The sequence below is a fragment of the Saccopteryx bilineata genome, chromosome 6, assembly GCF_036850765.1.
Source record: "Saccopteryx bilineata isolate mSacBil1 chromosome 6, mSacBil1_pri_phased_curated, whole genome shotgun sequence".
NCBI classification, from domain to species: domain Eukaryota; kingdom Metazoa; phylum Chordata; class Mammalia; order Chiroptera; family Emballonuridae; genus Saccopteryx; species Saccopteryx bilineata.
In genome coordinates, this window is record NC_089495.1 from 142,080,446 (window position 1) to 142,224,624 (window position 144,179).

At 40.9% G+C, this 144,179-nt stretch overlaps 1 pseudogene; it reads right to left on the reverse strand.

Moving 5' to 3' along the window:
• Positions 1-10,887: 10,887 nt before the first annotated feature.
• On the reverse strand, positions 10,888-11,887 carry LOC136309393 (large ribosomal subunit protein uL10 pseudogene; annotated as a pseudogene).
• Between the last annotated feature and the right edge of the window lie 132,292 nt (positions 11,888-144,179).

A 144,179-nucleotide genomic window follows, 5' to 3' on the forward strand; every position in this document is an offset into this window, starting at 1 on the left:
TTTTAACCTTTCCTCATACTTGACTCTTTCTGTACAAATTCCCATGGGCTCTCTTAGTTATTGCCTAAACCGGCCTCAAAATAAGTCTGAGGCACAGTAAGCATCTCACAGAGGGAAAAAATAGAGCTTAAAGATGTGTCAAGTGAAAAGTTTCACCTTCAGACTTGACCAAAGATGGGAACAGTGAGCATCTGCATAACTGGCGGCGTGAAATGCACTAAGTAAAGAGTGAAGACTCCTCAGTGGTCCGACTGGTAACTGCTTGGTATACTGTGTTAGTGGTAGAGTGACAATCAGAGTATCTTTTGCTTGACCTGTGGTGGCGCAGTGGATAAAGCATTGACCTGGACCACTGAGGTCTCCTGTTCAAAAGCCTGGGCTTGACTGGTCAAGGCACATATGGGAGTCAATGCTTCCTGCTCCTCCCGCTTTCTCTCTCTCTCTTCTCTCCAAAATGAATAAATAAAATCTTTAAAAAAATAGTGTATCCTTTGTATAAGTCCCAATTCATCAACCCAGGAGTTTGCCTCTCTTTTCTAAACTACTTCATGGGTTATCATGTCTCTAGACGGGAAACACCACTGTTCTCTGTTAATGCTGTATTTAACTAGCAATTCAAAATGGGCAGTTTTAAATAAAAACTACAATTAGTTTATATTATTAATTGATGTTTTGGAGAATGTCATATTTTAGATAAATGTGTTAACTTGAATTTCCTTCAAGAATATTCAGGGCAGTTACCTTTGTAGAGGTGAGATTAATGAAATATCAGCTTGCTTTTCCTATTCATGAACACTTAAAAACAAATGAGATATAGAAATTATTGGAATGCAAATAAATGAAAATGAGTATTAATAAAATTATATATATTTTAAATTTCTTTTTTTTATTTTATTAATTTTAATTTAAGGTGTTAACATGGATTCCAGTGTCCAACTGAATATAACACCCTCACCCCACCCTCATATTCCTGATTACACCCCCTTTGCCCCCGTCCCCCTAACTCCCTCCCCCCTTCCATCTGGGATTTGCTGTCCTGTTATCTATATCTCTGTATTATATATATATAATTATATATATATAATTTCACCAATCCCTTCACCTCCTCTGGCCCCATCCCCTCACCCACCTTCCCTCTGAGAGCTGTCCTTCTGGTCCCTGTGACCTCACCTCTGCCTTTTATTTCATTTCTCAGTTCACTTTTCCCCTTAGATTCCACATATAAATGAGGTCATATGATATTTATCTTTTTCTGCCTGGCTTATTTCATTTAGCATAATAGTCTCCAGGTCAATCCATGCTGTTGTAAAAGGTAAGATTTCCTTCCTATTCATGGCTGCACAGTATTCCATTGTGTATATGCACCACTGCTTTTTAATTTACTTGTCCACTAATGGACACATGGCTGTTTCCAGATCTTGGCTATTGTAAACAATGCTGCAATAAACATGAGGGTGCATATCTTCTTCTAAATGAGTGATTTGCTATTCCTAGGATATATTCTTAATAGTGGGGTAGCTCGGTCAAAAGATAGTTTCATTTTTAATTTTTTGAGGAAACACCATACTGTTTTCCACAGTGGCTGGAAAAGTCTGTGTTCCCACCAGCAGTGCAGGAAGGTTCCCTTTTCTTCACATACTCACCAGCACTTATTGTGTGTTGATTTGTTAATGAGTGCCATTCTGACAGGTGTGAGGTGATATCTCATTGTGGTTTTAATTTGCATTTCTCTGGTGATTAGTGAGGTTGAAAATTTTTTCATATGCCTATTGGCCATCTGTATGTCCTCTTTGGAGAAGTGTCTATTTAGTTCTTTTGCTCATTTTCTTGATTGGATTGTTTACCTTCCAATCAAATAAATTTTTGGTTATTAACCCCTTATAAGACATATTGGTGATTATGTTCTCCCAAAATGTGGGTTGTCTTTTTATTCTGTTAACTGTGTCTTTTGCTGTACAAAAGCTTGTTAGTTTGATAAAGTCCTATTTGTTTATTTTGTCTTTTATTTCACTTGTCCGTGGAGATATATCAGCAAAAATATTGCTGTGAGAGATATAGGAGAGTTTACTGCCTATGTTTTCTTCCAAGATGTTTATGGTTTCACGACTTACATTTAAGTCTTTTATCCATTTTGAGTTTATTTTTGCAAATGGTGTAAGTTGATGGCCTAGTTTCATTTTTTTGCATGTACCTGTCCAATTTTTCCAACATTATTTATTTATTTACTTATTTATTTATTTATTTTTGGTATTTTTCTGAAGCTGGAAACTGGGAGCGACAGTCAGACAGACTCCCACATGAGCCCGATGGGGATCCACCCGGCACACCCACCAGGGGCGACGCTCTGCCCACCAGGGGGCGATGCTCTGCCCCTCCGGGGCATCGCTCTGTCGCGACCAGAGCCACTCTAGCACCTGGGGCAGAGGCCAAGGAGCCATCCCCAGCGCCCGGGCCATCTTTGTTCCAATGGAACCTCGCTGCGGGAAGGGAAGAGAGAGACAGAGAGGAAGGAGAGGGCGAGGGGTGGAGAAGCAGATGGGCGCTTCTCCTGTGTGCCCTGACCAGGAATCGAACCTGGGACTTCTGCACGCCAGGCCGACACTCTACCACTGAGCCAACCAGCCAGGGCCCCAACACCATTTATTAAACAGACTGTCTTTACTCCATTGTGTGCTCTTATCTCCTCTGTCAAATATCAATTGACCATAAAGGCATGGGTTCATTTCTGGGTTCTCTGTTCTGTTCCATTGATCAATATGCCTGTTCTTATGCCAGTACCAAGCTGTTTTGAGTATAATGGCTTTGTAGTATAACTTGATATCAAGAAGTGTGATACCTCCCACTTAATTCTTCATTTTCAAGATTGCTGAGGCTATTCATGTTCTTTTCTGGTTCCATATAAATTTTTGGAATATTTTTTCTCTATCTTTGAAGTATGTCATTGGCATTTTAATAGGAACTGCATTGAATTTATAGATTGCTTTGGGTAATATAGACATTTTAATGATGTTTATTCTTTCTATCCATGAACACAGCATATGCTTCCACTTGTTTGTATCTTTCTTGATTTCTTTTATCAATGTTATATTTTTAAAACTACTTGATTAGGACAAATTGCATGAAGATATATGAAGACCTATTTTTTTCATGTGGGCTTTCTTCATCCATGTTTAATCCTGCTTCATTTGTTCCTAGAATTTCTCCCAACTTAATGAAGTGCCATGTTTTGTAACAGAGTTAAATTTTTGTCTCAGAATCAGATATAGGAAAAGCAACCTCAGAGATTTAGGTCAAGGAGACTCTTAGAGTGAATTAATTACCATGATTATTCTTGAAAAATAATGATAAATTTTAATTATTTACTCTTTGTTGTTTCTCGAGCCTCACTTTTATTTCCTGGCATACATCAGGAAAAAGTGGGGCAATTTATACTAATAAACACCTATAATTTTTAAAAAAGGAAGACCTCTAATCAATGACCTCGATATTCACATTAAGGTATTGAGTCAGGAAAAGCACCAAGTAAGCAAAGAAAAGAAATAGTAAAGATAAAAACAGAAATAAGATTAAAGAAATCAGAATAATACTGAAGACACATAATGAAACCAATAGCTAGATTTTTTAGATCAACAGAATGGACAAGCCTATAAACAATTGATCAGGAAAAAGAAAAAGTTCTAAACCAGTGAAATATAATTATTTATATTTAAATATAATAAATTTAAAACATCCAGATTGAAAACAAGAAATAAGATTACTTTAACTCATAGTTTTCTTAAAAAACTGTGAGACTTATATCTTAGAATCTAGCCATCCTACTGCACGGCATTTACCCCAGATGAATGAGAGCATGTGTCCATACAAAAGTTTATACATAAATGTTCATAGTAGTTCTGTCTGTAATAAATCACAACTGAAAACAGCTCAAATGTCCATCAGCAAGTTGTGAATATATCTGTACAATGGACTATTTACAACTCAGCAATAAAAAGAAATGAGCTGTTAATGTACACAAAAACATATGTGAGTCTCAAAATAATTATGTTGAGTGAAAGAAGCTAGATAAAATGTAATTCAGACAGTGTGCTTTCATTTCTTTAAAAACTCTAGGAAATGCAAACTACTCTCTAGTGCCAGAAAGCACATCAATCCTCTTCCCGAGTGAAAGGCTGGGGAGGTGAAAGGGGTTCAGAGACTAGAGAAAACTCAGGGGTTTACGTCTATTTTCACTATGTTAATGTGACGATGCTTTCAGGGGTTTATAGATTTGTTAAAAGTGTTCAAATTATATATTTTAGGATGTGTAGTTTATTGTGTGTCAATTATCCCCCAAGAAAGATATTTATATTTTTTAATTAAAATAAAGAAATCAGCCTGACCTGTGGTGGCACAGTGGAAAAAGTTGTGCCTGGAATGCTGAGGTCGCCGGTTCAAAACCCTGGGCTTGCCTGGTCAAGGCACATATGAGAGTTGATACTTCCTGCTCCTCCCCCTTCTCTCTCTAAAATAAATAATAATAATAAAAAAAGAAATCAAAGGAGAAGATGAACTGCAGGGATAAATAGAGAAGTACAACAGAGGATCCCTTGACAATCCTTGATTATCTAAGATGCTTCTCACCAAAATAATGCTTTACGTTAGGGCAGTGGTTTTCAAACTTTTTGAAATCATAGTGTATTTAAAATCCTACAAGTGATTGTAGGCACACTATATACAAATTTCTGAGAAATATGTTATAATAATTAAGTCAAATATTAAAGAAAAATATATAAAGTCCAAGTGTGCTTTTATGGTAATTAAACAAAATAAATACGACAAAATTAAATTTATTCTGACATTAAAAAACATTTTTATGTTATATTTTTTGAGTTATACTTTTTAGAATTTGTAAAAAAGAGGGGTTAAAAAATAAAAAAAGACAACAGAAAAGTTATCTTTTTATATATATAGATACATTCTTAGTAAGATTTAGTAAATTTGGCAGGTCCCAGCATGAATGTGTTAAATTTTTTCATTCTGTGTTTATGAGAAACATAAGCCTGATGTGTCCTAGCAATTTCTTCAATGTTTGGGCATATATTTGAAAGGTAAACTCTCATTTTCTTGTCAATACATTGAAAAATTTCTCTCTTTTTAATCTTAATTGTGTTGAGGATATAAAATCCTAATTCACATAAATAGGATGTTGAAAATTGTAATAAAATGTTCAAAGATTTTTTAGATATTGCCACATATTCTTCTTTTATAGAAATCCAAAAGGCTTCAAGAGACAATTCCTCATGTTTAATCACCAATCCATGATCAGTGGATATAGCTGCCAGTTCTTCTTCTGTTAATGTTAAACCAAAATCACTTGAAGCTTCCATGAATTGGTTTCTAATACAATCATATTGTTCAGTGTTAAGTGATGGAAAATGCTATAAATTAAATTCTGCCCATCAGCCTTCAAGTCCTATTTTATTTACATTTAACTTTTGCTCACTTCCAGAATCGGATTCTTTAATATCATGCTTCTTTTTGAGAAATCTATCCATTTTATTTGGGTTTATTTATCAAAAATAATATAATGATGTTAATAATAAATATAATAATGATGTGTTAACAAAAGAGTGGTATTTCTGTAATGAAATGGTATAATAGAGTAACTATATTTATTTTTATATCTGGGCACATGCTGCAAACCAGCACAGTTTGTTATTCCAAGTCCTGAGTGGAAATGGTGCGGAATTAAGAAAATATGTAAAATTAAGAAAATACAGAGTCGAGAGGGCCCTGTACTGGCTGCTGGCAAGAACAAAGCATGCCCCAAAACTGCATCTTGCTTTATTTATAGGGCAAAGTGGGCCATTAGCAAATCAATGAGATATTTGATCATGTTTCCAAGTCAACCCAAGAATTTTACCAAGTGTAGAAAACCCTCACCATACATATCATCTTAACTTGACACCAAACAAAGGATAGAAGAAACTTCCCTCCAGTCTTTCCAGGGAACATGGAGGGTAGTGTAAACAATCCAACACCACAGCTTAACAGCCTTTTGCAACCCAATCAGGCAAGTGAGGTGGGGGTTTGGGCAGACTGTCAGCTTACAGCCAATTCCCCACACCTCTGTCCCCCAAAAATCTAAACTCCAAAAACCCTGTTGGTTTTTTGGTCCTCAACAGGCACACATTTCTCTGGAATACCATAAGGCACACCTGGAAATCTTCTAGGGTGAACCAGTGCACCCTGGCGCACACTTTGAGAACCACAGCTTTAGGGAAACAAATACATTTTTAATAATTTAAGGAAATTCATATGTTAGCTCATGAAGTTATATATTGGTTCACTTTAACATTGCAAATATATTCTGGTGACTGAGTTCTAACTTAGAACATTAGTTCACCTAGAAAATAACACTCGAGAGTTGATAGTTATCAACAGGAACAGGCAGTTAATTTTATAATACACTGAAAACAAATTCAAATCTTTGAAACCATATAAAGAAGTTAAAATTTATTGATTGGGATGGCTATCTTTAAGGTGGGCACCTTTGGCATTGCTCCGGCATGGAAAACCCTATTACCCTTTAGCATGGAAATACAATTTTTTAGCAATGGTAGATCTGACCTGAAATGCAAAGATTACTCTTCAAATGAAACTGTTTTCTGGGACTAGGTTCCCAAATAAGAGTAGCAATGACCAAAACCTCCTTTAATTGTTCAAACTGTAACTTAAGAATTTAGGAATCTACTGATAGCTAAACCAGTTCTACCCTTGTCTATGCATAACTCTTATGCTCAGTGTTGGCTCCTTGCCACCGAGTACAGTCTCAACTTGGCCAGGTCTTTTATTTTAGAGATAAAATACTATTCAGAAACAGAAAGTGATTGTTTCAAGGTCAGAGGGTAAGTTGAGGAAAGATTAAGATCTGGAATTTAGGCCCTGGTCAGTTGGCTTAGTGGTAGAGTGTCAGTCTGGTTTGTGGATGTCCTGGGTTTGATTCCTACTCAGGGCACAGAGGAGAAGCCATCATCTGCTCCTCTACCCCTCCCCCTCTCCTTTCTTTATCTCTATGTCTCTCTTCCCTCCTGCAGCCATGGCTTGATAGGAGCAAGTTGGCCCCAGGTGCTGAGGATAGCTCCATGGCCTCACCTCAAGTGCTAAAATAGCTCAGTTGCCCTAGCAATGGAGCAATGGCCCCAGATAGGCAGAGCATTGCCCCATATAGGGTTTGCTGGGTGAATCCTGGTCAATGTACATGCAGAAGTCTGACTCTCTGCCTCCTCGCTTCTCACTTAAGAAAAATAAAAACAAAGTAAAATAAAAAATGTCTGAAATTTAGAGGCCCTGGCCAATTTGGCTCAGTGGTAGAGTGTCAGCCCAGCATGTGGAAGTCCCAGGTTTGATTCCCAGCCAGGGCACACAGAAGAAGACCCATCTGCTTCTCCACCCTGCCCCCTTTTCTCTCTCTCTATCTCTCTCTTCCCCTCCTGCAGCCAAAGCTCCACTGGAGCAAAGTTAGCCCGATGCACTGAGGATGACTCCATGGCCTCTGCCTCAGGTGCTAGAATGGCTCAGGTTGCAATGGAGCAACGCCCAAGTAGGCAGAGCATCATCCCTTAGTGGGCATGCTGGGTGGATCCCAGTTGGGCATATGCAGGAGTCTGTCTGTCTACCTCCTCACTTCTCACTTCAGAAAAATACAAAAGAAAAAAATCTGGAATTTAGATATTATTGTTAGTCCAAAGCTCTTCTCACACCACTGGCTCTGCCACCATGTCCACCACTAACAACCTCCCTCCCACCCCCACACTCCCAACATTTTCAAGCTAGAAATCTTGATCTGACAATATCATTATTCCCTACCCAGTAACTTATTTGAAAGATCATGCTCACTCCCTTATTCTTTTTTTCCCTTCTTCTTCTTTTTTTTTTTAATGCAAATAAATCCACCAAGATATAATTCACTGAGGTCTGGCGTAGAGCTAGCCTAACTGACAAATTAGTCACTTTCTGGGCATCTCCAATACTCTATTTTGCAGTGTTCTTCTCTGTGTGGAAACAGACATCTGACAATCACCGCGGCTGGTATTTGGCTTCAGATATGTGGCCTGCCCTACAGTAGAAATACGTGTAAAGACGTGTGAAGTACTGACAAGCCTGATCCATCTCCTTTACAGAGCTAACTGAGCTGGGATACACAAGGCCATTGCAGTCTCCAGTTGTCTTTTAGTGTGACCCACAACAATTTATTTGCAATCACACCTTGATGTGATCTGTGAAATTTCACTGAATACCCCAGAAGAGATACCGTCTCATCATTCATATTCTATTCCTGAAATTCAGTTTATTTGAAAACCTACCTTAACACTGAGATGAGAGGAATATGAGGAAATTTTCACTGGCTTTAATCCAATACCCTTAAAACAGTCAACATGAATCCTCTATCTTCTCCAGAAACTTCTGTTCAAGGGATTTGAGCCTTTAGCAGTCTGTTCCCTTCAAGCAATTTTCTTAGAGATTTTAGATTTCCCCTGACTTTGTTCCCACCCCTGCCTTATTTTGAGATTTACATGAAGAAGACTTTGGGGTATTTCCTCACAGTTACTCATTCCCATTGAACATAATGGATTAGATTTCCCTAGATCTAACACACTATGTTCCCAAGCATATGACATATGTGAGACATGAGGTTCCAAACTCTCACAGCTCTGGAAAGCCACCCACACTTAATCCTCAAACTAGCCATCACTGTCCACCCCTGTGTCTCTGATCCTACCGAGTGGCCTGAGACTGCCCAAGGAAATGTGACCTCAAAGTGTATAAATAAAGATAGCCCTCAGGAGCCCCCAACTTGACACATTTTGCATTATCTATCAGATAACCACACCTCACATGAAATTCTCATAACAGTGATGCAGGACATATGCAAAATAGAGGCACTGTTTCCTCTCCTGGGTAGAGGACTACTAAGGCTCTGTGGCCTAGCAGAACAATTCTTTTTTTTTTTTTTTTTTGTATTTTTCCGAAGCTGGAAATGGGGAGAGACAGTCAGACAGACTCCCGCATGCACCCAACCGGGATCGACCCGGCACGCCCACCAGGGGGCGATGCTCTGCCCCTCCTGGGCGTCGCTCTGTCGCGACAAGAGCCACTCCAGCACCTGGGGCAGAGGCCAAGGATCCATCCCCAGCGCCCGGGCCATCCTTGCTCCAATGGAGCCTCACTGCGGGAGTGGAAGAGAGAGACAGAGAGGAAGGAGAGGGGGAGGGGTGGAGAAGCAGATGGGTGCTTATCCTGTGTGCCCTGGCCGGGAATCAAACCCGGGACTTCTGCATGCCAGGCCAACGCTCTACCACTGAGCCAACCGGCCAGGGCCGAACAATTCTTATATTAGAATTTAGGGTCCTGAGTTCTAAGCTTAGCCCTTCTTCTAATTAGTCTGTACCTTAAAAACCTGGCCTATAGTCCCTGGCCAGTTGGCCCAGTGGTAGAGCATCAGCCCGGTGTGTAGAAATCCCAGATTCAATTCCTGGTCAGCATACACAGGAGAAGTGTCCATCTGCTTCTCCACCTTTCCTCCTCTCCTTTCTTTTTATCTCTCTCTTCCTCTCCTTCAGCCAAGGATCCACTGGAGCAAAGTTGGCCCGGGCGCTGAGGATGGCTCCATGGCCTCCGCCTCAGGTGCTAGAATGGCTCCAGTTGAGGAAGCAATGCCCTGGATGGGCCAAGCATCACCCCCTGGTGGGCATGCTGGAGTCTCTCTGTCTTCCCCCCACTCCCGCTTCTCACTTTGGAAAAATACAAAAAAATAAAAAAGAAACAAAAACACCCCTGGCCTATAAAGTAAGTGCCAGACAGTATTCCACCAAGCATGAGAAACACAGATGCAATTAGGGGCATAACTGAGAGGTAATTCACAGAGAGGGGAGGAAAGAGGCTTGGTGGTAGGGAGTCAGACCTCTGGGTCAGACCTGGGCAAATGGTACCTCCTTAGTTTGCTTTCTTGCTCAGTTTATTCAAAGTTTGTATTCCTCTATAAAATCAGCAAACGATTGCAGTATCAGAGTTTTTCAGGAAGGTAAAATTAGACACGGTTCCAGGGTTTGCTCTGTCTAAAAGGCAACAGCGCCCTGTACCAAAGGGTGATGTGAGAGTGGCGCGGGAGCTGGGCACTTGGTATTGGCAGTGTGGCATCCTTCATTGGCCACTCGTTTCCAGCCTGTAAGGAAGATTGGAGAAACAAGACTCCAATCTTGAAAATGCTCCTCTGGAGAGGTCTGCCAGAAGGGGTTCGCAAGGGGCCCCGTGGGCAACATACTTGTCTCCTGAAGTTTGGGAGGCAAAACAAGCGGGTGTTTGACCCACAGACACAGGCTGCAGAGTCCATGTGGAGATCATGTGTCCAGTTGACTAGCTGGGCCAGTGGCTGCAGCTCTGAGCTTGTCAAATGGAAGAGAGTGAGAACGTTTGACATAGGCCTGTTGTGTTCTGTCCATGGGGCAGAAAACCCTGTCCTAACAGGGCACCTGCAGGGCTAAGGGGATGGCAGCATGAAGACTGGGCACTGCCCAGTGTCTGGAAGTGGTTGAAGGAGTTGTCAGGGAGCAGACAGGAGGAAATGTATCGGCCAACATGAAGGAAATGATTGTGTGACCCCCAGTGAAGGGGTGCAGGTTTCAGAAGACCAACACGCATGCTCGGGTGTGGGCAAGAGGAACACAGAACAATCCACCTGCCAAGCGCAGGGAGACGGAAACCGAAACCAGTTCACAAAAGTACTAGCACCCTCAACCTTTCCTTCCTTCATCTTTCTCCCATCGGAACCATTGGGTAAGCTGACATTTACAACCAGCTCAAACATTTTTTTTTTTTTAAAGAGAAGTATGCCTTTATTTTGTTTCACAAATAAAGCTGGCTGAGCTGGTTGCTTTTTGGAGATTAGTCAAAGAGACCGAATGCCATATCCTCACCCGACTCCTCCGACTCTTCCTTTGCTTCAGCCTTGGCCAGGGCTGCGGCAGCAGCAGAAGCAGCAGTGGTGGTGGCGGCACAGGGGCAGCAGCCGCAAAGGCAGATGGGTCAGCCAAGAAGGCCTTGACCTTTTCAGCAAGTGGGAAGGTGTAATCAGTCCCCACAGACAAAGCCAGGACCCGCTTGTACCCACTGATGATAGAATGGGGTACTGATGCAACAGCTGGGTAACCAATCTGCAGACATACGCTGGCAACATTGAGGACACCCTCCAGGAAGTATGAATGCAGAGTTTCCTCTGTGATGTCAAGCACTTCCAGGATGTAGATGCTGCCATTGTCAAACACCTGCTGGATGGTCAGCCCAAAGGAGAAGGGAGAGATGTTCAGCATGTTCAGCAGTGTGGTTTCACTGGCTCCCACTTTGTCTCCAGTCTTAATCAGTTGCACATCACTCAGGATTTCAATTGTGCCCCTGGAGATTTTAGTGGTGATGCCTAACGCCTGGAAGAAGGAGGTCTTCTCGGGCCCCAGACCAGTGTTCTGGGCGAGCACAGTGACTTCACATGGGGCAACGGCACCGGCACGAACAGCAGTTGGTACCTTATTGGCCTGCAGCATGTCCCTGATCTCAGTGAGGTCCTCCTTGGTGAACACAGAACCCACATTCCCCCAGGTATGAGGCAGCAGTTTCTCCAGAGCACGGTTGTTTTCCAGATGCCCTCGATGGCCTTGCGCATCCTGGTGTTCTTGCCCATCAGCACCACGGCCTTCCCGAGGAGGGACATGTGGATCTGCTGCATCTGCTTGGAGCCCACGTTGTCCGCTCCCACAATGAAGCATTTTGGATAATTGTCCAGAAGTTGGATGATCTTAAGGAAGTAGTTGGACCTCCAGGTCGCCCTGTCTCCCCTGGGCAGCACGGCGGTGCGTCAGGGATTGCCACGCAGGGTTAAAGACGACGTCACTGCCACGAGGACGCCTGGCGAGAGGAAGCCAGCTCAAACATTTTTTAAAAAATATTGAGGATCTTATGTAATTTATTGAATACAGTACTCAAAGTGAAAAACAGAATGTTTATTGCACCAGATTGGGCTGTTTGTATTACCTGAAAGTGACCAGAAAAGTAATTTCACCTGCCATAAACCACACTCAGAATCTTTAGTCTGGAAATACTGTGTTTCTTTGTCATAGCTACTCTTCGATAGGTTACTGAACTGTACATTCATGATTTTTTTCTTTTTCCATATAGGTTTTAAGTTTTACAATGGAAAACACAAAAAGAAGAATTATTTAAATTACCAAATTAATTGCCATTTTGACAGAGGGGTGTGTGTGCATGTGTGTGTGTATGTTGTCTTTGCATTTACTAATGCATTGACAGCTCATTTCGGAAATAGTAAAGTAATTACTACTTTAGTAGTATTTACTACTTAGTAAGTATTTACTACTTGCCATGTGCTATGCTACTTTTTAATGAATTATCACAGTGACTTCTTGCACTATTCTTATCGTGTATATATTGTTATTTTCCCCATTTTACAATTATGATTTTATATAAACATGTGGCCCAGCTAGAGGTCAAACCCACATTAGTCTCATATTAGAAAGTGTGTGTTAAATCAATACACTACAGAACCTCCTGGATTGATAGGAAGTACTTTTCTACAGTGATAGAGGATGGATAATTTCACATATATGTATACATACATAATTATACATGATAGTATATCTATATTCATAAACATATAAATACAGATATAATTTTCTTTTTTCAGAGACAGAGAGAGAGTCAGAGAGAGGAATAGAAAGGGACAGACAGACAGGAATGGAGAGATGAGAAGCATCAATCATTAGTTTTTCATTGCATGTTGCAACACCTTAGCTGTTCATTGATTGCTTTCTCATATGTGCCTTGACTGCAGGCCTTCAGCAGACCGAGTAACCCTTTGCTTGAGCCAGCTACCTTGGGTCCAAGCTGGTGAGCTTTTGCTCAAACCAGATGAGCCCACGCTCAAGCTGGCGACCTCAGGGTCTCGAACCTGGGTCCTCCCATCCCAGTCTGACGTTCTATCCACTGTGCCACTGCCTGCCTGGTCTGGCAGATATAATTTTTAAGATAATTGGAGCTTCATAACTTACATTTAAGCAATTCCTGGCAGTATATTTTAGTGGGTATAAACATATATATTCCATAAATAATAAAAATGAAACATACCTTTTATTGACAGTGGCTTGCATCAAAATAAATAAACCATTAGTAACCACATGTTATGCAGTCCAGTCTCCTAACTGGATGCCTTTGGCTTAAACCCTCTGAGAAAATGGTGATTACTGCCTCAGGAAATCAGTGGCTTCTTACATTTTAATGTCACTCTAATATTTTTATTTTTGTTGTGAATAAAATTATGGTGGCCCCATTACAAGGGACACTAAGAATTAAGCACTTGAATAAAATTAAGGCTTTGTAACTTAAGTAGGTAGATCCTTGAGCAAGTACTTTACATCTCTGTGATTAGATTACCTCAAATGGAAAATGGGGATAATAATAGTATCTCCCTCCCAGGGCTGATACAATGATTAAGTTAATAGATGTAAAAGGTTTAGAACCATGCCTCATACATAGGTAAGTATTATAAACACATTTGCTTTTATTATTATTAAGAACCTGCATGTATTCAAATTTATGCCTCAGACAATGTTTCATGGGCTTCACAAATTTCAATTTCATTTCATTCAATCTTCACACTAACCTTTGGTTGAAGTTATGCTTACTTATCCTCTCCTCCTTAAATGAAGACAAAGACAGGTTAAAACCAGGTCCAAGTTAGCAACTGATGAAGCTGTGACTTCACTCCACCCACCCCTATCCCGCAGGCAGTGTGACTTTTGAGCCCAATCCTTACATTCACTATGCTAGATCACAGATGGATTTTCCTTATGCTTTATGGGCATTATTTAACCAATAACAGCCAAGCAAGTCAGTTAACCAACTGGCATTAGTTAACTAGTTAACCCACAACAATGAGCAAATAACATTGCTTAACCAATTTCTGTTTGTAAATGTTACGGCATCCTTTAAAACAGTTGATAGAAGTAGTTGAGGCCGCGCTGTTCTCTGTGTCCAGAAACAACATGAGCTCGCTTTTCCAGGCTGTATCTCTTTTGTTTATGCTGTAACTTTCTATTTCCCTCTTTAATTTCAGACTTAAGTCTATCATTGGATTCCCTCCTCTAAAACCTGGAAACAAACTTCTGTAACTCACTTTTGATGTTCTGAGTGTTCCACTTTGCACAATTATTACTAATTGTATATATGTCAAGTTCTTCTAAATGTATACTAAGACATTTGAGGACAAGACCATGTGTTCTACATTTTTGTAGCTGCAGAGCATACTACAAGGCTTCATCAAATCAATAAATACTCAATGAAAATGACATGGTTATCAATTCTCTTTACATTCTTTGCAAAATGTTCAAATGTGATATGTCTTAGGAAATCTGAAACTGAGGTTACTAGAAGGTGTGCCAACAAAAACTCAATGATTTCTCAATGAGGGTCCCTGTTATAGATGAGATCTATGTAAGCTTCCAGAATGTTATTATTATTTTTATATCTTCATTCCCAGTTTTGTTATAGAAGTCTCAGTTGTTACAAATCTAACTTTCTACAAATAGAGCCTTTCTTGTACAAACAAATTGCTTTATGAAGAAGCAATGCTATCTTATGGGGAGATCACAGAAATGATGCTACAAGGTTCCACCACCATGAACAAAGGAAAACAAACAAAAGAGTTCCCCCAACATTTGTCTTTGCTACAAATGTAATATAAATGTAATGTATACACATAAGCATGCACAAGAGCAAAGAGAGGCAGCTATAATAATAGCTATTCATTTGTCTGGTGTGACAGAGTATGAACACATTTTCTAGTATTGCTTTACCTCCCATTAATATTGCTAGTGTTATAGTGCAACATTTTTGAAACTAGAAGTCAGCATTAGGGATAAAAAAAACCCTGAAAAATAATAAATGCTGTGAAATCCCTCATTATTTCTGAATTCTAGGTCTTCAAATGTAAAGGGGGAAATTGTAAAGCCTAGAAAAGAATATGATTTTCCACAGAACTGTTGTCAGTATTAAAGATATAATTTAAGCAGAAAGGTTTAATAAATGATATCTAATTCTACTAAAGAATATTATATTTAGGTCAATTTTAAACAGTATGACTAAACTATGATCAACATAGGTATGTGATCCATAGCACCACAAATAAAATATGCCTTTCCCCTACAAAAAACTACTGGCTGTGGTTTTTGATTGAGAGAGAAAGTGACAAGTGAGTAGACTGCATGACGGTCTCATACATAATAAGGCAGGGCTGCACTTTTTTTCCCCAAGAAATGTTAACAATCCTTTAAAGGCACATTTAAAATAAAATGTTACATGACTAAGGTAAAATATAAATAGGTACATAGTATCCACCAAAGAGCCTAACAGGACGTGAGTCCAACAACACTCTGAAGGGAAAGCATGGACCCAACGAAAGATATAAAAAGGAACCTAATGAAACTTTAAGAAATAAAGAAAATACAACAATTGAAATTTAAAAATTAACAGGATAAGACTTACAGGGGGTCACATAGTTCAGAAGAAAAGATGAATAAACTTGAAGATGAGGTAATAATAATTATTGGAGATGAAAAAAACACACAAAAAAATAGACTCGTGAAGCTATGGGAAAATTTCAAGTAGCGGGAAAAGTCTAATTAAGTCCTACAAAGTGGGAAGGGGCAAAAAATGTATAAAGAAACAATGGCTGAAAGTGATCAATACTTAAGGATGACTATAAAACCATAGATCCAGGAAATTTAATAAACTCCACAAAACAAACATAAAGTCACACTGAAAACACATCATAACAAACTTGTTGAAAACCCACAGTAAAAATAAAATCTTAAAACCGCTGTGTTTCTGTACAGAGAAAGATAAGCTAAACAAAAATTATTTGACAAGAGGATAGTCAAGATCTCTACAGTGCTAAAAAGGAAAAAAATTGATCAAACTATAATTCTACAATTCTACACATAGCCAAACATCTTTTTGAAAATGGATGTGGACCACAGACATTTAGAGACAAACATCATCTGTTCTTGGTGTGGTGAGTATATGAGGACACGCAGGTGGGCTCAGGACATCTGGATGGACAGCATATTGGCATTTAGGGCTTCCAGAATGGGGATTATTGTTATTACCATGCACACTTTGGAAAATGACTATCATCTTAATTTGTTAGTTCAAAAGTCTATTTAATTGTTCAACAAGCCTTTACTAAGTGCTTCCACTGTGCCAGTTACTGTGTAAAATACTAGGCAATAGAGTAACTAAAGCACAGCCCTTGCTCTGAGTTTACGGGTGAGCACAGCAGACAGAAACACAGGTGGACGATTATAGTATAGTGTGATAGAGGCAATGATGTAGGCTTGCCCATGGAGTTCTGGAAACCAATAGAAAACACCCAACTCAGACTAAAAAGGCATGTGGAAGGACACTTTTATAGGATTCATAGGTTTTAGGTAAGAGAAAAGGGAACTGAATATTTTTCAAGTAGCTAAAATATAACAAAAATCAAGCACCCTGATGATACTGAAATGCCTGAGCACAGCGTCAGCATGGCTAGAATTCAGGATGCTAAAAGGGACATTGTGAGATAGAAAGACCAAGAGTTCATCAGGATAAAAAATATATAAAGACTGTAGTATGTTTTGATAAGGTGCTTGGACTCTCTTGTGAGGGTATATCCAATGGCTGTAAGAAGGTGAGAGAATCATTAGGATTCTAATTTCAAAATATTTGATAGCAACTGGAAATTAAGTGGAGGAGAATAATACTGTAAGAGGAAGCAATTGGTATGTTTTGTTTTGTTTGTTTGTTTTTTGCCAATGTAGGAGAGACAGAAAACATCTTAAATAAAGACCACGACAGTAAGCATGAAATAAAGAGGGAAATCCAGAAAGCCTCCCAGTAGGCATAGCCTTTGTCGCTGCGGGACCTACCCTGCTGGGCAGGTGGAATATCAAGGTGGATTTTCCACACACCCTCTTCTAGAAAAAGCCAACAGTTCTTTTGTGGATCCCTAAACTTTTTATTACATAAGCTCCTAGACTTTAAAATACACCATGCTATGGCTTATTCCTGCCAAGTCTTAATAGGCAATAAAGAAGGACCGATTCAGGGGAGTCACAATTCAGGGGAGTCACTTAGAGTGCTTAGGCAGCCAGATGGCCAGCTTTAAATCATCTGACCTCTCCTTCTTGCCGTGGAATTGCGTGGGATGAACAAGTTGTGGAGGCAATATTTCAGAACACTAATTCTTACTGCACTCCAGTCATGAAAATACCAGATTGGGAAAGAAATGGGGGAAGGAGGGAGTGAGTAGCAAAAATTCCTCAATTTGAAAGATGGAAGCAATGGAAGGAACCAAAAACTTTGTATTACTTAATGCCATGAAGGAATAATAAAACCACGTGTAACTTTTAAAATAAAAACCACAGATGAAGTATCAAACGGACTCTTCTGCCCACCATGTCATTCTGCACACTAACTCTGAAAGTACTACGAGGAATACCGGCATGTCTTAGTCCTCTTCTCCCAGCTCAGTAATTGAGAGAGGCTGTGTTCACTCACTGTCTGTCAAATGAATGAATGCACCTGCTTATTTACAACACATATTCCGGGATATCATGACAGCACCAAGTCCAAAATGGTGTGTTCTTTGAGAAATGGTCTTTTTTTGATGATGATCTAGTCCACATGTACTTTGAGGAAAGAAATAGCAAAAGGAGAGAGGGTAAGGTTAGTTTTGATGCAAAGATTCCATTTTTGATCGCCTTCAAGACCAAGGAGTGGGGGTTAAGATCGCAAAGCTGAAGCAAGCCTCCCAGATTCAAATCCTGGCTCTTCTGCTGATGACTCTGTCCCTTGGGCAAGTTTCTTCAGTTCTCTGTACATCTACAGCCTTGCTGATAAATAAAATCCTAACAGTACTGGCCTCACAGGGCTGGTGAAAGAGTGATAGATTGAAAGCACATAAACGGTCCCTACCTAACTCCTAGTATATGCAGTGCTGTGCAAATAATAGCTGTTGTTACTTTACAGTTTTAAAGTGATGGCATCCAAGAATGCAAGAGTTGGAAGGGCCTCAAAAGTCATCCAACCTTGCCCCCTTTGGTTCCAACTGCTGTCCGTCCTTAGAATCACAGAAGCAGTCCAGCCTCTGCACGTTCTGCAGAACCTCTGCGCTCAGCTTCCAGATTGACTGCTGAAGGGAGATGTCTGGTCTGAGCCGCTTCCGGCGCCTGCGCAGTGAGGACTTCTTTCTGCATCTACCTCTCCTAGAAAGGTCAGGCCACCTTGGTCCATGAGCTCTCACTGCCACCGGGGCTCCTATGCTGCCGTGGCAGGATGTTTGAGTGAACAACTAACAAACTTCCACCACTCTCTGTCCCCAAACCTAGTGAAGATCCACATTATAGTTACCCTCGGGATAGACTGGGTGATATGTTTTCTGCTTTTGACTGTAATAATAGCCATCAGCAGTGTTAGCCAATGTTATTAACTTTCAAATGCACACACACCTTCATTATTTTCAAAGGGTATCTACATAATAATCACATCTGATGTACAAAGGGAGGGTGAACAAAGCTCTGAGAGTCAAGATCAAAGACAGAACGACAGGGCCGTCCCTGCTGGATCCCTGTCCCAAGAAGGAAAGGGACTCATCACCCGGATGTTCCCTGGCATCTGGGAGCTTGGGAGCACCAATGAATGCCCATGAGATGCACAGCTTACGGTCCAAGTCCAACCACCGGCAGAATGCCTGCTCACAGCCACAGCAGGGAAGAGCCTTCACAAACCCGCTAATTGGTCATTTGTGCAGGTTTTCTTCAGGGACAATTTGTTGTTTAGATGAAGGCCTCCCATCAGGGTCAGGGGTGGGCCAAAGTGAACATATCTGATGAGCCTGACACCCTAATGGGAGCAGCCAGACTTGTGAAGAGAGAAAGCAGGAAAAGAGCTCACATAACTAAAGATATTTTTTGCTGTTTTTTTCCTGTTTTTTTTTTTGTTGTTGTTGTTGTTGTTTTTGCTCTCAGAAGATCAAATTTTGTGCCCAGCTAGGAAAACACACTTTTCACAGCCTATTTTTTTTGTTTCTCCCCTCGCTTTCTTCCCCCAAATTATTAAGAATTCATAAACAGTTCACAATGAAATGAAAGTGAGAACGTGGAGGAGGCCAGTTCAGGCCTGTACCTGTGGAAGGTACTGTTTAAGGAGCAGAGCTATTTTAAAAAAACAGAGGCATACTGGATTGTGAGGGATGAGCTGTCCAGGTGGAAATGCATTTTGGCGGCTCCCTGTGTGTAGATTTCTAGGAAGCCTCGCAGACACCCCAGTGGCTGTTTTGCCAGACCTGTCCTACATGCACCCAGGAGAGATGGCATCTGCTTTTCCAGGGACAGCTGGCCCGTTACAGCCCAGAGCACCCCAGGGCTGTAACTATGCAGGGAGCTACAACTGCACCCTCTCCTGTGAGGTCCACATCCTAGTCTTGGAGAGAGACCTTTAACCCCTTTACAGGTTTCTCCATCCCATGCTTTCCCCCCTCAGTTCTAAACCAGTTTTTAAAGTCATGTTCACCTCCTTATAATTATCCTCCTTAGAGTCACCAGAAATGGTTCTTTCTGTGAATGGTATCTGTTCCAGTTCTGTGTAGTGTGTTTCTCTTGATTGGACTCTGACTGATACAGAGCCAGAGAACTGAGATGAATAAACCAGCCCTGATTAAAGCTAGTGACTTTCAGACTATTGACAGAGGAATACTATAGGGGGGGAAAGAAATCCAAGTGTAAAATTAATTCAAGAGGGGAAAGAGAAGCAGGCAAAACCGGAGGTTCTTGGGATGCAGCCTGAGGTTTTAGGATGGGCAAGGGAAACCCTCCATCCGTCCTGGGAGAGTTGAAGTTGATGTGGCTAAATTTCAGCAGATTGGAGATGTGTCCTAATTATCAGGGGCTCTCCTACTGACAAGAAGATGTCCTGTATTGTAAAAGATGGGCACAAATACCACAGTAAGTCACAATCAGGAAATACTCATCTAGGTGAAAAATAAATGAAATGAATTGAGCTGTACTACAATATTAAGAAAAGTAGATGATGCTGTAGAAATCGTTAGCAATAGAGAGGATCCACACCACATCAGAACTGAAAGCCTGCCATGCAGTGGCACACTGGATAAAGCATTGACCTGGAATGCTGAGGTCGCCAGTTCAAAACCCCAGGCTTGCCCGGTCAAGGCACATATAAGAAGCAACTACTATGAGTTGATGCTTCCCACTCCTCCTCTCTCCACCTTTTTCTCTCTAAAATGAATTTTTTTTAAATAAATGGAATATTTAAGCAGATAAATCATGGGGCTTAGCAATCTAGAGCACCTGTTTTAAATTGTTATTATTTTTAGTTTGACAGTTTTAATTGCAGAGCAGATAGCTCCTCAGGGTATATATTAACCATGAAAAAAACAGTGACTTCAGTGATATGGGAATACTCTGATGATGTCAGAAAGGCTAAGGGAGGAGACTGCATAAAGGATGGGACCCCACACAGGCACATGGGCACAGGCACATAGAGTGGAAGCTCCAATTGTGCAGTAAGGCAGGAAGGCATCGCTGATGACCAGGGAACTTGCACAATGACACATCTGCCTCTTGGGTGGTATTCCTACTTCTAATTTGAATGTTAATTACAGGATTGAAGTCTGAGGATTCCAATATGCAGAACTGTGAAGTAGCAACTTTCTGAATTTCATTTGAAACTGAATAAATGAACACAGCCTTCAGCCATGCTGAGAAAATAAGGAAAAAGACTTTTAATGGACTCTTTCTAGATGGAGTAAAAAACACGCCCATATTCTTTTCAAACCTTCACTTTTTTGTTTTAATTTGAAAAGCAATGTGCTTCTGTGTCATCAATTTTCACAAATATTCAGATGGGACTTTCAAAACACCAGCTTTCGTAGACGCTGTTCTTGAATCTTTAATGTGAGTGCCTCATGGAGGTAAATTTTCATCCGAAAATGTTCAAAGCTGTGATTTGTGTTAGGAGAGACACTGTTCCCCTGACCAATCTCCTTCTAAACTGTTCATACTTTTCTCACTAGGGCCAACAAATGATCAAAACTAACCCACATGTTGAGTGCCAGTTAACCTCACGGTAGAGAAGCTGTATCAGAACCTCAACCCAGAGGACTCTCTTTACTATTTCTTTGCCTTTCTCTCTCTCTCTCTCTCTCTCTCTCTCTCTCTCTCTCTCTCTCTTTTATTTTATTTTTTGTATTTTTCCAAAGATAGAAGTGGGGAGGTAATCAGACTCACTCATGGGCCCCACTGGGATCTACCCAGCATGCCCACCACGGGGCGATGCTCTGCCCATCTGGGGCATTGCTCTGTTGCGACCAGAGCCATTCTAGTGCCTAAGGTGGAGGCCATGGAGCCATCCTCAGTGCCTGAGCTAACTTTGCTTCCTATGGAACCTTAGCTGCAGGAAGGGAAGAGAGAGAGAGAAAGGAGAGGGGGAAGGGTAGAGAAGCAGATAGCCACTTCTCCTGTGTGCCTTGGTCAGAAATTGAGCTTTTCTTTCCTTTTAATTAACAGAAATGTGATGGAAATGAGACCTAGGCTCACGTCCCAGCTTTGTAGTTCCCTTGTTCCAGGATTTGGGAGCCACCTTACTTCTCGAGCCCTTCATTTCCTCAAATAAATTAGAGACAGTAATGTCATTTTCACAGAGTTATAAGTATCAAGACCATTTACAAAGCATGATTTTATAGAGATGGAAGATTGTACCATTTTCCTGAGAGTATAACATTTTTTTTAAAAGTCTTTTATATAAGAAGACCTCCATATTTTTTTGGCCCCCCCAAAAAATTTAGGGTCAATCTTGCATAATTTCATTATACAAGAAGAATAAATAATTTGAACAGAATAAACAAATTTATAAGCTGACTAGTTACCACTGCCTGACCCCATGCGGGTCATGGAAAGATAGCGTACCAGGAGTCAGTGGGCAGAGTTATAGGCTGTCTCTTTCGCTGACTGACAGAACAATGTCCATCTTAGTAGAGCTTTCGTTCCCCAGGAACATCCATCTGGGCCAACTGGCTTGTCCTGTGTAACAGCTGCAGGCGGTGCCCTACCTGCCCAGTGGCTGGTAACATTCAGATGTAGGCTGCAATGCATGGGTCCTTAATTCAGCTTGTGATAGCACAGTGGCCACTCATTGTGTTTGTCGGTCGTTATAGTGGTAGGTATGTGCCCATGTCACTCAGACCACCACATCAGCCCTGGAGGTCTCCCTCTGCATTCTTCATGGTGAATTCCTCCTGGACCCCCTTATACATTCATTGTATGGTAAAATCTTTAGACATTTCCAAGGACATATAAATAGCCCACAGAGAACGATAGAGAGAGTTGGCCCTCTGTCCAGAAGTAGCATCTGGAAAGCAGAGGTCCAGACAAAAAATAAAGAAGCTCTGACTCACCATCTCAATATGCTGTGACATGGTGAAAAGAGCAGAGGTTTGGACTCAGAACTCAGTTGATATCCTGACCAGCAGGGTCCCCTCGGATGAGTTAATTAACTTGCTGAGCTGGCTAATTCTTCTGTGAAACGCAAATGATAATATATGGCATCGGGTCAGTCTGAAGATTAAATAGGGTGTTTTGCAAGTCATCTGGAACAGTTCCTGACACATTGGGAGTGCTTATAAATGTTAAGCCCTTTTCCATATTTCATTGTCCAAAAAAAACCCAAAACTAAAGTCTGTGAGGATAAGCAGAAAGTCCCTGTTACCATGCAAAGTGCAAGATACTTCATTCTAAGGACACAATTTATAAGAATAGAAAAAGTAGAGTCTTTAGGAATGAAGTCTCAGTAATAAGAGAGAAAATACAACGCCTAGTGGAGGGAATAATAGAGCGAGTCAAAGTCTGTGCGTCTGCACAGCAGAGGGAATACAGCCAACAGTATTGCAATGCCCCTGAATGCTGTCAGACATGCATTAGACATATGGGGATGATCACTTTGTAAGTTAAATAAATGTCTAATCTCTATGTTTATACCCAAAAGTAAGATAATATTGTATGTAAACTTCAACTGGAAAAAAAATAACATACTAATAAGCAACAAAAACAAACAAAAAAGTCTTGGGTATCTGGCACTGCTAAGAGCAATGAGTTGCCAAGGAGACTGGAATGAAGATCTCGTCTGGGTCACCCTGGAGTGGGGTGAGTGGTGACCTGGGGGGTGGGGCTAGGAAGGAGACGGCTCACCAAGAGATAACCCCGTACAGCGGCAACAGCCACCCAGGATGCACGGGTCCTGGAGAGGACATGCCCTGAAACATGAACATGAGGGAAGAAAGGCCCAAGAGGCTTATCCTAAGTCTATGAAGCAAAATGTATTAACAGTGAATAGCTTCTAGCTCTCCATCTTTCTCAGCGATCCAGTCACTGCATGTTTGGTGTGTGACCGCTGTGATTAATCTTTAATACAGTCTTGGTGAGCTATACATGAATTATGCATTGCCTTTTTTTAATTCCAATGTAACCACTTGAATAAAATTCTCGCATCTCAACTTTTATCATAGTGCTATATTTCTAAGAATTTAAAAGCTTTTTTCCCATTCCCTCCTCATTTTGAACCAGCCCAATAGACGTTGGTATTCAGAAATTCTTTCTATTTTTAGGGCTTGGAAAAAGCATGCTTGATAGAATATAGTAATTAAACAACTGTATTTTGTTTCCTACTTTTCGCTTAAAAATATTTTTTAGAGAATCTTTAAATTGCTGTTTTATAAAAACAAAGGCCACCATCTGCTGAGAACTATGACCTCTCAAGCATTCTATTTAGCTTTTGACACATGATACACTAAGTTCACACACAAACATGAAAAAGTGAGCAAAAAATTTTTAAACAAGAGAATTCCACATCAGATTTTTATTTGTTACAGAAAAAAAGTAGTCTTTCTAAAACATAAATCTAATCATATTTTTTTCTTTGCAATATTATGCTCATGATAAAAACCCAAAATTCTTTTAAAGACATAGAGATTCATTATCTCACATTCCAACACCTAGAGCAGGGGTTGGGAACCTTTTTGGCTGAGAGAGCCATGAACGCCACAAATTTTAAAATGTAATTCCTTGAGAGCCCTACAATATGTTTAACACTAAATACAAGTAAATGTGTGCATTTTATGTAAGACCAACACTTTTAAAGTACAATAAGTCTCTGAATTCTTTTTTTTTTTTCAGTTTTCTTTTTTTTTTTTATAATTTTATTTTTTTAATGGGGTGACATCAATAAATCAGGATACATATATTCAAAGATAACAAGTCCAGGTTATCTTGTCGTTCAATTATGTTTCATACCCACCACCCAAAGTCAGATTGTCCTCTGTCACCTTCTATCTTGTTTCCTTTGTGCCCTCGCCACCCCCTATCCCTCTCCCATTCCGCCCTCCCCCCCGTAACCACCACAAACCACCACACTCTTATCAATGTCTCTTAGTTTCACTATTATGTCCCACCTACGTATGGAATAATACAGTTCCTGGTTTTTTCTGATTTACTTATTTCGCTTCGTATCATGTTATCAAGATCCCACCATTTTGCTGTAAATGTTCCGATGTCATCATTTCTTATGGCTGAGTAGTATTCCATAGTGTATATGTGCCACATCTTCTTTATCCAGTCATCTATTGATGGGCTTTTTGGTTGTTTCCATGTCCTGGCCACTGTGAACAATGCTGCAATAAACATGGGGCTGCATGTGTCTTTACGTATCAATGTTTCTGAGTTTTGGGGATATATACCCAGTAGAGGGATTGCTGGGTCATAAGGTAGTTCTATTTTCAGTTTTTTTGAGGAACCACCATACTTTCTTCCATAATGGTTGTACTACTTTACATTCCCACCAACAATGTATGAGGGTTCCTTTTTCTCCACAGCCTCTCCAACATTTGCTATTACCTGACTTGCTAATAACAGCTAATCAAACAGGTGTGAGGTGGTATCTCATTGCCGTTTTCATTTGCATTTCTCTAATAGCTAAAGAAGATGAGCATCTTTTCATATATCTGTTGGCCATTTGTATTTCTTCCTGGGAAAAGTGTCTATTCATATCCTCTTCCCATTTTTTTATTGGATTGTTTGTTTGTTTGTTGTTGAGTTTTATGAGTTCTTTGTATAGTTTGGATATTAGGCCCTTATCTGAGCTGTTGTTTGAAAATATCATTTCCCATTTAGTTGGCTTTCTGTTTATTTTGTTATCAGTTTCTCTTGCTGAGAAAAAACTTCTTAGTCTGAGGTAGTCCCATTCATTAATTTTTGCCTTCACTTCTCTTGCCATTGGAGTCAAATTCATAAAATGCTCTTTAAAACCCAGGTCCATGAGTTGAGTACCTATGTCTTCTTCTATGTACTTAATTGTTTCAGGTCTTATGTTTAGATCTTTGATCCATTTTGAGTTAATTTTTGTACAGGGGGAAAGACTGTAGTCCAGTTTCATTCTTTTGCATGTGGCTTTCCAGTTTTCCCAGCACCATTTATTGAAGAGGCTTTCTTTTCTCCATTGTGTGTTGTTGGCCCCTTTATCAAAAATTATTTGACTATATATACGTGGTTTTATTTCTGGGTTTTCTATTCTGTTCCATTGGTCTGAGTGTCTATTTTTCTGGCAATACCATGCTGTTTTGATTGTCGTGGCCCTATAATATAGTTTGAAGTCAGGTATTGTTATGCCCCCAGCTTCATTCTTTTTCTTTAGGATTGCTTTGGCTATTCTGGGTTTTTTATAATTCCATGTAAATCTGATGATTTTTTGCTCTATTTCTTTAAAAAATGTCATTGGAAGTTTGATGGGAATTGCATTAAATTTGTATATTGCTTTGGGTAATATAGCCATCTTGATTATATTTATTCTTCCTAGCCAAGAACAAGGTATATTCTTCCATCTCATTATATCTTTTTCGATTTCCCTTAACAATGGTTTATAGTTTTCATTATATAAGTCCTTTACATTCTTTGTTATGTTTATTCCTAAGTATTTTATTGTTTTTGTTGCAATCGTGAAGGGGATTATTCTTTTGAGTTCCTTCTCAGTTGTTTCATTGTTGGCATATAGAAAGGCTATTGACTTCTGTATGTTAATTTTGTATCCTGCGACCTTACTGTATTGGCTTATTGTTTCTAGTAGTCTTTTTGTGGATTCTTTGGGGTTTTCAATGTATAGGATCATATCATCTGCAAAAAGTGATACCTTTACTTCTTCTTTTCCGATATGGATGCCTTTTATTTCTTTATCTTGTCTGATTGCTCTGGCTAGAACCTCTAGTACCACATTAAATAACAGTGGAGAGAGTGGACAACCCTGTCTTGTTCCTGATTTAAGGGGGAAAGCCTTCAGTTTAGTGCCATTTAATATGATGTTAGCTGATGGTTTATCATATATGGCCTTTATCATGTTGAGATATTTTCCTTCTGTACCAATTTTGTTGAGAGTCTTAAACATAAAATTGTGTTGTATTTTATCGAAAGCCTTTTCTGTGTCTATTGATAAGATCATGTGGTTTTTGTTCTTTGTTTTGTTGATATGGTGTATTACATTAACCGTTTTATGTATGTTGAACCATCCTTGAGATTCTGGGATGAATCCCACTTGATCATGATGTATTATCTTTTTAATATGTTGTTGTATTCGATTTGCTAGTATTCTGTTTAGTATTTTAGCATCTGTATTCATTAGAGATATTGGTCTGTAGTTTTCTTTTTTTGTGCCATTCTTGCCTGGTTTTGGTATGAGGGTTATGTTGGCCTCATAAAATGTGTTTGGAAGTATTGCTTCTTCTTCAATTTTTTGGAAGACTTTCAGGAGAATAGGAACCAAGTCTTCTTTGAATGTTTGATAAAATTCGCTGGTATAGCCATCAGGGCCTGGACTTTTATTTTTGGGGAGGTTTTTAATGGTTTTTTCTATTTCTTCTCTACTGATAGGTCTGTTTAGGCTTTCTGCTTCTTCTTGACTCAGTCTAAGAAGGTTGTATTTTTCTAGGAATTTATCCATTTCTTCTAGGTTGTTGAATATAGTGGCATAAAGTTTTTCATAGTATTCTACAATAATTCTTTGTATATCTACGGTGTCCGTGGTGATTTCTCCTCTTTCATTTTGGATTTGGTTTATATGAGTTCTTTGTCTTTTTTCCTTGGTAAGTCTTGCCAAGGGTTTGTCAATTTTGTTGATCTTTTCAAAGAACCAGCTCCTTGTTCTATTAATTTTTTCTATAGTTTTTCTGTTCTCTAATTCATTTATTTCTGCTCTGATTTTTATTATCTCCTTTCTTCGGCTGGTTTTGGGTTGTCTTTGTTCTTCTTTTTCTAGTTCCTTAAGGTGGGAAGTTAAGTGGTTTACTTGGGTTCTCTCTTGTTTGTTCATATATGCCTGAAGCAATATGAACTTCCCTCTTATCACTGCTTTTGCTGCATCCCATAGATTCTGATATGTTGTATTGTCATTTTCATTAGTCTGTATATATCTTTTGATCTCTGCACTTATTTCTTCTTTGACCCATTCATTTTTTAAAAGTATGTTGTTTAGTTTCCACATTTTTGTGGGATTTTTTTCCTCTTTTTTGCAGTTGAATTCTAGTTTCAAGGCTTTATGATCAGAAAATATGCTTGGTACAACTTCAATTTTTCTGAATTTGCTGATGTTGTTTTTGTGGCCCAACATATGGTCAATTGTTGAGAATGATCCATGTACACTGGAGAAAAACGTATACTCAGTCACTTTGGGATGAAATGTCATGTAGATGTCTATCATATCCAGGTGCTCTAGTGTTTTGTTTAAGGCCACTATGTCTTTGTTGATTCTCTGTTTGGATGACCGATCTAGAGCCGTCAGCGGTGTATTGAGGTCTCCAAGTATGATTGTATTTTTGTCAGTTTTTGTTTTAAGATCAATAAGTAGCTGTCTTATATATTTTGGTGCTCCTTGGTTTGGTGCATATATATTAAAAATTGTTATGTCTTCTTGATTCAGTGTCCCCTTAGCCATTATGAAATGGCCATTTTTTCTCTGAGTACTTTTCCTGTCTTGTAGTCAGCATTATCCGATATGAGTATTGCTACACCTGCTTTTTTTTTGGATGTTATTTGCTTGGAGTATTGTTTTCCAGCCTTTCACTTTGAATTTGTTTTTATCCTTGTTACTTGGATGAGTTTCCTGTAGGCAGCCTACAGTTGGATTTTCTTTTTTAATCCATTCTGCTACTCTGTGCCTTTTTATTGATGAGTTTAAGCTGTTTACATTTAGTGTAATTATTGATACTTGTGAGTTCCCTATTGCCATTTTATATCTTGCTTTCTGTTAGTTTTGTGTCTTGTTTGATCCTTCTCTTTCGTTTTTCTATCTTTTGTTTTTATTTGGTTGTATTCCATACATCTTTCCTCTGTTGCTATCTTTTTTATCTCATGTGCTTCTGTGGTGGTTTTTTCAATGGTGGTTACCTTTGAGTAATGAAAAGGGTCCCTACCCTGTTCATTGTAGCGAACTATTTTGTGAGTACTTTTGCACTCCATCGTCCTTTGCTACTGTTAATCTCCATCTTCTCCCCCTCTTTCTTTTTGTTGTTGTCACAGTTTAAATTTGATTTTATTGTGTTCTTCTTGGAGCTTTTACTTGTGGCTCTGTTTTATTTTTTGTTCTTTGTATCTGATTGGAGAACCCCCTTTAGTAATTCCTGGAGTGGGGGTTTTCTGATGATAAATTCCCTCATCTTTACTGTATCTGTGAATGTTTTTATTTCTCCTTTGTATCTGAAGAATAGCTTTGATGGGTATAGTATTCATGGCTGAAAGTTCCTCTCTTTCAGGACTTTAAATATTGGGGTCCACTCTCTTCTAGCTTGTAGAGTTTCTGCTGAGAAATCTGATGATAATCTAATGGGCCTTCCTTTATATGTTGTATTCTTCTTTTCCCTGGCTGCCTTGAGAATTTTTTCTTTGCTGTTGGTTTGTGTCAATTTCATTATGATATGCCTTGGAGTAGGTTTGTTGGGGTTAAGAAAACTCAGAGTTCTGTTTGCTTCTTGAACTTGAGGCTTTAGTTCTTTCCACAGGCTTGGGAAGTTCTCATCTATTATTTGTTTGAGTATGTTCTCCATTCCATTTTTTCTCTCTTCTCCCTCTGATATACCTTTTATTCTTATGTTATTCTTTTTGATGGAGTCAGATAATTCTTGTAGGGCTATCTCATTTTTTTTAATTTTTGAGTCTCTTTATTCTTCTCTCTGTTGTGCCTCAAGTTGCTTGTCTTCTATTTCACTAATCCTCTCTTCTATCTGACCTGTTCTATTAGCTAAGCTTGTTACTTCGTTTTTCAGCTCGTGAATTGAGTTTTTCATCTCTGTTTGATTTGTTTTTATAGTTTCAATTTCCTTGGACATATATTCTTTGTGTTCATTGAGTTGTTTTCTGAGCTTCCTAAATTGCCTTTCTGTGTTTTCTTGTATATCTCGGAGGATTTTTAGGATTTCTATCTTGAATTCTCTGTCATTTAGCTCCAAGGTTTCCAATATATTAAATTTTTTCTCCATAGATTTTTCCTCATCTATCTGTTTTACCTCTCTTTCTTTTGTATCCATGATATTCGATTTTCTCTTCCTTAATGGCATCTGAGGGTGGTTTTGTTGATAGTATGAATGAGATTTAATAAAGAATAAAAAGTTTAAGAAAAAAATAATAAAAATAAAAAATCGAAGAGTTGTTTTTTTTAAAAAAATTAATAATGAAATAAAGAAAAATAAAATAAAATAAAAATTAAGAAAAAAAGGAAATTATTCCCCCCCTCCTTTTTTCCTCTCCTCTCCTCTCCCCTCTTTCTTGAGAAAATCTTGTGGTGGACTGTGAATTATAACAAACAATGCCTGTGATGGAGGGCCTGAATTGGGGAAAAGTAATAAAGGGGCAAAAAAAAAAAAAAGAAGAAAAAAAAAAAGAAAAAAGAGCATATGGACCCACAAAAAGCAAATAAGGAAAAAAATTGGGTCAAGAATAAAATGATTTTCTTTTAGGTGTTGGTTGTCTAAGAGTTATGATGAGAGGAATAAAAGGAAAACGGAAAAATGGGGGGACAAATTAAAAAATTACTATTGTATTTAGTGGAACAAGAACTAGATAATATGGAGAGCCAGGGATGGGAGCACTGCTAGTGAGTTAAAAAGGTGAAGTAAAAACCCCCCAAAATGCCACAAATATAAGTTTGAGTCCCAGATAAGATAATTTGTTTGTTATTGAGGTTTAAATGAGAGGAGATATAAAGGAGAAAGGAAGAAACTAATATAGAGGGAGAAAAGAAAGAGAGAGAGAGAGAAAAAGAGGGAACCACTAAAAGAAGATAAAAGAAAGGAGAGAGAGAGAGAGTTAAGGGTTTTGGAGTGCAACCCTCATAGAGAGAAAGGAAGAGAAGAGAAAAGATAATGGGAGATGTAACACTTATGGGTAGTGTAGTTCAAGGAGAGGAGAGAGTAAGACCGGTAGAGAGTTAATCGGCCAAATTGGAGGAGGAAAAAAAAGTATCAAGAATGAAGATAAGAGAAACAAGTGAACAAATATAATAAAATGGGATAGGTTATAAAGTCTGCAGATTATTCTTGATTTTGAGAGGTTATCTTCTTGCTTTTTCTTTTCTCTCCCTCTTCCTGGTCGGTGACTCTGTACCCCGGGTTCTGCCCCTTTGGCACGCTCAGGTAGAGGTTTGCAGTTGATAAGTCTCTATGGCAATGTCATGTATTGTGCTTTAGTCTCGTTGGCAGTCGAAGCTCATTAGCATTTATAGGCTCTGACAGTGAGAGAGTCCGTGTTCCTGGAGCCTTTCTCCTAGTCTTTCCCTCCTCAATTAGTAGCCTGATAATCCAGCTATGGGGTTGCTGCTGCCTCTGCCTGGATAGTAAGAGGCTCAAAGAGCTGGCAACTCCCCACTCTATTTCCACTCAGCACAGGGCTCTGGGTAAGGCTCAGTCAGTCAGAGCTGCTAGCATAATCAGGCGGGCTTTCCGCCCACTCAAAGACCTCTGGCTCTGCCACTCTGTCCGGTAACACAAGCAGGCGCCCACTTCCGGGGCGCTTGGAGGAAACTCTCACTCACTGTCTGTGACCAGGATATCCGACCAGCAGTCTCACGCTCTGAGTGGAACCCCCAACTGCAGGGCAAAGTTGCAGCGTTGGAATTGAGTCTCGCTCCGTCTCCGTGCACGGCTTTTGCAAGGCGCTGGGGCGGCCCGAGATTCCGCTTTGGCCCACACAAAGGCCCCTGACTCTGCCCCTCTGTGTGATAACACTGGCGCGCACTGCCGAGGCACTCGGAGGAATCGCTCACTCCTTATCTGCACGCGCAAACCAGGATATGAGGCCGGACGCGTTTCCCTCTGAGTGAAACACCCTCCAGCACGGAAAATCTCCACCGTTGGAATTAGTTCTCACTCCCTCCCATGCGTGGCTTTCCCAGGGCGCTGGGGCTTCCCAGAGACTCTGCCCTCGGTCCACAGAAAGGCCTCCGACCCTGCCTCTCCGTGGGGCAACACGGGCACCCACTCTCGGGGCCTAGGAAGAAATTCTCACCCACTAACTGCACACCGACCAGGAGACCGGGTAAAATGGCCGCTCCGCTTGTCTTTCTTTGTTTGGGTTTGGTGCGAGTGTTAGCTTGTATTGCCCGGGTTGCCACAGGATCAGATTTTCCTCGGCTTGGATCTGTGTGCCACAGCCTGGTCCAGCTGTTTGTGCCGCGGCGGCCTGGATCTATTCACCCCCTTTGCCCGCCTCAGTTTCTATATTCACAGTTACCAGAGAAAGCCGCCCTGTTTAGGTTAGTGAGGAAGGCGGAGCATTTCTTACTCCCTATTTCCTTCGGGGTTTGGTTATATATTTAGCCAGTTTTTCACTCAATCATACCTTTGGGTGTATTGCGAAGCATCTGGAAGCTCCAAGTATAGGTTTTTCTGTTTCTGGTTGAAGATCTTGTTGAGTTTTGGGGGAGATTTATCGGTATCGCTTCCTACCCCGCCATTACTCTGACGTCATCCTCCTGAATTCTTTTTAATAACGTTGTTATGCTGTTGCTAACCAATGATAAATAAAGTACTTCTTACCATTAATGCGACTTCTGGTGCTGCATGGTTTTGCTGATGGCTTTCTAGTCTGGTTTATACGTGGTGAGGTTAAGCTTTATGCAGGCATTGAGACTTCCATCTGTTAAACATGATAGTAGGTTGGTCTTAACGTTCTTTAGATGTGAGAAAGAATGCTCACATGCATACGTAGAGACAAACATTGTCAGTACAGCAATACTCACATGCTGCAGTTTTGACAATCAGCTGGTCCGCAGGTTGAAGTTTTTTTCATTTCTCCCCACTTGGGTTTGCTTGCCAACTCTGCTTGCTGTCATGCAAGTCTTTCCAAATCTTCATTCAGTGACTTGAACTTATTCACACACATGTCTGAGGCCTTCAGGTCAGCAGCTTGTAGCTCAAAATCTCTGACGGAGACACTGGGGATGTAACTCAGGTCGGCGCTGTCCACTGCATATTCATGTGGATGGCTGATGAACTTAAAAAGATGAGTGAGCTCACGAAATTCTCTAAAGTGCGCTTTGAATGACTGCAGGAGATTATATGTGAAGCCTGCTAGCTGCTGGAGATCAAGATGTTGAGCAGGGTCATTTGCTGTGCATGCATCTTTAAACTCACCCAGTTTTTCAAAGTGTAGTAAATGACCTGTTTCAATGTTGGCGATGAAGAGTTCCAGCTTGTTTTCAAATGCAAACACTGCTTGTTGAAGGAATAAAACTGTATTTCCAAAGTCTTGCATTTTCACATTGAGCTGGTTCAGATGTTCAGTCATGTCCATGAGATAGTAGAACTTCAAGAACCACTCAGTGTTAGCTAACTCAAGATGCTCGACGTTTTTCATTTTAAGAAAAGTCCGGATTTTGCTCAGACAAGCCGCGAAACGGCTGAGTACCTTCCCTCTTGACAACCAACGCACATTGCTGCTGTGCAGAAGCAGACCAGGATAATTATCCCCAACTTCATCCAGCACTGTTTTAAACTGGCGATCAATTAAAGCTCCGGCAACAATAAAGTTGGCCACCCAAATGACCAGCAACATCACCTCACCAAGCTGCTTGCCACACATCTGAGCACAAAGCGCCTCCTGATGTAGGATGCAGTGAAAACTTAGGATGGGTCTCTTTTCATGTTTATAAAGAAGTGCTATGAATCCTCTGTTTTTCCCCACCATGCACGGAGCACCATCAGTACACACTGAAATAAGTTTATCCATCGGTAGATTTTTTTTTCTTTAGCGAACTCAGTGAAAGACTTGAATAAATCCTCCCCTCTTGTTGTCTCTTTCATAGGAAAAACAGCAAGATTTTCCTCACTGTAGTGTGTCACCAACAGCATACCTTGCAATCATGCTGAACTGGGATAAATGGCTTACGTCTGTTGACTCATCCAAAGCGAGAGAAAAGAATGGTGCTGCATTTATGCCCTTCACTTGTGTTGCCTCAGTTTGATTTGCCAGCATGATGGTACGATTGTGAACAGTTCTTGATGACAGAGGCATGTCTTTTATTCATTTGATTATCTTGTCTTAATCCAAAAAGTCATCAAAAAGTTCATTGGCAACATCAAGCATGAATGTTTTGGCATACTCCCCATCTGTGAATGGTTTTCTGTTTCTCACAGTTGCTAAAGCAGCAGCAAAGCTAACCAAATTTCAGTCAACTTGTTGGGTCCAAACACGTAGTTGCTGCTGACTAGCTTGCACTCTGCACAGTAGCTCTTCACATGCTTTCTTCCTGCTGTCCCCTGCTGGATATTTACATGCAAATGTAGTATGGCATCTGTCGAAGTGCTGCTTTATATTTGACCGTTTCATCGATGCAATTTCATCATTGCATATTAGACACACTGCAGAACCTGCTCTCTCCACAAAGGCAAATTCCTCTGTCCATTCCTGCTGAAAAATACAATACTCCTCATCCTTTTTCCTTTTAGCCATCTTCTTCGTCAAAATGGTTTCTGCATTGATATGTAAAAACACATGCAGCCCCGTGTTCATTGCAGCATTGTTCACAGTGGCCAGGACATCGAAACAACCAAAAAGCCCTTCAATAGATGACTGGATAAGGAAGATGTGGCACATATACACTATGGAATACTACTCAGCCATAAGAAATGATGACATCGGATCATTTACAAACAAAATGGTGGGATCTTGATAACATTATACGAAGTGAAATAAGTAAATCAGAAAAAAACAAGAACTGCATTATTCCATACATAGGTGGGATATAAAAGCAAGACTAAGAGTCATTGATAAGAGTGTGGTGGTTACAGGGAGTGGGGGGAGAGGGAGAGGGAAAGGGGGAGGGGGAGGGGCACAAAGAAAACTAGATAGAAGGTAACGGAGGACAATCTGATTCTGGATGATGGGTATGCAACATAATTGATTGACAAGATAACCTGGACATGTTTTCTTTGAACATATGTACCCTGATTTATTGATGTCACCCTAGTAAAATTAATAAAAAAAGGGTTTCTGCATTTAACTAACTGACTACTTGATTAAAAGGAGGAAAGTTTACTTCCTGACCTCACAACAACCCATGTACATTATACATTATCCAATAAAAATTTGGTGTTGTCCCGGAAGACAGCTGTGATTGGCTCCATCCACCCACAACCATGAACATGAACAGTAGGAAATAAATGGATTGTAATACATGAGAGTGTTTTATATTTTCAACTTTATTATTTTTTTATTAAAGATTTTTCTATGAGCCAGATGCAGCCATCAAAAGAGCCATACCTGGCTCGCAAGCCATAAGTTCCCGACCCCTGACCTAGAGCAATATCATTTATGGTAGTAAAGCTTACTCGTATGTTTCTTAAAAGAATTGAAGGAATAAATCACTAAGTAAATGACCAATGCAATAGTTTCTTATTATGATTATCTTGCCTGGCTCCTCTTGACCCCAGTCCTGTTCTTTCCTTTGTCTAAAATGCTCTTCTCCTTCCCCATTCAATTCTACCCGCCCAGTTCCTGTTTGTCTTTAAGCATTAAAATAGAGTACTCCCAGGGCCCTGCACTGAGCTCTGAAGACCACATGATTGTGTTTCTTGTGAACTGATGTGCTGGCCTCTGTCATAATATTTGCACATGTGATTATCACTACTTACTTGTCTTCCTCCCTTGGGATAGTATAAGCTTTCTAAGTAAAGAGATTTAATGTTAGTCATTTCCCCAGCATCCGGGCTTCCTCCTGGAAGGTGGTATGCATCCAAGAAACGTTTGTTGAATGAAAAAAAACCCCATAGATATATGTTTTAAATATCTGGGCCCTGCCACTTACTTGCAACGTTATCTTGAAAAAGTTTCCTTCATTTTTTTTAACCCTCCATTTCACGACTATAAAATGAAAATAAATAATACTGCTTTTAAAACTGTTTGCATGATGCAAAACATTGTATAGGCAGTATCTCTGTGTGTTCAGAACATATTAGTTCCTTTTCTTTCCCGTTAATTTTTATACAGCTCTAGTTTGTATTGACAGAGAGAGAGTAGCTCTCTGCTTTGCAACAAAGCTCATCGGAAACACCCACCCACTTTGACCGATGTATTTTCATTGCCTTCAGAATATGCAATACCCGCTCTATCCTCTGTCCTCGCTGGTAATGCATGTGTTTAAACTAATTACAGTACTTGGCCCAAAGCACAGAATGTTTCTCTCGGTTACCTTTTAATTATGTTGCCAGTTACCTTTTAATTATAAAATCTGCTCTCACATACTAAGTGCAGCTCGCTGTCTCTGCCCTGCTAGTACATGCCGGCTCTCCCCAAGTGTCATGGCCACCCTTTGTCCCAGCTTTATATCACCGAGGAGCAGTGGTGCATGGGTAAATATTTATCAACCAGCCAGGAAGAGCAGTGGGAAGAGACGATCTGGAGCATTTTCTGATTTCTATGGTATGAATGTCCCTGTTTGGGCCAATTTCAAACTATTAACATGACACCAAAGAAGGCAGGGTTTAGAAAAGATGAAGACATTTCTATATATGATGTTTCCAGTATATAGAAACAATCACTGAAACCACAACAATGAGAAATATATAAGAGTAAACTGAGCCTGACCAGGTAGTGGTGCAGTGGATAGAGTGTGGATCTGGGTTGCTGAGGACCCAGGTTCAAATCTCTGAGTCACCAGCTGAGCAGGGGATCACCAGCCTGAGCACAGGGTCATCAGCTTGAGCGTGGGATCATAGACATGACCTCATGGTCATTGGCTTGAGCCCAAAGGTCGCTGGCTTGAGGAAAGGGTCACTGGTTCAGCTGGAGCCCCCCAACCAAGGCACATAGGAGAAAGCAGTCAATGAACAACTAAACGTTTCACAATGATGAGTTGATGCTTCTCATCTTTTTCTCTTCCTGTCTATCCCTGTCTGTCTCTATCGTTCACTAAAAAAAATAAAATAAAAAATGATTAAACTGAGGTAAAATAAAATACTTAAGTGATGAGTTTTGAGTGCCTATTAATTTTGTTTTTCATATCAATTTTAATGAAGATGTATATAAACTACTCTTTAATCACAGCTGTGTTTACCAATGAGATCACAGAAGTCCTGAAAATTTCATGCTTGGATCTCAGCTCCATTGTTTTGCTCCCTAGAATTGTACCCTACAAAGTGGGTACATGGTAAATACTGGCAGGTGTTTGCCAAAAGCAGTGGAAACAAAAATTCAGGCTGCTTCTGTTCTTCTTCCTACAACATGGGATGGAGATCGAGGAAAAGCCAGAAATATGACTGAAGACGCCCCGAAGGTGAACTCTGAGCAGCTACAGAGGGAAAGAGATTGTGAATGCTCTACAAGTTGTCTCAAGTTTTTGATTACAAAAAATTTTTTGACATAGAACTACTAAGAACAAAAAAAGTAGTATAATACACAGAACTTATTAGAATGATCAGGACTATGGAAGATTTTGAAAGAAGTCCTGAATAGGATTCAGTATCCTGCCTTTCATCTTTCTTGAAAGAGAACATCTGTAAATGCCTAAGGGAAAGTTATTTGAAACTATTCAAAGTGAAATCACACCATACCTTATGGGTTGTGTTTAAATGTATGAGAATATATTCATCGTTAATAAGCTAAGCTTTGATAAACTGTTTATAATTGGACAACCTTCCTGCATATTTGAACAATAGATGCTCTATGTTTTTTAAAAGCTTCAGAGCTAGAAGAAACTTAATGGATAATCTAGTTCAGCTTTTTCATTTTGTTGGTATAAAATCACAGCCCAGAGAAGAGAAATACTTTGCCCAAGCTCACTCAGCAGCTCAGAGATGGCACTATAACCCCTGTAATAAGTCTCTTAATTTACAGGCATAGAATTGCTCCTGTTTACATGCATAGCAGATTTAAGAAGTCCAAGTGGCTTATCTAAGATGACATAGAAAATAATATCTTGGGTCAAGGTGAAGGTGGAAGGTGAATAGGTTCCTTGTGATTGTAAAGTCATCACATATCTCATAAATCTCCCTCTTCTGAGTTAATGCCACTATTTAGTACCTGCATGGGTTCATCCATTGAATAGATATACATTGCTCACTTATCAAGAGCCAGAGATAGAAGGCTGAATAGAAGCAGAGCCTGTCCCTATACCTAAAGGTGTCATATAAGCTTATACAGGGTAAATGTACAAGGTCAGCACAGCCTAGCAAGGCTCCTTCTCCTTTTTAAGACCCTCAATTTGAAAACAAACAGATCATGTCAGTGAAATATTAATTGCCTAATTGTCAGCATCTCCTCCTAACCAGGCTCCAATTTCTACTGTGTGACCCTTGTACCGAAAGCTCATCAGCAGGTCTTGGGAGCGAGAGGGAAGAAAACATTGCAATACACCCTTCAGCTAAGGTGCTAACCATGCCATTCAAGGACATGTGCCTTTGTAAACAAGCAGGCTTCCTCCCTCCTAGAAGAGTCTCCTGGGAACTTATGCCTTGTGTTCAGGCTAATACTCCCTCTCTTATTAATTTCCTTAGAACTCCGTCCCAAGATTTATGTCAGAAGGGAAGGGAGCAACTTTGCAAATCCCCATGTGAGGTACTACATTACAGGCTCAAGTTGAAGAAAATTAAGGATAGACTATATCAAGGCAGGGCAACCAATCTTGGTTCAGGCCACTCTACACAACCTCTCTGCGTCTCTCTCCCAGATTCATCAGCCTGATATGCTCAAGTAGAAAAACAATCCCATCGAGATATTATGACTGCTGCTATAGTAAAAATGAGACCAACCATTGAAATCAATGAATGAAATCCTGTAAACAAAAAGAATACATCAAGCCAAACAAATATCAATCTCAGATTAAGGTAAATCTATTAACTAAAAGACAATTCGAGTAAGAAACAATCCATACTTTCAACCGTTTCAATTAATACTGCTTATATTCCATGTTTTAGGAAAAAATGCTAGATTAGAAAAACATTCACCTCCTTATTCTAACTAGAGTGATACCTTGCATGTTGCCACCCTCTAAAATTAATTTGCTTTTTTTTTACATATTTATTTATTTATTTATTTTTATTGTTTCAGTATCCTTTCTTTTTTTTATTATAATTTTATTTTTTTAATGGGGTGACATCAATAAATCAGGATACAAATATTCAAAGATAACATGTCCAGGTTATCTTGTCGTTCAATTATGTTGCATACCCATCACCCAAAGTCAGATTGTCCTCTGTCACCTTCTATCTAGTTTTCTTTGTGCCCCTCCCCCTTTCCCTTTCCCTCTCCCCACTCCCCCGTAACCACCACACTCTTATCAATGACTCTTAGTATCATTTTTATGTTCCACCTACGTATGGAATAATGCAGTTCCTGTTTTTTTTTTTTGATTTATTTATTTCACTTCGTATAATGTTATCAAGATCCCGCCATTTTGCTGTAAATGATCCGGTGTCATCATTTCTTATGGTTGAGTAGTTTTCCATAGTGTATATGTGCCACATCTTCTTTATCCAGTCATCTATTGACGGGCTTTTTGGTTGTTTCCATGTCCTGGCCACTGTGAACAATGCTGCAATGAACATGGGACTGCATGTGTCTTTGCATATCAATGTTTCTGAGTTTTGGGGGTATATACCAGTAGAGGGATTGCTGGGTCATAAGGTAGTTCTATTTTCAGTTTTTTGAGGAACCACCATACTTTCTTCCATAATGGTTGTACTACTTTACATTCCCACCAACAGTGTATGAGGGTTCCTTTTTCTCCACAGCCTCTCCAACATTTGCTATTACCTGTCTTGCTAATAATAGCTAATCTAACAGGTGTGAGGTGGTATCTCATTGCAGTTTTCATTTGCATTTCTCTAATAACTAAAGAAGATGAGCATCTTTTCATATATCTGTTGGCCATTTGTATTTCTTCCTGGGAGAAGTGTCTGTTCATGTCCTCTTCCCATTTTTTTATTGGATTGTTTGTTTGTTGTTGAGTTTTATGAGTTCTTTGTATAGTTTGGATATTAGGCCGATATCTGAGCTGCTGTTTGAAAATATCATTTCCCATTTAGTTGGCTGTCTGTTTATTTTGTTATCAGTTTCTCTTGCTGAGCAAAAACTTCTTAGTCTGATGTAGTCCCATTCATTAATTTTTGCCTTCACTTCTCTTGGAGGCAAATTCATAAAATGCTCTTTAAAACCCAGGTCCATGAGTTTAGTACCTATGTCTTCTTCTATGTACTTTATTGTTTCAGGTCTTATGTTTAGATCTTTGATCCATTTTGAGTTAATTTTAGGACAGGGGGACAAACTGTAGTCCAGTTTCATTCTTTTGCATGTGGCTTTCCAGTTTTCCCAGCACCATTTATTGAAGAGGCTTTCTTTTCTCCATTGTGTGTTGTTGGCCCCTTTATCAAAAATTATTTGACTATATATATGTGGTTTTATTTCTGGGTTTTCTATTCTGTTCCATTGGTCTGAGTGTCTATTTTTCTGGCAATACCATGCTGTTTTGATTGTCGTGGCCCTATAATATAGTTTGAAGTCAGGTATTGTTATGCCCCCAGCTTCATTCTTTTTCGTTAGTATTGCTTTGGCTATTCGGGGTTTTTTATAGTTCCATATAAATCTGATGATTTTTTGTTCCATTTCTTTAAAAAATGTCATTGGAATTTTGATGGGAATTGCATTAAATTTATATATTGCTTTGGGTAATATGGCCATCTTAATTATATTTATTCTCCCTAACCAAGAACAAGGAATATTCTTCCATCTCATTATATCTTTTTCGATTTCCCTTAACAATGGTTTATAGTTTTCATTATATAAGTTCTTTACATTCTTTGTTATGTTTATTCCTAGGTATTTTATTTTTTTTGTTGCAATCGTGAAGGGGATTATTCTTCTGAGTTCATTCTCAAATGTTTCATTGTTGGCATATAGAAAGGCTATTGACTTCTGTATGTTAATTTTGTATCCTGCGACCTTACTGTATTGGCTTATTGTTTCTAGTAGTCTTTTTGTGGATTCTTTGGGGTTTTCGATGTATAGGATCTTATCATCTGCAAAAAGTGATACCTTTACTTCTTCTTTTCCTTTTCCGATATGGATGCCTTTTATTTCTTTGTGTTGTCTGATTGCTCTGGCTAGAACCTGTAGTATCACATTAAATAAGAGTGGAGAGAGTGGACAACCCTGTCTTGTTCCTGATTTAAGGGGGAAAGCCTTCAGTTTAGTGCCATTTAATAGAATGTTAGCTGATGGTTTATCATATATGGCCTTTATCATGTTGAGATATTTTCCTTCTGTACCAATTTTGATGAGAGTCTTAAACATAAAATTGTGTTGTATTTTATCGAAAGCCTTTTCTGTGTCTATTGATAAGATCATGTGGTTTTTGTTCTTTGTTTTGTTGATATGGTGTATTACGTTAATCATTTTACATATGTTGAACCATCCTTGAGATTCTGGGATGAATCCCACTTGATCATGATGTATTATCTTTTTAATATGTTGTTGTATTCGATTTGCTAGTATTTTGTTTAGTATTTTAGCATCTGTATTCATTAGAGATATTGGTCTGTAGTTTTCTTTTTTTGTGCCATCCTTGCCTGGTTTTGGTATGAGGGTTATGTTGGCCTCATAAAATGTGTTTGTTAGTACTGCTTCTTCTTCAATTTTTTTGAAGACTTTCAGGAGAATAGGAACCAAGTCTTCTTTGAATGTTTGATAAAATTCGCTGGTATCGCCGTCTGGGCCTGGACTTTTATTTTTGGGGAGGTTTTTAATGGTTTTTTCTATTTCTTCTCTACTAATAGGTCTGTCTAGGCTTTCTGCTTCTTCTTGACTCAGTCTAGGAAGGTTGTATTTTTCTAGGAATTTATCCATTTCTTCTAGGTTGTTGAATTTAGTGGCATAAAGTTTTTCATAGTATTCTACAATAATTCTTTGTATATCTACGGTGTCCGTGGTGATTTCTCCTCTTTCATTTTGGATTTGGTTTATATGAGTTCTTTGTCTTTTTTCCTTGGTAAGTCTTGCCAAGGGTTTGTCAATTTTGTTGATCTTTTCAAAGAACCAGCTCCTTGTTCTATTAATTTTTTCTATAGTTTTTCTGTTCTCTATTTCATTTATTTCTGCTCTGATTTTTATTATCTCCTTTCTTCGGCTGGTTTTGGGTTCTCTTTGTTCTTCTTTTTCTAGTTCCTTAAGGTGGGAAGTTAAGTGGTTCACTTGGGCTCTCTCTTGTTTGTTCATATATGCCTGAAGTGATATGAATTTCCCTCTTATCACTGCTTTTGCTGCATCCCCTAGATTCTGATATGTCGTATTGTCATTTTCATTTGTCTGTATATATCTTTTGATCTCTGCACTTATTTCTTTTTTGACCCATTCATTTTTTAAAAGTATGTTGTTTAGTCTACACATTTTTGTGGGGTTTTTTCTTCTTTTTTGCAGTTGAATTCTAGTATCGAGGCTTTATGATCAGAAAATATGCTTGGTACAACTTCGACTTTTCTGAATTTGCTGATGTTGTTTTTGTGGTCCAACATATGGTCAATTCTTGAGAATGATCCATGTATACTGGAGAAAAATGTATACTCAGTCACTTTGGGATGAAATGTCATGTAGATGTCTATCATATCCAGGTGCTCTAGTGTTTTGTTTAAGGCCACTATATCTTTGTTGATTCTCTGTTTGGATGACTGATCTAGAGCCGTCAGCGGTGTATTGAGGTATCCAAGTATGATTGTATTTTTGTCAGTTTTTGTTTTAAGGTCAATAAGTAGCTGTCTTATATATTTTGGTGCTCCTTGGTTTGGTGCATATATATTAAGAATTGTTATGTCTTCTTGATTCAGTGTCCCCTTAGCCATTATGAAATGAACATTTTTTTTCTGAGTACTTTTGCTGTCTTGTAGTCAGCATTATCAGTTGTGAGTATTGCTGTGCCTGGTTTTTTTTTTTTTTTTTTGGATGTTATTTGCTTGGAGTATTGTTTTCCAGCCTTTCACTTTGAATTTGTTTTTATCCTTGTTACTTAGATGAGTTTATTGTAGGCAGCATACAATTAGATTTTCTTTTTTAATCCATTCTGCTACTCTGTTCTGCCTTTTTATTGATGAGTTTAATCCATTTACATTTAGTGTAATTATTGACACTTGTGAGTTCCCTATTGCCATTTTATAGATTGCTTTCTGTTAGTTTTGTGTCTTGTTTGATCCTTCTCTTTCGTTTTTCTATCTTTTGTTTTTATTTGGTTGTATTCCATACATCTTTCCTCTGTTGCTATCTTTTTTAAATCATGTGTTTCTGTGGTGGTTTTTTCAATGGTGGTTACCTTTAAGTAAGGAAAAGGGTTCCTACCCTGTTCATTGTAGTGTACTATTTTGTGAGTACTTTTGCACTCCATTGTCCTTTGCTATTGTTAATCTCCATCCTCTCCTCCCCCCCCTTTCTTTTTGTTGTTGTCACAGTTTAAATTTGGTTTTATTGTGTTCTTCTTGGAGCTTTTACTTGTGGCTCTGGTTTTTTTATGTTTTGTTTTGTTTTGTTCTTTGTATCTGATTGGAGAACCCCCTTTAGTAATTCCTGGAGTGGGGGTTTTCTGATGATAAATTCCTCATCTTTTTTGTATCTGTGAATGTTTTTATTTCTCCTTCATATTTGAAGGATAGCTTTGATGGGTATAGTATTTGTGGCTGAAAGTTTCTCTTTTCAGGACTTTAAATATTGGGGCCCACTCTCTTCTAGCTTGTAGAGTTTCTGTTGAGAAATCTGATGATAATCTAATGGGCCTTCCTTTATATGTTGTATTCTTTTTTTCCTGGCTGCCTTGAGAATTTTTTCTTTGCCATTGGTTTGTGCCAATTTCATTATGATGTGCCTTGGAGTAGGTTTTGTTGGGGATAAGAAAACTCTGAGTTCTGTTTGCTTCTTGAATTTGAGGCTTTAGTTGTTTCCACAGGCTTGGGAAGTTCTCATCTATTATTTGTTTGAGTATGTTCTCCATTCCATTTTCTTCTCTTCTCCCTCTGATATACCTATTATTCTTATGTTATTCTTTTTGATGGAGTCAGATAATTCCTGTAGGGCTATCTCATTTTTTTAAATTTTTGAGTCTCTTTCTTCTTCTCTCTGTTGTGCCTCAAGTTGCTTGTTTTCTATTTCACTAATCCCACCTTCTATCTGGCTTGTTCTATTAGCTAAGCTTGTTACCTTGTTTTTCAGCTTGTGTATTGAGTTTTTCATCTCTGTTTGATTTGTTTTTATAGTTTCAATTTCCTTGGAAATATATTCTTTGTGTTCATTGAGTTTTTTTCTGAGCTCCCTAAATTGCCTTTCTGTGTTTTCTTGTATATCTCTGAGTATTTTTAGGATTTCCATTTTAAATTCTCTGTCATTTAACTCCAAGGTTTCCAATATATTAAATTTTTTCTCCATATATTTTTCCTCATCTATCTGTGTTACCTCTCTTTCTTTTGTATCTGTGATATTCGATTTTCTCTTCCTTAATGGCATCTTACGGTGGTTTGTTGATAGTATTAATGAGATTTAATAAAGAATAAAAAGTTAAAAAAATAAAAAATCAAAGAGTTTTTTTAAATAATTAAATAAAGAAAAATAAAATAAAATAAAATTTTTTTTTAAAAAAAGGAAATTATTTCCCCTTTTTTTTTCCTCTCCTCTCCTCTCCCCTCTTTCTTGAGAAAATCTTGTGGTGAACTGTGAGTTATATTGTACTAAATAGAACAAACAATGCCTGTAATGGAGGGCCTGAATTGGGGAGAAGTAATAAAGGGGTAAAAACAAACAAACAAACAAACAAAAAGCAACAGAAAAAAAGGGGGTATGGACCCACAAAAAGCAAATAAGAAAAAAATTTGGGTCAAGAATAAAATGATTTGCTTTTAGGTGTTCATTGACTAAGAGTTATGATGAGAGGAATAAGAGAGAAACAGGAAAATGGGGGGACAAATTAAAAAATTACTATTGTATGTAGTGGAACAAGAACTGGATAAAATGGAGAGCCAGGGATGGGAGCACTGCTAGTGAGTTAAAAAGGTGAAGTAAAAACCCCCCAAAATCCAGAAACATAATTTTGAGTCCCAGATAAGATAATTTGTTTGTTATTGAGGTTTAAATGAGAGGAGACGTAAAGAAGAAAGAAAGAAACTAATATAGAGGGAGAAAAGAAAGAGAGAGAGAGAGAGAGAGAGAGAGAGAGAAAGAGAGTACCACTAAAAGAAGAAAAAAGAAAAAAGAGGACAGAGAGAGAGAGAGAGAGTTAAAGGTTTTGGAGTGCAACCCTCATAGAGAGAAAGGAAGAGGAAAGAAAAGATAATGGGAGATGTAACTCTTATAGGTAGTGTAGTTCAAGGAGAGGAGAGAGTAAGACCAGCAGAGAGTTGAACGACCAAATTAGAGGAGGAAAAATAGAAAAAAAATCAAGAATGAAGATAAGAGAAAGAAACGAACAAATATAATAAAATGGAATAGGTTATAAAGTCTGCAGATTATTCTTGATTTTGAGATCTTATCTTCTTGCTTTTTCTTTTCTCTCCCTCTTCCTGGTCGGTGACTCTGTATCCCGGGTTCTGCCCCTTTGGCATGCTCAGGTAGAGGTTTACAGTTGATAAGTCTCTATGGCGATGTCATGTATTGTGCTTCAGTCTCGTTGGCAGTCAAGGCTCATTAGCATTTATAGGCTCTGACAGTGAGAGAGTCCATGTTCCTGGAGCCTCTCTCCTAGTCTTTCCTTCCTCAATTAGTAGCCTGATAATCCAGCTATGGAGTTGTTGCTGCCTCTGCCTGCATAGTTAGAGGCTCAAAGAGCTGGCAACTCCCCACTCTATTTCCACTCAGCACAGGGCTCTGGGTAAGGCTTAGTCAGTCAGAGCTGCTAGCATAATCAGGCGGGGCTTCCTCCCACTCAAAGACCTCTGGCTCTGCCACTCTGTCTGGTAACACGGGTGGGCACCCACTCCTGGGGCGCTTGGAGGAAACTCTTGCTCACTATCTGCGTGTGCAGACCAGGATATCAGGCCAGAAGTCCCACCTTCTGTGTGAAACCCCTGCCCGCACGAAAAAGTTGCAGCATTGGAATTGGCTCTCACTCCTGCCCCATGCACAGCTCCCTCAGGACGCTGGGGCAGCTCGAGATTCCGCTTTTGGCCCACACAAAGGCCCCTGGCTCTGCCCCTCTGTGGGATAACATGGGCACACACTGCCGAGGCATTAGGAGGAATCTCTCGCTCACTATCTGTGCGCAGACCATGATATCAGGTCAGCTGCCTCACCCTCTGAGTGAAACCCCTCCCGCATGGAAAAGTTGCAGCGTTGGAATTGGCTCTCACTCCCTCCCTGTGCGCAGCTCCCTCAGGGTGCTGGGGCGGCCTGGAGATTCTGCTTTCAGCCCACACAAAGGCTCTGACTCTGCTTCTCTGTGGGATAACATGAGCGCCCACTCCCCGGGGCTTTTGAAGGAGTCTCTCGCCCACTATCTGCGCGCGCCAACCAGGAGATCGGGGAAAATGGCTGCCCCACTTTTCTTTCTTTGTCTGGGTTTGGCGCGAGTCTTAGCTTGTATTGACTGGGTTGCCTGCCACAGGCACAGTTTTTCCTCAGCTTGGATCTCCATGCTACAGCCTGGTTCGGCTGTTTGTGTGTGGCCTGGATCTATTCACCCCCTTTACCAGCCTCAGGTTCTATATTCTCAGTTCCCAGTGAAAGCTGCCCTGTTAAGGTTAGTGAGGAAAGCAGAGCATTTCTTACTCCCTATTTCCTTTGGGGTTTGGTTATATATTTAGCCAATTTTTCACTCGACCATACCTTCGGGTGTATTCCGAAACATCTGGAGGCTCCAAGGATAGGTTTTTCTGTTTCTGGTTGAAGATCTTGTTGAGTTTTGGGGGAGATTTATTGGTATTGCTTCCTACTGTGCCATTACGCTGACCTAATTTGCTTTTTAAATCAGAAATTCAGCTTCCACTTTAGGAAACAAGTATAATTCGGTCTTCTTTCCCCTAACTAGGCTAAGCCACCCTCATATATTGCTTTGCATATGCTTCATCTATTTGTAATACTCAGCATACTGATATTACTAGTTTATTGCCTCTCTTCACTAGTAGAATCAAGTATAATGAAGTCAAGGAATATGTCTGTTTTGCTCATTAATGCATTGTAATTCTTAGCACATGCTTGGAGCACATTATTATATATATATAATGATGAATAATGCATAATACATACTTCCTTCCCTCAAGAACCTCCTGTTCTTATAGTTGAATAAATATAAGTTCTTCAAGACATAATAGGTACAAAACAGACATTCATACAGGTTATAATATGAGCACAAAATTCACCTAGAACAAGAAGAACTAATTCAACCTCTGTTAATGGGAAGATTGGTAATAGTGTCATCAAGAAGTTGATCCTTGAGTTTTGGTCAAAATGATGGAGTGGGTGACCACTGTGCTTGCATCCTGCTATGACCACATCAGAATTATAACTAAAGTATAGAACAATCAACTTGGAGAGCCATCGGGAGACTGATTGAACATAAGCCCTATCACTAAGGATACAAAGAAGAAGCCACGTTAAGACTGGTAGGAGAGGTGAAGACAGAAAACAGGCTGGCCCTACTCATGGTTAAAGATTGGGAGAGTTATCTCAGCTGCAGGGGTCCTAGCCCATTCCAGCCTCCTCAGGCCAGGAAAACCCTTGTTGGGAAGAGGGGCCTTCATAACATCTGGCTGTGAAAATCAGCAAGGATTCTTTCTGGTGGGATCAGACAGAGAAGACAAATGCAATATAATCTCGTGTATATGTGAAATATGAAGAGCAAAATAAACAAACAGATAAAACAGAAGCAGACTTACAGAGAACAAACTGATGATTACCAGATGGGGTGAAAACTAAGGGATTGCGAGGAAAAGGTGAGGTGTTGAAAATTACTAAGTGGTAATTACAAAATAGTCATGGGGCAGAAGAGTAAGTCAATCACTTTGTAATACCTATGGATGGCATCAGCCTGGTAGTAGATTTATTGGGGGGATTACTTTGTAAATTATTTAACTGTCTCACCACTATGCTGTATACCTGAAACTGTAAATATATAATATAAACTGTCAACTAATTGACAAAAATAATTAAATTAAAACAAAGTTGATCCTTGAATCTACAGAGTGTATGATGTCCTTTGAGGACATAAAGGGTAAAGGGACACTCTTCCAGGCAGAAGGAGAACAATGAACACAGACATCAAAGTATGATATTTCAAGGTACTCTATGTAAGGAGGTTGGCAGGAGTCATCAAATTCCGTTAAGCGAGTGGTTTTCAACCGCTGGTCTAGAGACTGATGCTAGTCTGTCAAAAAATTTCTGCCAGTCTGCAAAAGAGTTAACCACCCCTATAATCTGCATTAAGCAACAAAGAGACAAGAACGGTGTGGAGAAAAAGAAGACAGCTCCCCAGTATGACAAGAATCATCAGTGAAAGTTTCATACAGGAGTTGATTTTTGAGAAGAGTCTTAAATGAGAAAAGCCTTGGATAAAAATGAATAAAGACATTATAAAGGACAAGGATAGTATGTATAATCAGGGGATATGAAATATTATGGTGCAATCTATGTAGGAGCCAGTTAGGAAACAGTGAAGAGATGTACATGTAACTAAGGATTCTGGGAAGGGTGGATAAAAATGTGAATAAAAATCGCGTCTAGACCTGCAGAGAAGGACAAACTGTAAAGCACTGAATGATAAGGAGACTGAGCTGTACCCAAAAGACAATGAAAGTGATCAAAAGATTATGAATCTGACATGATGTACCACTCCTGTATTCCCTCAAAGTGTGTGTGACGGGCGTATTAACATTTAGAGAAGAGAGGTTGGAAAAATACAATTAAGAGCAAAGATTAAGCATACTCCATTCAAGGAGATGACCTGAGGGTTAAGTTAAGCAGACAGAACCTCTAGGAAGGGAGAACAGGGAAACGTGGAGATTTCCATAAAGGAATATGGAGGAGGTATAGGGCAACAGAGAAGAGGAAAGGAGGCTGACATTTTTGGAGGTGGGTAGGTTTGCGATTCACACAAAAACAATGTCATGTGTTTTTTTCGGAAAGATAATTTATTCAATAAATATTGTCTAAGTGTTTTTTATTTTTAAGACTATTGATTTACTGTTATAGGTACTGAAATTCCCATTTTAGGTGAATAAGAACCTATTCTTTTGTTCATTCTGTTTTTTCTTTTCATTCCTACAGTGAAAGGTGTCATAAGAGAAGGCCCCTATCTCAACATCTGAGGTCAGAAACTAAGACATGACTCTCTTGTCCTTTAGGAGTATCCTCAGCACCTTAGGGAAGTATCTTTCATTAGGTAACTGATCAATTAACATCTAGTGAATAAATGAACAAGAGGATGTGAGTGTTTAAAAAACATGGTCCTAAATCCACATTTGGCTTGCAAAATCCTGCAGAAATGTTGAATTGGAATTCTTATTTGCACTGAAATTACAGATGCATAATTACTAAGTAGGGAGTTATCTCAAACAAATTGTCCACATCCAAATGGGTTAAGAATTCAAGAGCAGAAGCCCTTCCCACTGAAGAAGGGCCAGACACTGATGAGGAGGCACCAGAGGAGAGCACAGAGACAGAGATCCACTTCTATCCTCAAGTCACTGGATGGACACCCACTTTCCAGGTTCCAAGTCCACATAAGAGAGTGGCCATCACCCAGAAAAACACTCCCTACATGTACTGAGTGGAAAAAAATAAATAAAATATTTAAGAGATTTGGGTAGCAGGGAAAAATAGCTACTAGAAAGGTCAATGTCAAACCTACGACTCAAATTCCTGTTATACCTGCCTCTAGCCTATAAGTATTTGCTAAATATAATCACTAAATAGAGACAAAATAAACTTTAATAGCCACTATCTCCATCCTCACTCAAAAATAAGATGTTCCGCTTGCTCACTTCATAGCTTCCTGGCCACACAAATGACAGCAGCTCAGTGTGCCATGTCCCATAACCCAGTAATCACAGTCTCCATATTTATATGCCACCTTTGTTTTGATGGGAACAAATAAATTTATGAATGCTACCACATTTATTGTCACATGTATTATCACCATCCCCTTTAGTTATTATAAATCATACTGCACCACTTCAAACTACAGAGGGGGACAGTGATTAATAATGGAAAGAAAGAAAAAGCACTTGCAAAGGGAGCTCACCACTGATTTTATAGTAAGCGTGTTTGATCCCCTGTACACTCACTTTCATAAGTAAGAATGTGTTTAAGCAGAAGGTCTGCATTTTAATGTTCAGGGCACCTCACCCAGTGCATCAGAATGTTAAATTATCGTTTCACCAGCATGTGAGGCATGCATTAAATATGGAGTTGCCTGAAGTCTTTAAAAAATTAACTGAAATTTTTGAACTTAAAATAGCTTCTGTTATAAAAAAGCATATGTTGTTGTTGTTGTTATTATTATTATTATTATTATTATTATTAAAATGAGAGCCGGGGAGATAGAGAGACAGATTTCTGCATGTGCTCTGACTGGGATCTACCCAGCAAGTCTCCTAACAAGTAATGCTCTGCCCGACTGTGCTGCTGCTCTGTTGCTCAGCAACTGAGCTATTTTAGCACCTGAGGCAAGGCCATGGAACCATCCTCAGCACCCAGGGCCAACTTTGCTGGAACCATTTGAGCTATGGCTGTGGGAGGGGAAGGGGTGAGGTGGAGAAGCAGATGGGCACTTCTCCTGTGTGCCCTGACCGGGAATCAAACCCAGGACTTCCAGATGCCAGCTGACACTCTACTGCTGAGCCAACCGGCCAGGACCAGCATATGTCTTTTTAAAGATTTTTCTCCAATCCCTTAAAAGAAAATAATGTATAGAAATTTCCAAGTTTCCCAAAACAACCAGTCATGCATGTTTTCCTCATGCATAAAGTCTTCTTTAGTTACATGTATGTAAATGTATATGCATCTCATTCACGGTTTTTATAGAAATAATAAATACTTTCTGTAAGATTAATAACCTCTTCAATGCAATCAGGTTACATGAAACAGACCATCAGGGTCTGGCACACTACAAAGGCCAGAACACCACTCTGCCTGGAATAAGGACCTATCCCTGCATCTGTGACTTTCCCTGCATCCTGGGACTAAGCACGCATGCCATCCATCCCATTATAGATCTTCCATACCTCACTTTTTGATTCTATTTCCCTCCAGCTCTGCTTGACTATTTTAATTTATAATATATAACTTTGCTTTGTCCTTCTAGTTTAAGATGTGATGAGTCTCTGACATTAATTAATTTGCCTCCACAGGACTTTATCTATCTCTTCATTGATTGATTGACTGATAGATTCAACAGAAGTGAGCGGATGCCTATACATTCATCACCGAGAAGGGAGAGGATTAATGGAATACTCTCCCTCTTTTCAAGTGTCTTACTGTTGAGTAGAGAAGACTTGCATGTAAACATAATTATCTACTGCATTACTGGCAATGCAATTAAGTTCAAATACTTCCTCGTGATAGTAAATTTCAGGAGATTATTTTCACCTCTAGGGGAGAACAATAGAAAGTCTTCAAATGAGAAGCAACATTTAAGCAGAAGCTTGAAAACCAAGAAAGAGAGTTCCAAGGTCAGACGCAATGACCCAGGGTATCCTGGGTAGGGAAAAGTAGAACCAAGGCACCAAAAACATGAAGTTGTATACCTTGTTTCTAGAACAACAAAACTTAAGAGTATCCTTCAGTTTCTCCTATGAAAAAGTTAGAGATAAAAAAAAGACCTACTCTCGGTGAATTTGTGGCTGATCAGTCATAAACAATGTGAACCAGACCTATCAAGGAGAAAGACCCACAATGCACTTGACAGAGAGCCATGTAAACCCTCCTCGACGACCATGACAGCTGTGTGTGCCTCCCAAGTGGCGTTTTAGTCTCTCTTTATTCTCCATGGTGCAGAGTATGTCTCTGGGACAGAAATCCAAGGGATGCAACCAGAAGGAACTGGCTCACTTTCTTCCAAGTCTCTCAAATCTGTGATTAATTTTAGAAAAATCAGTTCACAGAATAACAATGAGACAAAATCCTTGAAAATGTGCATGGAGCAAAGATATACAACTCAAAGCAGAAATTAAACTAAAATTTATTGGCATGAATTAGTAGTAATTATGATTTTTTTTTAAAAAAAAAAGACAGTGAAAGTCATATGTTGTTAGGATAAAGCTATGGCTGGCAAACAGGGAGAGGATTATAATCCTGAGGGGCAACTGTGGACTTTCTAGGTGTTAGGTGCTGGTAATAGTCAATGTTTTGCCTGGACAGAGGTTTGATGGGTGTTCATCTTAAAATTCTTGATGAGCTAAACATTTTTGTTGTGCATGCTTTTCTGCACAGTAGGCTTCACAATCAAAATAAAATCTTAGGCCTAAAGTGACCAGCATATCTTCCTTGTCAGTAGACTCCTGAGGGAATTTGGCAACACTCTAATATTTGAGTATTGGGAAGCAATGCATGCACACCATTGATGGTATAACCTCTTCTTATACTTCCTCTGGCTTTTGGTACCCAAAAATGATGCTCTCCTTCTGTGATCAAAACTGGCCTTTAATTCCTGAGCCAGACTTACGAGTCTTCTGCATAGACACGAGAGCCGATTATAAGACACAGTACAACCCTTGGGGCCCCCGTCATCTTATGGCCAATCGTGATGAGTACTGGTACCCACAGAGGTTACATCCAGAAGATTCAGTTTACTTTAAATTTGCACCAAAAGGCCCAGGAACTTTGAAAACAGTCAAAACTGTATATCAATCAAGTCCCTCCCCACTTTCCAGGAGGGTGACCTTGCACCATTTTGAAATTGTAAGTGAATCCTGAATGGTTAATTCCTCTACAGAGACATGAATGGTAGGAATGGATGGCATTCTGCACTCACCACTCCTTTTCCCATCAACACACACAGTACAAACCAGACCAGTTTCATTGCAGTATCTATGGTAATATTTTTAAATACCAGAGATCATCAAATAATCAATTGAGCACCTAAATGTGCTAGCCACAGTAGCTGGTAAATTAGGTTTATTATTTCATTCACTTCTCATCACAGCCCTGCAAGTGGAGTGATCGTTTCCATTTTATACCCGAGCAAACAGAAGCTTAGAAAGATTAGGTCAATAAGCAAAGACTGGCATACCCATTCCCAGAGCTTCACGGTTCTTCCATCCACCTCCTCCGTGAAAACTGACTGACTTTTATGGAACTGGGTACCCAGGGGATGCTAAATAAACAAGAAAAGTGAGCTCAGCTATTTGTCACACAATAAACAGAGAGTCCTCTGTGTTGTCTAGGTGCACAGTGACCATTGGGAGAGTGTTAGCAGCAATTTGCTCCTCCAGCTTGGGAGGAACATGAAGATTATCTGCAAGAGAAATATTCTGACAAGCTAGAGGGGATGTCATCTTATCTTTAAAGGCAAATGTCCCAGAGATGCTGGACCTAATCATCAGTCAGTGAAATGGAGAGCAAGAGGAAATGTTGAAAGAACGAGCATGGCTTTGCTCTGAATGTTATCATGACAATTTTATGACTCTCTATGCAGTCTGCTCAGTGACTGTGCAGTTGACTGCTATGTCCCTTCTTACGGTGGACTGGGACACCGACTTCTGGAGAGTTTATAATCCAGCCCCACTTTCTACGCTCTAAGTTCTTGCTAATGTGGGGATGTTGCACCATTGCTGCTTGACCTCGGGTGGACATGCCATTAAGGAAACACACTGGCTGAAAAAGGGAAACACTGTGAGGGAAGATAGAACTCACTGGATTTAGAGCCAAAACAGAGGAGCCTATGGTAGCTAGCCTCAGTTTGCTTGTCTTTAAAACAGGTATTCTAATGCTGACTCTACATAATATATTGAGGGAAGTACCTTGCACATTGTTGAGTGAATTATTACCTAATATACATGTAATAAGAAAAGCCACACATGAAATTTTAAATTTGCTATTAGCGGCATTTATAAAACTGAAATTAGTTTTAATAACATATTTTATTTAATCCCATGTAACTAAAGTATTATCATTTTGATGTATAATCCTTAGCAACATTATACTCCATTTCCCAGATCCATAAATGAGAAGCATTTATTGCAATGGCCTGGATTTGGCGCTTTCCTAATCTCATTGGCATTGCCACACAAAGATGTAAAATTCAGCTTTCACCAAGTCAACACACACAGCCCTTGTCCTTAACCTTCTGCCTTTTCCAGTGTGGTAACTTCCATGCTGTCTCCAGGGGAGACCACAATTCCTCATTGTCTAGAGGCTTCCCTGTGATAGTTCTGACATTTTTCCTCATTAGGATTTCAGGTAAAAGTGAAAACATAACAAACAAATACAGAGCAAGACCAAATCACCCAGGAAGAGTTCGGGAAGCAGACCTCCTGACCAGCACAGCATGTGGCATGGGGCAGGTGGGCGCTGGAAAAGAGCTCGCCATGCAAACCTTTCTCAGTGAGAATCTCCTTCGGATGGCCCCAGAATCTCCCAACCACAGGGGCAACGGGAATCCTGCCACGTCTGGACAAAAGATCGAATGGGCTGATTCTAACAGAGTGTGCGGATACTGAAAAATGTCGACCTCCTCAATATTTTCATCCTAAAACGCACAAAGGGAAAGAAGTGACAAACAGGACTGTCCATAGGGATGACTTACAGAGAACTCCCCGTCTAGCTATGCACACCCTCTTTTCAGTCAGGAAGACAAGAGGGCTTCATATAAGAGCTGGAGCAGTGAGCCTCCCTCCCCCATTGGGAGGTCAGACATGCTGAAAATGACAAGTCAGTGCTCAGACGATGAGAAAAGCAGCTTCGATGGGATGGGTCAGAAGTACGTTTGCTGTCTCTGTGAAAAGTTATGTAAAAAGTTCAGCTCACATTGCTTTAAATTGTGAATAGAAGACCTAATGCTTTCTTTACTAAACCAACATTGAATGAAAGGCAGTTTTCAATTCCAAAGTGTGGGTACACTGAAATGGGCAGTGGAGAGGGGCTCACAGAATGGAGAGGGGAAGCACCAAGTGATGGGAAGACAGACAGAAACAGAGATAACAGAAGTATTCTCCCACATCAAGGTTATGTTTACAAGTACTTTCATTTAGTTGTGCTTAATATTTGAATGTTTATATTTCTATGTCCATATACGTGCATATATATGTGTGTATTGATATATACATAGATTTTTTTGGTTTATTTTGTGCTTTAATTTTAACCCTTTAGATGGACCAGTGTAGGAGGTACTAGGTGAGACCCAGCTTCAGAAATACAGAATGCTCTCACGTTCCCTCAGCTCAAATATCCATGTTAACACACACCTTGGAACATTTTTACTTCCTCCAGGTCTCAGCGAAACAGTCCCTTTCTTCAGGAAATATTCCCGACCTTTCATCCCCCAACACTTTCTCCCTTGTCTAGGTTTCTGTTACACTTAAAATCTCATACATGAAAGACATTTCTGACAGTTACCATGTTTCATGGAAACTGAGATACTAGTAATTGCAAATTTCACCATTACTTTAGATACCCAAAGATAGAAAATTCTTGCTAATTCAACTATGATCTCAAGCTTTCCTATCATTTCTAAATCTTCTCTATACTTAAGAAAAGCTTCTAGACTGATTTAGAGCTACAGGTGATGACAAGATGAATGACTGGCCAAGTTCATAACCACATAGACGTTGATAATGGTGTCATGATGGCCATGTCATGCCTGCTTTCTTAAAATAGTGATAACTGTTAAGAGTTTGATTTCAGAGATGTTAAAATCTGAATCGATGTACATCACAAAATTGGTACAATATAGAATGTTTATTCTGTACAGAGACTCTAAACTTCTTAATGTTTGTCCTAGATCCTAGATATTTTAGGTATATGGATGGATGGATAGATAGATGATAGATAGATAGATAGATAGATAGATAGATAGATAGATAGATAGATAGAGATACACCCCTCTATGGACCTTTAAAATACACTGTTTTCTAGGCATCGTAATGTGGTGGAGGAAGTCTCCAGGCTTTGAGTCACATACTAGCTCAGAGTTCTTTAGGCAAGCTCCACTTAATATTGCTAATGTGTAGTTAACTAAAACAATGTCTATAAATCATCCAATTCGATACTCGGCACATGGTAAGCATTAACAATGATTAGCTTGCTGAAAAAAATAAAAATTGATACTAAAACTAAGGAAGAGGGTGAAAGTCCCCTCTTTCTTTCCATTCTGTTCCTGTCACCTTGTGTTGATGTGTCAGAGGCTTTGCGGGCTGAAGAGCCATCCACTTCCTGTTCCCAAGGGGACAGAAAACAGTAATGAGATACATTAGTCAGGTCCGAGCCATTCCCAGATAGACTTCAAGCCCAAGCCCACAGGTGACTGGTGGCTCTTTTTACATGACCGAAAGAACAGACTGATGAATGTAGGAGGAGAATTGCATGTCATCCTCTGGGATCTCTGAGGTGTGAGAAGGGTCATTCTAGCTGTGTCCAGGAGCAAAGACAGGATCACAGGAAATTCCATGACAGGGTAAGGGAACAAATAAAGGTCACTTTCTTGGTTAAAAAAAAATCCATAGCTTTCCTGATGTAATCCAACTTAATGAGGTGTAGAAATCCAGAGCTCTTTGAAAATTTAAAGCAATTACAACACAAATGACTCCAAAGCAAGATGATCTTATTATGGCAAGGCCATAAAATGCTAACTTGAGAATGTCAGACGAGCAGAACATTCTTGGCCGGTGTGTCAGAATTTATGGGAGGTTTGTAGAACTGTCAACACCTGATTATCCTCTGAGGATAGTTTATTGCACCAAATGCACCATTTCATTTGGGACTGATGGTTTTTTGCATTGTTATCGAGGCGGGTGGCCACCTGTTTCTTTTTTTTTTTTTTTTTTTTTTTTTTTGCATTTTTCTGAAGCTGGAAACAGGGAGAGACAGTCAGACAGACTCCCGCATGCGCCCGACCGGGATCCACCCGGCACACCCACCAGGGGCGACGCTCTGTCCACCAGGGGGCGATGCTCTGCCCATCCTGGGCGTCGCCATGTTGCGACTCTCCTGGGTGTCGCCATGTTGCGACCAGAGCCACTCTAGCGCCTGGGGCAGAGGCCACAGAGCCATCCCCAGCGCCTGGGCCATCTTTGCTCCAATGGAGCCTCCGCTGCGGGAGGGGAAGAGAGAGACAGAGAGGAAGGCGCGGCGGAGGGGTGGAGAAGCAAATGGGCGCTTCTCCTATGTGCCCTGGCCGGGAATCGAACCGGGGTCCTCCGCACGCTAGGCCGACGCTCTACCGCTGAGCCAACGGCCAGGACCTGTTTCTATGCATCCTATAAAGGTTCTTTCTTGAATGGTGCCCAGCTCAGTGGAGGGGAAAAGAAGGAGAGAATTTCATTTTCTATTGATGAATTGGGTCAAAATACCTGATGAAAACCCTTCTCTGCCGTCCCACCATCCACTTGGTTGCGCTAAAGCAGTGGTTTCTTCCCATGTGAGGTCCCCAGCAGACCACCATGGTATAGGGACTGATTTAGAAAACAAACCCTTGGTCTCACCTCAGATTTAACTGCATTAGAAACTCTAAGGGCGGGGCCCAGCAATCTGCCTTTTAATATAACCTCAGGGGGTTTGGATGCACACTCAAGTTTGTGAGCTAATACAGTGAGACTTATCCTGTAAGGAGACTGACTGCTAAGCCTACTTTCTTTAAATGTAGGAATGGGCTATTGGGCCCTGTCCATATGCCTAGAATCTTCCTGGGGTCTGAAACCACACCTACCTTCAAACAGACAGGATTTAGGTAGTTCTGGTGCACACATCAAAACCAAGTCCCATGGCTAGCACTCGCAGCTCTGACCTTGTCTTGACTTGACTTATGTTTACAAGTACTTTTGGAACATGTTTACTTCCTCCAGGTCTCAGCGAAACAGTCCCTTTCTTCAGGAAATATTCCCGACCTTTCATCCCCCAACACTTTCTCCCTTGTCTAGGTTTCTGTTACACTTAAAATCTCATACATGAAAGAAAGCATGTTTCAAACACATACACACACAGACACACACACACACCAATACCACCGGCAGGTCACTGGTCACCTCCTGAGTGTGCACTGAGTACCTTCCACAAGCCAAACAGGTGCTCCTCTAGGCGCTGAGGCTGGACCAGTCAACAAGGCACCCGAGGCTCTAGCTGCCATGGGGCACGTATTCCAGGAGGGAGAAGGCAGACTGGAAACCAGGAGGGGCACTGGACCTCTGCCCTCTGCCCCTGAGATTAAATCACTTTTCAACTTGTTTGAGTTGACGGCTCTTTGCTGAACACTGTAGTAAAGTTAATAGTTCTGTCCCAACCTTATACCCAACACTGACTCTGTGCCAGGCTCTGTGCCCCATTCTGGGGCACAGTTAGGGCAGTGCCCTTAGAGAAACTCACAGTTAGGGAAATGTAGTACAAACCAAGATGGTTTGTGTTTAAACAGAGGGAAGGATGCCTCCATCTCCCAGGGTCATTCAGCAGACTTCGTGACAGAGGGCGATGAAAGAGATCACAATGTGTGATGAAATAGAACCTGAACTTTTAAAGAGAAGGTTCTCTGGGAATGGCAGGGTTGTTCTGAGAATAAGACCACTGACTCCCTGCATCTAAGGGACTCTTTGAAACCCAGACCAGAGCGTCCGTTGCCATAAAGCCTGAGGCCTCCCTTCCCTCTGCTATTTACCTTCTAAACCCATCTCCTTAGGGACCAAGTCTTGAATCCTCACCTTGGACCTGGCGGCCTGCCTATTCACCTTCTTGATGCTGCCTGCTGTACCTCCAAAGTGTCTCAGGGGGTCTCCCATCACCCCAGAGCGGCCTCCCAGATGATGCATTTGAATTACCACTTGCTTCTTGCCTTTAAGAAGACATGCCTCAATGTGACCTTTCTCTCTTTGGGGTCTACATGGGGACAGAACTGAATCAGGATTCAGTGGTGAGTGTTGCATTACTGGGTACGAGAACATTGGAGACTTTCAGGAGTTTAGATGTTACTTTATTGGCCAGTTTAACCTGCGCAGAGGCGAACTCCCAAGATGTCCAGAGACACCGTATTCACAAGGAGCTGCAAACGGGGGTCGCTCCTGGCGCTTACAGCTAGGTCCTTATATATCCTAAGTGAGCAAGCATTATACAGAAGCAGATGTGGCAGTTAGCTATTCACTAGGGAGGTCGCACGCAGCATAGCAACAGTGGTCGGCATAGCAACAGGGGCCGGGTTTAGCTTAGTGGTGAATTTCAAACATAAACTTCTGATAAGGGTCTCTGACCTTCTTTATTCTCAACCTCACAGGGGCCCTATCAGCACTCCCTGTTCCTTCAATAGTTACACTCTGGCAGCCACAGCAGGGCCCTATCAGCACCTTCCTGTTCCTGCTCCAAAATGTTACACTCTGGCAGCCACAGCAAGCCTCCCTGAATCTAACATTCCCCCATCTCTTTTGGGCGTAAGTCAAACCCTTGATTCTTTATTAGTGGGGAGAATGGTATAAGGTTGGGACAGAACTATTAACTTTACTACATCTACCCTCTCCTTTACAAATGCAAGGAGCTTATTAAGGATTATTGGTCTAAAGGTAAGAGCCAATAATAATAATAAGAGGGGTCTAGCAATTGCAGATATGAGGGTAGTTAACCAAGGAGAAGTCCTGAACATAGAGGCATACCAGCTAGGGCTGTCTTCTTCTAGGTTCCTATTCTTTAATCTGTTTGCAAGTATCTTGATATTCTCTCTAATTACTCCAGAGTGGTTAGCATAAAAACAACATTCTTCTCTTAAAGCAGCACACAGTCCTCCTTGCTCAAGGAGGAGGAGGTCTAGCCCTCTCCTATTCTGAAGGGCTAGCTCGGCTAGGGAGTCTATTTGCTTCTCGAGGTATATTACCTGGTTTTGGAGAAGCACAATATCTTTGGAGAATGTCTTGGATAGCTGTCTGAGGGTAAGTTCCCCTTGAATGAGGGATGCTGTCCTTACTGCTGCTGACTCTACAATTCCTATGGTAGCTATGATAGGGATAAGGAGTGGAGCTCGTTTTGCCCGCCTCGGGGGAGTAACAAGGAATTCGGGGTTGCCCCTATACAGATATACCTGTGGAATAATATAAGCACTTACACAAAGTTCAGGATGAATGGGGACTATACACTTGAAGATACCTTGAGTGCACACAAACCATAGTCCTTCAGGTGCCTTCGTTACTTTTGGGCCCTCTAGGGTGGCAGGTAGGGTTTCTTGGTTAGGGCAATAGTCACTGTAATTGGAATTACTTAAGGTGAAATTTGCCAGGAGGTAGCAGGTTCCTTTCCCAGGTGTTATTCTGTGCTATAACTGTGCTATCTGCTGTCCTGATTAAAACCTATTCCTTCAACTCTAGTCCCTTACTGAGTAAACAATAAAAAGTCATCAGTCCTAAATGGAGGAGAAGGTGAGCTTTAGAGGCTCTCTAGGGGTCTGCTTGCCTTGCCAGCTCCGAGATCCTTCATCGGGTGGTTGGGCCAGCTTCATGTGGGAGAGGTGGATCCAGTAGGGCTTTTCAGCTCCTTAATAGCTGTGGGTGTACTCAGGATCACCTGGAACAGTCTATTCTACTGCGGCTCAAGGTTGCCCCGTCTGTGGTTGAGAATCCACACCCACTGTCCAGGCTCCGGTGGCTCCGGTAGTTGGGAGCTCTGTTTTGCATTCTATTGGGCTAAACTTCTGATAAGGGTCTCTGACCTTCTTTGTTCCCAGCCTCACAGGAGCCATATCAGCACTTACTGTTCCTTCAATAGTTACACTCTTTGCAGCACTCCCTGTTCCTTCAATAGTTACACTCTTTGGCAGCCCCAGTACTCCCTGAATCTAACATTCCCCCATCTCTTCTGGGCATAAATCAAACCCTTGATTCTTCCTCATGAGAATTTTCTACTTTAGCTGTAGCTATAAGCTAATTGGGTCTTATGCAATGAGTGATTAGCCTACTACACCTCTCACAACAGTCAGCGATGAGCTCAGGGGGAGAGGGGTATTTATAGGCAAAACCTACAAGGTTACAATGTTTTCAGCACATTTGTACAATATCTTTGCAAAAGTACACAAGCACACACTGTTTTAAGATAATAAACTACTTTCCTGCAATATCTGCAGGGCTGATACACAAGGAATGTGTCCTGCCTTTTATTTTTCTTCTCTGCACTAACTTCTTACAACTTTCACAGACCTTCTGCAACTTACACAAACTTTCTGCAACTTACATAAACCTTCAACTTTTATGCACTTTCTTGTCCAGAAATAACTGGCCTTCATAACAACTTGCTTTTCCCTTTTCTTTTCAAAAGTACCACTACACTTCATACTTTCTATTATCAAAACTATACAATTCCTTTCTAGTCAAAACTCTTGATTTAAAAATCTTTAACCTTTAGTGACAATTAAGTTGACTTTCTTTTTATCCTAGTTTCCCTTTTCCTAAAGCCTGATTAAAAGAGTCCTTAGTTAGTTCCTCTAGGCATTAGCCATGCGTGGACCAGTTAACTTCTGGTTTGTGGCTGAAGCAGGGCATGCTGTCCTTCTCAGGGTCAGCTTACAATGGTTGGTGGGGTCAGTCTTCGCTGTCCACAAAGGTGTCTCTGCTGGGACTGCAAGCTTCAGCCAGCTGCGGTGGACCCAGGCGGGTATGCCTCCTACCTTGACAGTAATGGGGGTGCTCAGGATCATGGTGTGTGGACCCATCTAAGTGGAAGTCAGTCCTTGGGTGGTGTACTGCTAGAAGTGCCTCTTGGACAGTCTTTGAACAGTTTTCTGAGTAACCTGTAAAACCTTCTCATGTCCCTCTTTCCACAGCACAGACGTGTCCCTTGATGGGGCCAGGAAGCCTGGCAGGCTTCAGTTCAATGACCTTTCTTTCTACTCTGGTGCAGGGCCTGCAAGGACTTGAGGAAATTATGATTAGAAATCTCTAGTTCCCCTCTGGTCAATCGAGGTACAAGGGGCACAGGTTGCCCAAATAAGATTTCATAAAGGGGTCTATTTATTGAGATAGGGGGTACATCTGGTTCTAAAAAGGGCAAAAGGGAAGAGCTCAACCTAGTTTTCGCCGGTCTCCCCTCTCAGCTTAATTATAGTTTCCTTCAGAATCCTGTTCATTCTTTCTACCTGTGCTGAACTTTGGGGCCTATAAATGCAATGTAATTTCTAATTAATAACTAACTTAGGACATCACGGAAATGGCGCCGTGAGCAGCGCATCTGACAGATCTCCCCTAAATCACAACAAATTTATCAACTAGAAACAGAAAAATTTATCCTAGGAGCATTCCGGAGTTCCACACAAACTGAAAGCAAAGGACTGTTATCACTTGAATCTGAGAGACGAGGGTGTGGAGGAAGCTACCGCAGCGACGTTCATTCAAGCCGCGAGGGAGTGCGCCTGTGGTGAGTCAGCCCACACTCGGGAGCCGCGAGCAGCCGCGGGCGCGCGCCCGGTACGGTTGCAGAGCGAGCACCGCCCACACTCCAGAGCGGCGAGCAGCCGCTGGCGAGCACCCGGTACAGTTGCAGAGCGAGCACCGCTAACGTTCCCAGCGGCCGGCGCACTGCGAGGGAGAGTCGCCAGCCACCGGTGCCCGGAGCACCCCATTCACGCGCGGGCCCTGGGCATTCCACGCACCCAGAGCGCCTTACTGGCCCGCACACCCAGGGTGCCCCATTATCCTGCGCCTGGTGCGATTCAGCCGCCAGCGGCAGGGCGAGCGAGAGAGGCACCAGGGTGGTCTTCTACTTGGGAGATTCTCTCCGTGCGCGGGGCACCTCACCCAGCCATTCAAGCTAACAATCAAGCATTGGGGGAGGGGCGCGTGCAGGCAGCCTAAAATACCTTCGGAAGCACAGCTGCGACCCAATGACTGAAATAAGCTTAACCCATGAAATCTGCGCACCCTCGGTTCTAATTGATAAGATCTCTCTCAGTTCAGCGACCCAAGACAAGAGGCGTGATATTTTTTAGTGCCTCTCGCTAAAGGGGCGGGGGCAACTTCTGATTGATAGAGCCTCCATATTCAGGGATAAATGCTAACAAGAGGGACTTGGCAGATAATAAGATCTACACTAGTCGCAAGCAGAGACTAGTGCCTCTTCTTCCCAGCCAAAACAGGCTACAAAGTGTGGAAAGCCTGGGTTGAGAGGTCCAACTGAATGCTAGGCGCTGAACAGTCACCTTGACAACAATTGACTCCCACCCCCGCCTGATTACACTGGAGGCCCTGACTGCCAGAGCCTTTCCCAAAGCCTTGCACTGAGTGGGGATAGAGTGGGGATTTCCCAGCTCTTTGAGCCTCTTACTCCCCAGGCAGAAGCAGTTGCAGCCTTATAGTTGGATCACCAGGCTGCTAATTCAGGAAGGGGGGACTAGGAGAGAGAATCCAGGAAAGCAAACTCTCTCATCGTTGGACCCTGCAAACGCCAACAAGCCTTGATTACCAGCAAGACTAAAGCCAATTATATGACATTGCCATAGAATCCCATTAACTGCAAATCCCTACCTAAGTGTGACACAGGGGCAGAGCCTGGGGTACAGAGTCACCGACCAGGAAGAGGGAGAGAAAAGAAAAAGGAAGAAGTTAACCTCTCAAAATCAAGAAAAATCCACAGACTTTACAACTTGTTCCACTAATTTTTTGTTGTTGTTGTTTGTTTCTTCTATCTTATTGCCTTTATTTCCTCCACCTCGGTCCTTCTATTCTCTGCCCATCTTATGCTTCCCTTTTCTTGAACTACACTACCCATAACTGTTACATTTTATTTCTCTTCTTCATCCTCACCCTCCTTTAAGGTTATACTCCAAAACACTTAACTCTCACTCTCTCCTCTTTTGTTTTTTTTTTTTTTTGATTTGCTTTATTTTGTTTTTTTCTCTTCCTTTTTTATTTCTTCCTTCGTTTTTCTCTTTTTCTTATTTTTTCCTTTCTATTCGTTTTTTCTTTTCTCGTTTTACTTTTCTCCCATTTAATCCTCAATCACGAACAAATTAGTTAATTTGGGACTCAAGGCTTTTTTTGGCTTTATTTTTCTTTTTTGCTTTTGTTTTTGTTTTTTTCTTGTTTGTTTATTTTTGTGGCATTTTGGGTCCTCCCAACCAAAGGTCTCCATTGTATTTAGTCTTCGCTCCACTTAATAAAACAGATTTTTACTTATTATTTTTATTATTTTCTTCTTTATTATTCTTTTTTTGGTCCTTTTTTCTGGTTCCCTCTTATCCCTCTCATTATATCTCTTAGTTGACCATCACTTAAAAGCAAATCATCTTATGCTTGTCTAAAATTTTCTTCCTTTTTTTTTTTTTTTGCATTTAGTAGGTCCCTACTCCCTTTTTTTGCCCCTTGAACTCTTCATCCCAAATCAGGCCCTCCATTATAGGCATGATATTTCCCTGAGGAGGGGAGAGGAGGGAAAGAGAAGAAAGAAAAAAAGGGGAAACAATAAATTATTACTGTTTTTTTTGTGGGGTGTTTTACCTTTTTTTTTTTTTTTACTTTTTACTCTTTATTAATTCTAATTAGTGCTATCAACAAGACCACCCTCAGATGCCAATAAGAAAGAGGAAATCGAATATTATGGATACAAAAGAAAGAGAGGTAACACAAATAGATGTGGAAAAATCTATGGAGAAAAAACTTAACATATTGGAAGCCTTGGAGCTAAATGACAGAGAATTTAAAATAGAAATCTTAAAAATACTCAGAGATATACAAGAAAACACAGAAAGGCAATATAGGGAGATCAGAAAACAACTCAATGAACACAAAGAATAAATTACCAAGGAAATTGAAACTATTAAAACAAATCAAAAAGAAATGAAAAACTCAATTCACGAGCTGAAAAACGAGGTAACAAGCTTAGCTAACAGAACAGCCCAGATTGAGGATAGGATTAGTGAAATAGAAGACAAACAACTTGAGGCACAACAGAGAGAAGAAGAAAGAGACTCAAAAATAATAAAAAACGAGAAAGCCCTACAGGAATTGTCTGACTCCATCAGAAAGAATAACATAAGAATAATAGGTATATCAGAGGGAGAAGAGAAAGAAAATGGAATGGAGAATATACTCAAACAAATAATAGATGAGAACTTCCCAAGCCTGTGGAAAGAACTAAAGCCTCAAATTCAAGAAGCAAACAGAACACCGAGTTTTCTTAACCCCAACAAACCCACTCCAAGGCACATCATAATAAAGATGACAAACCAATGACAAAGAAAAAATTCTCAAGGCAGCCAGGGAAAAGAAGAGTATAACATATAAAGGAAGGCCTATTAGATTATCATCAGACTTCTCAGCAGAAACTCTACAAGCTAGAAGAGAGTGGACCCCAATATTTAAAGCCCTGAAAGAGAGGAACTTTCAGCCAAGAATACTATACCCATCAAAGCTATCCTTCAAGTATGAAGGAGATATAAAAACATTCACAAATACAGAAAAGATGAGAGAATTTATCAACAGAAAGCCCCCACTCCAGGAAATACTAAGGGGTTTTCCAACCAGATTCAAAGAACAAAAGAAAACAACACCACAAGTAACAGCTCCACCAAGAACAAAATAAAACCAAACTTAAACTGTGACAACAAAGGAAAAAAAGGGGGGAGAGGATGGAGATTAACAGTAGCAAAGGACAATGAAGTGCAGAAATACTTATAAGATAGGGTACTACAATGAATATGGTAGGTACTCTTTTCATTACTTAATGGTAACCACCCTTGAAAAAACCACCACAAAAACACTTGACTTAAAAAAAGGTAGCAACAGAGGAAAGAAGTATGGAACACAAACAAACAAAAACAAATGATAGAAAAACAAAAGAGAAGAATCAAACTAGATACAAAACTAACAGAAAGCAATTTATAAAATGGCAGTAGGGAACCCACAACTGTCAATAATTACACTAAATGTCAATGGATTAAACTTACCAATAAAAAGACACAGAGTAGGCAGAATGGATTAAAAAAGAAAATCCAACTATATGCTGCCTATAAGAAACACATCTAAGCAACAAGGATAAAAACAAATTCAAAATGAAAGGCTGGAAAACAATACTCCAAGCAAACAACACCCAAAAAAAAGCAGGCGTAGCAATACTCATATCTAATAATGCTGACTACAAGACAGGAAAAGTACTCAGAGACAAAAATGGTCATTTCATAATGATTAAGGGGAAGTTGAATCAAGAAGACATAACAATCCTTAATATATATGCACCAAATCAAGGAGCACCAAAATATATAAGACAGCTACTTATTGACCTTAAAACAAAAACTAACAAAAATACAATCATACTTTGAGACCTCAATACACCGCTGACGGCTCTAGATCGGTCATCCAAACAGAGAATCAATAAAGATATAGTGGCCTTAAACGAAATACTAGAACACCTGGATATGATAGACATCTACAGGACACTTCATCCCAAAGCGACAGAGTATACATTTTTCTCTAGTGTACATGGAACATTCTCAAGAATTGACCATATGTTGGGCCACAAAGACAATATCAGCAAATTTAGAAAAATTGAAATTGTACCAAGCATATTTTCTGATCATAAAGCCTTGAAACTAGAATTCAACTGCAAAAAAGGGGGAAAAACCCACAAAAATGTGGAAACTAAACAACATACTTCTAAACAATGAATAGGTCAAAGAAGAAATAAGTGCAGAGATCAAAAGATATATACAGACAAATGAAAATGACAATACGACATATCAGAATCTCTGGGATGCAGGAAAAGCAGTAATAAGAGGAAAGTTCATATCACTTCAGGCCTATATGAACAAACAAGAGAGAGCCAAAGTAAACCACTTAACTTCACACCTTAAGGAACTAGAAAAAGAAGAACAAAGACAACCCAAAACCAGCCGAAGAAAGGAGATAATAAAAATCAGAGCAGAAATAAATGAAATAGAGAACAGAAAAACTATAGAAAAAATCAATAAAACAAGGAGCTGGTTCTTTGAAAAGATCAACAAAATTGACAAACCCTTGGCAAGACTCACCAAGGAAAAAAGGCACAGGACTCAAATAAATAAAATCCAAAATGAAAGAGGAGAGATCACCACAGACATCATAGATATACAAAGAATTATTGTAGAATACTATGAAAAATTATATGCCACCAAATACAAAAATCTAGAAGAAATGGATAAATTCCTAGAACAATACAACCTTCCTAGACTGAGTCATGAAGAAGCAGAAAGCCTAAACAGACCAATCAGCAGGGAGGAAATAGAAAAAACTATTAAAAACCTCCCCAAAAATAAAAGTCCAGGCCCAGACGGTTATACTAGTGAATTCTATCAAACATTCAAACAAGACTTGGTTCCTATTCTACTCAAAGTCTTCCAAAAAATTGAAGAAGAAGCAATACTTCCAAACACATTTTATGAGGCCAACATAACCCTCATACCAAAACCTGGCAAGGATGGCACAAAGAAAGAAAACTACAGACCAATATCTCTAATGAATACAGATGCTAAAATACTAAACAAAATACTGGCAAACCGAATACAACAACATATTAAAAAAATAATACATCATGATCAAGTGGGATTCATCCCAGAATCTCAAGGATGGTTCAACATACGCAAAACGGTTAACGTAATACACCATATCAACAAAACAAAGAACAAAAACCACATGATCTTATCAATAGACACAGAAAAGGCTTTCGATAAAATACAACACAATTTTATGTTTAAGACTCTCAACAAAATGGGTATAGAAGGAAAATATCTCAACATGATAAAGGCCATATATGATAAACCATCAGCCAACATCATATTAAACGGCATAAAACTGAGGACTTTCTACCTTAAATCAGGAACAAGACAGGGTTGTCCACTCTCTCCACTCTTATTTAACGTGGTGCTAGAAGTTCTGGCCAGAGCAATCAGACAAGACAAAGAAATAAAAGGCATCCATATCGGAAAAGAAGAAGTAAAGGTATCACTTTTTGCTGATGATATGATCCTATACATCGAAAACCCGAAGGACTCCACAAAAAGATTATTAGGAACAATAAACCAATACAGTAAGGTCGCAGGATACAAAATTAACATACAAAAGTCCATAGCCTTTCTATATGCCAACAATGAAATATTAGAAAACGAACTCAAAAAAATAATCCCCTTCACGATTGCAACAAAAAAGGTAAAATACCTAGGAATAAACATAACACAGAATGTAAAGGACCTATATAATGAAAATTACAAAGCATTGTTAAGGGAAATCGAAAAAGATACAATGAGATGGAAAAATATTCCTTGTTCTTGGATAGGAAGAATAAATATAATCAAAATGGCCATATTACCCAAAGCAATATACAAATTTAATGCAATTCCCATCAAAATCCCTATGAGATTTTTTAAAGAAATGGAACAAAAAATCATCAGATTTATATGGAACTATAAAAAATCCCGAATACCCAAAACAATCCTAAGGAAAAAGAATGAAGCTGGGGGCATTACAATACCTGACTTTAAACTATATTATAGGGCCACGATAATCAAAACAGCATGATATTGGCAGAAAAATAGACACTCAGACCAATGGAACAGAATAGAAAGCCCAGAAATAAAACCACATATATATGGTCAAAGAATCTTTGATAAAGGGGCCAACAACATACAATGGAGAAAAGAAAGCCTCTTCAATAAATGGTGTTGGGAAAACTGGAAAGCCACATGCAAAAGAATGAAACTCGACTATAACCTGTCCCCGTGTACTAAAATTAATTCAAAATGGATCAAAGACCTAAATATAAGACCTGAAACAATAAAGTACATAGAAGAAGACATAGGTACTAAAATCATGGACCTGGGTTTTAAAGAACATTTTATGAACTTGACTCCAATGGCAAGAGAAGTGAAGGCAAAGATAAATGAATGGGACTACATCAGAATAAAAAGTTTTTGCTCAGCAAGAGAAACTGATATAAAAATAAACAGACAGCCAACTAAATGGGAAATGATATTTACAAACAACAGCTCAGATAAGGGCCTAATATCCAAAATTTACAAAGAACTCATAAAACTCAACAACAAACAAACAAACAATCCAATAAAAAAATGGGAAGAGGACATGAACAGACACTTCTCCCAGGAAGAGATACAAATGGCCAACAGATATATGAAAAGATGCTCAGCTTCATTAGTTATTAGAGAAATGCAAATCAAAACTACAATGAGATACCACCTCACCCCTGTTAGATTAGCTATTATCAACAAGACGGGTAATAGCAAATGTTGGAGAGGCTGTGGAGAAAAAGGAACCCTCATTCACTGTTGGTGGGACTGTAAAGTAGTACAACCATTATGGAGGAAAGTATGGTGTTTCCTCAAAAAACTGCAAATAGAACTACCTTATGACCCAGCAATCCCTCTACTGGGTATATACCCCAAAACCTCAGAAACATTGATACGTGAAGACACATGTAGCCCCATGTTCATTGCAGCACTGTTCACAGTGGCCAAGACATGGAAACAACCAAAAAGCCTTTCAATAGAAGACTGGATAAAGAAGATGTGGCACATATACACTATGGAATACTACTCAGCCACAAGAAATGATGACATCAGATCATTTACAGCAAAATGGTGGGATCTTGATAACATTATAAGGAGTGAAATAAGTAAATCAGAAAAAAACAAGAACTACATGATTCCATACATTGGTGGAACATAAAAATGAGACTAAGAGACTGGGACAAGAGTGTGGTGGTTACCAGGGGTGGGGGGAGGGAGGACAGGGGAGGGAGGGAGGGAGGGAGAGAGTTAGGGGGAGGGGGAGGGGCACAGAGAACTAGATAGACAGTGGCGGAGGACAATCTGACTTTGGGCGAGGGGTACGCAACATAATTTAATGACAAAATAACCTAGACATGTTTTCTTTGAATATATGTACCCTGATTTATTAATGTCATCCCATTACCATTAATAAAAATTTATTAAAAAAAAATAACTAACTTAGTGGCTAATTCTTGATATATCCTGGATATGAATGCAGGTCTATTGTCTGATCCTAGGACTAGGGGAATGCCACATCTAGGTGTGATTTCCCTTAATAAAACTTTGCAGACTGTGGAAGCAGCCTCTCCTCGTGTGGGGAATGCTTCCACTTATCCTGAGAAGGTGTTTAATAATACTAATAGATACTTATAACCTGACTTCCCAGGGGTCATCTCTGTGAAATCTATTTCCTACAGTTCTCCCGGAGCTTTCCCCTGATACCTCATAAAGGAGGGTAGCTTCTTATTCTGCGCATTTACTCTGGCATAGATGCTGCACCTCGAGACAATGGAGTGGACAATATCTCTGATGTTGGGCCCTACATAATACTTCCTGATAAGTTGTTCTAGCTTTTTTTGTCCTAGATGGGTACTAGTATAAATATCTTCTACTATTCCCTGGGGTAAATAGAGCTGGGAGTCAGGAAGCTCTATCTCTCCCTGCTGATTTTTCTTCTCTTTCAACTGCATCCCTTCCTGCTCTTCTTCTGGGGAATATCTAGGATCCGGAGGTAGCGTTGGCTTAGGCAGCAATGGCAGAAGGCTTTCTTGTGGCCTAGTGGCTGCCTCTCTTGCAGCTGAGTCTGCTAGGTTGTTACCCTTTACAATAGGTGAGTCCCCTCTCTGGTGTCCTTTGCAGTGAACGATGGCAACTTTGGTAGGTAGCCAAATGGCGTTTAAGAGGGCAAGAATTTCATTGCGATTTTTAATGTCTTTCCCCCCTGCTGTCAGTAAGCCTCTCTCCTTGTATATGGCTCCGTGGATGTGGGCAGTGGCGAATGCATACCGGCTGTCAGTGTAGATATTGGCAACTTTTCCCTCTGCTATCTGTAAGGCTTGGGTTAGTCTTATTAGCTCTACCCTTTGTGCAGATGTTCCTGTGGGCAGTGCTTTCTGCCACAGGACCTTATTTTCCGTGGCCACTGCTGCCCCTGCATGTCGCTGTCCATCCTTAATAAAACTGCTCCTGTCTGTAAAGAGGGTCAGGTCTGCCTTCCCATATGCTTGATCCCTTAAGTCCGGGTGGGAGCCAGTTACTGTGCCAAGGATTTGTTTGCAACTGTGGACCAAAGTGGAGTCGCTGGGTTCAGGGCAGCAGTTTTGAGGAACTGAACAGATGGAGGGTTAAGCAGCTGAGCCTGATACTGCATTAGCCGCACATTAGATAGCCACCTGTCAGGAGATGCTCGCAGCACTTGCTTTACGTAGTGTTCCTCAATGACTTTGATGTCCTGCCCTAAAGTCAATTTACTAGCCTCCTTGACTAGTATGGAGGTGGCAGCAAGTGCCCTCAGACATGTTGGCCATCCCGAGGCTACAGGATCAAGTATCTTGGACAGATAGGCGACAGGCCTCTTCTACGGCCCAAGTTCCTGGCTCAGTACCCCTAGAGCTACCCCTCCCTTTTCTGCTATAAATAGCTGAAAGGGTTTGGCCAGATCTGGCAGGGCCAAAGCTGGGGCAGCCGCCAGGGCCTCTTTCAGCACTTGGAACACTTGCTTCTTCTTATCTGTCCATGTGAACTGCTCTTCCTTACCCTTGGTTAGTTCATGCAGGGGTTTAGCTAGTTCTGCAAAGCCTAATATCCACAGTCGGCAGTATCCTACTGCACCCAGGAATTCTCGTACCTGTCTCTTGTTAGTAGGCTCGGGGATCTGCAAGACCGTCTGAATTCGCTGGCTGGACAATGTCCTTTGCCCTCCCTGTAAGTTATACCCCAAATAACTTACAGTTTGCGTCACAATCTGGGCCTTCTTGGCAGAGACTCGATACCCCATTCACCTGAGATCTTTTAGCAGGTCCGAGGTGGCTTCCTCACACTCTCCTTCATCCTTGGCAGCTATGAGGATGGCATCCACATACTGGAGCAGTACGATTAATGGATAGGAGGAGCAGAAAGCCTGCAGATCTTTGCTGAGGGCTTCATTAAAAATGGTGGGGGGAATTCTTAAACCCTTGTGGTAGTCTGGGTTTACCAAGTGAACTGCCCCACCAGTCCATTATCTGGGTCATTCCATTCAAAGGCAAAGATCCCTTGGCTCTGAGGTGCCAGGGGAATACAAAAGAAGGCATCCTTCAAATCCAGGACAGAATAATAGGTATGGGTTGGGGCAATGGGCTCATTAAGGTATATGGATTGGGCACTGTGGGATGAATAGTCTCTACCTGCGCATTCACCTCCCGCAAGTCCTGGACTAGACGATAGTCTTGGCTCCCTGGTTTCTGGACGGGAAGCAGTGGGGTGTTCCAGGCTGACTGGCACCTTCGAAGGATGCCTGCCTCCAGCAGGCATTGCAAGTGCCGGGTGATTCCCTGTCTAGCTCGGGCTAGGACTGGGTACTGCCTGATCCTAACCGGTCTAGCAGTGCTAAGCAGTTGCACCAGGACAGGTGGTTGGTGAGCAGCCAAACCTGGGGGGTTGGTTTCCGCCCAAACCTCAGGTACCCAGGCATGCAGGGCATCTGGAACCCTTTCCTCAGCCTCCTTACCTTCTAGGACAGTGGCAAGTAAGTGTTCTTCAGACAGTGGGACAGTTACTTCCATGCTGACCTCTGCCTCTTTGTTCCCCATAGGGCTTTCCTCCCGTTGGAAGGTTATAGTGGCCTAAAGTTTCTGCAATAAGTCCCTTCCAAGCAGTGGGTGATGGTGCCTCGACCTAAGTCAGTAATTCTTGCGGTGGCCCATGGGTAGGCTTCTGCTTTGTCCGTTGCCCCTATTATTTTAGTAGTTGTCTTCTGCATCTGGCCCTGTGGTTTCTTTAGGACTGAGTAGGTGGCTCCTGTGTCGACTAGGAAGTCTATTGGCTTTCCTTCAACTGTTAAGGTGACCATGGGCTCCTGGGAGCTGACGGGAATGGAACCCTGGCCCCGTTAGTCTAAGGTTTGGAGCAATACCTCTGGGACTTGTCTTGGCCTTTGGCTGTCGGCCTTCAATCTTGGACACTCTCTTTTCCAGTGCCCTTTCTTCTTACAATAGGCACATTGATCTTTTTCTATTCGCCGTCCCTGGCCCTTTTGCTGTCCTCCCTCCCCTTTGGGAGGAGGTTTCTGGGCAGTGGCAGCAATCAGAATTTTGGCAACTTCCTTCGCCCTGCCAACCTCCGGATCATCCCTATTGACATATACCTTCTGGGCTATCTCTAATAGCTTGCTTCTATTCTCTCCTTTAAATCCCTCTATCTTCTAAAGCTTTTTCCTAATGTCTGAAGTGGCCTGAGTCACAAAGGCTATATTTACTAGTCTTCTGTTCTCTTCTGCCTCAGGATCTAGAGGGGTATATACTCTATAAGCCTCTATGAGTCTCTCTAGAAAGGCTGCTGGGGATTCCTCTCTTCCCTGGATGACTTCACTTACTTTGCTAAAGTTGGTTGACTTTCTAGCTGCTACCTTGAGCCCCTTCATCAGAGCCCGGCGATACTGGAGGAGCGCGTCCCTTCCCCCAGTGGTATTAGGGTCCCAGGTAGGAGGTTGAGATGGGAGAACATCTTCTATTTCCCTTCTTCCCTCCCAAGTTTCCCTTTCTTCTCCTAATACTGCCTTAGCAGCTTCTCTCATTATTCTGTCCCTTCCTTCAGAGGGTTTGTAAAATCTGCTGACAATCATCCCATGTGGGCTGATGGGTCCTAAAAATGGTCTCAAGGAAAGATATTAGTCCCTGAGGTTTCTCGGAAAATTGGGGATTCTGATGTTTCCAATTGTATAAATCACTAGTGGAAAAAGGCACATAGATGAGGTGAGGAGGTGCCCGTGGGCCAGCATCTGGTGCCAGCTGCACCTCCCGGAGAGGCAAAATGGCTGCCCTCCCAGAGGAGGAGGCAAAATGGCTGCCCTCTCGGAAGAGGAGACAAAATGGCTGTGCCTCCCGGAGGAGGAGACAAAATGGCTGTATCTACCCACACATCCATATACAGGTATTGGTCTGGGTGGGGAGCCCTATAGACCGTGGCTCTGACAGCAAACAAAATTGGAAGGTCAAAAGTGCCCTCTGTGGGCCATCCTACATTAAATGTAGGCCATTCCAGCTGGCTCAAGGTCTGGAGGAAACCTGGACTCGGCTGCGGACTTCCGTACCCCTGAGCCCTCTTCTGGAAATCAGAAAAATTCTTCAACAGGCACTCGAGCAGGGATCCCGGCACAGACTCCTGTTGTCCCATCCTAGATGACTCAGGAATAATGAGAAAGGGTAGGATACAGGCAACACACACTATTAACACAAGGAACACACTTGTCTCTCTCACACTCAACTCAGTCATTTGAGCTCAGACAAAATGCAGTGCAAAACGGATTCCTAATGTGACCAGTCACTCCCAAAATTAACAAATCCAAATATCCAAATTTCAGAGAGCGGCATCCCGTTTCTGAAAGCCCTGAGTGGGTTACCGGCAGTGTCCCACCTACTACCTCAGGAATGTACGCTCCAGAGCCCAAAAGCCAAACCAAATGAGGATCCTCCATGAATACTTACTCAGCTCGAGCTGTCCTTCCGGTCTCCGACCCAAAACTCTGCCAAGGGACAATCCCGGGTGAGCCCCCGAAATGTAGCATCCACAAACGTCAGAGACTTTCAGAAGTTAAGATGTTACTTTATTGGCCAGTTTAACCTGCACAGGGGTGAACTCCCAAGATGTCCGGAGACACCGTGCCCACAAGGAGCTGCAAATGGAAGCCGCACCTGGAGCTTACAGCCAGGCCCTTATATATCCTAAGTGAGCAAGCATAGTACAGAAGCAGATGTGGCAGTTTAGCTATTGGCTAGGGAAGTCACATGCAGCATAGCAACAGGGGCCGGCATAGCAACAGGGGCTGGTTTTAACTTGGAGGCGAATTTCAAACCTAAACTTCTGATAAGGGTCTCTGACCTTCTTTGTTCCCGGCCTCACAGGAGCCATATCAGCACTTACTGTTCCTTCAATAATTACATTCTTTGCAGCACTCCCTGTTCCTTCAATAGTTACACTCTTTGGCAGCCCCAGTACTCCCTGAATCTAACAGGGCCGGGTTTAGCTTAGTGGTGAATTTCAAACATAAACTTCTGATAAGGGTCTCTGACCTTCTTTGTTCTCAACCTCACAGGGGCCCTATCAGCACTCCCTGTTCCTTCAGTAGTTACACTCTGGCAGCCACAGCAGGGCCCTATCAGCACCTCCCTGTTCCTGCTCCAAAATGTTACACTCTGGCAGCCACAGCACACTTCCCTGAATCTAACAGTGAGTTGGTAAGTGTTTAACAACAGCTCTCCCGGAAAAGATACGAAACTCCCATTGTCGCTTATTTCAAGTGACCACAACAGAGTCAGAAAGAGATAAGGACATTCAGGGCATGCCAGCCCTGAGCCCTGAACCCCGAGCCCTTAGCACCAGAAATCTGGCCGAGCAGGCGGTTAACCCTTTGCCCTTACAGATCATGTCAGGCGGCATCCAAAGCTGCTACCTGAGGAAAGTACTTCCCTGGATACTTTTTCTTAGATAATAGAATGAGTGGCTTATTTCTGCCTACAGAGACGGCGATGGGATGCAGCTGTGCCTGAGCAGGGAGCATAGATAGGCCAGGCACTCTGTAAACCAAATGTGTCTGTAAGTCTTTGCCGTATTTCCTTGTTCAGCCAATGGGGCGGATGGACTGTGTTCCTCCTATCCCTCACACAGGCTTGGAAACCCTGAAGGAGACCTTCAACTTTGGGTTCCCTGGTACTCAGAAGTCTGGCTGATGTAAAGAGGAAGAGGCAGTCTGATGAGAGGCAGGAAATAAGCCAATGACATTCACCAAACATTCCTCTCCTCCTGGAAGAGTCCCACAGGGGCTTTTATGAATACTTTCATCATTGGGCGCAGTGTGTCCTTGTGCTATAAACTGCAAACTCATTCAGATGTGAAGAGATTAATTTCATTATAAGAATGAAGGCACTTCTCAGCAAGACAATAATGCCAATGCATAAGAGCCAGAGGACTGGAGGAAACATCGCAGGGAACAGGATAGTTACACTGTTTCAAAGTGTCACCCCAGGACTACTTAACATTCCAAAAGAAAACACGTGCCTCTGCTATGGGGAAAACAGACCGACCTGAACCCAAATGATCAAACATCACTAAGTGTGAGATGCATCACACAGGTGCCTCCTGATGTGATTAACAAGCAGAGCCCTCTTACAAAGTATTCTCGCCCAAAATGTCTAATCTGAATGCATTCATGATGCAACAAACAGATGCCTTCAGCTGGGGGACAGTCCTAAGACAATTGGTCTGGACTCTTCATATAACTCAATGTAAGAAAAACAGACATTAAAAAGTAAGGGGGCTATTTTAGAGTAAAAGAGAAAAAGGGATTTAATCAAATATAATACCTGAAACCTGGGTTGAGGGGGGGTAAAGCTGGAAGACAGCTTTGAGATAACTTGGGAAACTTTGACTGTGAACTATCTATTAAATGACATTATGATGCAATTGCTAATTTTCTTGGGTCTTAGAATGGTACAGTGTTTATGAAGGAGATGAGCTTATTCTAAGGAGATAGATACATACTGGAGAATCAAGAGGGTAAAATATCAAAATGTCTATGAATGTTTCAAACACATACACACACAGACACACACACACACCAATACCAAATTTATCTTTCTATTTTTATTTCTATCTAGATGGAAAGATAAAGTTGGACACTACAAATTGTTCACCACCGGTGAATCTCCCGCCTGACAAGTGCCAGGTTTCCCTCAGTGACCAGAGCTGCATTTGAGGGCTGCCCTCTGGCCGTGCAAAGCCACACGGGCCTGGCAATCAGAGGACATTCCCGGGAGTGAGTTCACTTTCAGGGTGAACGTCCTCAATCAATGCCTGACTGTCTGACAGCCATCTCACTCTTGCTGGGGACACTTCTGAAATGTGTGTTACAACAATTCGGAACTGCCCTGTTGGATTACCCTAGTGACAGCTGGCTGAATAGTGTCCCCCTTGTCAGTGTGTACCTGAGCCTTCTCTCTAAGACCAGCTGCCCTCACTCCCACACTCTGCGCCTAGAAGACCCCCAACCAAGAGTGGAAAGCAGTGATTTCTGGGCCGTTTTGCTAAAAGATTTTACATGCTGATGTTTGAGTTGGATTTCCTAAAACATTTTTTTTAATTCTTTCTCTTTTAAGATATTTTTTATTGTCATTAGAAAATTATGTTGTTATGATAGAAAACTGAAAAATGTTTTAAAAGGTAGATCGCAAAACCACAATCTGTCTTCTGAAACTCTATAAATCATGCCACGTATGATGAAGAGTTTTTAGATAAATGAAGCAAGTGAATCTCTATCTCAAAAATTAGATCCTGGGACTTGACTGCATGTCTAATCCATGGTGCGGTTTACCCGTAAGGCTGGTTGTCTGAGCTTGCGATCAATGGAGGAACAAAGGATCTGTTCAGAGAGCCGCCCAGGTGGCCAGAGGTTCCTGGGGAGCAGCTCCTCCTGTAAACCAGCTCCGGCTGGACTCCTACAGCACAGGGTTCTTCCAGACTGAGCTTAGGAACAATGCAGACAGTACGCACCTAGGATTGCATCACCCCAAAGACAACAGGTAACACAGGAATGAATGAATAATTGGTGTCGTATTTCCAGCTCCATCAGTCCAAACCGAGTCAGGCTGCAGGCAAAGAACTTTCGGACCTGGGTGAACACAGACTCTCTGAACTGGATTACAGTGATGTGTGTGTGTGGAGGGGGCCGGGGCAGTGTGGGGTAGGTAATGCTTATGAAACTAGAAAAAAAAGTTATAAAACTGGCCTATCTTCAGAGAAAGAGAGGATTGGGAGTAAAGGACAAATCATTAGGAATTATGATTAAAGAAAACTATTTGTCCTTTGTAAAATACCTACATGGGGATTTGTTGAAAGAAAGAATGGGTTTCTTTTAATACTTTAAATGGTCCACCTTCCCTACATGAGCCTCTCAGTACTGTCTCCATTGTGTTGACCTAAATTCCAGTATTTCGAGTTCAATTTGGCTTCCCAAAGGACCTGGAGAATCCCATTGAGGTTGTGGAACAGAGAGAGGACGGAGACAGTCACCACCTGCAGCACAGTGGGTGTGAGTCCGATCAGACCCGCTCTCCCTGAAACCCACTGGACGGCACGGTACAGAAGGAACACACGGGGTCCTGAAGAGAAGAGAAACAGGAGGAGGAGGAGTTGTGATGACCAGCCCAGTCCCTGCGATGTTCTGAATGCTCACTTCCCGGGTAACCTGTTCCTTTATGAAAGCTCACGCCCTAAACCCTATCCCGCTGGGCTCAGGGAAATGTCCTAATCTAAGTGAGGGCCAGCTTAAGAGACCTGGATGTGATAACGAGGATGAATGCAATGGGCATATGCCCTTCCCTGGCCTGCTGGCCTGCCCGTGCCGGGGCTGGCCCCTGGCCCCACCCCTGGGCTCACCTCCACATCCATGCCCACATCTGTCTGCTCCCCTGGGCCTGAGCCTGGCCTCTAAAAGCTGCCCAGAACCTTGGTTCCTCTTTCCCTTGGGAAGCACTACTGTGTGCCCTTCTCTTCCCTCCCCTAGCCAAGGCCTTGAGAGCCTGCAAACATGGCCAGATGCTGTCCTGAACCTGCCCGGGCCTCAGCTTTCTTCTATCTCCAACCTCCGAGCTTCGGTTCCCCTACCAGACCTGCCTGTCACCTCACTTGGCTCTCTCCAGTCCAGCATTTCTCCCCCACGAGGAACACGAAGCAAGTCCTACTGCAGAACCTGCGTCCTGGCAGTCCTGGGTACCAATCAGGGTGTCAGCGACCAGCGAGTCCAACAGGAACCAGAAACCAGCTGACAGTGCAGGCGGCTGGGACAGGGCAGCAGCAGCATGGCCTTCGCCAGCCACGCACTGACACCCGCCCTTGGGAAGAGACCCCTTAAAGAAAGGAGGTGGAGTAGCAGATGTTTGCGGTGAGAAGTGCCAGTATGATTGGTGTAGGCACATACTTCATATTTGACTTCTATCCCCAGAATTAATCTGTCCGCGTAAAAATAGATTTTTTTTTGAGAGTTTTACCTTGATGATACCTGCTCATCACTGGAGCTTTAAACTCATGAGGTTTTATTCCTCATCTCCACTAACAGAAAACAAAGCTTGGACGCAGTAGAAGAAATGCTATATTTTACATTTATCCAGACAAAAATCATCTGCTTCTCAACCTAACTGTCAAAACTCAATGGGAGAAAACAAAGGTTCTGCTTTCATACACGACTAAGACCCTGCGAGCTTTACGAAGAAACTGAAGGCCAGCTGGAGACCTGCAAAGTGGTCTCTGCCAGATCTCTGGGGTCCCCGCTCATCTGCCGCCCCCAAGGGAGCAGTAGGCAGTCAAGCCCTCCCCTCCCAGCAAAACTGGCTCAGCCTGGTTATTGTCAGGCAGCTCAGGTCCCCCAGCGAGCCGGTCTGGAGTCAGCCTTGTCTCCTGGTGGTAAACGGTGCAGCGGGTGAGCCTTCAGGCATGTCTGTGCCCAGAACCTTTCCCAGTACGGTTCTTCCCCCACTCCTGACTGGCCTCCAGGCCCCCCTGGGGTGGGCCGTCCCTGAATCTCACTCCCTTCCTCTATGGCTTGGGTACATTACATGTTTGCTCGGTCTCCTTCCTGAGAGCTAGCATCTCCTCCACGCCCGTCCACCCCGCCACCTAATGCCCCCACCCTGCTCCCCTTTGCCACTGACACACGTAAGCACATTCACACACAACATGCATGCACACACACCGCTCCCAGGTGCCATCTCAGGTGCGAGTCAAAAGAGAGACCAACTGGAAACACTGAAGGCACTGTACTCTCGATGCATCTCCCTGGAACCTAACCTAAATTTAAAGTGCACTTCACGGCCCTGGCCGGTTGGCTCAGCAGTAGAGTGTCAGCCAGACATGTGGAAGTCCTAGGTTCAATTCCCGGCCAGGGCACACAGGAGAAGCGCCCATCTGCTTCTCCACCCTTCCCCTCTCCGTTCTCTTTCTCTCTCTCTTCCCCTCCCGCAGCCAAGGTTCCATGGGAGCAAAGTTGGTCTGGGCACTGAGGACGGCTCCATGGCCTCTGCCTCAGGCGCTGGAATGGCTCTGGCTGCAACGAGCAACGCCCCAGATGGGCAGAGCATCGTCCCCGGGTGGGAGTGCCGGGTGGATTCCAGTCGGGTGCACTCCAGTCTGTCTCTCTGCCTCCCCACTTCTCAGTTCAGAAAAATTCAAAAATATAAAAATAAAGTACACTTCACCTCTGTGCCTCCTTGGATATTACAGATGTGACTGTTGGCTGCCACTCCACAGCCAGACCAGGTCCTCTTTCTGCCTCTTCCCATCAGTCAGTAATGCAATTCTAGAATGCTTTGCGGACTGACCCAGGGCATTCTGGCTGCAGGTTGCCTATGGTCCCATGGCCCCCAAGGGCCCGACAACACACGAGAAGAGAAAACCAAGGCACAGGGAAATAGTTCATGAGGCCCGAAGCCATCCATTGGGCAGGTGCAGCCACAAACTGGTGATAGAAGAGTAAGCCACTTTCAGCAATTTCCACATGACTTTTCGGAGCACCTAGACCTCCAAGTCAGTAGCAGGTGAAAGATGTTTTCTCCAGCAAAACCCACCAACCACCAAGGTCTATCAAGTACCAGTGGGTGAAATAAAGTCTGCCCAGATGCGAGCAGCCATTTTATATGCAGAACCCGTTTAATTTAAGTTGTTTTTGTTGTGTTGTTTTCTTTTTATCTTCTTGCCCATCAACATCGATATTTTGTGGAAAAATAAATCCATATATCGGCATCGACTTGTGTTCGTTCCTAGTGGCAAGTTGGAGAAAAATCACTGAAAAGACCTCTATTTCATTTTTTAATTATGAAGCCAAAGTGACAGCTCATCGGGAATGTTGTCAGGCCGAGATGAAAGGATGGTAGAGATTTGGTTGGTTGCTAAAAACATTTCTGGGAAGAGAAAAAGAAAATATCTTCCTCGGAAACACATAAAGAGCCCATTCAAGGCCAAGAGTGGCGTAGGGAATTTCCCCCGGTGGATCAGGAAAAGCCCTGTCATTAGATTCATATTTGCTTTTGTTTTGTGCGCTTTGTGCGCTTTCCTTGCATTGTTGCATGAGCCCCAAAATATAGACGCATGCGTTAGCTGCTTCCTAAACAAAGGCTTGGGAGCGGAGCGATCTAATGCTACCGGGAATGCTGATGAACTAACTCAATAGGAGCTGCTGCTGCACAACACAATGTGTCTAGCCGTTACTGCTGAACAAGAAGGAGTGTTCTAGAAGCAACTCTTACCTGTGGTTGATACAATGCTCTAGTCTTTGCTAACAAATGAAAAACAACAAAAAAAGGAGTACTCGCCTTCGAGAAATTTAGGCTTTGGAGGGGAGAAAACAAGCTGGTGGATGAGGGAACGATGTTGTGGGCGCAAGGCCGGGTGTGGACGGGCAGAGGGCGCGCAGGGTCGCAGAGGAGGTACACTCTGGCCACCAGGGCAGGGGGCACGAAAGGGGAGGACACTCTGTGCCTGTGAGGGCTTCCCACTTTCCCTGAACATCTCCACTCTGTAATTGCAGGTTACAAAATACTATCGAAAGTCGCTTCCAGCTACGAGGTGGTGTGATGCAAAGATTGGACAGTGGTGTCACAACGGCCCAATCTGGAAAGACAGTTCTAGAAGTAGGACAGCACCATTTTTACCTTTTACTTCTTACAAAGTCAGGCAAATTCGAGACAGGAGGGAGGCGGAGCACAGTGAAACCTAAAACACCCAAGGTGACAAGAGTGAACTATATATGTATGAAGACTCTCATCTCTGTTAACGGACAGGTTGGTGTTGCACATTTTGCACATTTACTTCACTTCAAAAAAGTGCCTTTGAGTTTTGGAGTTAAGTTTATAATTTAGAGTTAAGTATATAAAAAAAGTTCAAGAAAGAAAGCAGGAATGTTACAACAATAAGAAGGTTTCACCTATCCCAGAAGAACATAAACATACCCCTTATAAGATCTTCTATTAATATATGTGTAAGTAGAACTAAGACACAGAAATAAGTTTTATTGTGTTTCCTAAATACACACCATGTTGTATGGTTGCAGAAGTGTCACAAAGATTGCTGGGTGAGGGACAGAGGTCAGCCATGGGCTAAATAGGCCACCAATATCCACAGCGTGATTGTCTGTAAGCCAGTCATCAAATTTGGTTTTCTGTGAATAGATTCAGCTGTTTTTACAACACACACAATAATGACAGTAACTAGTTCTTCAGTTTTTGAGATATTTTTATATCAATGATCTGAGTCGTACCTTACAACAATCACCATAAATAAATGACAAAGGCATGGTTAACTGGGCCTCCTAAACTGAGGTAACTTGGTTGAGGTCAGAGGTCAGTGTTGGCAGTTTAACCACAATCTCCTGATCTGAAACCTGGAGCTCCTTTAACCAGAAAAATCACTAGATTGTCCCAGGGAATGATCAGAGGTGAGAAGTTCAAATTTGCAACCCTTTGCCAGCGACTAAAAATATGCCCACAGCATAGTTTTCTTCACTTATTTTTTTCCTTTCAGAAATGTCCACTCATTCAAGTCAGCCTAAATGTGACATGGTTAATTTTAGATTTTTTGACTTTTAGAAATTAGAGCATCTCTACTCCAGTAGTCTACTGATACGATCTTTGCCTGGTTTTTAAAATAACAATTTTATTGAAACATAATTCACACACCATAACAGTCAGCCACTTAAAAAGTACACTTCAACAATTTCCAGAGGTGTGCAACCATCATCAAAATCACATTTAAACTATTTTTACCCCACAAAAGAAACCCTGTACTCACTCCCAGTCTATTTCTCTCTCCTCCCTCCTCTCAACCCATGGCAATCACTGGTCTACTTCCTGTCTCAATGGATTGCCTATTCTGAATAGTCACATGAATAGACTCATACAATATGTGGTCTTTTGTGACTGGCTTCTTTCATTTAGCATAATATTTTCAGGTGAAACCACATTGTAACATGTATCAGTACTTCATTCCTTTTCTTTGCTGAATAATATTCCACTGTGTGGACATACTGTTTTCATTTGTTCGTTCATCATTTGATAGACATTTTGATTGTTTCTTTTCTACTTTTTGGCTATTTTTAATAATGCTGCTATGAATTTAGTTAAAAGTTTTAGTGTGGACATATATGTCCACTTTTCTTGAGTATATAAACAGGAGTTAAATTATGGGATCATAATGCAACTCCATGTTTAACACTTTAGGGAACTGTCAAACTGTTTTCCAAAGTGGCTGTAGCATGTACATTCCCATCAACAGTGTATGGGAGTTTCAATTTCTCTCATTTCTGCCACCACTTATTATTATCCCATATTGATTATAGCCATTTTACTAGGTAATTCAATTTTTAAAAGTTTACTGAGAATCTGAACACTTAACAGGGTACTTAATAACAGTAATAAATTATTGTTAATGTTTATTGGGTTGATAATGATATCAGTAATGTACTTCAAAATAATTGAGAAGAGAGGGCATTGGGAAGGAGAGTATAGATGAAGCCAGACTAACCAATCGGAGATAATCATTGAAACTGAGAATAAGGTGTGTGTGGACATTCATTACTCTATTTTCTCTGCTTTTTTAAATGTTTGAAATTTTCTACTAAAATGTTTTTTTTTTAAGTTTAGTGCAATCTGATATTAAGAAATTTTATCATCCTATTATAAAATTCACTTAGATTTGGAGAACTAGGCTTATTAAAAAAAAACACCCAGTATATTCTCTAACCAACTTCTTACTCAACTCAGATTTTATTTTCCTCTACAAAATACTTACCTTTTTCATTTCCAGCAGACAAATCATTTTCTTTAATGAAGAAAATTGAAACAAAAACGGAATTGAATAATTTTCTCTTATTTTAGCATGTTTTGCTAGATTCCCCTCCTAGTTTATTAAGCCTATGAAAAAACAATGCTTCATGTATTATGTTTAAGACAGTCATTAATTTTTAAGTTTCTGACTGACAGCTACTGTTAGAAATGAACTGAACATAGCAACCCATGACTCCTATATATGTATGTTAATATGAAAGAAAACCTTGACATTGCTTTGCTATTGTTTTCTGGTCTATTATATTTTTTCTATTACATTTTTCTTAATTCTGGTAATAATATATTAAATTGATTTCATAATAATGGTTTTTAAAAATATTATTTTAGATGGAGAAAATAAGAATCTATTCTTTTCTTAAAGAATCTAGTAGAGTTTCCTTGAAATTTCTCAAAATAACTATATTTAATTAACACAATGGTTAAAAATTTTAATCTTTATTTAATCAAACCACCTTCTCAAGTACTTTATTTTACTCACATTTTTTCTACCATTAACATTGATGTTGATATTCGTTTCTCAGTATTCAGGGTTCCATTGACTTTTGGTCTAATTTATTTCTAGGTATAGTATAGCAATCTAAAGGTTATATAAAGACTAATAGAGACTTCTGGAATATTTATAGAACATCATACAAACTTCTCTGGTTTCTATAAAACACTGTGGCCCAGAGTTATCAAGTGATTTTGAGAACAAGACAGCCAGTATTGGTCCTAAAATACAGGACTTCTCATTCCTAGTCTAGGACACAGTCTACTACCCTAAGGCTCAATGAATAAATTTATTATAGTGTGCACAATTATTAGACAAAAGCCACTTTCTAAGAAAAGGTTATTATTAATATAGATGTTTCAATTACTTCTTCCTGTCCAAAGTCTGTTAGTAATATTAACTAAATTGAAATTAACTAATAAGAAAATTGTGACTCTCAACAAGATGCAGTTATGTGAAAAGAGTGAAAAAAATGAAATATTATTATTTCTCTTTGAATGCTAAATGCATCATTTTCAGACATATCTATACCATTTCCTTGCCATTTTTATAATGTTTATTTTGTTAGGAGCTGCCCAGATCTTCAACAACATCTGACTGAAGTCTAGTAATGCCTTAATGTTTATAAGGCACCTACTATGGGTTGGCTTGTGTCTTCCCAGAAAGATACATTAAAGCCCTAAAACCCAGGGCCTCAGATTGTATAACCTTAATTGGAAATAGACTTGTTATAGAGGCAAATAAGTTAAAATCAGGTCATTAGAATAAACCCTAATGCAATATGACTGGTGTCCTTATAAACAGAATTTAAAAAGTGGAAACATACACACCTACCAGGAGAAGACAAAGTCAGAGGTCAGAGCGATGCTCTACAAGCTAAAGATTGCCAGCAAACCACCAGACCTAGGCTAGAGTCACAGACACCCAAATCACAGACTTCTTGCCTCCAGAACTGAGACAAAACATTTCTGTGGTTGGCATTACCCAGATTGTGTGACTCTGTTACGACAGACCAAGCAATCATTGAGTGAGAACTGTGATATTCCTAAAAATGTTAATTCTTCTTCACATGTTAGATCTTGACCGTCCAGCCTTCCTGGTCAAACTGTGCAGAACAGTAACAGGTATTCAGTGCAGCACTGGGGACCTCGGTCCTCCTGGGCCTTCCTTACCGCCGTCATGACTGACACCCTGCTCACACCCCAGAACCCCATTCCCTCCTCCCCAGCTCCTTACCAAACTTTTCTGCCAGGAAGTCCCACCATCCCATATAGGTCATTAAAGCTCACTGTCCTTTCATAAGGCAAATAAATTTGAGCTTGTTTGCTCTGACCCTCAAACTGATTCCACATTGTGACATTTTCAAAAGAAATCTCAGTTGAAAACTCACATCCTGAAAAGCCACGTAGATCCTTTCTGAAAGTTGCCTTGATAAAGGGGTCGATTGCTACGTATAATAACACAACAGAAGGCACTGTATTCAGTTATTTATCAACCTGCTTCTGTTCACTAGATCACTGGCTCAGGCATATCTGTCTCTTGTCCTCATGCATAGTACTTTACAGTGTTCAGGAATTGCTTCCTGTTTTAATTAATTTCCACAGTAGGGCCATTCTAATTCAAGGTCACCTCCACCCCTTGATCCTAGTCTGCTCTCTGAACCACATGGATGAGTTCTAACCCATTTTTCTCTCAACGTGAGAGACCTTAAGGTCTAGAATAACAATTACCTTAGCCAGAGTATGCCTTTTTATCTTTAAGGAAACACCCTAAGATTTTTCAGTTATTCCAGGTATTCAAAAGTGCTTAGAATGTTTTTTTATGAAACTGACTTTTGGGTCCCTCATCATCACTAGCGTTTTTACAATGGGCACAATGGCTGGCCACAGGCACCCTCCCTTCCCCACGCCCTGTGTTTCTATAAGTGCAGTTTCACTTGCAGAGTTTTCTCACTTGCTTTTATTGATATTTTACATCCTCTTCCTAAAAGTAGACCATGTGCATTTCCACACAGTTTATAGATACAAACAAAAAAGATGGTCTTGTAGTGTCTCATTAGAAAGGTCTGTAAGATGGCAACTGTCTGTTTTATGCCTTCACTGGATAAATGTTTGACCAGCTTTCAATCTACTGTCTCTTTCAAGTCAGTGTGTGTGTGTGTGTGTGTGTGTGTGTGTGTGTGTAATCTTGTCAAATTCCTTTTCCTTGCTAATACTAAGATTCACCATGTTTATGCCCTCCTCTATTTTATAAAAGAGAAAGCTTAAACATTGTGGAGATGAACGTGAACCTTTATCCCTCTTGCAAAGACTGACTCTCCTTTTCTCCACTTTTCAAGTATTGAACCCCTTGAATTCAAACAGGCTCTTTCTTCAGCTCTCCATGTTGTTTCCCATGAGGCAATTAGTAATCTCCATCACTGAGAAAGAATATTGATTCTCAGAAGGACACTGGTTTAATTGTCTGTAGCCAATTGCATAGAAATGTAATGAAATTCCATTCACTTACATTTAATCTTTTCATGTTAAATAAACCTGCTTTTCTTCCTTTAAAAAAAAAAAGAGATTCTATCTGCCTGTTATATGGAGAAGGAACATGTGACATCACCTGTATGGATGAGCCTATCCATCAGAAATTGCTGTCCTCCTATCACTGAGACAGCTAAAACCCATTTAAGGCTTTCTGAGAACCAATATAGAGTATGGAAGTTGAGAAAAGTTCCCAGAGTTGCTAGCTGTCTCTAATCAAATTCAACCAGTATGGAGACGTTACAGCAGTAATAAGCTTTGTCAGAGATCATTATACCTAAATGTATTCACCATTCATTCCTGCAATTATAAAAACAGAGCCAGTACTATGCTTATGCTGTGAGACATAAAAAGATTAGCTAGACACTGATTGTATCCTCAAAAAGGCCATTGTCAGTCACAGAAGACAAGAGCATCTACATTTAAATAAGATGACACAAGAAAGACCCTATATGTGCTTGGAGACATGGCCACATACAAGTGTCAAAATTTCTCTGAAAGTAGAATACTTTTTGAATAATTAACAATGTAGGAAACCACTCCAGGAGTGAGAATAGAAGGAATAAAATCTCCTGGGCAAGAAATTGAGAAACTCATAATAGGAACATCAAGTTCTTTCCCATGAGGTGTAGGAAGTCCATGGTGTTGAGTAGTGGGATACAATGCCATTGTTCACCTTCATGCCAACATAAGGGGAAGGACATGGAATTCTAGGGAGGCCATCTGAGTCATGGACTGCTATAACAGAAACACAAGACATTACCTGTGTCTATTTTCATAATATCTCGCGAGCAGCACCAGGCAAAACTGCAGCTCTTTAACGACTGCGTTAGTTGAAAGTAAATTGAAATTATCTGTGGTGCATGAACAATGCCCTTGAAGGTTGCAGGTATTTTTTTAAAACTGTGATGTTCTTACGAAAATAAAATCCTTAATGGGAAAAGTCTCTAACTCTTGGGGTTAAGAAAACCATGTTTCATATGAGACTCTCCCATTTATAAGCTGTAGGGATTTCATAAGTGATTTTATAGTTACCTACAAGGAGTCATTAATCTCTTGGGTTGCTCTTTTAATATGTATCCTGTTATAGATAATACAACATGCTATAAGTAGCAGAAACACAAAAGGTGTCAGAAATGCTCAGAAATTCAAGCTCGCTGACTGGTATCAGAAGCTTGACATGCAGAAAAGCTTGGAGGAAGCCAAGAATCCATTCTCCATGTTCTCTCTCCATAGATGCTGAGAAAGGGGAAGGAATGGTATACATGGGTTAACCGTTCCGGCTCTGGTTAGGGCGAAGAGCAGTCCAATGGACGAGTTCTGATGACGGTTTCTCCATACAAGTTTCTGATATATTAACTATCTGGAATGTATGGCAAACTTAAAATAAATATATATCCTCTCCTCCCTTGGGCTTTCTCACCTTTCTCCCTCATTGGATCGGTACCTTTCTGGAGCAACAGGAGGCAAAGTTGACAAGAAAATGGCAGGACTGTCAGAGGTACAGTCTGTCTCTCCTATACAAGGTGAGACACAGGTTTCTAGAGACAGATGGAGGAGCAGATTACCTCAGTCTTTTTCAATTGAATTTCCACTTGCCTTATGGTTCTACCAGATTCCTTTCTAACAAAGTCAGCCCCTCTTTATCCTCAGAATTCCAGCAGAAAGGCATTTTATAGCTGTCAAGGACACATCCTATGTCCCAGAAGAAGACTTGCCTTGAAGCTAATGAACCAAGAGGTCCTCACTTTACCAATGTGTACAAAACTTCATGTTAGTATAAAATATAAATAGAAAGTATTATTTAACTTATAGAAAACTTTTTATTTATTTATTTGTTTTCTTTTTATGACAGAGAGAGAGGGATAGACAGAGAGTCAGAAAAGAAGGGAGAGAAATGAGAAGTATCAATTCTTCATTGCTGTTCCTTAGTTGTTCATTGATTGCTTTCTCATATGTGCCTTGATGGGGGTGGGGGGAAGGGCTCCAGCAGAGCGAGTAACCCCTTGTTCAAGCCAGTGACCTTGGGTTTCAGGCCAGTGACCTTTGGGCTCAAGCTAGTGACCATGGAGTCATGTCTGTGATCCCAAACTCAAGCCAGTGACCCTGTACTCAAGATGATGAGCCCATGCCCAAGTCAGCAACCTCAGTGTTTTGAACCTGGGTCATATGCATCCCAGTCCGATGCTCTTTCCACTGTACCACCGCCTAGTCAGGCTAGAGAACTTTTTAAATTGGGTGAGGTTCAAACCCTCAAATGCCCCTGAATATACATTATTAGCATGATCAAGTCAATCCTCTTGTTCAAGTTCTTCATTGGCACCCCACTCCCCACATATAAAGTGCCAATGGCTCTGGCCAACTTCCACCTCAAGGCTCAGTTGTCGCCACTGCCTGCCATGTATCAGAACTTGACCGTGGTCCTTCATACCCTGGCAATTGTACACAAACTGTCCTCTCTTGCTGCAATCCTGTTTTCCCTGAAAGACCCTTGCATGTGCAATGCAAATGTCACTTCTGCCAAGTTCTCCCAGGGTCTCTGGAAACCGTGTCTTCAATCCCTAAAGCACTTCCAGAGCACTGTGCTCATTCTCTATTCTAGTATCTTCCACACGATCTTCTAATTACCAATTGTGTGTCCCGTCCCCCACAAACACACCAAGAGCAGGGAACACACCTTGTTCTGGGAGCCTATCATCATGCCTGGCACAGGAAGGTGTGCAGTAATTAGCCAATGGGATGGCTGGTTTCAGGACCCTCCAGATACCTCTAACCCTACTACTGTATTGGGTCCCAACATCACTGATGCCAGAGGTAGAAGGAAAACACTCACTGATCTCGCTCTCCACCCACGGCCAAATTTTCATTTTCTCTCTGATGGCAACATGAACCTCCTCCCTGCTGTTACCTTCTATCCACTGCAGTCACAAAAACCTGGTTCAGAGTAATTTTGAAATATTACCTCCTCTTCCACAGGCAAAGGGCCTGTTCAAACCTAGATGATTTAGATAAAGTTTTCTACAGTGTAGAGACCAACTAAACTGGCTAGGTGTCTATCTGATCTAAGAGAAGCTGGCCCCTGGCCGGTCAGCTCAGTCGGTTAAGAGCATCATCCTGAAACAAGGTTGCAGGTTCGATCCCCAGTCAAGGCACACACCAGAAGTGACCAAAAAATGCATGACTGAGTAGAACAAATGCTTCCTTTTGCCCTCCCCTCTCTTTCCGTTCCTATGTCTGTCTCTCTAAAAATCAATAAGAAAGTTAAGCCCTGGCTGGAGAGCTTTAGAGTGTCATCCCAGAGAGTGGAGGTTACCGGTTTGATCCCCAGTCAGGGCATTTTCAGGAGCAGCTCAATGTTCTTGTCTCTCTCTCTCCCTGCCTCCCCTTTCACCCCCCCCCCAAAAAAAATCAATTAATCAATTAATTAATTTTTAAAAACCTAGGCAGTTTCACTGGACTTTTTTGGGAACTACCTCCATCCAGGTATCTGAATAAGTCACTTTCCCTTACACTTGCACAAGGACAAACACCCTGAACCCAGCAGGAAAAAAGGGGATCTGTATTTCCATGAACTGGTTCATTCTTCTATTCATTTAGCCAACATTCATTAAAAGTCCAGTAAGTGGCAGGCACTGTGCAATAGCTGAGGATACCAAAATTAACTAGACACAGTCTCAGCCTAAGCAAGGGATCTAAAATTTAGTGTAGGGAGAAAGGTTCATGTATACATAGTTAGAGGCCAACCTAATAAATGCTTCCATAGTAAGTGCTTGGTGTGGAGTAAGCTGAGATGGACCTAGACAGAGAGGAACTTTCTATTAGATTTGGAAAAATGAAATCTAGTTAAGCTAGATGCCATGAGGGAAATCCTGAAAGAAAGCATGTGCTCTGTATACATTGAAGGGTTTTACAAAGGAGGGGCATTATCTTGAGAAAGATCAGGCTAGTGGAGAAGTAGAATTTAAGAACATCAGGGTGGAGACAGAGACAGCAGTTGGAAGGAATCCGTAATGTATATGATAAGTGACGAGGGTCTGAAAGTAGGCAAATAGGAAAGGTAGTGGGTAAAAAGAAATGAACTTCAAAAATATTTTGCAATAAGAATCCATAAGACACTGTCTCCTTGAATGTCAACAGTGAGAAGAAAGTCATTAAGACACTTCTGATCTTTCTAGATGGCCCTGGGAATATCCAGTACAGAAGAAACCTAAGCCGGTGACATTCAGGGGAGTTAAAAGCAGTAGAACCAGAGAGAAACCAATGATTGGCAAGGAAGCAGTGGACTCTTTCAGGGGGCTGGGGTGGGGGTGGGGAATGAGGTTAAACGTAGCAATGAAATCGTAAAGCAGAAAGCTGATACCATCTAAGCAACAGATGGGAAAAAGCAGTAGATCAGAAAAATTTGTTCACAGCCCAGGCAGTGTGTTGTGTGAGGTGTGCTCTGTGAAAGTCATAGGTCCACCGGCACGTCCATCTGCCCCATCTGTCCCCAGGACCAAGACAGAGGGAGGCTTCCAGGTAAGCACAGACAGTCACATCTGGTTCTAATTGGTGGTGACTCTCATCAGAGACGAACCCGGCATAGACAAATCACAAGAATTGGGGGTCTGAGTAAGCTTGATTTTAGATGACTAGCCATAGGTGGTAAACCCCAGTGATGAGGGAAAACCATCTCCAGAACACAGCTTCATTCATTTCCAGAAGGAGCACACGGAGCCATGAGGTCCATGCCTAGGGTGTCCGCGGCCCAAGACCGGAGCCGAGGACTCCGGCTCTGAGAGAATGACTGTGTTAACACCATGGCAATGCTCTTTAGGATGCTGTACGAAGGGCTACAGAACCAGAGGCTGTGTGATGAGCCATGCCATGATACATCTCTGTGACATTCAGTATTGCCACTTATTTTCACTGACTCAGTTTTCTCCATTAATTGGAAATAAGAAAGTGCATCCTTTGAACCGTAGCCAGAATAAAATGAGATATAAACCACCCCGTCCTCATTATACTTGCCCCATATACAGTGAGGACTCAATGCTCATGTCTAGTACAGTCAGCCTCCTGTATGACCAGGTTTCATGTCCATGACTCCAACCAATCACAGATCAAAATGTGGGGGAGGGGATCACCTTGTTGCTGACGTGTACTATGTAGTTAGGCCTATGATGGTTGTGTTTGTACTGAACAGGGAAAGTCATTTTTTCTTGCCATTATTCCCTAAGCAATACAGTATAACAACGATTTACAGAGCATTTCTATTAAATTAGGTATGACATGTAATTAAAGATGACTTAAAGTCTATACGAGGATGTGTATAGGTAATATGCAAATACTCTACTATTTTATATCAGACTTGAGCATCTGGGGATTATGGAGTCCTTTTGGGGGGGGGGAGGTCCTGGAACCAATCCCCCATAAACATGCAAGGACTACTGTATTCCTCTTGGTCAACTGTTCATTTTGTTTTATTACATTTTGTATATGAATCAGTCTAAGCTCAGGTGTTGGGCTGAGCCTCCCATGGGGGTAGTTAATAAAAAGAGATAGGAAAAGATGGAATCAGGAGGAAAAGTCAAGTAAAGTAGGTCAAGGGGTTGGTCAGATCAGAATTTACAAATACCATATTTCCCCATGTATAAGATGCACCCTTTTTCATAAAATTTAGGGTCTAAAAACTGGGTGTATCTTATACAGTGGTTGTAGATTTTTTTACTTGCATTTCCCGCTTTTTCGTGCAGATGAGGAGTTATTTGAAATTTATGATGAATAAAACTTGAGTTCAATAACTTTATGTAATATGTTTTTTTTTTTTAATTTCAGGCCCCAAAATTAAGGTGTATGTTATACATGGGAGTGTCTTATACATGGAGGAATATGATAAATGTTTCCTCTAAATCAGTGTAGGGTTTCTTCCTAAAAGAACAATGACGAGGCCCGAAAGTCCCTCACCAGTGCTGTTATGTGCTCTACTGACGCAGAGTCCCCAAGCGTGTGTCAGTGCCAATAGAGGAGACTGAGAATGGCCACGGCTGGCCCATGGGCACCATCAGCTCACCAGTCATCCAGCGATAGGGCGATTACACACATTTTTATGGACAGCTAATTGCTAAAGTAGCAGCTTGCTTGGAAGACAGAAACATTCTTTCAGATGCGAGCTGGGTAATGAGGGAGTTGCTTGACTAAGCAAATTTTGGGTTAATGGGAAGCAGACCCTTCTGTCACCACAAGCCGCGTCTGCCCACGCTAAGATTAAATTGTGTATATTGCTGACTGCCCTACATTTTTGCATCAAAAAGACAGCAGAGAGATGACATTTGAGGTAATTTGGCTAAGGGCTACAGCAACCTAATTAGAAATGTTCGGTGCTACAAGTTCACAAAATTGTATTGAGGCAATCGCTCTTGAAAAATTCAATTCTGAAAATGCAAAAAGCAACCCCAAAAACTGGTAGATAAGTTAACACATGTTCTAAGGATAAGTGTTAGAAGCAAAAACACAAAAGCTCCAGGTCCCTGAGGCAGTGACCGTGGAGCCCCTGTGTTCTCAGAGCCAGAGCATCCTGTCAGGGCCGCCTGCCTGGTCCCTGGCTTTGGCCCCATCTGCACTCAGACTTTTCTCGCCTTCCTACCCCATCCCTCTCCACCCCTCCCACACTCCCGCCAGACAGTGCTGCCTGGACTCCAGTTAGAACACACCAGGGTGACGTAGAAGGCTTGTAAAATGCACAACCTCAGAGCAGGTTTCTCTTCGTTCAGATATTCAGCAGGTAACCTTGAATGTCGACTCTATACCAGGCACTATCTTCAAATATTTGGAGTTCCTTTTAAGAGACACCATGACCAGCATCATCACTGCAGTCAGGACAACGCCCTGGAATCTGTCCTGCACATAATGGATACGCAGTCACTGTGAATGGATGTTTTCTCTACACCAGTGTTCTCAAGTTGACTGTGCATCTGAATAAACAGGGAACTTCTGCCACTTAGCAATGCTTGAGCCTGGTACCACATCAACCACAGCATGATCTCTGGGGGGAGGCCCAGGGGTATGCGGGTTACCACATCCCCAGATGATTTGTTGTACAGTTAGGTTTGAGACCCACCAGGCTGCAGGACTGGGTCTCAGACTCACGTCTGAGTCACCCGGAGAGTCAGTTCTGCGCCCTGTAAGCCTTCAGACCTAGACGCTCTGATTTCAGGAGGTGCCGGTGCAGGGCATGTTTACTCCATGCAGCTGCCCCCGGAATGAGGAATTCATGTAGTGCGTATGGAGGAACAGCTCCTGGGATGATCTTGACTTGGCAAAGAGGGATTTAAAAAGCTTGGGCCGATCCTTATGCCTCCTTGCCATTATGTATAGCCCTTCAATCTAGATGTATCTACTCATCTGTCAGAACCCAGTGTCCTCCATAGAAACTTCATAATGTTCTTCCCCTCCTATCCCAAGGAGCAATTGATTGCTCCCTTATAGTTTGTCTCTGAATCTTTAGTTCCTGCTCTGCTCCCTGGTATAGAGTAGGTAACTCTTAACATATAGACGATGAAATGACTCAGCTTGGTGTCAGTGTGCCTATGGCTAACCCCAGCTTTGGAGCTCAAGGAAGACAAACTGGTTCTTAAATCTAAATCCCCGTGATGGCATCTTGTCAGTATCCTGGCACTGGGACCCAGGACATCATGGTCAGGCTTGTCAACTGGGGACTGGAGTCCTGGCCTGAAGTCTCAGATCTTGTCATCTGGATCTGACTGTACTGTAACACACTTCACTCAAAAGAGCGTCTTTTCTGCTTTGAAATGTCACCCAGGTACCAGCCAGCTTTGCCGTAGTAACAAAAGACTCACCATCTCAGCGGCTTCTAGAACTGAGTGCTGTCTGTTGATCATGCACCATATAAACTGAGTGACCAACCTAAGATGCAGAATTACAGCTGTTCTCCAGGCAGAAAGAACATGGGCGTGACCGACAAAGATGTGTCATAAAGACACCACATCAACCGAGCACACCGTCTTTCATTCCTATATCCCATTAGTCAGATCAAATCAGGGGCCAAGCCTAACAACAAGGCCCAAACAATACTCTCACAAAAGGGCCCCACAAGTGATGGGAGGATGGACAGGAATGTGCAACCCTTTCACAGGGAAGGGAGCAGCACTGAGCCACAGCCGCGTCTGCAGTCCCAATCCCTGTAAAATCCCCCGGCCGTGAACTACCCCCCATCCTTCCTGGTAAAGCCCATGATGACAACTGTTTCAAGGGTCGACACCTTCTAAGTTCTGTCTTTTGGACTCTATTCATCTCAGGTCCGGTAGAAATGTTTTCCTCTAGTTCCTATTTACTTCCTGTGCATTTCCTCCATATAATTGTGTCTGGCTCATCCACGCCTTAAACGGGGGTTGCCATGGCCACAACGCAGCCGGCTGCCTGGTTTTGTACGGCTCACAGCACTGCTCTAGCAGACGTGGGCTGGGAGTCACGGAAACCAAGCCAGGGTTCCTTCCACTCCATGCCCCATTGCACACCCTGGACAGGCCTCCTCGACCGGTGGCTGAGCCTTACCTTTGGCCTCACCCTCACTAATTGCTCCCTACGTGTTGGAGTCTCTGCTGGGTGGCCACTGCTGGGCCCTGGGGCTGGGTTCTCCGTCCGGCATCACCGTGATGATTCCCACGTTGAGGACGCCAGGCTCCCGGTAGAAGGAAAGGCCATGTCTGGATCTGGGTGTCCCTGGAACAGCGGGGACATGTGAGGGAACACCTCCACCCCACAGTCCCACACCCTCCCCTCCCGTCACACCTCCTCTGAAGAATGAATGTGTGCCCGTGGCCTGACACATGCTCCCCACCCCAGGCGGCCCGGACCGCCCCAGCCAGTGGGGACTGCAGCGAATCTTCACCTTGTCTCTCTCGCTCCCTCAGTACCCACATAACACCTTCCATTTGGCCTCTTGGCCCACAAAACCTAAAATATTTACCATCTATTCCTTTAGAGAAAAATTTTTCCAACGGCCGACCTAAAATATAAACATCTCCTTTAGAATATGAGCTTCAACACTCTCTCTGAAATTGGTCCCAAAGCCTCATTGCGTTTCAATGCGCTGCCCAGGACAACTGTCACAACACAGGCATGACACGGACTTGAGCCAGGGCCGCCGATGCCGCTTTCATTCCCCGCACGCCTCAGGAAAATGGCGCCGAGCCCGGGAGGCTGTGGCTTCGTCTTTCCAAGAACGGACTGAGACACGGCGCAAAACGAAGTGGTTGGGAAACAATGCAGGCTTTATTTGTGCTTCTTAATCTTTGCCAAAATCCTTGTTTTCTGGACTTGTTTAGGACCAACGGTGTGGCTGCCCCTGAAAGTGAATGATTGTGCCAACCTGGCCAGGTGCTCCATGCCCAGCCTCACCTGGCCTGGACCTCCACCATCAGTGGTGTGTATCCACCGGTGCCCTGGGAAAATTCATATGTCCATGTTCTCCTCTGCCCCTTCCTTTCTGAAGGGGAACATGGGTTTACAAGGCATTGAGAAAATTGCACCGAGTTTAGCTCAAATATGTCCTTTACTGAGTACATGGGGTGTGGCAGGGTAACCTGGTGGTTACAGGGCTAGATTCTACTATTGCCACTTAACTGTTAGGTGACGTTGGTCAATTTATTTCTTCTCTGCGTGTGTTGGTTTCCTTGTTTATCGCCTATTATACTAACTGGGGATAACTATAATTCCTATCTTGCAGTCCTCAAAGAGTTTAAGTGTCCTTCTGCTATTCTGTGCCACAGCCCGGAGCCTCTCAGATGAGCAAGACAGGCCCCGGTACAGCGAGATGGAGAAGATATTTATGAAAACAACTAAGTGTAAGGTAGGCATAAGACACGAGCATGTACAGATAATAAGCCACAACCAGTCAGGGCAAGAAGTAGCATTATTGCCTGTCCCCGATCCCTGTGCTGACGTCCGCAGCCATCCCTCCCGGAAAGGGATTTGGGCAGGCAGAGTTGGGGGTGGGAAGGAATTTCACACAGAACTCACAACAAAAGCAAAGACCATAGAACATCAAAATCGAGTCCCAAAGATCGCCTCCTTCACAGAGGGCAAAGCCAGGGTCCTGAACAGGAAAAGGAGAAGCCGTATTATGCACTGGTGGGGAAACAGCAGCCTAGAGGACTGCTGATGACCTTACACATTGAAAAATATTTAACTGTAAGCACATTTAAGTTGTTAATAGATTGACACTTAAAAACAAATATAGAAACTTTAGATGAAAAATGTATATTTAAGATTGTGCTCTGCTAGCCTAGCTGCAGGGCACATCACCACAAAAGTTCATCTGTTTGATCCAGCATAATAGGCTTCCACCTGTCTGTGTGGATACATGCACATGTGTGCATGTTTAAATGCATGTGCTTGTGTGTGTCCACACATGTTCAACCATTACTGCCAAATCCATGACAGTCAAAGACAGAGGAAACAATCTGAGTCAGAGGCCTGAGTTTGGTTTTGACTTGGGTGAGTTTCTAAATCTTTGCAAGCATCAGCTTTCATATCCACCCAAGCAAAAGGGCCAAGCCCTGCCTACGTCACTGAGCTTTTGTGAGGATTCAAAGAGCCACTCAGAGTCCAAAGTCTGTTGCTCTTTTCTTTATAGAAGTCTGCTCAAGAATGCAACACCATAATTACTGGAATCTACCCCACATAAGCATTTTAGCAAGGTAGGATGCTTAAATAAACACACAAACAAGCATAGTCCATTGTCTCTACTTGGCAATGTTTTGTCTCTACTGCCTGTTTTGAGAGAGAAGCTGCATGTGGGGCAGGACAGCACTGTACCGGAGCGGCAGAGTCACTAGCAGGGCTAACTCAACCCTACGCGGCTGACCTGATGCAGGTACAGGGTTAGTATAATCTTGGAACAAGTGATGACAAATGATCAGTTTAACGTGCTCAAGAAGGTTGAATTTTTCAACCATTTTCATAATAAAAATAAATAAATAAGGCACCAGTGTAGCAATTACTTACCTGGTTCTACCTTGGCCATGTCAAGGAGAAATTCTCAAAGCTTCACCTGAATGCTGATTAAGGAAATCTTGGGTGGCTTGTAAGAATCTGTGATTTTAAATCATCCCAGGGTGTCTAATATGTAGCCAGTCTGAGAGCAGCTAGTCTGTCTGCCCACGCACTGTTATTTTTGTCCAGTTAAGTCAAAGGTGGTCTTCACACACTGTGCTGTTGGTACACTTCTGAGACAGAAATGTCCATCTCCACTCAGTTGGGTATTGACCACTCGCTCTCTGTGAGTAAAGTGTCTCCAGAGAGAATACTCATTGCGAGGTAGAGAGTTTATACCCCGGCGTTCTCGCCTGCCCTGGAGGACACTGGGGCCTTCAGAAAAGGAGAGGGCAGGGGCGACCCCCTTGTGTCTCGAGCACTTTGGTATTAGTGTCAGCATGTGTGAGACGAGACCAACTCCAAAAGGATGCACTCAATGCATGTTTCCTTCCTAACATTTTTATGGCAATGATAGGGTTCACTCTTTCCACATGCTGTTTAGTGACTCAGTGTCTCAGGCTTGTACTGTACAAGATAGTTTAATACAAAATCAGTGCCTGCGTTCACAGTACAACTTTAATTCCATATATATTCTTAAATATCCCTTATAGGCTTTGAATGATGCTGCCTTGAACTTTCAAAATGACAGAAAATGAAGCTGTCACTCTCAAGTAATAGCATGATGTAGTGGGATAAATTGCACAATTTGGGAGTCAGAAGACCTTGACTGCAACCATTAGCCATGACAGGCTGACTTTAGTATGCAGGATACCTTTCCTAGCTGAGCCTCAGTTTCTTTATCGATTGAATAGAAATTTCAATACATCCTACCTTGCTTCATTGTTGTGATATATAATGATGACATACTATATCTAATATGTCAATTTGGCAACTTTCACAGAATAAGCACCTGCTATATATCAGCTACTACAGGGTCTAGCAACACTCTTAGTGATACTATAGGGATGGTAAATAATATTTTGGTTTTAAAGAGAAGTTTACTAAGAATAATGACATTTCAAAGAGAGGTATAAGTCAAAGATTTACAATTCTCACTTCCCATAAAGGGAGTTATTTTAAGATTAAAGGGAAGGGAAAAAAATAAAATAAAAGCAATGCACACAATGTCCCAGAAGGGTTAGCACAATTAACTCCTACCAGGTAAAATAGCTTCCAATTTCCAACCGGCTTCACACTTGTCTTTCACAGTGGCAAAATGAATAAGAAAGTTCAACCAATTGTCTGAGAACATAGCTACTCAGTGGAAATGCCAAAAATTCAACTAGAATAATTATAATGTCTGAACTTTATGTGCTGAATGTTTTTGTTTGAAAACTGTGGAGCTGGGGTGGGAGGGGGAGTGGATTACCTGGCCAGTGCTGGGCGGATCTGAGCTCCCAGCGAACCCACGTCTACCTGCAAACAAGAGCAGAACGTTTCTTCTTGAGCCGTATTCCTGGGTTCCTCTATTTTCCACCCCCTACTGCATGCAAGTGGCTGAGGGATAACACAGGAAAGGGCTAAGTGCACTGCCTTGATCCCAGGATAGAGAACAGATCCTGGTGTCCCCGTGGCCCCACCCAGGGTGGCGAGACACAAGTTCAGAGCTGCTTTAGTTTTGTTCCTAAAGCCCAGACCAGGCAGCCAGCAGCCCTCCTAGCTCTGTCCTGAGTCCTGCCCCCACCCCCAGAGTCTTCCTTGGTCAACGGGCCCCCAACCTGGAGTCCCACACTTCCCCTGTGTCCATCACTCCAGTGATAACTCAAAAGCCTTTCAAGATTAAGCACATGTCTCAGAGGCTCTCACTGGACCGAAAGAAACCCAATGAGCAGTGCTAGAAACTTCTTTAATACTCAAGTATGTGTGGATGGATTCACTAAAAATAAAAGCCAGGTTCTATGAAGAAATTACTTTGCCAGGTAATAAGTATGTGAGATTGAGTCACTGAAGTCCTGTATTCCTTTATTTTCTTTTATTTAAAATGTGTTATCCTTCCCAAATGATTCTGTGTCACTTTTACAGCCGCTGCAGCAAATGACCATGAATGTGGTGGCTTCCAACAACACAAATGCCTTCTCCCACAGTTCTAGAAGCTGGAAGGCTAAAATTAAGGTAACAGTAGGGCAGCGTGTCTTCCAGAGTCTCTGGAAGAGAACCCATTTCCCAGGCTTTTCAAGCTTCTAGATGTCTCCTCCGTCCTCTGCTTCCTGGCCCCTTTCCTCAGTCTTCAAAGAGCATCACTCCAACCTCTGATTTCCTTGTCACATCTTCTTATATTTCTGACTTTGACCACCTTGTCTCCCATTTAAAGTGATCTTGTAATTACCTTGGACCCATTCTGAAAATCCAGAAAAATCTCCCCATCTCAGGATCCTTAATCTTATGTAAAGTCTCTTTTGCCGTGAAATGTAGCATATTCACAGATTACAGAGATTGGGACACAGGGTCCTGTGGGGGCTGCTATCCTGCCCACCAGAGTTCCTTGCCACATGAGAATTCTGCAAGGGTTATAAAAATGTAAAGGCAATGGTAATTGATTAATTTTTATTTTTATGCCCATAACTAGGAAGGATACAAGACAAAATATTATTAATATTTCTCCAATTCGCCTGCGTCTAAAACCAACTCTCTTTTGCTGATCACTTGGTTCTATGATCCCTTCCCTCTCCCTGTGACACAGGGCATAGGATGGGGAGAACAGGAGACTTGGTAGCCTCTCTTCTTCCCCAGAGTAAAGTCTGGTCCCCTCTCCTCACATTATTTTCTTATCTATAGCAATAAAATCCTCTCTGCCATCCTCAGCTGTCTTCTCCCCTTACTCATCTGATGGACCCAGCGTGCCTTCTTGGGACCCATTTAAAAGCAGAAGCTGAGTTCCATGGTCTCTGGATGACTTTTAGGATCTCAGATCCCAATTCTCTTTCCCAACTGTCTCTAATGTACATGCCCGTCATGGTGGTGTCTGGTGTCGGGTTAGCTCTTAACTCTCTGACTCACTGGCTGCCATTTTTGTGCCTTCTGGAGTTTAGATGGGACCAGACATTTCTGCTGGACAATGATCCGAGGAATCCTACCTCTTGCTCACAACCATGCAGAAATTTCCTGGTGCTGTCTACGGCAATCTGAAGATGATCCTGTGATGTCCACAAACTCCCCAGAGATCCATTTGATTTTCATGAGCACAGAAATCAGTATCAAAAGAAAAGGCTTAGATTCTAGCTGACAAAATTCAAATCCACTTGAGTGGCTAAATAATTATAAAATCAGTAAATACAGATCAATAGTTGTGTTTTGTTTTTTTTTAACATGTTTGTTATGGATTGAATTGTATCTCCATAAAATATGTTAAAGTTCTAATTCTCCAAATTTGAGAATGTGACCACAGCTAGAAACAGGGTTGCTGCTGGTGTAATTAGTTAAGATGAAGTCATTTTGAGGGGGTCCTATTCCAATAGGACTGTTGTCTATGTGTAAAGCTATTAGCCACGGCCACCATCAGAGACACCTGGCCCATGCAAGTTTGCATCTGATTCGGACAGATGGTAATGAAACAATGAAGCCAAGAACTGGTGAGTCATTAGCTTTAATCCTAGCTTGCATCAGCAGGCAAGAAATACACACAGTGGGAAAACATTTCCCTTTCCATTCGGGGATCCCAAAGCCACTGACTTATCCGAGTTTCCTAGAATCAAAGGTTTCTAGCTCACCAGCCTTATTCACCTCTGTTTCCCATCTCCTCCTCTCTGCACTAACTCTGCACAAATTGGCTTCTCCTTTAGCACTCTGCCATCTTGGCTGCCTCTCCTCTCCTCCACGTGGCCTTTCTCTGCTCTCCTCTCTAATGCTAATCTCAGGAACCGAGAGAGAGCAAGCTCCTGGTCTGCCCCACTTTATAGTGCAGAAATCCAAACCTTTAATCCAATATACAAACAAGGAAGTCTCTGATACAAAGTCACTTATCTGAGGCATAATGGGATTCCTCATAAGAGCGCACCACCCCACATCATGCAATCAGTCAAGAGTGTGGGAAAAAGCTTAGTCTTAAAACTAAGCCTCAGGCCACAACGACCCGGCCTGCTTACAGCCTGTCCCACACACACAATACAAACTATAAGCGAGTAAACATATATATCATATTTACAAGCTTATTTGACCAACACCGTGGAAGCATAAATTTGGACAAGTAAATTGACATGCACAGAAGGAAGATGATGGGTACACTCACAGCAAAAGGAAGGCCGTTTGACAACAGAAGCAAGGACCGCAGTGACACATCTACAGTGCCTGCCAACACCAGGAGCTAGAAGATGTGAGAAAACTTCTCCCCTCGAGCCACAATGGGGAGCAGCCCATACCCAGATCTCTGACTGCTAGCCACCAAAGCTGTGAGATGATGCATTTCTATTGTTTAAGAACACCTAGCTTTCTGGGGCTTTGGATGACAGCCCTAGGAAACTAACACAATGGTTAATGTCCTGATAATGTTCAAAACAAAACTGAACAGATACTGCTTCTGTCTATTGAAAATAATAAGAATGACAACAACAGAGATGATGAGAGAGCAATAGTAATAGCAGCTATAGTAACAGTAACAACAGTAGCAATAACCAGCACTTAGAAAATGCTGGTTTCTGCCAGGTGCTACCCAGATACTTTAATACATTTTTTATGACAAAAACAAAAGACATTGAGTTTTGTGTTAAAGGGTTCTTGATCAAGTCCAAAGTTGTTGAGTACCAGAGGAAGAATTGTTGTCCAAAGCCTTCTCTTCTGACTATCCCACTCACTGTCTCTCCCTCCCAGTCATTTTATGATATATACGTTTCCATTCCATTAAAGCCTGTACTGTGAATAAAGTAAAAACTGTGATCTTTTCATTTGGTGAGCAAGCAATTAGTAGAAAGAAGTTAACTTTTTATGAGCATTTAACTGCTTGAAAACCCCATTGGATCTGCATATATTGTATCATTTAATCCTCACAAGTAATATCTCATGCAGGATGTCAGGCCTCACAGTTTATGAGAAAACTCAGGCTCTGAGGGACCTAAATGGCTATTTTCTTGACTATAAAGTGAACAGAACATGGTTCCTGCATGCAGTTAAGTGCTGCTCTATTTTAGCAAGAAGAACACTAAGCCATGAAGATTCATGGGACAGAATTCTGGCCCTTGAATTGACCACACATAAACCTATCGAATTTCTATTTCCTACACGATAAAATGGTGGCAAAACCAATTTCTCTGCATACCTTACAGAACTGTTATGAGGCTTCGATGTTTGGGAACCTATTGTACACTCTGGCATTTATCAATTTGAGGTAATTTTATTTAGAATGTAACAGAGTGGGAAAAGAAGGGAGAAGAATATGCAATAACACTTTCTGAGTTCCAAGGGATGTCACAGACCCAATATCATTTAATTCTCATGGCAAGCATGTCTCAGTTTTTATCTCTAGGAAGGCGAAACCTCAGATGAAGCCAGTGCCAGGAGCAAATCACAAAGCAAATAAGTGGGAAAAGGGGAGTGAGGAGATATAGTGATGAAAACAGGCAGCCATAATCCATTGTCCTTACAAAGCTGACAGTCTAATTGGATAGAGGTACATCAGATACAAAATTATATTGGCAATAGAGGCCAAAAAGGTGAAGCATGTGATGTTTTCTTCTTTGGGAATCTATGCCCACCCTCGCACAAATCTTTATGGCAGAAGTGCTGTCTGTAAAGCACACTCCACACTCAAAAGTCCTTCTTGGTTCCTATATCCAGTAAGAAGAGCATTTTCTTTCAGCCTTTTTGATGAGAACAGCCTTGAAAATTCCAATGCCTACTCTAACACGTGTCTGCCCATTTAGGTTACACTTTCTATTGATTTGGTTGAGTTCAGGGTTTCATGAGAGTGTTGAAAAGTCAAGAATGCCCTCTGCTGCCTTTGGCATAAAGAGTTCTCGTGATCACCCTCTTCCTTCCCAAGCCTGAGACTTGTTGCTCATGTTGCAGTTGTGTTTATCCCTCTGCGCTCACCAGCTGATGGCTGGTCCCTTCCTGTGGTAAACTGGACCCTCCCCTGGTTCCTTATTTCTCACAGAGGAAGTGTATGAAGCATCTTCATGAAGTTTTCTGATGACTCAGAGCCTCATGGTTGTCAGTGATAAGGGCTTTGACATGGCAAGACCAGTTAGAAACCAATCTGTGCTCATAGTCTTAGTCTCAGGAGAAAAGAAGGAAGTCTCTATAACTGGAAAATGGGAGTGGGGAACTTATTAATAAACATGAGAAGGAGGTGATGATAATAATATTAGTGAAAGTGATAACAACATCCACAACTCCAGAGCCACCTTTCATTTAGAGCCTGCCCTAAACCCGGTGTTTTTCATGCATAACCTCTAACCCTCACAAGAGACTAATGAGATAATACAACTGAGATTGAAAAAAAAAAGGACCAAAGTCACTGACATCTATGAGCCTGGAACCTTCCTAGGTACCATCCTGCTTATGCAACTGATCTCATCGCTGTAAGCTTTGAGATCAGCCCTCATTGTAACTGATGTACCTGGACTCGACCACATTGTCTGCTTTATGCCTTACAGGTCCAGATCCTACTCCCATCCCTCCTACCATTCAACAGAGAGAGTCCATCTGGAAACACTTCCTTTTGGACCTTCCCTGACTTCAAGTACTATTTGCTTCTATAACTCTTAGTACCAGCACTGTGTGACTCCCCTCTATCCACAGCAGACTAGACTTTAGAGAACAGCACCAGTTAGATAGAATACAGACTAAGTTGAACATACTCTTTTGGGTAATATAGCTTCAATTACAGAGTTTACTCTTTGAATAGCTTCCAGTTTGGGCTTACTTACTTTTTCCACTCAACATATACTCCTGAGGTCACAACATAACTCATGACAATTTTTTTTTAAATTTTTTATTTATTCATTTTATAGAAGAGAGGGAGAGACAGAGACAGAGAGAGGAGAGACAGAGAGAGATGAGGGGAGGAGCTGGAAGCATCAACTCCCATATGTGCCCTGACCAGGCAAGCCCAGGGTTTCAAACTGGCAACCTCAGCATTTCCAAGTAGATGCTCTATCCACTGCGCCACCACAGGTCAGGCCAATTTTTTTCTGAAAGTGAAAACTGATTCAGTAAGACATAGAAGAATTGTGATCAACTTGGCTCTTTGGTAATTGTTGCGGAATCATAGGTCTGATTTTTTTAAATGTTTTTAATGCAATACCATGAATTAGGAAGAATACATGTGATCATCCATTCAACAAGTGGGAAAAAGTACTAATTTAATAATTATTGTAAGAGCACTAAATCCCTAGACCAAGGCTCTCCAGTAAAAGGTATTAGAGAACTTAGAAAACATGGCTTGGGCCACAGGTTTAAGTTGTACTTCCAACACTCTCACAATCTGAAGATAACTAATACAATGGGTGTTTTCAAACTGTGGAGACAACAAAACCGTCTGGGTTTTTGGCACTCAATACAAAAAGACAAAGTTGAAGAGATATATTGAGGTATTTAAGCAAAGTAATCCTACTCATTAAAAAGTGGTCCAGTAAGAGCCAGGATATTGGTTTTCTAAGCAGACATTCCTTCTCCCTTGCAGAGAAGCATAAAGACAATTGAGGGTAAGTCTGACCTCCCTGTGTATGGGCCAAGATTGCAATGCAGGATTTTCCTTTCGTTAAGTCCAGCCATCTTTTGTCTTATTCCATAATAGTTCGCTGCAAAGTCTGTTTTCAACCACCTTGTATATGCTTCTGTTCTCCTTGGGAAATGGGTCCACTTTTGGCTTTGTGAGATCACCATTCTGATGTATGTCTCTGATGCTTGTATATCCTCCTGGGCCCAGGAATGGTCAAATCTGTCCACTAATAATTACATATTTAAAAAGAAAGTAAGAAAAAGAAGCTAAAGAGACAGATTTCTGGTGGATTATGACACAACAATTCTGTTACATAACAGAAAACCATAAATTATGAGTCAAAATTTATGGGTCTAGTATCATCCTGACACTCATGGGGGCTTGGGAAAATTATTTGATGTTCCTGAGACTCACGTTCTTCACCTGTGAATTAAAGTCATAGTTCCCTTGACTACTTTCTATTGTTGTTCTTCAAGGTGTCTAACAGTGTGAGTAAAATATTTTGTAAATTGTAACAGTTTGGCTACCTTCCCCCTTTTCATGACACCATCAGATTTGGAGTGATGTTCTTCCCCATTGGTCTCTCTTTGGGGAACTGTGAGGGGGCCCTACTTGCTCCCTTTTGGGGGGTATAGGAAGCCATGAATTTGGGCTTTCTAGACCAAGAAGAAACACAACCATTCTGGGAAGAGTGGGTGATTCTGAAATCCACTGCTTATGCTTCATACATAGTTTAGAAGCAGCTGGGTGTGGGGGAGGCTGGGAAGTAGAGCTGTCTTTGATCTTCATAGGAACTGTAGCTCCTTTTCCTTCTTTCCTTTGCTTAGCAATCATCTAATGCTGTGGAGTTTATGCTAGACATAAGGTGACTTCCAATCTGGTTGTAAGATCTCTCTTTCCAGTTAATTTTCTTTCCTTCTTCCCTTTCTAGGATGCATGGTAAACATCTAATATGGACATGGCATGGCTCCATGTAGATATCTATGCCCAATAAAAGCTTACATATTCTATTTACTGGCTTACTGGTTTATGTATGGGTTATTATTTGATAGCTTTATTTCTGATTACCTTCTGGCAAAATGTTAGAAAGAGGTTAGGCCAGGGGAAGGCAGAGTAGAGGGAAGTGGAGGAGGGCACAGGGGGACAAACAGTGAGGGACAGAGACTTGCTTTGGGGTGCTGAACACAATACAGTACAGATGATATGTTATACCACTCTGCACATGAAACCTGTATAATTTTGTTAACCAGTGTCACCTCAAAAAATTCACTAAAAAGGAAAAAAAGAGCAAGCCATGTCTGCTCTGTTTCAAAGTCTCTCGACAAACTGGGGAAATGACTGTGCTTACGAGATCTATTTTCCCTAAGTCTAATAATCTGATGAACTCACAAAATTTTCAGTTAGGTTACAGAGTAGGGCTTAACTCTCTCCCCTTGCAACATTCAGGAGTTTGTAACATATGCAGGACTGTTGAGGTCTAAGGTAGGCTGAGCCTTACTCATTACCTGCCATTCAGCTAACAATGTGGGAAGAAGTATACACGTATATTTAAGCTTTTGTTTTACTATTTTAGGATTCAACTCTTCTCCTATGACATAATTTTTGAATCACACTGTTGATAATTTTATGAGAAAGAAGGGCAATCTAATTGAGAAATTGTTAAAAATAGCTGTGGTGTCAAATATTTCATCTTTTTCATGGCTAAAGTTAAAATTTAAGACATCAGTGAGTATAAATAACAGTGATCTGATGTAGAAAGTCTTAATTCTTGACTTTGCTATTTTTTAAAAATAAAAAATATGCTAATTATTTTTTCAACACAGAACAAGATATTTATAAGTTTCATATCTAATTAGATGATTATGGTTATGAAATTAAGTATTATGTAATAAACTATTTTGTAAAATGTAAAATATTATGCAAATATAAGAATGATCCTTAATAAAGGGCTTATCATACTGTAGAATTGGTTAGCTCCCCTGCCCCAGTCAGAAAAATATATCAGGACTTCATATTTCATATCTATCAAAAAATGCTTGTAAAATGTGAAACTAACGTCCCTTCTAATTCTAACATTAGGTCATTCTAAGTGGTTTAGACATTTCATCCAAGGTATTTTTAAAGGAAATAAAGCACTTTCCTAATCAAAGAGCTTTTCGAAAGGGAACATTTTGAACCTTCCTTATGAGTCATTTCACAGTTGGGACACCTTCTAATTTTATTTTCAACCAGCACCAATCAATCACTGAGGGAAGGGAAATAATCTGAGTTAGAACTTCTAAAAAGGCTTAAATTAACAATTCAGCCTAGCAGAAAAATATCTGTGGTTTAAGGAAATCATTCATTTCCATGAAATTTGGACATTGCAGTTGTCCACTAAGCTGACAGCATGTAAGAGGCAGATTCAGCTGCATAACCTGCTGGGCAAGTGTAGAGATGGGTATAGGGACGGCTCTCCTCGCAAGATCGCCACCCATCCTCATCACAGTGCGACTGGCCTCGTCCTTGTCCGAAGGCAAGTTTGAAAAAGCCATAAGAATCCCAAGAACATTTTAACTATGTTTTCTCCCCTAATTTTAAAGATAAGAAATGGCAGCTAGGAAGGTGAAGTGATTTAATCAAGGTCATATAGCAATTTGGCAAAAGAAACAGAATTAGATATAGGTTATAATTCCAACTCTAGTATTATTTTCTTATATAACATTTTTTAATAGGAAGCTGCATTTCTGGAAGATTGATGTTCTATATACATCAGGAATTAAAAAGTGGGGAAAGTTCCGTATCTTAGTCCATATACTGAGGTAGCGCTTTTAAATAGTGTGATCTCTATGAAAAACTTTGATGATCGCTCCTCTCTGTATATCAATTTGGGCATAATGATAAACTATAATTAGTTTATTGCCAGATCACTGTGTCTGCTGCAGAGATAAAGAGAGTTATCTTTTGGACAGTGGGCATCCAGCAGAGGACTTTGGCTCTGCTACCAACCACCTGCAAGTTCTTATATAAATTAGAAACTCTCCCATTTCCAGTTCTCATATGTAGTCACTGATGCTTGACATTGAGAATCAAAAATTAGAAGGGACCCCAGCATTTTCTATTGGTTTACTGACTCATGAACCTCTACTCAGTCCTTCAAATCCCATAATTCTACTGGCATGACATTTCTGACTACAAAGGTTCTCGAGAGACCTAATTCAGGACACTGCTCGGTCGCCCAAGTTCTCCACTAGCCACAGTAAAATGGTGACTTCTATTCCAGCCCTCCCACAGTCTTTTTCCAGAAAACCAACCCAAGAAATGAGGGGATTACACTCCCCCAAGAGGCTCCACCTGAGGGGATTACACTCAACCTTGTTACAACTAAAGGATGCTATGTTGGTTTTGTGGGTTTTCTTTTTAATTTTTCTTTTATTTTTTTAAAATTTTATTTAAAAAATTAAATTTAACAGGGTGACATTGATCGATAGGAGTACAAATGTTTTAGGTAAACATTTCTGTAGCATTTGAATTCTTTTTTTTTTTTTTTTTTTTTTTATAATTTTATTTTTTAATGGGGTGACATCAATAAATCAGGATACATATATTCAAAGATAACAAGTCCAGGTTATCTTCTCGTTCAATTATGTTGCATACCCACCACCCAAAGTCAGATTGTCCTCTGTCACCTTCTATCTTGTTTTCTTTGTGCCCCTCCCACCCCCTATCCCTCTCCCATTCCCCCCTCCCCCCCGTAACCACCACACTCTTATCAATGTCTCTTAGTTTCACTATTATGTCCCACCTACGTATGGAATAATACAGTTCCTGTTTTTTTTCTGATTTACTTATTTCGCTTCGTATCATGTTATCTAGATCCCACCATTTTGCTGTAAATGTTCCGATGTCATCATTTCTTATGGCTGAGTAGTATTCCATAGTGTATATGTGCCACATCTTCTTTATCCAGTCATCTATTGATGGGCTTTTTGGTTGTTTCCATGTCCTGGCTACTGTGAACAATGCTGCAATAAACATGGGGCTGCATGTGTCTTTACGTATCAATGAAGCTGGGGGCATAACAATACCTGACTTCAAACTCTATTATAGGGCCACGACAATCAAAACAGCATGGTATTGCCAGAAAAATAGACACTCAGACCAATGGAACAGAATAGAAAGTCCAGAAATAAAACCACATATATATAGTCAAATAATTTTTGATAAAGGGGCCAACAACACACAATGGAGAAAAGAAAGCCTCTTCAATAAATGGTGCTGGGAAAACTGGAAAGCCACATGCAAAAGAATGAAACTGGACTACAGTCTCTCCCCCTGTACAAAAATTAACTCAAAATGGATCAAAGATCTAAACATAAGACCTGAAACAATTAAGTACATAGAAGAAGACATAGGTACTCAACTCATGGACCTGGGTTTTAAAGAGCATTTTATGAATTTGACTCCAATGGCAAGAGAAGTGAAGGCAAAAATTAATGAATGGGACTACATCAGACTAAGAAGTTTTTGCTCAGCAAGGGAAACTGATAACAAAATAAACAGAAAGCCAACTAAATGGGAAATGATATTTTCAAACAACAGCTCAGATAAGGGCCTAATATCCAAAATATACAAAGAACTCATAAAACTCAACAACAAACAAACAAACAATCCAATAAAAAAATGGGAAGAGGATATGAATAGACACTTCTCCCAGGAAGAAATACAAATGGCCAACAGATATATGAAAAGATGCTCATCTTCTTTAGCTATTAGAGAAATGCAAATCAAAACAGCAATGAGATACCACCTCACACCTGTTCGATTAGCTGTTATTAGCAAGACAGGTAATAGCAAATGTTGGAGAGGCTGTGGAGAAAAAGGAACCCTCATACACTGTTGGTGGGAATGTAAAGTAGTACAACCATTATGGAAGAAAGTATGGTGGTTCCTCAAAAAACTGAAAATAGAACTACCTTATGACCCAGCAATCCCTCTACTGGGTATATATCCCCAAAACTCTGAATTCTTTTTTGATGTCTATATTTAGAAAGGAAATGTCTACCATATAAATTAGGTTTATCCTGTAATGATTAACTCTTTTTATTTTCACTTGTTATCGGGCAAAGATATATGTAACTGCCAATAGAAACTTCCTATCAGCAACAACTTTCCAGCTATAATAATTTCAGCCAACTTGATATGTCAGTAAATCTGTTGAGAGGTAGTGCATAGTGCCTATTTTAGGAGTAGACATACTGCAAATTTCCGCAGGGTCTCTGAAATTACTATTAACCAACTGGGAGAACTCCTGCTCAAATTATCCCTATGGCCTGCTAGAACTGAGAAACATAACTACCTCCTGATATTTGATACACAATGGAAAACATAAGTAGATAATTAACCTCTACTTAGAATAGAAGGAAAAATGAGTATCAGGAACAAACTGAGATATTCAAGTTTTTTATTCATTTTTAATGAGACCACCCACCTCCAGGTGAAACACATTTCCTTGGTTATATTTTCTGAGGTGTTAATGCATTCTTGACTCATCATGAGTCAAGAGTGTATTTCAGAGAACTGTTGAAATTCTCCCCAGTCTCCTAACTTGAAAACTTAGGAGACTCCTGTGGTTGAAGCAGTCTTCTTTTAGAACTCCTGCCTCTTACCATAGGGTTTCTAGGTAATAGATATTTGGGGGAAGATAGCACATACCGTGTACCATTGCAATTCCAGTAAAAACAAAACAAAATAAAAACAAACAAACAAAAAGAAGTAACTAGCTCCTCGCGGGCACACATCGACAGTAAGGAAAACACTGGTTGTCTGAATACCTTAGGCTTAAGGAATTTCCAAGGCCCTTTCTAGATGTCAAGTCCTAAGAATTACAGGTCTGCATAACATATCATCTAGAGTTGTTTTTTCTGACATCACGGCCCATGCTTTCTGAAGCTGGGAACTCTTTGGCAGACATTACCAATTCTGAACTATTTGCCCCATTTGATTTTATTTCATGTACCTATTAATTCACTTCTTCATTCAGTCATTCAACAGAGTTTTATTAAATACCTACTTTGTGCCCAGCACAGAGCCAGAAACTGCAGATAGAGGAATTATAAAGACATGGATGAAGAGATTAAGAAGTACATATTGGTGGTAACAGAAGTGTCATGAGGATGGAATATCCAGCATAGAGACTGTAGCCAACAATATTGTAATAAGTACATATGGTGCCAGGTGGGTACAGGAAGTATTGGGAGAACACTTCATAAAATGTATGTATGACTGTCTAACCACTATACTGTACACCTAAAACTAATACAAAATATTATTAAATGTAGGAATCAACTACAGTTCTCCACTCTACCAGCTGAGCTATCAAAAGGTCTAAGGATTAAAATAAAATAAAGACTTCTGAGTAGTGGTCAACAACTCAAGAATTGGATAATTGTGATCAAATGTGGGTCACACGATGAGGCTGACAGGCATCAGTTGCAATGACACTTGTGGGAGACACACAACAGGAAGGAATTCCTGGGAGAAAGGACTCTCGGCGTAAATGCAAGCTAGTTGGATGAGAGAGGAATATGGTGTCATGAGCACAACCACGCAGACACTTAAGCACATGGTAAGGAGTTCATCAGACCTGAAGGGTGAAGCGAGGTGTGCGCAGGGCAGGACGGCTTGGTAAACACAGACGTAAAGGCAGGCGAGGCATCATCCTAGGAGGGAGGTTTTATGAGGTTGGCAATAAATTTGGAGTTCGGCTTAAACGTAATGAGACATCACTGGAGAATGTTGGTAGTGGGATGGTATAGTCCAGGTTAACATTTTGAAAAGATCCCTTGGGCTGCAGAAGAAAGAGGAATGGGGTTGGGCAGAGGAGAGAGTGAGAAGAGAGCTTGGTGGCAGAGAAAGCAGTTAGGATGCTCTGGCTGCTATAGGAAAAATCAGGCCCTGAAGAAATGTGAGCGATGTAAAAGAAAAATGAAGAGATAAGGGCACTAAGGGGTGAGACTCTTTGGATCTAAAATTCAGTCTCTGATTACCATATAAATATAACTGACAGCGAATATAATTGACCATGTGGAAGCCTCTAGCTAGCCATGGACACATTCTGCATCTTTCCCTGTGGGCCCTCCACTGAGGTTTTAATGATTGGGGGAAAAACAGCAGGACAAAAATCCTTTATCAAACAAAACTATCCCCAAACCCCATTAGACAGTGTGTAATGAAATGGTACAAATGGAAGATTACAAGGGAAAAATATAAATGACCATAAACACAGAGAGAATCAACTCTTCATTCCAGATTATATTCAACTTTATTAAAGAAACTTAATAAGCTCATGCATTTCTGCCAGCTTTTGATATAGCCAGTGCTGATCAATAGCATTTATTTCTAGAGAGAAAAAAGCCAGGGAGAGGTGTCAGAGCCGCGTGTTGATGCTAAACCTTGTGAGTAATGTCACAATGTGCTGGGTAATGAAGATTTGATAGCAGAAACAGCCCAGCCTGTCTTTGCCTCTGAATTGCAAACTGTGTGCCTCTCCTCCTGATCCTATTAACACTTCTTATTCTACAACTGGGTTGGTAGCTTTCTGTCATCCCAAAGGAAAACACACGCACAAAATGTTTATTTTCCTATGTGTTTACAATTCTAAATAAACTCAAAGCTTTGAATTTGGAAATAAAGTTTTTTGTCAGGGGCCAACTTCTCCAAACAGAAGGATGAATCTCCAGAATCTCAGAGCTCTCCCACGATGCCATGGGCTGTCTTAGAGGGAGGGGGGCAAAGGTTTTCTTGTCTATAAAAACGTCCAAGCCTGACCAGGAGGTGGCGCAGTGGAAGAGCTTCGGACTGGGATGTGGAGGACCCAGGTTTGAGACCCCGAGGTCGCCAGCTTGAGTGCTGGCTCATCTGGTTTGAACAAAGCTCACCAGCTTGGACCCAAGGTCACTGGCTTGAGCAAGGGGTTACTCGGTCTGCTGATGGCCCACAGTCAAGGCACATATGAGAAAGCAATCAATGAACAACTGATGATTGATGCTTCTCATCTCTCTTCGTTGTCTGTCTGTCCCTATCTATCCCTCTCTCTGACTCTCTCTGTCTCTGTAAAAAAAAAAAAAAAGTCCAAGAGAAAAGCAAATGAACATCACTTAGGAACATTGGTAAGATTTCCTAACTCTTACCTGCAAGATTTTCTAACTCTTCTCTGCACTGGGGCAAATGGGCTAAATTAATTCTGATCATCCCTTATAAATCCAAAATTTTCTCTTCCTCCTTTTCTTCCCTTTGTTCTCTATCTTCCTTTTGTCTCTCTCTTCCTCATTCTCTATTTATTTTATATGTATGTTATGTTATTGGTTTTTCTTGGGGGGGAGAGGAAGTACCTAAAAATAGCTTACAAAAATATTGACAATAAAACACAATATTGCTTTAAAAAAATAAGGAAGTTGGTCAAAGTAAAAATTAAAAAATATATATATGATGATACTAAAGGGAGGGATTACTATCCAAAATGTGAACTATAAAATGGTGTGTGATTCTTGGAGGTGAACCATACATTTTTATTGATGCTTCTTAGTAGCTAAAGTATGGTGATATATCCCTAAGACTAGTAAGTTAAAGGTAGAGGTGTGAATACAACAGCAAACTTTAGTCTTCCTGTGAAAAGAATAAGCTAGTTGCTTAGGAGAAACAACATATTTTCTTGGTCTGCCCTTTAAATATTTTTTTACATATTCTCATTAAAAACAGGACTTTGCGATAGTCTTACAATTATTCCTCCATAATAATTTTTGTATGATACAAGAGTCTAAATTAAGTTCAATCTGTCACAATAGAATTAACCCCTTAAAAACAGATAATCATCAGGTAGCTCATTCAGGGTCAACACATATCCAGATGGTAATTTTTTTTGGACAAGTTGTTTTTTGAATAAATAAATAAATGCAGAAACTAATGAATAAATAAATGAATAAATATTCATGAAAAATGTAGTTTTTCTGCTATAGTGAGGAATATTTTTCTTTTTCCTCCTTAGTAGAAAATATTTTCTTTGAGTTGTAATCAAAAGTCTCATTGCTTTTTATTATATTTTATTATTTTATATTATAATGCTAGAGCAATAACCTGAATTATCAGTAATTCAAGATGCTTGATTGATTATATATTAGACAATTACTACTCAGCTTAATATTTCTTTAGAACAGCCCAAATTAGTTAACATCTAATAGCTCTACTGCATGAAATGTTTTAGGAGAGAAATAACAGGAGGATAAAGAAAGCACTATTCTGAACAAAACGCTAAGTGAAAAAGGTCTGAATTCAGGTCACTATTACTATTTACCACTTTTGTACTTTTGAATAAGAAAATCAATATGAGTTCCATGCTTCTCATCTCTATAAAGAAAATGTCACCATGACTTCCCAGTTTTGTTGTGAGGCTTACACTCAATAATGCAAACCAAGATGTTTATAATTCATTATGTCTCATACAAAGGTAAAGTCATCAGAGTTTTCATAATTAAACTAATAATTGGATTCCAAAGGCCACAATGTCTTTGAAACATAAACACATTTTTCATTTATGCAGAGGTGTTTCATACTTATCTCAGACATGCAGTACAAAGATAAAATATAGAAAAAACAAGGGTGTGGCTGCTTTTTTCTACCTTTTGAAGACTTCAAAAGAAATAGATTTCTAGCCTGACCAGGCGGTGGTTCAGTGGATAGAGCATCAAACTGGGATGCCAAGGACCCCAAGGATGCCAGCTTGAACGCAGGTTCATCTGGTTTGAGCAAAGCTCACCAGCTTGAGCCCAAGGTCTCTGGCTAAAGCAATGGGTCACTCAGTCTTCTGTAACCCCCCAGTGAAGGCACATATGAATAATCAATCAATGAACAACTAAGGAACCACAATAAAGAATTGATGCTTCTCAACTCTCTCCCTTCCTGTCTGTCTGTCCCTATCTGTCCTCTCTGACTTTCTCTATCTCTGTCACACACAAAAAATAGATTTCTAGTAATAATAATCTCTGGGGGGGGGAAACATGATGGGAATTATGGATTGAGCTACCAATAAAGTATTTATAGCAACAAAAATTAGAGAAGAAACGTCTAATAGAGTAAACTACCTATGGCAACAGGATGTGGAAGTTTGACAGTTTGTTAATGGTCAGGAAAACAGTGGTTGTACAAATTGAGAAAAACTTTAAATAAATAGAACTTCCCATTGGCCAGAAATTAATTTTTCTTCACACTATACATATGCAATGACATTACTAATAAAAGACTACAGTCTGGGTCTGCTTCCACCCTCCTGCTAGGTTCCTATTCTTCTGTAAACCTGAAGCAATTATCTTTCCTTCCTAAATCTTTCCTGCTGCCCCCAAATTCTGTTTTCTCCTGCTTCTGATACATGGGGCATTTTCTATTCCTCTCTAATAATTTATATTAAATCCTGCTTTTTATCGTGATATTTGTAAATTTTTATTTACTTGAAAATGATTCAAACTATCTTTTATTACATTATATTCTAGGTACCATGCTTAGATACAAAGAAGACACAGAGCCCAGGAAAAGATAAAGGCATAAATGTATTTGCTCAATCAGTATTATGAGTGCACTGATAAATGAATAGGTTATGGTGGAGAGACAAGAGCAGTTCTATCTGGAGTGGTAAAAGATTAGAAAATATATCTTGAAAGATAAGTGTTAGCCAAGGGCATGTGGGTATAGGTGTAGAGCCTTTCTGGTAGAAAACATCAACAGTAGTATAGGCATTGAATGAGAAACCTTCATTCATATGTGTAAGCAGAAACTGCAAGCCATTGGATAGGAATGATGAAAGTGAGGAGGCTGGAAATAGGGTGTGGGGCACATATGATAGGGCACTTTGAATATCATGATCAATAATTTAGGGTATGTGTGCAATGAGACATCTGAATGGAACTAACCAAGAAAGTGACTTGATTTGTGTTATGAATAGATCAACTTACGCCAGATGAGTAAAAAGGAGAGAAAGAATGATGTGTGTGTGTGCGTGCGTGCGTGTGTGTGTGTGACATAGAATGAAAGAGAGAGAGTGAGAGACCAGTTAGAAGACTCTTATAATAGAAAGACAGCATCAGCCTGGCATGTGTAAGTCCCAGGTTCAATTCCCAGTCAGGGCACACAGGAGTAGTGCCCATCTGCTTCTCCATCCTTCCCCCTCTCCTTCCTCTCTATCTCTCTCTCTCTCTTTTTCTCCCATAGCCAAGGCTCCATTGCAGCAAAGTTGGCCAGGGCACGGAGGACGGCTCCATGGCCTCCATCTCAGGCACAAGAATGGCTCCAGCTGAAAGGGAGCAATGCCCCAGATGGGCAGAGCATCGCCCCCTGGTGCATGCAGGAGTCTGACTGCCTCCCTGCTTCTAACTTTGGAAAAATAAAAAAGAAAAGTCAAGAGATGATTATACTTTTACACAAGAATTGTTAAATAGAGTTTCCAGGACAACATTGACTATAGAGGAGTCTAAGAGAGAAGAGGAATACAGGAACAACTCCTGAATCTCTGGTAAAGTACTTGATCGGTTCTTGGGAAAGTCACACTAGAGACAGGGAATCCAAAGGGAAGAGTGGACAGTCCATCTGGCAGAGCAGATTTGAGGTGCTATAAAGCACCTATATGTGGTATCACCTAGGCAGATGGAAATATAGGTCTGGAGCTCAAGGAGTCTGGGCTGAGAAAGTAAGTTTGAGAATTGTCTGCATTTGGTTGAATTTCAAGCTATAGTAGAGGGATTGTCAGGAGATTGAGGGAGAAAAAAATGCTAAGACAGAGCTGTACATAATGTATAACAATAAAAAAGAATACCCAGCCAAGAAGTCTACAAACAATGTCAGAAAGATCAGAAGGATCGATCAAAAGAGATATGTAAACTACAGGAAGAATGGGTCAACAAGAGTAGCCAGTGGTGTCAAGCACCTTGGGGAGGAGAAAAAATAAGAGCTGAAAAGAGCCCTATGGATTTGGCAATTACAAAGCCACTGATGGGATTTTTATAAAGGTGTTTCGAGGAGGTGAGGTGGAGCTCTCTAGGGGACAAATGGAATGGTGGTTCAGGAAAGAGAGACAATGGTTCCATGGAGGACCTTGTGTGTCAAGAGAAGGAGTGGGATAGAATGGTGGCTCAGAGAGCACGCATGCATTGTTAAGTAAGGGATCTTTTTAAGAGATTTGTGATTGTTCATAATCTGCAAGTAAGTAGCCTGTTGAGTATTGTAACTCAACAGGGTGAGTTACAATAAAGGGGAGAAATGTAATAACCCAGGTCAATCGATATTCCCAAGGAATCCAATCTAAAAGTAGAAGTTGTAGCCTTGAATAGTGTCATTGCTTTATGTTCACAATTAGACTTTAAGTTTCTATGGAAGTGGAATAGTTCCCCTCTTTTTACCTGCAGTGACCAGAAATATTTCTCAGTCCATAGTATATACTTAGAAAACATTTCATGAGAATTTAACATTTAGTGAGAATCATACTTAAAAATATGTATAAATAAAAACCTGGGATATTTTAAAAATAAAAGGAATGCCTTTGGTTCTGTTTCTTCATTGAATAGAATATAAAAATTATATCTACAGTTTTTAGAAGGTCCTCATTCTCATCTGGGTTTCTGTAATGACAGCTCCATTGTAATTATAGTAAACACAGCAACTCTGTAAGTTTTGTCTATACATAAAATTGTATCATTGACCAAATATGTGGACCCCTCGGAGAGGAGGCCCACACATCTGAAAGGTATCTAGGTGGAAGGCCATAGAGCTGCCAAACTCCCAGCTACGCCTTCATAGTCCTTTGTATTTGGGAACAGAGTTGCCCTTTCATTAATTGGAACAGCTGCAGAGGAATAATATTTGTCCCTATGTTGGCAGTGTTGAGAAACATTTAATGCTTGAATAAAAGAAAAATAAAAAGTTGACATATCAGCAGGAGAACTTCTGTTAGTGTTTCCTAGTCTTCTATTTTACCACACTTAATAATAATTCCTGGATTATTCCTCAGGTATACCCATCAGTTCATTTACTGTCCTTGTAAGCAATATTACTAGGGCAGATATCTGGAAGGAAATGTGACATCAGAAATCCTGGAAGCAAGTTACCTGACTAAACATAGCAGATAATTGAGAAGTCAAGGGCAGCATCTGGACTTGGAGCAGAGTCAGCACTTTGTAGGAATCTCAAGTGCAAATAAGTTAATTTTTTTATACCAGGATTAACGTAGATAGTTAAAGCTCAGTGAGAGTTAGGATACTGCTATTTAGGATTTGTCTGGCATGTGATCGTGGTCGAAGTCTCTTCTCTTGTATAGATTTATATAGTGAACTTATTAATTGGTAAATAAAGACATATAAAAAGGTTATATATCTATGTTTTTATTATCAACCTAAACTTCACTCAATGTAGATCAACACAAATCATTTAAAATTCCCAAATACTTAGACAATATATGTCTTCTGGACTTACATACTGTTAGGGACTAAATTGTGTTCTCCACAAATCCATATTTTGAAGCCCTAACTCCAAATGTGAGTTCTTTCTTTGGAAATAAAATTTTAAGAAGATAATTAAGATTAAAGAAAATGAGAAGTGGAGGATGCCCCCAGTTTGCAGGGGAGGAAATGGATGAGGCTCACTAGAGACTTTAGCACAGCATGCAGAGGGTAAGGCGGCGATCAGGACCCCAGTCTGAGGCTGCAGTTCACCACTTCATCTTCCATTTTATCACATCTCCACCTACAGAATACAAGCTGTAGAGACACTGCTGCCCCCAGGAGAGTGGGGCCCAGTTCCTGCTCCCTAGTGAAAGTGAAACCCCACTTCCCAAAACTTCTGTAAAAGCATATAATTTCCCAAAGAGCTCCCAGTGACGTCAGTTCCGCATGATGCTTGACTATGCTCACAAGTCCATGTCATGGGCATCTACTTCTTCAGGTTTTCTCTTTTTTTTTTTTTTTTTTTTTTTTGTACTTTTCTGAAGCTATTTAGAAACGGGGAAAGACAGTCAGACTCCCGCATGCGCCCGACTGGGATCCACCCAGCACACCCACCAGGGGGCTATGCTCTGCCCCTCTGGGGCGTCACTCTGTTGCGACCAGAGCCACTCTAGCGCCTGGGGCAGAGGCCAAGGAGCCATCCCCAGCACCCGGGCCATCTTTGCTTCAATGGAGCCTTGGCTGCGGGAGGGGAAGAGAGAGACAGAGAGGAAGGAGAGGGGGAGGGGTGGAGAAGCAGATGAGCGCTTCTCCTGTGTGCCCTGGCTGGGAATCGAACCCGGGACTTCTGCATGCCAGGCCGACGCTCTACCACTGAGCCAACCTGCCAGGGCCTCTTCAGGTTTTCTAGTACAGGTTTGGCTACTTGTCCTATATATCTTGTGTTGCTTATTAGGAAATAAGACATTGCATAGGGTACGATGTACCTGAAAGGCTAGAAAACACACAGTTCCAACCCCGGAGGAGTTAAAGAATGATTCCTGTAGAGCACTTAACACAGCCCTCAGCAACAGTGAGTTGAAATAATGCGGGTTCATCTCCAACACTGTGCACTCGGTCTGGAGCGCCCCCCCCCCCAAGCCCCTGCATGCATCCTGATAGTAAAACCGAGCCCTGGACACAAACTGCACTATGAGTCTTTTTCCTGATCCACAGTTTATTTCTGCCACATGTGGGAGGGCTGTGCCTTGATGCGATAATTGATTCAACAGTGGCTGAGTGCCTGGTACTGTTCTAAGGGCTGCAGAGGGTGTATGTCAATCCTAGGCCCCACAGTCTCAGGAGGACAGCCAGTCAGTGCACAGATACTCCAACTAGGAAATCTGAGGGCAGGAAGAGAGGAAAACATATGGAACTCTCCGTGTTCCTTTGGGAAAGGCTTCCTCTGGTTTCTCTGACGTGGGACTGAGGGTAAGGAAGAAAATTTGCTGAGGCATATAAATACATCATGAATTCTCTCTTTCAAGAAGGAGCTTCTGGTGTTCATCTTCTCCAAGAAGAGCTGACCACTTCCTTTGATGCACCTCTCACCTTCCTGCACAAATCAGGCCTCCCTGAGTGCATGAGCTGCCTGTGCACCTCCCTCTGATGGCGACATCCTCTCGGGTGGGCACTGTACTATCCCTGACATGCTTTTAGCATATAGCATCACAGCACTCAAGAAATAAGGGGTAAATGAGTTGATGAATGGATGACTTAATCTTGTCCCTTTTCTTTCCCCTACAAATATCAATTTTTAAAATGTGTAATCCATTCTTGAATTCATATTTTTCACAAAACCTCTCATCAATTTTTAAAACATTTTTGGGAACTAATTATCAATCCACATGCAGTTGTAAGAACTAATACAGAGTGGTCCTCTGTAACATCCACCCATGTTGTCCCATAACAGTAACATCCTACAAGACCATAGTACAATAGTGCACTCAAGAGTTGTGCTGATGGAATCCACCAACATTTCCATTGGACCAGTTTTCTGTGTGCTCGTGTGTGTATGTTTAGTTCCATGAAAGCTTATCACATGTGTATGTTAGTGTGACCACAGCCACAGTCGAGATGCTGAACGGTGCCACCACATAAACTCTCACGCTGGCCTCTGCCTCGGACCAGCAACATCTCCCACTGCAACCTTTCGTTAGAACCATGTATATCATGTGCTGAAAATACTTCTCTACATTCTCTTAACAAACTCTAATACCAAGCCTACCCTAGGAAAAACAATCCACAAAAGGTAGTGTGCCCAAACATGGATTCACACCCATTCTGTGCCCACAGTGATGATTGTTCTGCTCTAAGAAGGAAAAAAAACTTTCAAATACTGACACTGACAAAGCATAGCGTCTTACAAGTGTGGACACACATTCTACCACCTACACAGGGTTGGGAACTGAGCTAACTCCTGCCCACACATTGTTTGTATACAGAACATCAACTCTCATTTTTATATATTTGTAGTGCTTCAAATTTTATCTAGTCTCTGTTTCTATAAGAAAACAATTTCAGCTCTCTTCAGCAGACGTGGGAATTTTCAAACTAATTAATTGGTGATTTTACTCAGAAATAAAAAAATTTAATTAGCTTGATAATATTTTTCTGCTTAAAACTAGACTTCACTTAAAAAACTCATTAAAATATAAAACAAAGTTACTCATAAACATTTATCTTTTAAGATAGCAAGACTAAGAAATTTTACCCGAAAACATATTCCTTGATTGATATATAGAAGAACAGAAAAGTTTGTTGGTTTTTTTCTGTGATCATATTAAGCATTTGCATATAATTTTACCTTGAAATACTTATAAAGTATGTCTAAAATCAAGTTTTTGAGTCATATTTATCTATAGATAGAAATAAAATACTTTAAGAGACCCTACTATGATTACTTTTGTATACTAAGGAATCCCTTAGTATATCTAGAAGTAATCATACATTTATACAACAGATATTTAGTGGGTGACTTCCATGTGCCAGTAACTAAAATCCTTTAGGAATAAAGACATAATTGAGAGAGTATAGCTATCCTTAAGGAGTTCAGAATCCAGTGAGAAGCAGACACACATATGATAATAGTGAGAAACTTTTGTATATAACAACATTAACGTTACCCCGAGGACAGTGGGGGTGGAGAACAGAGTGGGTCCCCCGGTTTCAAAAACACTGCACCTTAAATTTGCTTGGCTTCAACATAAATACAAACTGCCCTATAAATGAAACTAATAATTAAATTATATCTTTTGGATTTATTTAACTTTTCTTGAAACAGGGAAAATGATTAGGCAAAAATTTAAAAAAAAATCTACCATTCCCACCTCTGAGGACTATGTTTTAAAAATGTCTAATAGGAATTAATGTTCTGTAACATATTGATGATTTCCATATATTTTTTGATGTTGAAGCATTATCACAGTTCTGTTAGTTCTAAGTCACCCTCTCTTTATTCAAGGAAATGTTATTCTAGCCAGGAGCCGCTCAGCCAGAAGCAGAGAGGCAGGTTTGGAAAGCAGGTCTCCCTGACTTAACTTCGCAGCATATGCTGCCCATACAGTCTGATGTAATGCCTGCCACTCAGCTTCCACACAGCATCTTCGGGAGTGCTGGGGACAACGACTTAAACGTACAAGCATGTGGTACAAGCATGTGAAACAGAAGGGGAAACGCAATCACCCTGAGTTCCTGCGGGAAGAAGGCGAAGTAGTGAATTTCACTGGATTTGTCATTAATGAGCACCAATAGGCTCATTACCCTATTTAGATAATCTTTTTAAAAAAAAATCAGTGATAATTATCATGACAATATAAAATGTTATCAATATCATAGTAACATTGAATAGTTTTTGGAGACTGCAAGTTGATTTTACATACATTGTTTGATCTTTATTTTGAGAAGTGGTTGGCATGAGCATTTGACAAGTGAATCAACAACTTGAGAAAGTAATTTACAGACACTATCTAGGTAATATGGCCAACCCGAGACAGAACTGAGCTGCTTGTTAAATCTCCGAAAGAACTAATGCATAATAATCTTGAATGCAAAGCACACAACTCCTTGAAGACCTGGGGAAAGTCAGAGACCCACAAAATCCAGGACTGTTCCTTAACCTGCTTATTCCTAGTGCATAATGCAATGCCTAGCTGGTGCCTCATATGTTGATGACTAATAAATGTTTGAATAGTGAACAATAAATAAATGCACACTCTGATCACTCCTTCAACTAGATACACAGAAATTCTATGACATCTGGCAGGGTTGTAAGCCTAAAGGCAGGAACTGAGAGCCTATTCATAATTAGTTGCTCTTAGCTGGCAGCAAGTCCAGAATCTAAAACACACACATGCACACACAAACACACATGCACATAATCAGGTTATCCTGCACCAAATTCCACTACAGTGGGATTCTCCGAATGGAAGGGTTCACAGTGCATTCCTAATAACTTGCCTTCGTCTTAAGCATATCACTTTGAAAACAGCAGAGGGATCTGGAAAACAATAAAGTAATAAAATTTAATAGTCATGTGACTGTGAAAACCTCAGTTAAACCTTCTGAACCTCTGTTTCCTCACCAACAAAATGGTGCTTCATGTCTATTTTGAAGGACTGTCAAGAACCAAGACAATGTTTTAAGAGCACTTAGCACAGTGTCTACATATTGTAGTAGCTCAGGAAATACTGGTTTTACTATATAAGTTACAATTCTTAGGCTTTTTCAGGGGAAAAAAAGGCAAGTCTTTGCTCCCAGAAGCATTTAGAAGCAGAATCACCCACTATCCGTACTAAGGAGAGCCAACATGCTGCTCCAGAGAGCCAGAACAGGAATGGCTTAGCAACACGTGTGCAGCCCCCACTCTCTTGTGACATCATGCACCAAAAAGTAAAGCCACAGGGCACTGCTGGCAGCCACCATAGCACATTCCCAGGCAGGATTCAAACAGACTGTGATATTTACTGTCCCATGACCATGAAACTTGGCGTATTCAGACATCGTTTGTACCCTGAGGAAAAGTGAATTTTAAGGAAGTGAAACACCAGCTGTATGAGTCCCAATCAGGAGATGAAAGAGAGACTGGAGGGAGACTGCGGGACTTGGAGAGTCACTGCAGCTCTCTCCTCTGAGCACAGCCCGTGCACAGGAAAGGCAAAACTGTTGGGTGTTAGAAAGTCATAAAGCAGCTGACAGAGGGCAAATTGCTTTTTAGTAGCATGTAAGTGCACTAAGTAAGGAGTGTAAACTTTTCACTGTCAGTGAACAGCACTTACATTATGGTGTATTTAATTCCTGACATTTTTTTTTTTTTTTTGGCTTTCAGTGTCTTCTATGCCTAGCTGTCTATCAAGATTATTATTTTAAAGCTTTTTTTAATTCAGTCTTATTATATTTTCCTAGAAAGTTATATAATCCATTTAGATTTTTATTTTATTGCCATAAAACTGTTCTTAATATTCCCTTATTTAAATAACATTTTGTTTTATATCTGAGTTTGTATCTTTTTCTCATTCTTAATATTGTAAATTTGCACTTTTTACTTGTTCAAGCTCCTAAGCAGTCTCTTTAAAAAATTTTATTACTGAGCTTATTATAATGTCATTGGTTAATGAAATGTAGGTTTCAAGTGTACAATTATATAGTAGGTCATCTGTGTATTGTATTGTGTGTTCACTACCCAAAGTCAAATCTCTTCCCGTCCCCATTTAACCCCCCATTGCCCGCTTCAACCTCCCCCACCCCCTTTTCCCTCTGGTTCTCACTATACTGTTGTCCATATCTGTGTGTCATGGTCAAAGGTATCCATCACCACCTGCTCCTTACCATGAAATACCTGCTAGCAACCCAAGCCCAACAATGTGAAAATGGTTAATGAAACTGTGGCAAAGCTACTGTAGGAAGTTACTATGTAGCTACTATTTTGGAACTTACCAGTAGACATCTATCCAAGATATCTTAGACCAGTTACCCAGGAAGTAACAAGGACACTAGAGGTGATAGACTCAAAGAAGGACAAGAATGTCTTGGTTAAGATACTTAGGGATTCCTATGGCACTTAAAGAATGAGTTGAGTTTATCAAGGAAAATGTCTTGAGGGATGGAAATCTAATCAATAACACAACACACAATGATCTTCTAGGATAGATGGTGGAAGGAGTATTTTCTTATACAGTTTTCTCCTTGGAAGGCATTAACTGAAATAAAAAAATATATATATATATACATAAAATAGAAAAGGAATTTCCATCTAAAGCCTAAACCAGGATAAAACTGTAATCATTTCTTATGGTACCTTCTGGATATACAAATAGACTAAATAAAATATGGGTAAATATTTATTCAAAAAATTGTGCTAAGGTCTCAGATGCAAGGATAAAGAGGGAAGATGTGAGCTCTAATTTCACTGGGTTTATTTTGAATTGATAAATTTATAAACTAATAAATAAATTGTAACTGATAGCATAATAGTAAAAAATGTCATAGGGAATCATTGTAGGGGAAGGTCGCTATTCTGAATAAGCAACTCCAGAAAATACTATACGAAGAAGTGGCATGTAGGCAGGAATTGGATTATGAAAATATAAAAGATGTTTGTTTAATTTATTTATGACTATTTGTGTGATTTAAATCCTTAAAATTTTAGAGAGAAAAGAGAACTATGAATAAAAAACAAAAGGTAATTATGTGAGGTGTTGGATGTGTTCATCAATCGGATTGTGGTAATGATTTTACAAAGTATGTGTATGCCAAGTCATCACAGTGCATACCACTTTAAAAACATATAATCTTATTTGCCAATGATACCTCAATAAAGCTAAAATAAACATTTTTAATTTAAAAAATGAAATGATACATCTACCAGAAAATTTTGAAACAATATCTAAATAAGATGGCATATTCCTAACTAATATACTATGCAAACTAAAATAAACAAAGTCTTTGCTTATCTTCATATGTTGAACCAAATAATTAACTGTGCAATGACATGTACAACATGATAGAACTAAAGCAAATTAAGAACAAATAAGCACACCTATGCAGTAGTGTGGAAGGACTACTACTACCAAATCAGGATAAAAATTTACTCTAGGGAGGGAGATTTAGTCATATAATTGAGTAACAAATAAAAATTTTATCCCCTACTGTATTGTATGATTGAAGTTTAAGTGAAAAAATATATATTTTTATTAATTCTGGACATAGAGTATTTGGTTATCTGATATTTCCTTCTGAAAATTTTCTTAACTTTTCAAAATTGAAAAATAAACACACAGAGCACTCATTGTTCACTATAGAATGGGAGAAAGATGAATAAGATGGCAATCAAAAAGTCTAGTAACAGGAACAAATGGGACAGTTAATGATGTAACACTTTCATAGTAGAAGATTATACATTATCTGAAAAGATAAAAAATTATATTAAGCCTACAAGGTAGTGTATATTGGGAGGAAACTGTGGTATACATTAGTGACCTTTTCCCCAAGTTATACTAAGGGGTAAGGGAACCTAAGATTACACAGAGCCAAGGGACTATTTTTTTTCAAGTGGAAAAGACTAAAGACACTCCAAAGGCATTGGAAAAGATGCACCAGCGAAGCTAATATTAAAGATGCAGCAGAATGTGTGACCAGCCAAAGACAGAGGCTGTTGAGAAGTAAGAGGGAAGATATCTAACATAATTGTGAAGTTATGACAAGGTAGAGAGATGCTTTCTCAACTGAAAACAGAAAGAAGGAAAATATGGCACCTAAGTTTAATATAGGTGTGGTGGTATGAAGAATGTTAAAGTCTTCCTCAGTCTGGTAGCTTTTCTTCCTGATAGATTTGGGGAACTCAGCTAGAGTAGTGCCTTCTAATCATCAGTGGAGGCCAGAAGGTACCCGACCCTGTGATCATGATTACTGAAGCCAATCAGGGTAAGAGAGATGAGACTGCAAAGAAGCTGGGTGGGATGTAAAATGTATTGCAGTTGCTAGAGAAGAAAGCTTACAAAGAGGTAATATTGACCTCAGCCACATCCTACCCCAAAGATCATGCACATGCATGCAGGTGCTTTTTTCTTCTTGTGTTGTAATAACTCCTTCTTCAAATCTGTTCCTCTGACAAAGATTTCTGAACTGGGCTGGGGTGGGGGTGAGGAAGCACCTGCACCAACCATTAGAAGTTGAAAGCAATGAAAGTTGAACTTCTTTCCCCTTTCTTGGAAACTTATCTCCTTATCTCAAAAAAGACTGTTGAATGGGACATATAAGCAGTTTGAAGGTGTAAAGGGAGGCATGTTCTTAGTCTTAAATGTTTGATCCCAAACATATATGCCTAAGACAGCGGTTCTCAACCTGTGGGTAGCGACCCCAGCGGGGTTCAAATGACCAAAACACAGGGGTCACCTAAAGCCATCGGCGACCCCTGTGTTTTGGTAGTTCGACCCCCACCGGGGTCACAACCCACAGGTTGAGAACCGCTGGCCTAAGATGAATACCAGCTGTCACGTTGTAGTTATTAAGGGAATTATCATGAAAAAAAATCAATTCACATCCCATGCCTTCAACTTTTGGTTTGTAACGTGAAGCAAGGTCATCAGCTCAGAATGATGAAGGGATAATCTAAGGAAAGAATTAGCTTAGAGATAGTGATTTTAAACCATGATCAAAAAAAATATTAGAGACAGAATAAAGGCTTCCTAGTTCTCTTTTCAACTTAGTGTTCATGCAGAGAAAACAAAACTTGTTAGCTCCCTTGTGTGATTTCCATCAGCCGGAGTCAGCCGCTCAGGTGTAGACCCGGGGAACATGGATCACAGTTTCCATCTGGGATGAGTGAATAAAATGGAATAAAAGAGTATTTTAAAGAAAATAATAATACTTGTAATAATAAATCAACTAATGCATGGCTAACTAGCTGAAAGTGAGAAACATTTTTTAACAATAATAAAATGATAGGGTCATTAATTTGAAATTCATTGGTATTTTTTTAAGAGTGTAGAGAGAAATGGGAATTCTTAAAGAAAGAAAAGTAGGTAATTATGGATGGAAATTAGGATGTTTACTATTGTACCTTCAGAGGTTATCTAGGGTTAGATGGTAATAAATTATGCATGGTAACCTGTGACTGAATTGCAAATGAGATTTCTAGAATTGAAGAAAGAAAGAACCAAAGAACCCAGAGTCTGTTGGATGATTTATTTATGTAGATGTTGAAATCTCTGATAACAGGAATTGAAGTAAAGAGAAATACTATGGTCTTGGAGGCAAAGAGAAATGAAGAAGAGGCAAGGTTATTCATAGAAGGGCATGACCAGGAGGGAAGAAGAGGTCCTGGATAAATTATAGGAGCTTCAAAAGGACTGGAGATCTGTCCATCCTGTCCATTCTACTCAACAGAAGATAGGGTGAGAATAATCAGAATGTGGTAATGAGGAACAAGCAGACATCTAACCAAACACCTGGCCCTAGGATAAGAAGAGGAAAACAATCAAACCCTATAATCAGCTTAATTTTGAAAAGAAAATAGGACAGTTTCATTTTCCTTTGGTCAAAGTAGTAAAAGGAATATTCAGAAAAAGAGTTTCATAGTATAAGAACGTTGACAGAAAACTGTCCAGAAGTTTCAGAAAGCCACCTGAAAGATTTGGAGAGGAAAGACAAGAGCGGGAAATAGTAACAGATGAGGGGATTTGTACAGAGCTGTAAGGGCAGGACAGCAAGACTGGTAATTTCTCACCCAGATGACAAGGATTCAATATAAACCCAATCAAAACCCCAGTAAGTTATTTTGTGGCTATTGACCAACTGATTCTAATATTTTATGGAAAGGCAAAAAGCACAGAATAGCCAACACAATACTAAAGGAGAAGAACAAAGTCAGGGGACTGACACTATCCAAATTCAAGCCTTATTATAAAGCTACAGTAATGAAGAGAGTGTGGTAAAAGAAAAGGTCAGTAAATCACTGAACAGAATAGAGAGCCTAGAAATAGATAGATAAATACAGTCAACTGATCATTGACAAAGGCACAAAGGCAATACAATAGAACAAAGAGAATCTTTTCAATAAATGGTGCTGGAGCACATGAATATTCACATGCCAAAAAAGAAAAGAATCTATACATGGATTTTATACTCTTCATAAAAATTAACTGAAAATGTATCATAGATCTAACCATAAAATGCAAAACTATAAAAATCCTAGAGGGTAACATAGGGGAAAACCTAGATGACTTTGGATTCTTGGATAAGGGGATGCCTTTTTAGATACAACACAGAGGCATAATTCATGAAAAAAAATTGATGAATTATATTTTATTGGAAATAAAATCATCTTCTATGGAAAAGACACTGTCAAAATAATGAGAAGACAAGCCACACAGACTGAGAGAAAATATTTGCAAATGACATATCTGATAAAGAACTGTTATCTAAACTATACAAAAAAAATTTTTTAATTTAACAATAAGGAAAAAAACCTAATTTTAAAAAGTGTCAATAATTTTGACAGATACCTCACCAAAGAATATTTACATATAACCATATGGAAAAAATGCTCTCCATCATCTGTCATCAGGGAAATGCAAATTAAAACAAGATATTACTACACACCTATTAGAATGGCCAAAGTTTGGAAAACCAAAAACACCAAATGCTGGCAAGGATACTGAGCCTCAAGATCTCTCTTTTATTGCTGGTGGAAATGCAAAATGGTATAGCCACTAGAAGACAGTTGTGCTATTTCTTACAAAACTAAAGGTACTCTGGGCATACCATCCAGCAATTACACAACTTGGTATTCACCCATGTGAAATCTTACATCCACATGAAACATGCACAGTAATGTTTATAGCAGTTTTCTTCTCAATTGCCAAAACTTGGAAGCAACCAAGAAATCTTTCAGTAGTCAATGGATCAATAAACTGTAGCCCATCCAGATGATGCAATATCATTCATAACCCCTCCCCCAAAAGAGCTATCAAGCCATAAACAATATGGAGGAAACTTAAATGCATACTACTACGTGAAAGGTGTCAATCTTAAATGGCTCTACACTGTACGATTGCAAGCAGAGGACATTCTGGAAAAGACAAACTACAATGACAACTGTAGGATCAGTGGTTGTCAGAGGTGATGGGAAAGACAGGAGAGGTGGAACGCAGAGGATGTTTAGAGCAGCAAAACTACTTTGTATCAAACCATTTTGGTGGATACGTGGCATTATATACTTGTCCAAATCCACACAATGTACAGAACCAAGAGTGACCTTAATATAAGCCACCGTAGTTGGAGGATTGTGTTGCACCGTGCAGATTTATGGACTGCATGAGTGGACCACTCTTCCGGGAGAAGGGGGTGACGGTGGCCGTGCTATGCATGGGGGGAGTGACGGTGGGCGGGCTATGCATGGGGCAGTGACGGTGGGCGGGCTATACATGGGGCAGTGACGGTGGGCGGGCTATGCATGGGGGGGTGACTGTAGGCGTGCTATGCATGGGGGTGTGACGGTGGGCGGGCTATGCATGGGGGGTGACGGTGGGCGTGCTATGCATGGGGCAGTGACGGTGGGCGGGCTATGCATGGGGGTGTGACGGTGGGCGGGCTATGCATGGGGTGTGACGGTGGGCGGGCTATGCATGGGGGGGTGACCTTGGGCGGGCTATGCATGAGGGGTGACGGTGGGCGGGCTATGCATGGGGGAGTGACGGTGGGCGGGCTATGCATGGAGGGTGACGGTGGGCAGGCTATGCATGGGGGGGTGACGGTGGGCGGGCTATGCATGGGGGGAGGTAGGAGGTGTAAGGAACATCGCTGTACTTTCCAGGCAATTTTGCTGTCAACCTAAAACCGCTCTAAAAAAATAAAGCTTATTTTTAAATCGTTTTTCTCATCAGATAACTCAGTCCTGTCATCTGAGAGTTAATCACACAGCAGTATGTTTTAAAAAAAAGGAAAACCCTGTTTATATTCTGATTCAAAATAGTCGTATGGCCAGAAAAGTATGTGCCAAATCATTTAATCCAAAGCATCTTTGTTGGGAAGACCTTTTACTTCATGTCCGTTCTCCAACTATTTTCCTCACCTTTTTTTTGGACTCGCAAGCAAAGCGCTACTACTTTAGAGTCACCTTCTAGGTTTGAAGTAATTTACTCCTTGCCAACCAAGCAGACGGTAACTTCAAATTTAAAAGAAAGGTCATTTTTGCTGAATGTGACAATTTTTCTCTATTCACAACTTCAAATATAATAGTAACACAACTCACAATTGAATTAATTAAAGGCAAATTATAAGAAAAGTGAAGTAAGAATCCTTGATTTCAGGTTGCATTGAGAAGTTTCACTTCATTTTAAATGTATAAATCAAGTGTCCCAATTACACACAAACGGAATGAAAGGAGAATCAGTCTTAATTACAGTGAAAGGGATTTTTGTTGGTAATTTGTATAATAAACACCGCATTCTTTAGAACACTGTACTCAGGACACCCAGCTGGAGGGGAGATCAATGTCAGTGGGGATGAGCTTGTCTGTGTTTTCATCTTCCCGGCTCCTGATGGTGGTACCTGTAACTCCATGCTCTCTCTTCCAGTGAACGCCTGCCTCCCACGGCTCCCCACCCCCGCTCCATTGGGACATTCTGCATGCTCAGGCTCTCTCACCACTGCATGAAGTATTCACCCCATGCAAAAAATGTGTGATTTTCAAAGTTTGGATGGAATGTTAGGACACTGAAAGGTCATTGAAACCAGAAATATAAAAAAAGGATTCAAATAAAGTCATGATACTTTCTTTGATTTGTTTCTACTTATTGCTAGAAACTCAATTCTTATTAGCTGGTCATCCAATAACCTCCTTAATAGGAATCCTTTTAGCTATCCAAGAACCACAGTGTCATGTTTGACCCAAAGAGCTAAATCTTCTAGTGCCCAGCATGAACTGAACTGGACTCCGGCTAGTCTGATATTATAATCTATCCCTATAGTCACAGAGTATCTTTATAGACGTTTACCCCACAGTCTGATTGGCAACACTCCTCCATTGCAACAGTGATGTTTCCACTTGTTGAGTCCCAGGTTCGTGATGGAGGGATGACCCACTTTCCTGCTGTGGGACCTAAGGTGATAGCTCTTAGTAATCTTAGCACACGTGTCCCAGAATGAAAGCAGCTCAGAGATGTCAAATGAAGGACTTGGAATTACCATGCCTTCTGCCTTCCTACACATCAACCCCTCCCTCCACCAAGAAAAACAACACTGGGTCACCATTTCTGTAAATTTTCTAAAAACCAGGAGCTTTATTAAACTTCTGCCTGAAAAATTTAAAATACTCATTCATTGGGGGCTGACACTCAATAATGTCAAGATGACTCATCAATTCTGTGACAAACCTTAAGAATTTCAGCGTGGTTTTCTGCTCTGACTCATACCAAGAAGTATAGGATTTTTGTTGCTAAAGAAACAAAAATAAAATGTTCACCACCTCCAGGGAAACTCTTTGGTAGACATTTCATTACACTAAGAATAGAAACTTTTGTTTTTCCCTGCCTTCTGAAAAGACAGTAATTTATCAAAATGTTACTCTCTACCTAACTGGTTATGCTATAGACTCACTACTTACTTTGTCCATCTGTTACACCCTTATACAATAATGGAGGAAAAGCTGATAAACTGATAGTAGTTGGTGCATTATTTAGTGCTAGCCTGCACTGGTACCTGCAGGATCTCACTCCATCCTCCCAAACCACACTGTGAGGAACCTTTGTGGAGAAACAGGGACTAAGTTTGAGTATGATCTACTCTGTGGGTTGCAGGCAGAATTTGAATCCAGGTCTACTTACCTCTGAGGCCGATATGCTGCCTATTACCCCAAATTTTATAACTACCGTCATTTAAGAGGTCATGAAAATGTACTGCTGAGACAGTAAATAACAGGCCTGGACAAGTTCTCCCAACCGACAGAAATCAGAGCATTCCAAGTCAAACTCTCCAAATGCTGCTCCTCTCTCTCAGATCAGTTTTCTCCTTTCAAAAAGTCAGAACAAAATCGCACCGCATGAGCGGCCGCGTCTGCCTCTGAGATGGTCCTTCTTCTCCATCAGTACCAAATGGAGAGGGGCGGGCACCAGGGAAGGTCGACAGCCATTTGGCAGAAACCCTGAATGGAGCCCATTAGCCATAAAAACAGGGTGTTTGGGGGGCACCTTTCAGAAATTTCCTTTCAGGCACCCTTTCAATACAGTGATGAGCTTGTCTCTGTTATCCACGGGCTGTCAGCAAGTGCTTACAGAACTCACCTGCTGGCTAAATGCTCCTGTAAACTGGTGGCAAGTTCCTGTCAATCAGGAGCGGGGAGGCAGAGGCTCTTCCTGATGTGGAAGACGGGCCACAAGATCATGGGACAACCTCACACGGGTCCAACAGGGCCACGTGCCTGCTTCCCTGACCTTTGTCAGCGTGGACCTGACCAGCCACGGATGGAGAACTTCTGAAGGTAACCCCTAAGGTCCCTCCTCCAGTGCCTTTGAGAATATTCAACATTTGCATTTTCAGGAATAAAACCAAGCATGCCACAAGCAAACAGAAAAAAACCCTTGATTTTAAGGGAAAGTCATTCCTTCCATGAAGACTATGAGGGAGTTGAAAACTGTCAGTCAAATCACAAATGTTGGAATCGACCATGATCAGACATTACACCGTAAGCTTGAAATAAATTATTGCATATAAGGCTGATTAAAAAACAAATCAAAACACCAGAGGGGAGGACCCTGGGTTTCAATGTGTGTGAGTAGTTTAAAAGGCTTGTCCTAACACCGGTGCTAGCGGGGGACAGAGCTGCTCTTTCTAAGGCAAAAAGTTCCATCCCAGAAACACCTGACAGAGAGTGTAGGAATGAAACTCCACAGCATGGCAGGGAGTGCCCGGGGCAGGGGACAGGCCCTCACAGACAGCCCCAGGAAGACACTGTTCTACACTCATGCCTCAGCCGTCCTCTTCCCCGTCCCAAAGCCATGGCGGACACAGGTCCAATGAGCAGCGGTGAGGCGGACGAGCAGAGCATGAGCATTAGTGCTTGTTGGTGTCCTGGCTCAGCCAAGATCAAGATACTGACTCCACAAGCTGCTCACCTTCTCTGGGTCTCAGTTTACACACTCATCCAAGGGGCTGTGGACACGGAAATCTGTGAAGACCACTCTGGTTCTCATATTCTTTGAGTTCATACTCCCCGAGCACAGATAGTTAGAACAACACTGTAGGTTGACTTAAAATATTAAATCGTCTGAATCAATAATTAAGTAACGAAAGTAAAAAAACCATGATGTGTTCTTTTCTCAATAATCTTTGACCCACTTCATTGAGGATTAGAAAAGTGTCAAACCCAGTACATAGCTTTTTATACCACACAAATATTTCTGTTTTTGGAAGGGCAAAAGTAAATACTTACTAACACTTTTATAATACTATACAGTTTATAAAATCCAGATATATTATGTTATGGAATCTTGGCAAGACTTTGACGTAGACACTGATGTTCCCAGTTAAGAACCTGAACAGCCAGAAAGTAGACATGAGTTTTCCCGGAGTGACAGGGTCAGCCAAGGGCAAAACCAAGGCTGAAATCCTTGTCCTGACTCTACATCGACGTTCTTCCCCTGTGCACACCTTTCCTTAAGACAACTAATCTATACAGTCCCCGTTCACCCTCCATGAATTAAAACCCAGCGTATCGCTAGGTGTATGTACTGCATCTCTATGAAATATGACAAAGCTTCTGAATGGTTTGAGGTTATTTACTCTGGAGCCCCAGTTGCTGCTTTTCATTTTACAAGCTCAAAGAGGAGGAGAAAAAACAAAGATGTGCTTTTTCCACATTTTGTCACTGAATAAGTCATTGTTTAAACAAGAGGCTCAGTAAGTGCTCTGATGCAGTTAGACTCAGTTCTGAACCAGCAAAACATGTTTTCTTGCCCAGAGCTAAAGCCATATCGAATACAGCTTTCAAATGTTGTGACCAAACCGACAAACTTTTCAAGTTTCCCTGTTGTTTGAATAAAACAACAGTATTATTTCTTGAAAAACAAAAAATACGTTAAAACGCCCTAAGCCCACTTCTCCCGCGGAGAGAAGGATTCACAAGGAAAATACAACTCAGAGCGCAGTGGTGTCGTCAAAGTCCATGTAAATGGAGTGCTGTTGGAATAGGACGCAGGGATCTAGAGGCCAGAGCTGATTCTCCTTCCACTTGGGGCCGACTCTCCAATGCTGGCCTGCAGACCTCCTTGGTAGCCATTCAAAGCATAAGCAGCCTTCAAAGAAGTGCCCCTTTGAACGCAGCAGGCTCTAAAGCCCCATAAAATATTCTTTAAAGATGTAACAGACTGTGAGTAGTTCCCTGGGGTAGGCTTAGCCAGTTCTCACTTTAAAAAAAAAAAGTGCATTTATAATACAGTTTTGCATCTAGCCCTGATCTCAAAGCACAGTTCGGATATTTCCCTGAGACAATGGCCAAGAGAACAATGTTTCAAACAAAGCCTGTGTCATTTCCTCATGGTCTTAATTTTATTCTTCCCTATTCTGTCCCCATAGAAATTGCCAATCAAACCTTCTAGTCACATTCTTCAGATGAAAGAGGTCAGTGGTCCTTCTGCAAATCTAACTGAAGTTGTCTGAAGGTTCTCCTGCATATGCAAATTTTTCGCAAGGGAAGGGTATGCTGGGTTTATTTAAGTCTTACCTTTTTCTAGGTTGATCTTCTATGAACTGCTCTGGGGCCACTGAGCTACAGTGGGAACAGTTTCCAGAGTAGCTACCCCAAACAGTGGCATCCCTCGCATGGTCAAAGCCCTTTTCATGTGAGAACAAGGAAACTTCTCGAACAGTATGGTGATTATCCTTGGTGCCTCCCAAGACACTTGCTAATGTTAGGGAGACTTTTGCCCTGAGGAAGAGAGAGCAAGAAAGAAAGGAAGAGAAAAGGCCCTTGCTACTATTCTGTATCATATGTAAATTGATATATTTAGCTGTCAACACGTATGTATAATAATACATATTTTTGCTTTATAGCCATTCTACAAGTGGCCTGAAGCCAAGAGAATGACAAAGTTCTTCCAGTATTTTATAATTTATGGTGTTTTTAAATCCACTTTAAATCCTGTGACCCTCCCAAGTGCACCCACCCCCATTCTATGGAATAAACCAGAACTCAGAGATGTAACTAATATCACCATGTCAAGTACAAGTGGCTTTGAGCCAGGTCAGAAAAAAAAATCTTCAATGTTTTACTAAGCGTATCTATGGACCACCTACATCAGTCAGAACAGTCCCCAATGCTTATTAAAGCTCAGAGCCTGGACGTCCTCACTCAGGGCCTGAGCTGTAGTCCTCTGTCGTGTTCCATTATTTCACCTGTAAAGAACATGTCAGTGATTACAGAGAAATCATAAAGTCTAGATGAGATCATTCATATAGGTTCCTTGGATAGGACTCAGCATTGAGAAGGACCCCCTCAAATGTTTGCTGGGCCTGTTCAATATCTCTTTTGCAGCCACATGCTAACACACAGCGAGAGACCAACCCCTCCTCAAGGCAGTCATGGCCTGTTTCCCACGCGCTTCCAAGGAATGGTTTGCACTCTTCCCCTTCCTTCTCGCCTGCCCTTTCCCCCTGCTGGACTTCTTTAAGAAGATCTCAGCCCCGACACACAGCAGCCACAGTAGAGGGTCTCATGGTACACTTAGGGCCTGTGAAAATGTTTTCTTTTAAAATTAGAAAATAAGTTAATGCAATACAGTCTGGATTAGATTTCTCTTTCTACCATCACACTTGCGTGTGTGTGCGTTTGTGTGTATGTTTATATATAGGAGAGATTATTGATTGACAGCTTGGTGGAGGAAGGTGCCTGTGAGGATGAAAATGTCTAGAACCTGCAAAGGTCACAATGCATCCCAGTCTCCTGTCCCCCCAAATTCTTTCCCTGGCCATCTACTGCCCATCATTTAAGACTCAGTTGAGGAGTCAATTTCCACAGTTAAATCTCCTCGAAGTAGGAGAGAGAAAGCAAGACCAACTTAAAAACCAGTCATCCCAGTTATCTGTCAGGGAGATGGGGCTCAGTCAGGACGACCTGAGTCAGCACCACAGGGGGTTAGGAGAGTTAGCGTCCTGCCCAGCTTTCACCAGAGAAAAAATGGAAAGTGAGCAAAGTTGTATATCTCGGCAGGAGTCAAACCCAAATTACTTTACAAACATAATGAGGAATGAGAGAAATCTATAGAATCTCATTTTCTCCCCCTGGTCAGAGAGCACATGTATTTGCCAGTCAATTCTAATAATTGATTAGCTCCTTGGAGGGAGGCTGCATTTACAGCTGCGGGCAACGGGAGCCCCTAGGGATAGGGAGGAACATCCTAGTCCTCTCAGGGGACAGAGCCACTGAGGAGAACATGGGGGGCATCCTTTCATCAGGAGAGTCACAGGGAGAAAAAATCCCCTAGTTTGTTATGAAAATGCTTTCGGCTTTTCAAGAATTCAGAATGATCTCTTTGCCAACTCATGCACTCGAAGAACATTTTCCTGGAAATTCAAAATTAGCACTACATTTTATTAGTTCGGGACAGATTAGTTACTTCTGTATTTGAATTTCAGCCTCTCACTTTTTTTTAATGACAAAGAAAAACAAAAAAATTCTATATAAATCTTTGTATAATATAAATATGTAAATATAAATATATATTGTACAAATATATTTTTAAATATACATTAATAAATAACATGTAAATAAAATGTAATATAAAATAATAATATAATATATAAATAATAAGATATAACATATAGTTAAATTAAATGATCAAATCAGGTACCTGAGAGTATTCCTGGAATCCTTTGATGAATAAATAAGGTTCCCCTATAATTATCACTTTTTTAAATTACTATACAGGCGCTTAGAAACAGCTAACCCTTCAAAATTCTCCAATGTATTATGCTATTAATTTAATAGAGAAATTATGTAAAAATTATATGCTTAAGAATATACATATAATCCACCCAGGTTTTGACTAAGTGGAGTATGAACATAGATGTTTTCACAGTATTGGTGGCTGCCTTTAAGACAAGTTCAAAGATTTCAAATGGCAATTTGTTAGAACTCATAAGTTTGGTAAGCAGCCAGCATCTGCTGAACATCAAGAAAACTAGATATTAGAAAATCTAAATCACAGAACCACAAGTAAGTAATCAAAATATTTTACGCAGCAAAGTTTCATTATGCTGCTATACTTTTCTATAGCTAGCAAGTTTCCATATACTAGCAATTTACATAACTTCTCATCCCTCTCCTTGTGTTAAAATGGAGGCTAAAAATGCAACTGATTTCTGGGTATTTATTTTGTATCCTACTACTTTACTGAATTCATTTATCAGTTCTGGTAGTATGTTTGTTTTGGTGGAATCTTTAGGGTTCTCTCTATACAGTATCATGTCATTGGCAAATGATGATAGTTTTACTTTTTCCTTTCTAATTTGGATGCCTTTTCTTCTTGTTGTTTGATTGCTGTAGCTAGGACTTCCAGTACTATATTGAATAAGAGTGGTGATAGTGGACATTCCCTGTCTTACTCCTGTTCATAAGAAAAATGTGCCTGACCTGTGGTGGTGCAGTGGATAAAGCGTCAACCTGGAAAAGCTGAGGCTGCCGGTTCAAAACCCTGGGCTTGCCTGGTCAAGGCACATATGGGAATTGATGCTTCTTGCTCCTACCCCTTCTCTCACTCTTTCTCTCTCTCTCTCTCTCCCCTCTCTCTAATGAATAAATAAAATCTAAAAAGAAAAAAAGAAAAATGCTTGTAGTTTTTGCCCATTGTGGCTGTGGGTTTGTCATACATGGCCTTTATTATATAGTTTTGACACAGTGATCGCAGTTCTGGGAATATATCCTTAGAATACTGAAACACTCATTCAGAAGAATATATGCATCTCTATGTTCATTGCAGCATTATTTACAATAGCCAAGATCTGGAAATAGCCCAAGTGCCCATCAGTAGATGAGTGGATAAAAAAGCTATGGTACATTTACACAATGGAATACTATGTGGCCAAAAAAAGGAAATCTTACCTTTTATAACAACATGGATAGACTTGGATATCATTATGCTAAGTGAAATAAGTGAAATAAGCCAATCAAAGAAAGACATGTACCATATGATGTCACTCCTATGTGGACTCTAATGAACAAAGTAAACTAATAAATAAAATAAAGACAGACTCATGTATAGAGAGCAGGCTGACAGCTATGGCAGAGAGAGGAGCTAGGTGAGGGAAGCAGAGGGGTGAAGCAAAAAAAGGACATAAAAAAACCAACTCAGGGACTTGAACAACATTGTGATGACTGTCAGGAGGTGGGGGAGGTGAAGGCAGGTAAGGGGGGATAAGTGGTGATGGACAAAGACTTAACTTGGAGGGGGCATGAACACACACTATGGCACACAGAGATGTGTTGTAGAATTAAGCACCTGAAACCTGTATAATTATGTTACCTAGTGTCACTCTAATAAATTCAAATTTTTAAAAAGTGGGCAACATTTTTTTAAAAAGGAGGGTAATACCTACTTGTCCACATGGTTGTCACTAGTTGTAAATTGGTGATAATTATTTATCAGCTCAGCAAATATTTATTGAATTTCTGCTATTACAGGACCTGTTTGATATATCAAACATCTATCAGTACCTGAAACATACTAGAAAATGCCATTATTTTAATTTTTTATAGGCTTAAGGCAGTGATCATATATTTTTCTATGTTAACCCAAAAACATATTCTCCCACCTAAATTAAGAAGTTTTATGAAGTTCTTCTCATCATAATGATATTATAAGGTTGGCCCATTGCAGTAAGCTCAGATCATCTATATAGACAGACAGACAGAGGGAAAGAAAAAGAGAGAGAGAAGAAGAGGGAGAGAGAGAAGAAGAGGAAGAAAGAGGAAGAGGAAGAAAGAGAGGAAGAGGAAGAGAGAGAGAGAGAGAGAGAGAGAGAGACTTCCAGTGAATTTTTGTATCTGTATTAATGTAGAGAAGGTTGATAAAATCAACTAATCAGAGCAGTTAACATGTATTTAAGGAAAACCCTATTTTCTCTTACTTGTGTTTCCTTTTTCCTGATTAAGATATAACTGACATATAACACTGTGTAAGTTTAAAGTGCACAATGTGATGATTTGATATACGTATGTATTGTGAAATTATTATTACAATAAGGTTAGTTAACACATCCATCACCTCACATAACTACCTTCTTATGTGTGTGTGGTGAGAATATACATGACCTGCTCTCTTAGCAATTTTGTAGCGTACAATACAGTATGTTCACTATAGTCACCATGCCATATATTAGATTTCTAGAACTTATTAATCTCATAATTGAAAGTTTCTACTCTTTGACCAACACTTCCCCCTCTTCTCCTGCCTCTCAGCCCATGGCAACCACCGTTCTATGATCTGTTTTCATGAGCTTGGCTTTTTTAGTTCTCACATATGTGTAAGATATTACAGGAACACTCTATTTTAAAGTGTCAGCCTTTGCCGTTAGAGAGAAAAACACTTTTACAATTCAAATTGATATAACAGACACCAAAGTGAGCTGACATAGAACACAGAAATAGACCTGTCAACCACAAAATCCAAATAACAATAGAAGAACATCAAAACCAGAACAGAGGAAAACTCACCAACTATACTCAGCTAAAGGTTTCACCAAAACTCTAATTTGGAGGATTTGATGAGGTGAATCAGATACTCTCATATTTCAGGAATATCATGTGTTTATGCTGCTAAACAAACAGAATAGAGCTCATTTCATAGAAGGAGTTCCTTCTATACCAATATTTAGTTGACCTTCAAGCCTTTAGCTAAAAGAATGAGCCACATAATGTGAGAGACAGGCAGGTAGGTTTATCAGCTTTTGTTGCCCAAAATAAGTTCACCTGTAAAATAATGCCATTTATATTTGAGAAAAAGAAACCAAACGAGGCCAAACCTTGCTCTGTCTGGAACATCGTAAATGTCATGAGTTGAACACTGCACGCTGAAAAGGGAAACTTTCAGGCTTGAAGTTCTCTGTTGGTGCTGTTTTGCTTTTTCACATGTGACTCATTGAGAAATGCATTATTTTCCAACTGGTCTACTGTTTGCCCTTTCTTTTTTTAAATAACTCTCACTATGTTTCAGAGGTGACTTGTCCCACCCAAAATCCAACTGTGCTTACAACAGCCCACGCACTTATTTGACAATTACTTAGCTTCTTGTAATTCATTTGTATAAAATCAAGTCCTAAAGCCCTTTGCCTCCCCACCGTCAAATTGGGTTAGCTTGTTTCAGAAAACATTTTGATATTTGCAGTTTAATTTCTGCTGGAATGATATGGCAAGAGATTACAGTTCAATGAATCTCACTAATGATTACTACCCTCTTAAACTGTTTTAACTAGGGTTGTGTTCTAGACATAATTGCTTTTAATCATCAGTGTGCTTTTATAAAAACTCAAGGTTTTGTGTAATTAAAAATAAAAACAAAAAACCTAGGTACATTTATTTTTTTTCTCCCAGGTTCAATTAGATTTTCGCCGCTATTTCCCTAGAGCGCTCAAATCGGCGCAGCTCGCGTCAGGGATGGTTGGTGTTCACGCTCTGTCTTTTGCACCCAGTTACCATGTGCAGACCCTTCTTTCTAATCATCACAATACTACCGAACAATGACAGCAACAATTCTGCAGGTAACATTGGGTAGTGTCCATTTCAAGCCGAAAATCATGATTTTCACAAAGAACTAACAAAGACCAAATAAATGATAACTCTAAAAACTAAAACTAAAAAACTATGTTGTTTAACTAAAATAGCATCTTTTTAGTTGCTACTTTCCCTGGGTCCATCAAATAAGGAGAGCCCACGCTTGGAACCAGCAAAGCAGAAGAAGGTGCTAGGATTCTGGGAGAAGACGTCATGCTTTCACGCGGCCTCGGCCTCACGTGGGGATGAACCCCGAGCCTTCCGTGTTTAATGACGGCCTCGTTCCGCTGATGTCCCGCATTCCTTCTGCTTGGGCCATTTTAGGAAACTAATGGAATTTTACAATTTTTACCTTTCAAATGAAACTGAGTACATTTGAGGAGATTTGTATGTCCTGGGGAGAGAATATCGCAGTCCTTCCATGAATCTTCTTTTGGGTACAAGTGCTTTTCATTTAAAAAGTCATGAGCCTGTCTGCCCTGGCCGGTTGGCTCAGCGGTAGAGCGTCGGCCTGGCGTGCGGAGGACCCGGGTTCGATTCCCGGCCAGGGCACACAGGAGAAGCGCCCATTTGCTTCTCCACCCCTCCGCCGCGCTTTCCTCTCTGTCTCTCTCTTCCCCTCCCGCAGCCAAGGCTCCATTGGAGCAAAGATGGCCCGGGCACTGGGGATGGCTCTGTGGCCTCTGCCTCAGGCGCTAGAGTGGCTCTAGTCGTAACATGGTGACGCCCAGGATGGGCAGAGCATCGCCCCCTGGTGGGCAGAGCGTCGCCCCTGGTGGGCGTGCCGGGTGGATCCCGGTGGGGTGCATGCGGGAGTCTGTCTGACTGTCTCTCCCCGTTTCCAGCTTCAGAAAAATGCAAAAAAAAAAAAAAAAAAAAAAGTCATGAGCCTGTTGCTAAGCGATCACAGTGATGCTTGGCCACTCCCCCCCAGATCTCTTATTACGCTGGCTACTGCTTCTGAGGGCTGCTCCCCTCCTAGTAAGCTGCTCTTACCCCGGGTGATTTTTCTGAAAGCCCACGTCCTGACCAGACCCACTTTCCCGACGCCGGGGCTGGGCTCCCGAGTCTCCCCTCGCAGCCCTCTACATCGTGTACACAGTCACTCTCCCTTTATCTCCTTTGCCCAAAGCTGCATGTAGCAGATTAGTTTCTGCAATCTCTTCTCCTGTGTCATTCCTCTAATCCTTGTATGGGTCTCCTCTGCCCTTGTGGTATTTATTTCTACCATTACCAGCTTTCTCATCTTTGTAAAGGAAATGGCAAATGAAGTGGTGTTCAGGTGAGGAGGAAGTTGTCTCTCACACAGGTGCATAGAAAGAGACCTAGATAGGAAGTTGGGAACTTGGGACATCAGACTTCCCACCAGCTCTCTGTGTCACCTTGACCAAAGCAGACATGGGCTACCAGCCACAGTTCCCTTCAAACCTCCCCGTGTCTGTGAAGAAGTGTGGACTAGAGTTTCCATTCAGTGTAATGCCCGTGCGTGAAAATTAATCTTGGGAACATGTTCCAGCCATAATTATTTATTTTCTGTATTTAATTTTCTTTTTAGAAGTGACCTCATCATAGACTTCTCCTTCCCACAGTTTGGTTGTTTATTTAGCCTGGTAATTAATGTACATTTTGATAGCCTCATGTCACTTCCTCAAGGAAGCAAATCAAAGGAATTCCACTAAATATGGAACCCATTCACCACCTTGCTCAAGTCCCTCAAACTGAAGGAGGAAACAAAAGCTTAGAAACCATCTTGGAAAGGTCAGCCAGCTTCAGTTTTCTAAAAAAAAATTATATATATGTGTGTGTGTGTGCGTGTGTATGAGAAGGAAACCACACTGTCTTATACTTAATTCAAGGTTGTTAACCAAAGCTTGATACCAGCTTCTAACTTCTGCTTCCCCTGCATGCCCACTGTTTCCCAGGCCCTAGAGGACAAATCAGAGCATATACTTGGTACACTTGGTCCTCTCAAAGGGGTCCCTATACATCATCAGTGTTTCAACTTTCTGTCCTTCCACGTCTGCTCTTTGCTCCCTGAGAGTAATTTATAAAGGGTTTGGAAGGGCACCCAATAGCAGCTGCCCCCTTCGCAAGGAACACTTGCTAGTCACACTCACCTGACCATAGGGCCCCCTCCATGGCTCAGGACTTATAGTTATAAAGACAGTCGCAGCTGTGAAGTGTGCCAAGTGGTGGCAGCAGGTGAGTTGTTGCCAGGCTAGTGGGGACACTAAATCAGGATGCGGCCTCTCACTTTACCAGATGTTCTCCCCTCAGCTGCCCAGAGACAAGAGTCAGCTTCTTCCCAGTGAGAGGGACTTGTATCCACTTGGGAGTCCTGTATGTGGCCAGCTGCACTGGAAAGTGTTACTGCAATTGTTTGTTTGTTTGTTTGTTTTCGTCCGCTGGGTTCAGGACTTAAGAAGGGAAGCAGACCATTCCCCTAAGAAGGCTGGTAAAATAAATAACAACAACAAAAATCAGTTCTACCGGTTCCCTATCTGGTTTCATGTCGTCGTTTTCGCCCAGGCCCACAGCTCAGAAGTGCCACCTTCCTTATCACCTGCATG